The sequence below is a fragment of the Epinephelus moara genome, chromosome 21 (assembly GCF_006386435.1).
Source record: "Epinephelus moara isolate mb chromosome 21, YSFRI_EMoa_1.0, whole genome shotgun sequence".
Lineage (NCBI taxonomy): Eukaryota > Metazoa > Chordata > Actinopteri > Perciformes > Serranidae > Epinephelus > Epinephelus moara.
Window position 1 is genome coordinate 25,423,679 of NC_065526.1, and position 144,179 is coordinate 25,567,857.

Below are 144,179 nucleotides of genomic sequence, written 5' to 3' on the forward strand. Positions count from 1 at the left end.
GAAAAAAACGTCAATTTACGGTGTTGTACCAACGTAGTGCGTTTATTTTGAAAGACACTGTATGTAAATGTTATATTTCCTGTGAAAACAGAAGTGTATTTTGAAAGAAGGCAATGCATGTAACATGCAGAACTCGGTGTCCCAGAATGTCAACAACCAACGCACCCAAGGCACCTTGCACGTCGTATGTGGACATGGAAATTCCATAACTAAATGTCGATATGTGACGAGGTCGGAGTGAGAATGTGTTGTTCGGTCAGACTACCAACCCAAATTGTTGGTATTTGACAACCTGGAAATGAGACTCAACAATCAACCATCTTTCTCCACAATCACAGAAAGCACCTTTAACGGATCAGTGTGGTCATATTCTATATTTTCTTTACGTCAGCTATGAACTATAAAGATGGATGACATGACAGCTCCCCAGAGATAACAATTATTGACAGCTGTGTGTGCCAATCAGTGGCACTGCTCATGATTGCTTGGACAGGTGTATGGGCAGTAACTCAATACCACGGAGCTTGCTCCTGCTCAGACTCTGGCTCTCTGGCAAATAACGTCCCCAACGGAGGATGGCAGCAGCTGTAACCGTGAAATTTTGGCTTCATTTTTGTACAGTGGGAATAAGTGGAGATGCGTCGTCCATCTTAATATACAGTCTATGATGTCAAGAATCCCATGATAGTCTAAAACCAGCAATACATTGATCATACTGACAAGTATTGTCCATGTATTCAAAACCTAATATATCATATTCCCCTGGGCTATAGAGCACCATTGCTCCTTATAAACTATTAAAAACACAGCAGTGAGCCACATGGTTGCACTGGCTGACATGTCCCTGCTCTACCATGAACATGGGCACTGTAGTTTTTTTTTTTCCAGTCAATCCTGCACACCATTCTCCTGCTGTAAATATCAACCCGCAGCTGAAAATAGTCCCTTACAAATATATGTTTCATTCTTGTTTGAGTGACATTTTCAAAAAAATTCAAGGCCCTGCTGTTTAAGGAAATAACTCAGCCTTCTTTAAATATTAAAGAATATATTAGTGATGTATTCATAGTGATTCTTGAGGGACATTGGTCCCATAAGTACTGCAGACAAGGTAGAATAAAAGAAGTGAGAGACGGACCAATGCATTGTTGGGTTTTGATCTTTTCATGGGATTTGTTGGCACATAAAATTGCATATCTAATTAGACAGGAAGCAGATTCTTCACTCCTCAGTAACCTTAGACCAGAGTAGTTGTTTCCACTTTGACCGATGGCCCGTCATCTCCCTCAACTCTGTAAAAGCTCCCAGCCACTGTGCCTTCATTTCTAAGGTCTCAGAAGGCAGCAGCGCTTTTATTTCTCCAACTGCAAAGCCCTCTGACTCCTGCAGCAAATAAAGCAGTAATGATGACAACGTTTCCCGGGGGGACTTGATCTCTCACTGAGCCCATATTCCAAGTTTCCACATCCCCATTTAGCCAGTACAGCCCAAGCTTAAGAAATGAAATGAACCCCCTGCAGCTCCTGACGCTGCTTCAGATACTGTATATCTCTTAGCTGTTCACCAGCATATTGCTCACAGAGAGAGTGTCGAGTAAAGGAAGCAAGAGGACAAAGCGAATGCCTTCCTCTGTGCTCTGGCTGTGCAGATACAGAGCAGTGACAAAGCCGGTTAGATTTCAGGAGGAGACCCACTGGAACTATTTTTGACACTACAGTATATGTGAGCCCTACTGTGGTGCACCGGCACCTGGGAGCCTGGATGTGTGAGGGATGATCTATTTTTTGATAAGCTTTAGAAAATGGTATAGGAGCAGAACAGTGCATAGGGAGACACATCACTCAAGGCGGACAGGACGGCAGAGTGCTGTCTTAAATAACTGTGACAGATATGATATGATCTCTGGGGATTAAATTAAATTATTGAATTGCTGCTGCAGTGTGGATGGGAATGCCCCTCCCAAAGATGAAAGACCCGGTATTAGGAGAGTGTGACATAATAAAAAGCTCAGAGTCTCTCTCCTTCTCCGTCTTTCATTCCTGTCTTTTCTCTTTTTCATATTCCCTTTCATTCTCTTTCTATGACTGAGAATACCCACTTCATCACCATGCCGTAGGTGAGTTTAATTACCTAGGGATGTCTTGATAAGAAATGATTAAGTGTGTGAGGGCTAAGTCATTAGGGGAAGTTGAAAAGTCTGCAGAAATGAATGTAAATCGTTTGCAGCTTCTGCAAGAGTCTGCAGTCTGCTGCTCTTTCACCTGTAGGTTATGGAAACTTTCCAGTACTGTAATGTGAATATTCCACAACAGCAGCGTCTTTACCAATAACCTGATTATTTTACTATTACCCTGCATAGTGTAAAGACTAATGAAGTTTTTTCCTCCTCTTTAATATATTTAATTAAGTGAGCAGAGCAGGTGCCGGCAAGTCTTTGGCACAGAGCACATTAGCCACCGTCAACAAAGATCCATGTGAGGGAGCTCACAGTAAATCTTGTTTTGTGGGCGACACAGTTTAAAGGTCCACTGTGTAGGATTTATCTTTTGGTAGAAATGGTATAAAATATTCATAACTGTGTTTCATTAGTTTATAATCACTTAGAAAAGGAATAATTGGGTTTTCATCACCACAGAATGAGCCATTTATATCTACATATGGAGCGGGTCCTTGTCTATGGAGATCGTTATGTTCATCTCCATGTTTCTTCAGTAGGTCAGAACAGACAAAGCAAACACTGGCTCTAGATAGGGCCATTCGCGTTTTTGTGTCGGCCACAATAGTTAGCAGCCACTCCATGATGAGAGCATCGGGAAAACACTCATTTTTAATGAGAATGTGCTTTTTTGTAGTGTTTAAATCACCTGGTCCATTTGTTTTGGAGAAGAGGAGACTTTTGTGGATAATTCAGCTCCAAATAAGAACCTCCTGAACAGCTGGATCAGAAAAAAGGTTAGCACACATTAAGTTATTAAAGAGAATGGGTGAGCACAAAAAGCATGTGCTGGGCAAGCTGTTCGGCTCTGATATGCCAAACAGCATCAGAGATACACTGATTTCAATGTGAAACTGCTTTATTCAGTGTTTTTACAGGTTTTAATCACCTGGTCAGGACCGTATAGACAGTGCACGCAGTGTGTTTGCATTTGGGCCCCTGGCGTGGAGGGGCCTATAGAGAGAGCAATTCAAATCGCCACCTTGGAAATATACCTATGTTAAAAAATAAATGATAAAAAAGAGAATATTATTAAATATTATTTAAAAACGGTGCCATTTGCTATATATGTCCTCAAAAAGGTGAATCCATCTGCATCATAATTTTCTTTTTTCTTTATTTTTTTAAATGGTCAGGAGCTATCTAAAACAAAATTATGTTGTTTTTTTTTCTATATAAGCAATAAAATCTATTAATATTCTATAAGACTATTCAATTGAATGATTAATTTCTTACTTTCTTTGATATTTTTGTCAGATATATACAATGATGATTGCTGGGTAATATGTATGTTGATGTTGTCCAATGTCAAGTCTCTATTTATTCATATTAGCGTGCACTGGGGCCCATCATAACTTCCTTACGCCACTGCACTTGGTCCATTTGTCTTGGAGAGGAGGAAACCTCTGCAGATCATTTGGCTCCCAGTAATCAGCCATATTGTTTCTACAGTAACTCAGAACAGACAAACCTAACACTGGATCTGGATCGGACCATTCACACTTTTGTGTCAGCCATCGTGGTTCTACACGCTTGGCAAACAGGAGAAGTTTAAGGTCTGCGTACTCACTGCTAGATGCCACTGAATTCTACACACTGGACTTTTTAATACAAAGGAAGTAGAAAATATCTCAGGCTAAACTCAGTGTAAATCTGTCAGCGTGTTCTCAAACTGATTAGTGATTGGAATCAAGGGTTGTTGAGGTAATCTCTTGACTATGAGATAAGGGACTGATGTGTAGATGATGTGAGTACGGGTGCTGTGTGGCCAGATTCTGCAGCTAAAATAGACTTAATTTCCAAATTTATATTTATAAAGTCTAATATAAAAATATACAGTCAATACAGCATTTTTGGCACTGAGCTGCTTATTGACAGTCACTCAAAATTAGTGAGATAAGGACACTTGGGAAGCTTCCACCTGTGCAACTGCTAGGCCTACATTCAGTTGACTATATATCATGGATGTTATTATTTCTTCAGACTGTTAAAATTACCAGTGTCAGACAAAGTTTTTGTAATCGTGGCTGCTGCCATTCTCTCTTGATATCTTAGAACAACATATTTTGGAATACTTGTTCACTGTAACAGACTTTTAAGAGGTTTTAAGCCCCTGTCAGAAGCTCAGAAACATCTGTTGTGTGTCAGTATCTTCCTATATTGCACAAGCTTAGAGCCATAGCCTACTGAAAGCTGCTCCAGACCTCCACACCCACACAGCACCAGTTAACACCACGGATTAAAGACANCCACCACTCCGCCTCCCTCTCCTGCCCAGTGTATAGCTGCTGCCTGTGTCTCCAGTCTCACATCACTGGAACACATCTGGACTCTGTCATATTTCATTTTGCTAAACATGCAGCATATAAGTAATTATAGCAAAGCAACCCAAGGGGGGAGAGGTAGGGAGAGGGAGGCACATGATGTAAGAGATGATGAATTTGGTGTATTTAAATGTGCCTTTTCTCTGAACTCACCTACACTATACTGTATGTGCAATTTAAAACCCATCACACAGTAATGTATTCATGCATTGTGCAGTGTGTTCCACCTTCTTTTATCAGAGGTATGGAAATAAGTAGCCTGCATGCATTTTCTCATTGCAGCCACACACATTCCCAGAGCATTGTGCAACATAGTGGCAAAAACACATTTGCATGATAGACAAGTTTAAATCAGCAGGTCACTGATTATTGTGTCCAAAGGTGTAATGAAAAAAAAGATCTGGAAGTGCTTGGAGTCTAACATACAGTATGATAAATGTCCTCAGCAGCCCTCATTTTTCACGTTGCCCAATAATCACCACCAATGGAAACGCAGTTGGCCCGCCCCTGCCGGTCTATTGTGAGTCCGCGTTCAACTGGAAACCACTCTTCCAGACTCGGCACCAAAGTGGCGCACCACGACATGCACAGCTGAACGAGGAGTGCGCCTTTGAAGATGCTTGATTGTCAAGCCACAATTTCTGGTAAGAGACTCGCTTGTTTTTACGATATATATTTTCTTTCCTTTTCAAATCACCTCCTACGTTTTTACCTCCAGCTGGATATTCGTGCTTCTTTTGTGTTTAATCTGATCCTACATTGACTCTTAAGCAGGCTGTGTCGAGGGAAAGCAGGGTTTAGGAAGTGTTTTAATCGTGTAGCAGATAGATTTAGTTGTGTGTGTGTTTGTGTGTTTCTGATCGCGCAATAAATCGACGGACAAGAGTTTTGATGTCAGGAAGGCGTTGGACTTGGATCGATGCGCACTCCAGTCCATTTACTTTTATCATTTAACATTTGAATCATGATTCTGTTGCCTGTGTTAGATTATTAAAACATCATCTGCCAAATATGTGAGAGATATACAGTAAAAAAGGAGTGGAAGGAGAAAACAGCAATATTTTTAAGGTGGATTTGTATCCAGTTAAACTTTTTTTACAGCTTTGATGTTGCAATTAAATACTGATTTATTGTAAGTTGCCAAGAAAGGCTGGCATTACGCGTTTAAATAATGGCAGCCTATTATTATTATTAGCCTTCATAGTTGTTGCGTTAGTTATGAAAGCATGGGCTTCGTCAGGCCGTGGAAGAGGTGTGGATGTTTGTCATCTGTCTGCACCTTGTGCGCCCAAAAATACTCTGTTTGGCTTTTGTGCTTGGAGCGAGATGCGTCGCCGTGGCTCTGGACATTTTCAGGGCACCACCTCCTCCAACCTCCACAGCACCTCGTATTTGCTTCACGGGGCTCTTCCAGCAGAAGGGAAACAGATGCGCCGTAATGTCAACAGTCGATTACTCATGCAACATTGCGCGAAAATATGCGCCCCCGCAGCTTGGATGGACCGAGCGTTAACACCGGCCTGCTCTCCTCTCCATCCTGCCAGACGGGCAGCTTTTAGGGAGACAAACCGAGTAGTTGGCAGCTGCTTCCTGTTGGTTCAGCACCGCAGACAGAGACACAGTCCGACGTGTCCACACCCACTTCTGGTCCACGTTACCGCTGCCCTTCTCCTCCCAAACATAGAGAGAGGTCCGCCTACGCGTTATCAGTTTTAGTGCAGGTTGACTTGCTCTCGCCCGGGAGGCATTTGAGTGGTTATTGGATGCGATATACTGAGAAAGTCGCTATAAACAGCAGCTGAGCACCGGTGTGCTGTTTGCTGAGGCTCAGGTGCAGAGCTCCGTGTTCTACTTTCCGTGAGAACTGCCTGTAATAACTTGGATCATAAAGGGATGTCAAGGACCTTCATCATCATTATTTTTGACTGTTAAAGGTGGAGAGAGCAACACCCAGGGCAACCTTTGAAAACCTCTTATTAATTGCTGCTCAGAAAGGAATTTGTGGAATAAGTTATTCATGAACCCTAAGCCCTAAGTCATACACAATTAGGCGTGATTAGTCAAATTAAATACCTAGCTACCAGCACAATCCAGGGGGGAATGCTGGAGTCTGTCTAATTAATCAGCCATATCCTGCGATTATCATTCACCACATGTGGTTGGAGCTCATCAGCAGATGTCTGTAATCATGACGAAGTGTTGGTGGCTTCATCGCCCTTTGGACCGCGGCTCCTACTACTGTGCTGCATAATCAGAGAGATGGTGTTGGCATGTAAACACATGACTAATAGCTCACATTTGCCTTTTGTGATGCGCCGTATATGTGAAGGACGCTGTCATCTTGAAGCACAGCTGTGTTGGGTTGATGGTGAAGTGGATCTGGGTGGAAGGCGGGAGGGAGAGTGTTGGTAGGAGAGGTTGGTGCGAGAGAGGAGAGTAAGGAAGCGAGAGTGAGGTGGAGAGAACATGCCTGCTGGCCTCCTGTCTGGACACATTACATTTTCATAGGCTGATATCATACCAGCACAGCTGAATATAGATAAATAGCACTCCTTGTTCTCCGCTGTCAACTTGGGTATTTGTCTCTGTTTCGCTTACATCATTGTATTTATAGATCCAGCAGTAGCAGCAGCAGCAGATGGATGTTATCTGTTTACTGACCATCGGATGACTAATATTGCATCTGCCTTTGGTGCAGATTTAAAGGAAGACTTTGCCGATTTCCAACAACTAACATAACATAACTTCCTCCATCTTACCAGCACCAAGATCCTCCTGCTCATCTGTCAGCTCAAATCGTTTTTCATCCAGCACATTTTTGCTGGCTGTAGGGCTGTTGCTCCTATTACAGATTGTACTTCCGCATTTTCATATGCCTGCCACCACAGACACAAATGCTGTGTCTCACATCAGATACTTCCATCAGTACACTGGCATGCAGTTCACTGTGAACACTATGTACTCACAAGCACAGTGCACAAATTTTGACAGGGCAGTGTTGTCTCAAATCAAACACGGCTATTGCGCACTTACCAGAAATGACTGTCACAAGATTTGGCAGCCTTCTTCTTCTGCTCAGCAATTTGCAACCAGGCGGAGCGTTAGCACCAATATTTGACAATGTACTGTCCCTCTCTGAAATATATGCTTGCTATATCTGCTTGTTTGCTCACTTGCACTTAAAAATAACATGCTTTTACAGCACGTTACAAATGTCCATAGCTGATACTGGCTGGCTCTGTCAACAGCTGATCTTCCAAGTTCATGTTAGCTGCCGCATTTTGCAAATATTAACAACTCGTCCGGCATCTGACCACAAATCTAATGCTCAAGTCTTCTACGGTGGAGATGACAAACAGCAAACATAACTACGCCCTTATTACGTCACAGTCATAGATGTGTAAGGCAACAACACATGTAACATCAATGCCTGATGATAAAATGTGTAGCTGATAGCTAACGTTAGCGTTAGTATTTTCGTTTGCGGTACCAGATTACTACAGAATTAACCCGATACACTAGCTAATGGCTCACAACAGTATAAAAGAAAAAAAAATACACATTTATGTGTACAATTCTTTGGTGTTTACCTCAGTAGTCGGTCAACATTATACAAGATTGAAATGTATTTGTTGTCCAACCCCTTACTATGTAGTCGACATGGCGATCTATGTGGGTAAAAATTGCCCAATGTTCTACACTCCAGTGTTTGACCATTATGAGCGCACCATTTTGGTACTCATAGTGCACTGCATTTTGCCATAATTCTCAGCAGAAACACAATTACGCACTCAAAATAGCAAGTATAGCTACAGAAACATCCGTTTTGAGACCAGCAAAAGAGCGTAGAAGTGGATCGAGAGAGGGACCCTCTCTCAAAGTCAGACCAAACTTCAATCTAACGGTAAAACTAGGCAGTGACAATAACATATGAACCAAGATTCTGTTACTGCCTGGTGCCTATCAAAAAAGGGTTTTACTGTCTAATGTAATTCGAGATTGTTTGTTAATAGCTGGCCGCCATATTGTTTCCTGTGTCCAACAGCCAAGTTCACATTACATCACCCACCAGCAGGAGCGTTTGTTGGTCCTGTGCGGTGTTGTGCTTTCTGGTGGTTCTTGAGCAAAAGCAAATACCATAGCCGTCTTCCTCAGTTTGCTCGTCATGTGATACCAGTTTCAAAAGTATTTGCATCTTTCTGCCACACAAACAGACTCGTTTTATGAAAAGACCATCTTTACAGCAGTGAAATACATCTTTAAGGAACAGTGTTTACTCTGCCTGTAGGATAATCTCAGATCCAGGGCCACCAGCGGATCCTGAACCTCCCCTTCTTTTCTGCCAACCCATTATGCCCCAGAAACCAATGAATGTTTTCACACTGGAATATTAAAGCCCCTGAAAACTTGGCATCAAATCTGAAGTCTTTCTCTATAACATTAAATATTCATGACTGAAAAGAAAAAACAACAACTTCAAAACATCAGGTTTCTAGAGTTTAAACTCTTCAAAAACTGCTTCATCAGGACTGCGTGGGTGTTGCCTCATCAGCTTTGATTGACGGACAACCCACTACCTGTCATCAGATTTTGATTCAAATGTTGCCAGATCCTGACTTGTCCCTGGAAAGATGTGACATCATGTTTTTCCAGCTGAGTCCCGCCCCACTTGAAACCGGTAAAAAGAGCACAGAGGAGAAAAAATAAGTAAATATTGTCTCGTGGGGAAAAAACAAACTGTTCTGTGGCAGAAATATGTGTGTTCATGTTGGATCCCATCGCTCAGAGTAAGAAGCTGACAGGGAAAATAGATTTTCAGGGCCTTTCAGAACTGGATTTTTACACCTTAAAGCCTTTAGCATTTCAGTTTATATTGACTTTTAGTTTTACATATTACCAAACCAATTTGTAAGAAATTGTCACACTCTGAACCTGGGGCTTTCGGGGTCCCTGGGGGTTAGTTGCCAGCTTTGCTTGGACCATAATCCTTGTATGTATAATAAATCTGGATTACATGTGTAATCTCTCAGTGAAATGAACATATTCACTCCGTAGCTCTAAATGTTTAAACCTTCTTATGATGTAAATTATTAACCTAATGCTCTCTCTTTTCTATTCCGTGTCCTGCCAGGTTGAGTGACAAGCCTGCTGTCCAATCGCCACCATGATAGCCACAGGTGGCCTGCTGCGCATGAACAGGCGCCAGGATTCCCTCCGCTCCAAAAACCGAGCGGAAAACAAAAGGAAGCGGAAATCCAAGAAAAAGAAGAAGAACGACGTGGTGATCGTGAAGGGGAAGCTCAACCTGTGCTCCCCGGCCGGTTGCGTGGCCGCTGTTGGAGTTATAGTTCTCATGGTGGGGATTTCCATGGCGGTACTGGGCTACTGGCCCAGCCAGAACCAGCAGCAGTACCAGGAGCGCCGCAGAACTGGAGGGTACCACGTCAACAGGATGAGCTACTCCAAGAGTCCACCTGTTTCCTCTAACGTGACCCATAGTAAGCCTCCCTCCGGACAGATGAGTTCATTAAACCAGAGCCATTCTAACAGCAGCACCACCGACTCATCCCGTAATTGTGGCTTCCTGTGTGACTTCCTGAATAATTACCTGTACTCGGACAATCTGAAAGTCTTCGGACCGCTGGTGATGGGAATCGGCATTTTCCTTTTCATCTGCGCCAATGCAGTCCTCCATGAAAACCGAGACAAGAAAACCAAAATCATCAACCTGAGGGATATCTACTCCACAGTTATAGATCTACACAGCATACGGTCGAAGGAGTACTCGCCTCTGAATGGTTTGGTGAACTACACTCAGTCGAGGAACGCCGAGGGCCCGTCGGGGTCATTCCCTGCAAGTGGGATGCTTACTCGCAGCTCCTGGCCCTCCACTGGACTCAGCCCCCAGGGTGAGTTAGGGGGCGATGAGGTGTTGAGGCGCCCGTCGTTGGCCAGCAGGCCTCGTAGCTGGTCCAGAGATGTCCAGACCTTCACGGACACTGTCTACAGCATCTACAAAGACTACAGCAATAGCAGCGAGCACGCCCCACAGCCCCGACAGTGGGAGACCACCTCTATCGTCACCTCCTCTGTGAACGCTTTCACCCTCCCTGTGATAAAACTGAACAACTGTGAGGTAGAGGAGTCTGAGAGAGCAGAGGCAGAGGGACGCTCGGCGGAGGGGGTCGTTATCGAGGCTGCTGCTGTTGAAACAATTAGCGAGGAAGGACAAGCCAGCAGCAGCCGGACTGATGAGACGGACACAAAAGAGGAGGAGGAGGCCTCGACGCCGGATTCCCCACCAACCCGCCAGAGCCATGAGGACATAAGCACAGACACAACTGACCAACAGGGGGCGCCGCAGGCTCAGCCTCAAGCACAGTGGACTCAGCTGTTTCCTCCATCGCCTGTTGCCAGGGCGATGGGGTCACGGCTGTCGCTCAACTCTCTCACGGAGCAGCCCAGGTCTGCACGCCGCTGCAGCCTGTCTGTGTCTGTGTGTCGTCAGGGCGACAGAGCCAGGCGCTTCAGCTGCCCTCGTCTGGAGCGCTCCAACAGTAAGGGCTACATCAAACTGGCTGACCTGGGGGGCGAGTCCTTCGAAGCCCCCGACACGGACACTTCTTTAGTGGCCACCGAACAGGAAGTAGCAACAGGCGCAGCAGCAGCGGAGGAAGGAGCTCAGGGAGAGGACGATCTGGTGACACCCAGCACCTCTGCAGAATCCTAGACTTTTTTGTTTGTTTGTTTGTTTGTTTGTTTGTTTGCAGATGAGCCTCTGAAAACTGTTTGATGTCTTGTTCTTTGCTTCATACCTTCTTCTCTGACTGCTGACGTGACGCTGGCCATTACAGAGGACGTAAGCAGCGTGGGGAGTAAGCAGCTAAGGACTATTGAAACATAGCCATGAACACTCAAGAGCAAGGCTCTTTATAAATACCACATCCACAGCTCGATATTCAGATGTAATTTTTCTATTTTTTCAATGTAGCAAGAGCAATACTAAAGACTTGTAAGAAGATTTAGTAAAGATTTGTAACAAAAAAAAAAACAACAGAAAATCTGATGATGATGAGTTTTATCTTTTCTTATGTATAACAGTAGGGCAAACATTGTAGCCTGTAGAATCGCCAAAACTGTCACTGAGAACTCGTCATGTCTGACATGTTGTACTGTAGCATTAAAATATGCCACAGAAAACTAAATAGTCTAGAATTGTTTCTCTACATTGTTGTGTGAATACCACGTGAATAGGTGAACTGAATTGAATCTCAGGTAGACGTTTGGTTTAGGATCGGGACCTTGAGTACAAGGTCTTCCTATGTGCACACTTGTTTATATGAAGCATTCATGGTTGAATAAACTTGACTGTAACACCTCCGCTCGAGTCTAATAGGCGTCCTTGTGTGATGTCGGATTAAATGCAGCCAGTGCAAAATACTTTGTTTGCCCCAAATGGCTTTAGAAAAGTGAAATGAAAAGGATGAGAGCTGTCGGACGATGAGAGATGAAGTGTGTGGCAAACCTGCAGATGGTATGGATTTTGTTTTCCTGCACTTCAGCAGTACTTCTCATTACTGGGGAAAGACTGCAGTGGTATTGATGTTACATTGTCTGTGCTAACTGAAGTGAGACCAGTAACCTATGACTGACCTTTACAACAGTCGTTTAAATAATTGGCTTCATTGTTTGAAAGGATAAATTAGCAGAGGCGTATCTGTTAATTCAGATGGGTAACAAACTAAAGGAAAAAACTATATACTGTTCTCTTAGTAAGGTGTTTGGCCAGCATGAACCACTGGAAAAACCCCAAAAGCTCCCATAGGTTTTTCAGCTGGGTTGAGATCTGGTGACTGCAAATAAAATAGCATATGGTTCACATCATTTTTATACCCTCTGTGCTCTGTATGGAAACATCTGCATTTAATATATGTTTCTGCACTTATTTATTCAGGTACTTTTCACTTTATTACTTACTTACTTATGTATGTGCTTCTTCTGCATGTAACACCACATTCTACTACTTAGGTACAATTTTGATGAACGTATAATGTAATGTACGTATACTTCTACCCAATACTTTTAGAGGAAACACTGTACTTTTTTACTCCACTACATTTATTTGACACTTAGTCACTGCTTACTAACTTTACTAACTTACCAACTAATCGCCAGTTTATTAGGTACACCTACTAATGCAGAACTAAAGCAGTCTAATTCAACAGTCTTGCAATAATCCCACCTTCATGAAGCTGCTGTCAACATGACTCTAAACTGGTTTCAACAAAAACTGAATATCATAACCTTCACAAAGGGAGGATTCTTTTGCAGGACTGCATTAGGTGTACCTAATAAACTGGCACCTGGATGTATAAGGGACTGTTCTTTACTCACAGGGGGTGGCTGGGGTGTGACTTTTTTTTTTTTTTTTTTTTGACCCAGCCCGAAGCTACTTGAGCTTTCCTTACTGCCTTACTGACTGGGGTGAAAATACATGACCCTCCTTCCACCATAAATTAGTTAGTAGATTTTAAAAGCGTACCTTCTGATGTTTGAAAGTTAAAAGTTGAAGACAAAATCCTCAAGTTGAAAAAAGCCTTTGTTTTTCACCCTTGTCATGCATGCTAGTTAGTTCATGCAAAAAGTTTATTTTTGGCTAACTCTTAAATGAGACATGTAGAATGAAGCTCAGATTTGGTTATGTTTTTTCTTGCACATGATGTGTTCAAGGACCATCCAAACTTTGAGAATCCAATGATAATCTGTTTTTACAGTTTCTGGCTGTGATAAACGGTGTAATTTTGGCGACCCTTAAAGAAAACATGCTTTTCAAATCTGCCGGTGGGTTTGGGCTGTTTAAAGTAAATACAAAATACAGCCATTAAAAGTTGTATGTCCTTCCCCTAAGCCAAAATAAAAAACATAAGTCCCTTCCCAGTGTTTTAAAAAATGTCACATGGCTCCCACTTTTTTTCCTCCCTCCCCCCCCTCATAAATAATGAACAGTCCCTAACCCTTGACAATTAACAGTATAGAAAACAGTTCAAATTTGCTCCAGCTTCACCAGCAACATCTTTTTAACACTGCTCATACATTCGTAAAAAATAATCCAATAATACACTAAGAAATATGGAGTACTTTTACTTTTTTAAACTTTTTTTTTATAATACTTTAATGCTTTTACTTAAGTGACATGAATGCAAGGGCTTTTACTGATATTAATGCACATTTGTTACTTTTACTTGTATGTAAATGTCATACATTTTATGAACGTAAACGCAAAAAAACTAATGTTATTAACATTACCCATAAGTCCAGCACAAGTCCAGGACAATTCCAGGACAAAGTCAGGAGTACCGTCTTAAATTTGCAGACTTTATCATGAAGCATCTAAACGCACCTCAGACTACCGAGGCCATCTAGTGGTCATGTGACACACAGCTGATGATCCATCACACCCCTCTTACCTGCAGGCTCCACCAGGTGGCGCTGGGACGCTGCTGCCTGCGTCGGCACCGTGGGCGTGCCCGTTTTAGCAGCACTATGGGGGCCGTTTTACAGGCAGGAGGGGCGGGGTTAGCTCGGTCCCGTCTCTGGAAAGGTTTGCCAAAGCAGGCGCTTACAGGTGTCTGGTCCTTTCCACCCGGACGAGCCCCGTGTCGGGATCCCTGGTGTGCGGTCACTCACAGGCTGCTGTCAGCTGCTGATCAGGGAGTTTGATCGCTCTCATAAGACTCAGGTAAAGTGTCCAAGTGTTTGTTTGTGCGCTGCTCAACTTCTCTACATGTCAGCACGGTTACAGGACAGTGACTTTACAGAGTTTTGCATGATTTAAACAGCTTTAACATGACGTCAGCGTCAAATAACATTGTTTTAAGGGTTAATCCCTGAAGTTGACACGTGTATATCCACTCAGTTAATGTTTCTGTTTAATTTTTCTTTCTGTTTCCAACACCGGGGTTTACCAACACACTGTGACCTGCTGCTTTACCCTGGGACCTGGAATGTGAAATGGTGAGTGCATGAGTTTATTCACAAAAGCGGGAAGTATGACACATAAACACAGAGGCAGTCCACACATGTCTGAGTGGGTAAAGTAAAAGAGACATCCGTTTGAGCTGCTCTAATCAAGGCTCTAAGGTCAACCATGGGGCCAGAGTGACACAGTAGGGGTTAAGGGTCACTAGACAAATGTGTTGAAGTATTTAAACCTACTTAAGTTGTACAAAAAGTTTGTGTAACAGCTGTTTAAAAGTGAAAGCACTTCAAAACGACTATCTCTGGTGTTTTCATTTCTTTAAAAAAAAAAAAACCTTAAGTATTAACATGTCCCCGTGACATTTGGTCTGAGGCCCTCTCCAACATGCTGATCATGTTCTGTCATGGAGTCTGTAAGGTCTATATCAGCGCTTTTCTCAGGCCGTTCCTTAACTAATTTCTTTCTTTTTTTTGCTGAGCAAGCAGTCACACACACACTCACACACACACGCGCTTGCACCTGATCAAAAGCTTGCTGGGCACAGGCAGACAGTTCGGAAATGGGAAGTCATCACAGCATGTGTTTCCGCTTATATCCTCCCCAAAATAGAAGTGGTGCTCTTTGTTTTAATACTCCCTTTCATGGACTCTACAAGAGGCGCTTAAACTTTACTGTGTGGTCATTTTTGGTATTTTATTAATGTCCCGAGGTCCGTGTGGCTGAAATGAAGTCATGTTATATATATTTAGGATGGACTATTGCTCTTGATAGGGCCACATGGTCGTTCTTACAGCTCAGTAGCTTTACTAGGTTTATGAGGTTGAATGATGAAGGTGAACGTACAGGACCGAGGAGATAAGGCCGGGCAAAGTCCGTGGGACTTGTCGTGTTCATTGGCTGGTGGCAGCGTGTACAGAAAGTCCTGCACGTTTCTCTCTGAGGTGTTCAGGAGTGGAAGCATTTGCTGAGCTGGTGCTTTCGCCGTCACCATGACTGACGGACTTGTCTTTAAGAGACCTGAGTATGCAAAATGTAATTGCTGCATGTCATGCCATATAGGCAGGGGATGTCCTATTATTTCCTCCCATGCTGATCTTATGTAATGTGCAGTTGTCTGTATTTAGAGGTGGGAACACAGGCTTTAAGACTAATAATCAGAAAGGCGTTTGGTTGCTGCTTGAAATTGTACTTCAGTATAGTCAGAACTCACAAGGCCAAAGCTCACATGCTGCTTCTAGAGATGTAACAATGTCAGGCATGTATGATTTCAACAATGACAACATGACAAGTGGGCAGCCCCTGAAATCCACTGAAAATGTGACCTTTAAATCTCAAACCTACAATAAGAAGTTTGTTTGCTTCGTGGGAGCAGCCGAAACAAGTTAAACTTGTTAGCAACCAGTTGCTTATTTACTCATCCAGACGTTACAGAGCAACATTATCGTTAATTTGGAATCCTGTTTGTGTCCACCTGATGAATCTAAGTTCAATATTCACTCTTTTTTAGCTCCATTTTTGGTCTCCACCAACTGCTGAAGGAAATAACTGTCTCTTTAAGCCGCTTAATGCTCCACTGTGTTCCCTAGCTAGTTGCTTACTGTGTCTATCTGCTGTGTGGTGCTGAGCAGGTAGTGTACAGTTGATTTTTAGAGCTTTTCCACCAAAAACAGACACCTCGAGTGCCTAAAACGACGTTATGAGAGTGGTGAGAGTTAACCAAAATGGTAAAGTTGCGGCCCAGACAGCTGAACATTGAGCTGGAACTCCTTATAAAGCGGAATCATCAGTTGAATCGTCACAACAAGGGACTCCTTTTACATTTGACGTTTTGATTTGACACAGGCGCTTTAGATATTCATGACTAAAAACGCAACACTAAAGTGAAAAAAAACCCATCTTAAGGTATTATTTATGAACAGTTTAACCCATACATGGACAAATGACCCACCAGCTGTCATCACGTTCAGATTTAAATGTAGCTCAATCCTGATTGGTGCGTGGAAGTATGTGACATCACGTTTTCCAGCTAACCCAGTGAGAAGAACACGGAGAGAAAAAGAACCGGCTGTAAATTAAAAATGGAAAGCTGCACTCACAGATTAGCGAGTAAACGCTGTCATACTGTAAATTACGTGATAGCAGCTGTAACGTGGGGAAAGTGTATTTAAATTTTGTGGGTGACCATGTTTCTTGCCTGGTTTTTCCAAGCTGGGCCACTGGAGCATGGGAAGGCTGTAATTATGGGCGAGCAGCGGGGAATTTCCAAACTCTGACTTTGACTGGAATGCAGCATATTTACAAAAACTGTATGTTTCATCAGGTATAATGTCTGAGGATGGTGTTCAGGCTTTATGATTGAAAGGCCAGTATCTTGTGACCCCAGTGAGCTTTACCTATTATCAGGGAATGTGTCCCCTTCTGAATGTGATTTCATTCCTCTATTATCTGGTGTGATGACATAACAAGATTAAATCCTCTTTCTGTAGCTCAAGGTCATTCATTCATTTCATAATTATTACTCGTTCTGCTGCAGACACCTCTCTACAGGAGAGACGTCCTACTGTGGTTTTGATGTAATGTTGCCAGTGATGAAGACTATCTCTACCTATTCATCTTAAGGATTAAAATCAATACCGCTGTGAGATCAGGTAATGATCAATGGCGCTGACATGGTATTGGAGGAGAAGACATTATTTTACCTGATGCTCTTTGATGCTATGACTCATTGTGCTGTGTTGGACAAAATGAAGGATATGGAAGGGCCCATGTCTGTGTGAGTCAGAAAGAGAGGTTGAAGGTTAAAAGAAATAGTCTGCAAATCTCTGGCATTATCACGATTTAGTGATAAGACATGCAAAGGTTGGAGTAATATCTGTAGACATTCTTTGGAGTAAGAGGGCCGAGCCAAATATTGAGTTTTTACATGACACCCACAACCTTCCCACGGTACAGTCGATTACTAAACTCCTGGTGAAATAAACAACTTTTTTTTTTTTTTTAATCTCTGTAGCTATTCATTCATATAATATGAACTGCCTTTTAACAACAACTGTAAAATTATTCACATTTTTTCACCTTCTCCCTTTAACTGTCAGTTCAATGTTTTTCCGAAAACGAATGCCTATCACAATTTCCCTTCTCTCCAGTCTTCAAATGTATTGTTTTGAGGACCAAAAACATCAAATACCCACATTCAAGTAGCTTTAATCAGAGACATTCTGCCATTTGTGCTTGAACAATAATTGATAGTACACTAATAGATCTTTGTAAACAATACTCTATCATTCTGTTTATGTCAAATCTCCTGTGACACTTAAAAAGTGACGCGAGCCCATAAATTACATCCTAATGTCTGAAATGTAATTTATTTTCCAGAGATACGATAAGCATCTGGCTTTGATTAATTTAGTAAGATAAATGGAAAGGAGTGAATTAGAACTTGATTTAAATTCTGCAACTATCTTGATAACTGATTAATTGTTTCAGTTGTTTTACAAACAAAAATACCAAAGACTTTCTGGATCCAATTTCTCAGCTGTAAGAACTGTCTGCGTTTCTTTGCCATACATCATTGTAGATTGGGATTTGGACTGTCTGAGGACATTGTCTTAAGCCCTGAGAAACTGTGATGTGTATTTTTTTCACCTTTTCTTTTTTTTAACAAATCCTGTAGATTTAGCGATTAATTGAAAAAGTAATCCACAGATTCATCAATGATAAAAAATAATTGATAGCTGCAGTCCTAGAAACTTTATAAACTTGAATGCAATCACACAGAATTTAAAGGGGACCTGTTGTGCTTTTCCTTATTTCCTGTCATATATATAATCTTATAATGGTGGATGTTTATAGTAAACATGACCAAAGTTTCAAATAATGAGGTAAACGCGTATAAAAGAAAATTCTCAAGCTTTAGACAGGTCTACATACTCTATTTCCAAGGGTTTTTTCTACTTTCAAAACAAGCGTACATCAGCTTATGATGGAGTTCTTTATATGGTCATCTGCTTCAGGCACGCTACTGCAAGTGTTCACATTATGTACACTGCTACATGTAGCTACATGCTAACATCAAGAAAACATAATCTTGGTTGCTGATGTTGTTAATTTCTCCCAGATTTCAGATCAGACTCCTGCTGAAACATGTCCTGTTGTGTTTAGAAGCCTTTATTGGTGATTTTTCACGATAGAAAGTGCCACTTCACCCTTTATCAGTCATTCCCCAGCTCCAAGTACACTGCTACATGTAGCTACATGCTAACATCAAGGAAACAAGTAATCCTGGTTGCTGATGTTAATAATTTCTTTCGATGATAGTCATACTGGAACATGTGGTTGTGAAGATTTTGGTTTAGAAGCTTTTATTGGTGATTTCTTACATCAGAAAGTGCCGCTATACTCGGTTACAGATATTCCCTTGGCTGCTACATGCTGAGATATGGAAGACACAGAAACGTTGACCGATCAGAGCAGCCTGGGCTTTTTCAGGAGGGGAGATTAAGGAGACGGGTGCTAAAACAGTGCGTCTCATAGTGAGGTTAAATACAGGTGTTCCAGCACAGACAATATTAGGGAAATTTAGTGTTTTGCGACCATTAAAGCATGAACACATGTTCAAGTACAAACCCAAAACACAAGTATTAACCCGAAAATGAGCATAGTAGGTCCCCTTTAAATGAAACTGAATTAGTATTAAAAATAACTGCTTTATTGTGACTTGTGAAAGGTCGTCATAGCTCAGACCGTCATGTATTTGAAAGTTTGGATCGCATCAACAGCAAAAGTGTCCATCAACAATGTCCCTGAGCAAGACACTGAACTTCTATCTGCTCACTTGTTATTTTTACAACATCAAGAACATCAGCCTGAAGTGTAAAATGCAAATGAAGCCATCAGCACAGATTTCCTGCCCTGAGGTGTGCAGTCATTCACAGTCAGTGAAGTGAGCTGAACTCCACACGTGACTGCAGTGCTGCTTACGGTCACCAAAGCCTTTGGGAGCTGGCGGAGATAACATGTATGACTCAATCTTGTTGAGTGGACAGATAAGCTTGTTGGGAGTTTTGTTATCTCCCAGTGTTGGCTGATCACTTGAGAGTAGCATGGGGCAGTCTTTGCCTTATAAAGCTCCAGCTCCTGGGATGGCACCTTGACAGTTACAGGGTATTTATAGTGGAGAGTAGGGGTGAGCTTCAGACTGGGCGCTCTTTGAAGGCATCCACAAATGTGCTATTGTACAGCAACTTTTGTTTCCTGCCAAAAACTCTTTTGCATTTGTACCAAATTGCTACTTTGCCATGAACACTGAGGCACTGAAACGTCTTTTGTTCTTGCCTAAGTTTATCCAACAATGTGTCCCACAGTTTCTTTTCTTTTTTTTTTATTTATTATCTAACTAAACACAGAAAACATAGAGATGCATTGTAGCTCGACTGATACTGTATTTTTTGAGGCCAATACTGGTATCGATATTTGGGAGTTCAGATGACGATATATGAGCCGATGGTAACGATATATGAGCTGATGGTAATTAATTCTGCCCTGTTCTTGTAGCTTGTCGGCCGACATACGCACAATAGGCTACAATATATTTACAATAAGCTAATATCTGAAAATGGAAGCAAATTTTATTATCCTAAAGCTAAATAAGACGATGAACATAATATCTGCTTGACATCAGTACGTTAGCATTATTTTTATGAGCATGTTCGCATGCTGAACTTAGCATTTAGCTTAAATCGGCACGGGCAAGTACACGTTTTATTATTTTTTCCTGAGAACGTTCCATCTAGCCCCGCCCTACTGTGTGGGGATTTGCTAGTACTAGCTAGATTTACCTCTTTGCCCTAACCTTAACTGCCTTCTTCCTCGACATGTCAATCTAAGAGGTACTAGCCAATTGCAGCATGTGGTATTAGCCAATCACAGCACAATAGGGCGGGATTAAGAGGAACAATCTTAGGGCCGATTCATAGTCGACGCAAAGGCACGCAGACATGAATGCATTGGGACGCATCAAGACGCCATGATGCGTGCTTGCGTCTCAAAATATGTTGTCCATTTTTTTGATACGTGACGCAGTGACGCGTGTAATACCATGCGTTGCCAACGGGGATGATAATACAAGCGACGTACTTGAAATTAACCACTTTTTGTTATTTACAGAAGAAGCCGGTATGAAGTGTGGCCGGCGAGGAGGAAAATCTTTTTGAACTCGTACGGGCACACCCCCATTAAATATGACAGTTCTAGTGTCTAGCTAATAAAATAGCAGTACTAGCTAGCTACAGCAGTACTAGCTAGCCGGAATGTACCGGTGACTCTGCTACCCCCTATTATTTTTGCATTATTTTGTATTATTATTATTTTGTATTGCATTTCAAGTGTCACCCGCGTTGCTTGCATTCAATGTGTTGACTATGAAAGGAAGTGCGTAGCTCGCATCGGTTACGTCGCTTGTTCGTGTTGCGTGTGTCGACTATGAAACGGCCCTTAGGAAAAAAATTGTGCCATCCACAGCATGGCTGTAGCCATTTAGTCTTGTTTTAACATGCTTTTCATACTGGAGTGGTTGTTGTAATTTATTTATATGTATATATTCACATTTATATATGTTTATAACCAAAATTAGAGTCTTAAAAAAAGGCTGATTGTACTGTAAAGAAAAGAGACTGTTATCAATAAAAAATCAATCAAGTGATGTTATTACCTCAACTAACACTGCTGCTGAAACATCAGGCTACTTAAATTGTTCTCCTAAACTGAAATACTGATATCCGTAGAAAGCACTAAAAGGGAAGAACGATTCTGAATACTCCACCTTTTTTTTTCTCTTCCAAACCACATGCACGCTACACATGTGCGGCCCCTCCCTTTCTCTAAAAATGCAATGTCTGCAATCACTTGACAGGCACAATCATTAGCCTTCTGCTTTCCAAAGGTTACAAAAGCAGACCACATTTATGATTCCTTGAGATAAGATGTGCTTCCTACATGCAGACAACAAAAAGGGAGTGCTCCTCAGCTTCTGAGTAATAATCCCTTTTCACATTAATCTGCAGTATGTACCCTTGGCTTGACATGAAAGGGAGCCAAAGTTGGAAAAAAAAACTGACTTTTCTAATAGAGGGGTGCAGTGTGATGAGAGTGTGCTCGAGATAGGGGTCGATTTGGGAGCTTTGGCCCAGTTTGGGGTGTCAAAATCTTCCTCTAATTTGGCATGTATGCTTGCTGACCTGCAGCCCTTTGGGAGTGAAAGCGTTTACAGCTGAGTAGAGCTGGACAGCAGGGGATAGTAGCTTTGGTTAGTTAGGGGTGAAGAAGAAAGCAGAACTGGAGCCAATTCACTTTGAGTTCATTGAGTTCAAAGTGTAGTTAAAAAAACAGCAATTAACCTGATAACCATGAAGACTTCATGCTGAATAATGTATTCCGATATGGAGAAGAATGTCGTCACTGAGCACAAATCAAATATCTATCTATATGGGAAAATTCAACTTTTTTTTATATTGAAACGTCAGCCAGAGAGCAGTCTAATTAGACATGACTTTACTTCAGGATAGCATTGGTTGGCATAAGTGAAGTACAGTTGTCTAGTGTATCCAGGGCTCAGTAAAGTCAATGGTTGTCAGGGGCGCATCAACAGGAGAGCCAAACTTGGCAGATATTTGAGCTGGCCCTCCCAAAAATATGGGAAAACAGATACAAGACCCCTTAACCATTTGGCTTTATTTTCTTTTACAAACATGGGAAGAAGGCAATGAACAATGAAGGAAGAAATTACCCCAAAAATTAGCAAGAAAAAAAAAAGACAGTTAAAAGAAATGGCTTGGAAAGAGTGCTCAATTATTAAAATAATTTTGTAACATAATTTAAAAATGTAGTAATAACAGTTTTTCCTCTAGTTTTTCCCCCCAAGTTTTTGTTTTAAAATCATTTTATAAATCCATTTTAAATTTTTTGGGGGCAATTTGTGAGACATTTCTTTCCAGTTGCTCATTGCCTTTTCTCCCATGTATTTGGAAAAAATCTCACCAATTTGCTCAGCGCTCAAAGGTTTAAATACTTGTGAAAAGCATCTGAAAGCAGCACAAGAAAAGTGATGTCGCTCCAGGTTTCAAAGGGTTAAATCTCTCACAAAGGCACTATACTGTGCACCACAGCTGCCTCACAACCCCCCTGAGTTTGTCCCCTGCTAGTGTGTGTTATTATTTTCACTAAAAGATTATGACTTTTGATCAAGCACAGTTGACCTAATGGATGTTTGGACTGAATGCATTTTTAGGGGGATGTGGGCCTTTGCCTCGGGTCCCCCCGAGTCTAGGATCACCACTGCTGACTGTGGCATCTCTGTGTGTAAAAACCAAAGGGCAAAATTGGAAATGTAATTCTGCATTTGCTCAGAGAACCTTTAGGTCCAGCAATTACTTTCCTCCAGACCCCAGGGATGGCATGGAATGCTGGCCTGGACTTGTTTTCGTTTTTTAAATGAGATCACATGGGTGATTTGCTGCGTATTGTTGAGGACATGCTTCAGTATGTATTGATGAAGTGCCAGCTTGCTTGTTATGACCGCACCACTGGAGAGTGTATTGCTGTAATGAGCTTCATGAGGTAACTGATTTTAGAGTATATACATATATTCACACACACCAGGATTTGCTGAGTAAAATTTGATGTTTTCCCAAAACATTGCTTCACAGAATTACCTTTTAAATAAACCACTAATTTCAGATTCATTCATTTTATATACTTAAGTTGAATTTAGCCTAAGAGTCAAAATGCTGTGTAAGCAGGAGATCAGTATAATGCAACTTCCTTCCTGTAAGTTTTGAATCATGTAAAACAAAAGAGACAGTGGCAGCATTTCTAGTTCATTCTATGTTCCCCAATTATGCTAATAGTTGTTAACAGACATTGAGATTCAAGGCTATCCGAGTTCAAGGTCAGGCTTCAGAGCAGACGAGCTGCACAGGAACTAAGTGTCTGTACGCAGCAGAAAAAAAGTGAAGAGTTAAGCAGCCACATAAGCTAAGTAGAGTCCAGAGATCACATGTTGTCTGTCTTGTGTGGTATTAATCATTCTGCTGACCAAGGGCTGCTCTGAAGGCTGTGAGGAGTCATAGATTTGCACTCACACTTATCTGCAAGTCACTATACATACAGAGAGTGAGAACTCAGATACCTCTGTGGAGGCGTGGCCCAGATATTTCAGTCATCTTTTTACTGCAAGCATTTCCTTAGAGTATGGGTTATTTCGTGTTTCCATTTAATCTGAACTTCCCATACAGTAGAGCATTTGCCAATCAAGCGCAGTGGGTAAACACGTCACTTCCTGTTCAGCGAGATCTTTTTATATTACATTAACTACAAAGAAAGAAAAAGACTGTAACTCAAAGCATGTGATGGCAAAGGTCACTTCCTTTGTACTTGTAATACAGGATCACAGGAAAACAGTACAACAGGTCAGATACACGCCTTCAGTGAGGCAGGCCTGATTGTGCTTCCTGTTTGAGGTGATACATTGATCATAAGAATTGAAAATAAAATTTAAAGAATTAATATTTTTTAGACTCGCTGACTCTGCTGCCATTAATCACTACTGTCACTTTAAATAAACCACTGTAATTTTTCTTCGCAATCTTTTTCTATTTTTTAAATGTTTTTTTCTTTTTTGTCTTTTCTTTTTAAAAGGAATGTGCAAATACTGATAATGGATATCAGGCAGATACTGACTCAAACAGCTTGATTGTTTATCTTTACCGGGGGGGATGATCTGTTCTATTCAATTCCGTGTTTACGCCTGTAGTAGACTAGTAGACCACAGACTGCATTTTAAACAGTTGTATTGTGTTAACTATAATTTTAATTCCTGTTTCTGTTTTGACCAATCTGCATTTAAAAGGTGTACACTTGAATTGTAGTTCCTGTTAATTTTGAAGACTGGTGCACAATGAAATATTTTAATGATAAATAACAATTCAGTGAATTTCTATCTACGTATTTATTAACTGCATTTTATTGTACAGTGTTAGGAAAGCAATATATAAGTCAAACGTGGTGTTGCCTTACAAATGAAGGAATGATCCCAGTCATGTCCACACAGTGACACATACAGCTTATTAATTAAACACTGGTATTGGTAATCGTTATAGGCCAATACCCAAAGCGGTTTCAGTATAGGGACTGAAAAAGTCAGATTATTGCGTCCCTATTTAAAAGGTTGGAAAAACTGATACAGCATAGTATCGCAATATTTTTGTGTGGCAATATCGTATCGCCACACAGTGCCAGGTATCGATATTTTTAATTATATAAATTATTAATGTTACAAATACAAATTTTCAGTCAACTAGATACATTTTGCTGCAAACGAAATGGCTAATGTTAGATGAGCAGACTGAAAACTTAATCTTATTAGATGAAACAGATGCTGACAAAGTTTTCTTTTGGGCACATCATTTACAGTTAAAAAAAAGGTAATAAATGGCAATATATCGTGATATATTTTATCGCAATACTCAGCATATTTCAACATATTTAAAATCACAATAATATCGTATTGTGGCTTAAATATCTATAATATTGTATCTTGGATTCTGTGGTAATTCCCACCCAGACCTATTTATTGTATACCTCTTGTTAATTGTTTTATTACTTTGTCTATTTGTCTGTACTATTGCTGTCTTTGTGCTGCTGTGACATCAAATTTCCCCTCTGAGGATCAATAAAAATTCATTTTACTGTTCTCTGCTTTTAGTGTCACATGATATTGAGTTGGTTAGATAGGCCTGTTTGTGTATACTACCGTGTGTTTTGTCTTTTCTCCTGACTTGATATCTGCAAAAGTCAGAAAAATACATTAAACTAAAAAAAAGGATTTATAAATTGAAGCTCCATTAGTTCCAGCGCCGGTATGCGAGCATTGATATTTCCTTTGGAGACAAGCTGATCCTTCATTTCCAATTTAAGATCGGTTACTGCATTACAGGCGCACAGTCACCACCCACTGGCCAGACGGGCCCTGATGAGAAATGTGTCCGACGATCAGTCTTGTCATGACAATGCTGTGCCAGACTCCACCTGCTCTAAATGTAAATAACTATTGTTTGGCTGTGCGGAGAGCAGACATCCCAGTTAGTTGTTACATTAAGCATAATGTACAGTGTGTATTCTCCGAGAGACATATTGTGGTGATGGTGCGAGCGAGGTTTGTCATTACAGTAATGTGTGTGTGCTTTAAAAACAAGGAATGAAGGGGGAAGTGAAAGAGACTAGCTTTGGAGAAGTGGTAGAATCAGTATTAAATGGTCAGAACAACTTTTACCATGATGATGGTTGAACCTGCAAGGCTGCCTCTTCTCATGTTGTCACCTAAGTAAAAACACATTCTTAGACCTTTTATGGTTACTGGAGCGATCCCGTTAGACTCAGCAAAGACACTGCCATGAGTTATTACAGTGTCACTGTGAAAAAACTATTCTCCTGACAGTCCTCCTCGGCTATTATTTCTCCTCCCAGCACCGAGGGTTACAGGAATATTGTGTTACATCTATTGTTAAGCCACTGCAGCTCTAAGCCTCACTCTCCTTACTGATGGTTGCTTGTAAAGTTTAGGAATTTAAACTTGGAGTAGCTCAGTCACCTTGGATTGTAACCTGAATTAAATGCCCTCAATGTAAAACATTCATTGTTGTCATTGAGCTTGTTTTATGAGCTGTGTTACAATTAGCAAGAGGCTGAATGAGGAGCCAGCTGTCTGGCTGCTGTACACAACACTTGCACTGTGTGTGTTGTTACATTTACCCTCTACTATCTACTAAACACGCCCGCTATGTGTCCGTCACTATTTAGGGATTTCACGTACGACTGCGGCAGAAACTTCTCTGCCGTAACGTGCGTGACTATGTGTATTTATATTTGCATAGTGTGCTGTAAGTGTTGGCATGCGGTATATTACTTGAGCATGAAAGCAATTAGATGAAATAAAAGTCAAATGGGTGACCGAGTTGGGTCAAGTTCCCACTGGGAGGCGGGAGGCAAAACCCTCAAATCCCCAAAGGGAACAGCCCAGACACTAATTAAAAACTTGCTTTTATGTCTGTATTTGTGCACGTACGACCACATGTATGTACCTCGAGGAAGGCAGCAGATGTGTGTGTTCATGTGCTCACTGATATTGGCTTGTTTTAATATGGCTTGGATTATGTTTTTCAGTTTGAAGAATATTATAAAGAGCTCCAGACTGAGTGCAGAGAGTCAGTAAGTCTTTGAAAGGCATTTTTAAGTTGTGGCTGGTCCAAGGGGAGTTAAATTTAACAGCTTTATATACTGTTGAGGAGCTTAATCTATAACAATGCATTATTTTATAAGCTCATCAAAGCTTTTGTGTTAAGTTTTTAAACTGCAAAGTAATTATAGTGGTTAGAGAAATGCAGGGATATAAAAAAAAAATACAGTATTTCCCACTAAAATGTATTAGTGTAAAAAAAGTTGCAAAACAAAATCTGAAAATAGAAAAAAAAAATAGAATAGTATTCTGCTGATTTATACAGTATTACACAGTATATATTTTGTCAGTGATTTTTTTAATGAATTTTGTTGTAGACAGTGGTGGTCTGAAAATGATATATAATCCATAAGTATATTTTTATTAGTTTATAGTACCTGAAAATAAGAATCGTTGTGTTTTTGTTACCTTATATCCACATGTGGAGCGGGTCCTCTTCTACGGAGTCCGCCATGTTGTTCTACAGTAGCCCAGAACAGACAAACCAAACACTGGCTCTGAATAACCCTATCTAGACCCTATGCTTGATTTGTCTGTGACTCATTTGCGATTTGGCATCGGCCACCTTAAGTTTCCACCACACTTTCAGTATGGTACCTTGGGTACCAAAAGTAACCCTTCAGATATGGTACCTAGACCCTAACGTTTCCACCGCAAATGTTACTTTTAAATGTAGGCAGGCAGGGTTGTGGTCATTAACTGCTCCGTCGAGAACTAGCTGTGATTCATCATCACCGGTAACATAAAAGGAAGTCTGCACCTTGTTTATCGTCCACAAAACGCTGTTGCACGCCAACATTTTCAGAACAAAATAAAACAGGCTGCAGTGGGTGTCTCTCTCCGTGGGATATTTAAAAATAGCGGGTTTGTCCTTCGCAGGCAAGCTCAGGGGTTTAGTGTTGCTGTAGCCCACAGTGGCGATGCTCCGTGACACTTTTTTCTCCAAGTGAGGATTGGGGCACAAGTAGTTCACAGTCGAAATTAATATATATTAATATATATTTTTTAAACACTTGAAGATCCACTCATTACTTAAAGTGTATGTCATCCAAGAGAGATAATAAAAACTAAAGTAATGGTCAAAGTTGTCATATTGAAATTTAAGGTGTGCTGATGGATTCACATTGTCAGCTCATAAATTGAGTAACGTAACAAGTTAATGTTCCACTTTAAACGCTGCAGGCAGTCGGCCAAATGAATTAAGTTATTTTTTTCTCAGTATACAGCAGCTGTGGGCAGCAAAACATCCTTTATTTTATAGTTATTTTTTACTAATGTGTGTAAAACTCTCCATGGTATGAACAGTGGTTACATAAGCCCCACCTCCCCACCACTTGACAGTCCGCTATTAACCACTCAACAGACTGCAGTGTTCACAGCTCCACTTTTTAGTACCCGATCTGTGTGCTAGGTACCCCAACAGAGGGGGGACCGAAAATGGGGACGTTTAAGAACGGTTCTATTGGTACCATGAACAACTTTTCACAGTGGAAACAGAATAAAAGCGTATCTAACTGCTTGATTGAAACAGGGCCTTAGTTCTCCTACACCCGTGGCACGAGAGAAGTTTCAGTACTGCAACCTCACTGCTAGATGTCACTAAATCCCACATACTGGACCTTTAAATTGGTTTTCTTTGTTTTTTACACTTTTTGTCATATTGTTTGAAAATGTATTCGCATGCATTCTGGATCCGGCTTAGATGAATTTGTGGCACCTAGGGCTGCAGATAATATTGATTTGTAGTTATTTTAGTTCGTTGTATGGTTTATATTCCCAAAAAGATGGAAACAGGTTATCAAATAGCATGTTTTGTTCCATCAGCAGTCCAAAATCCAAAAAATATTCAGTTTACTGTTGCATAAGAGAAAGAAAAGCAGCAGATCCTTATATTGGAGAAGCTGGATAAGTTGTTATTTTTCCTTGAAACATGCAAACAAAACTTAACAATTAATCAATTAATAAATCATTCACCAGTTATGTTTCGTGTATAAACTAATCGATCAGTGACTCATTGTTTCAGCTCTAGTGGTGTATTGTGAGCTTATGTGGGCTGGGCATAGCTGTGTGAATGAGAATAATTCATCCATATATGAAGTGGAATTATTCGAGTAAAGTGCAACTGTACTTGAGTACAGTATAAATGTACCTTTAAACATCCTACCACATTTGACTCGCGCTGGCTTTCCCATGTAAAACAACAAACCTCGTGCCATTAATTGCCATGCTGTGTGTGTGTGTGTGTGTGTGTGTGTGTGTGTGTGTGTGTGTGTGTGTGTGTGTGTGTGTAAGTGTGTATGTGCTGGGGGGTGTGCTGCTGAAATAATGCCCCGGCTGTCCTGATATCCCACAATTCTACTCTCAGCTGCATAGTGGAGTGTGATAGGCTGGTGGAGAGGGGGAACTGCAGCAGAGTAGCACCGCTGTCAGGAAACACAAGCCCACTACGAATGCAACTCGCATAACCAGCTGAACGAGGGACGGTCTACCTGGTAATAAAACCTTTTCTTTTGCTGCTTTTCTCCTCTAATCTTACACTCAGGCTGTCCTACAAGAGATGCACGCCTCCCGCTTTGTTCACTCCTCTGTATTATTTCCCTTTTTTGCTATTTTCGCTGTGTCTGACCACAACACCCGCGGCCGCTGACAGATGATTAACATTAAAATACACTTCTGCTGTATTCAGTCAGGCGGAAAAGTGGAGTGGACGTGGCTAACCGTGTCAGAAACACCGGGTATAAGCTTTTAACCCCGCTGTTTTGCATTGTAGTCTCGGTGCGGAGCATTGTAGCGACATGTTGGGTGTTTTGCTGAATGGGCTGCCTGCTGCGGCCGTTACTGGGGGCTGAAAGTCGGTTATATCAAAGCAACAAGCCGCCTGAGGTACAGTAGGCTAACGTGCTCCAGTGTCGAGGCACAAAGTGGGGAAAATGGGTGGAAATAGAAACACAGGGATGCTTTTCTAACCTTAAACCCCCGTGTTTTACATCAGGATGCTTTTCTAACCTTAAACCCCCGTGTTTTACATCAGTGAAGGGCAGCGCTGAGTCACTGGCATACACGATAACATTTGGGCACAGTTAATGGATTAAAACTGGTCAATTGTCGGCGGCTAGGACGACATAGTTGGGTGTTTTTGATCTGCAGTGCGGTAGGCGTGGTTAGGGGCAGGATGACACGGGCTGGATCCTCTTTTAGCATCCTCACATCCTTGTAAGCACGGAGTGCAATGGCCGGAGTCTGACTAGACAATTTCATTAAGATGCACAGTAAGCTGTTGTTGCAGTAGCTTTGAAAGGCTTGGGCCTTGTTTGCACTCTTTCATACTTCATTCATTGGGAGTGTAGCCTGAATATACTTTAACCTGATGACACTGTTGCAATATTGATATATTTGTCCTTCTGTCTCACATCTATTAAAAGAAACTGCTGACCTCCTTTAATATTTTGTATGAACTTCAACATCTATCTGCAAATCCCAAATTCTGCAGGAATCGTGTGGCTTTACACCACTTTAAACCACCATGTCAGTTCAAATCAGCTTTATTCCTACATCCCATTTGTCTCAGACTGCTTCAACATTTCTCCAACACCCTCCCTCCTTGTCCATTTCTAGATTAATTGTTTATTTTTGCAGGGACAGCACACACTCCAATGTAATTGCACCAGAGTTAGCCAGCAGCTGATTTGCATCAGTGGTCCCTGGGTAAGCAAAAACTACAAATGATATGATTAGCTCACAGTGAGCGTACTTCTGATCAGCACAGAGACACAATGGGGTCGTGTAAAGGTAAACAGCAACAGCCTCTTCTCATTGTGTTCGTCTGTTAAAGGTCAACAAGGGTGACTGCTCCTCGGAGGAAACAAGCATCTTATTGACGATACAGCCACAGGCCTTTTGACTGTTTTCTGACATGTTGTCGGCTAAATTATTAATTAATGTATTGTGAGAATAATCAGTAGATGCTGATAGCTGCTGATAATGGAAATGGCCAATGACGCAATTGGTTCATGTAAAAGCAATCAGCAGCGGCCTGTTTTCAGTTAGTTTAGTCTGTAAAAGATCGACAAGGATGATTCGATTTTGTACAGATATTTTATCTACAAGTAATTTGAGTCATTATGCCATCCATTTAAGCTGGGACTGCTTTTTGCATGGCACAGTAGGCCCCAAAGTATACAATATGGAGGTGAAAGGATAAGAAAATGAATCTATTAGTAGATCAACAGAAATTTAATCAACTATTTTTAGACTCTGTTAATTGTTTTAAGCAAAAAAGTTAAATTGATTAGTTCTTGCTTCTAAAATATCTGCTTTTCTTTGTCTTCTGTGATATTAAACTTAATATCTTTGACTCTGGACTGCTGGTTTGGCAAAACAAGCATGTTAATTATGTCAACTTGGGCTCTGGGAAATTTGGATAGTCATTAATTGCCGCCCTGTTTCACAAGTATTTATCCCTCCAGCGAGGCAGGCTGGAGTATTTCCCAATGAGCATACACTGTCCAAAAATAACTATAAAGCTGAATGTGGTGCAGACATGTCCCAGCTGATGTCAACAACCCATTTTAACAGACATTAAAGGTAATCAAGTCACATCTGATTATCTATAGCTGCAAATCTTGTAAAATGCTTAATCCTTATTGGCCGTCTCAGCCACAGTGTAAGAAGTTATTAGCTCCTCATCAAGCTACTGAGATTTGATTCTAATCTTTTACATTAACAGGGGATTTTCTCTTTGTCAAAGGAGCTGTGCAGCTAGACTGAGTGCTGCTAACTCCAACATGCATGTATTTCAGGCGTTTACCCTGTCAGACTCATTGGTGATGTTTGTGCCACAGCGAAACAGACGCACTGATCGTGTCCAAGGATTAAGTGCACGGTCAAGTTTAGATAACAATAAGTTAGCTGGTCTGTCCGTTGTATCCTGGAGTGCCTTACTGCTAGTGACAGTAATGCTAAGAATGTAAACGCAGCAAGCCGACAGGATTTATGGCCTCCTCAGCAAAAATGCTCCCAGCTTGGAGTCACCTTCATCCGACCAGGCTGCCTCTCCCTATTTCTGCTGTTGAGCTGTGGAGTGTCTTGTCCCGTTGAGTCTTTAAGGGCTCAACTAAAAGATTTTTTGAACATTAATAAGGACTGGATAAGAAGCCTCTGAAATGGCTGCTGAATTAAAATATCAGATGTGCAAAGAGGGAGAATTTTTATGGATGTCTCAAAAAAGAATCTCCATCATTTTAACAGTAGATGACATGGATGACTCATAGACTCAGTCGCCAATTTATTAGGTACACCTGGCTAAAGCTAATGCAGTCTAATACAAGAGCAGTCATGCAATAAAACCAACCTTCAAGAAAATTATAAGGTTCGCTTTATGTGGAAACTGTTTTAGAGAGGTGTCGTTTCAACTTAATGACAGTTTTATGAATTGTATTGTGTTTTACTGACAGGTCAGGTGTTTCTATTACTTTGTCCACACCATTCATGTCAGTGAGGGCAGGCTAAATAACAGGAACACCTCTCTGTATAATGCTAAACAGATCAGCAGCAACACAAACCACAGTCTTAAAGATTGCCTTAAACATGAATCAGCACCTTTCTAAAATAAATTATAATCTTAATGAAGGTCGGATTTATTCCACTGCATTAGTTTTAGCCTTGTAAACCTGATAAACAGGTGATTGAGTAGGCTATATGTGCAAAATATGTCTTTATCCCCCCCCCACTGCTTCAATGATGGGAAAACAAAAACCAATGTCACAATTTAGAACAAATCTTAAGATGTTTTGCTGAGTCGCTGATGTTACCTTAATTTTTGTTGCCTGGTAGGATTTTTTATTGATTGGTTGACTGTGTTTGTTGGCGCTGTAAATGAAATATTAGTTGCCAGAACTCTACACTTAGTCTGTGCTGCACCAGAGCCGGGGAATGTTCTGGCTCAACCCACCGAGGCAGAGAACAGATCTCAGTTGTTTATATTTCCTGATTGTTAAGGGCAGGAATGAACTGTGCGAAGCTGTTAAATGTTACTGTGAGAAGCATTTTGTTGCATGAGCCAAAATGAACTTGTGGTCAAAAATTCTTTCATTATCTTGTAGCTTGTTAGCTGCGCCAATTACTTGTTAATGTTTCTCACTGAAAAGGAGTCTCACTAGAGTGTCAGACTTACAATTAGTTCTTCATGTTGCTTGTGACACCAGGGTCAGGTGCATTAAACTCTGTAGATTCATGACTAAAACTGTGTGTACATATTCTCTTAGTCAGATTTATAAAGTTGTGCGTACGCCTGATTCTGCCTAACGTTCACACCCACTGTTTGCCATAACTGGATGTAGAAATGCCAGTAAACATCCATTTGCGAATCGATACTTGTGCCCCTCCACCACTCATTAGACTTGTCAATGAGAAATATGGTAAAGAAAGATCCGTTTCACCTACTGTGACACATCTGTAAGGTTCTCCAACAGTACCAGAGCAGCTGTATTTAAGCACAGTTGTGGCGGTTTGTAGTGTCCGCACCGATAATATATCACATTCCTGCAAACCATCATTGCTGTAAAATTTCGATCACAGTGATTATTAAACTTAAGAAGGATGATCAGTGATTCATTAAGACGGTTGATGTTGAAACTTGACTCTATAGAGTGCTTCACAGGATAACATTAAATGACTATTCACAGTGAAATGAAAGTACAGATATCTCTGCTAAAACCGTGTGTACGCCTGGTCTGAAGAACGTTTGAGGTGTGCACATTCTCACCACATATTCTTCCTTTGTGAATACCTGTGTATTTGTGGGAAAAAGCATGCTGTTTATTCAGACACAGTGTTTATGCCTCTTGCCCCAGTTTAGGTGCTCTGAATCAGGTAAAGACGTTTTGGCTGGTGCCCTGCTGTTGGCACCTCTTCTGCTGCCCAGTCCAAGTCAATTTTAGCTCTACCTAGTCGTTCTTGTTTTACTCTTTAAATTAATTGAAAGGCTGCAATTAGAGATTATTTTCAGTATTGATTAATCTAGTGGTTATTGTCCTGATTAATCAAGTAGTCTTTCACCTGTTTTTGTCATAAAACAGTGAAAACGTCCATCACAGTTTCCTTAAGTCCACGGTGATGTCTTGTTTTGATTGACCATCAGTTGAAGAGAGATTAAATTTACTACATTGTAAGGCAAGAAAGAAGTAAATCCTAACTTGGAGTTTCTGGAACCATTAAAATTAATCAGTTTTTTAATTGAAAAATACGATTTTTTGATTATCTAAACTGTTGCTGATTAATCGATTCATAAACTAATCATTGCAGCTCTATCGAATGTATCATATTATACAAAAAGTGTCCTCTCAAAACTAATACCAGCTTCTGTTATTGTGACAGTACAACTTCTCAGTAGTAGTTGGCATTAACAGTGGCACTCAGAGCATGCCGAGCTGAATCTAGTGTTGCATCTATTATAGTCACTGCAGTCAGAAATATTTACGGAGGGCCTCAGATCTAATGTAAATACTAAACAACAACGAATATTGGAACCGGACATGGTTTGTCTCCGATAGAACGTCCCATTCATGATCAGACCTATCAATAATTGTGTTTGTTGTTTTGAAGTCAGGACGGTTAAAAGCACTTTGGGGATCTGTTACCCCACAGCAGAGGTGCCTCAGTTGAGTGGCCAGACCAGCTACATGGTATCCCATTACAGTAGCTGGGTTTGTAAGTGTGTGTGACAGCTGTCAGCCCTACAGCCATGTAGAAGGGTCACATCATATACTGCATGCCCACTCGGGATGGGCCTTGACGTGTCAAAAAACGCCAGCCATTCCCCTCCATGTAGCCTCCATAAGCCCCCGGGGGGTTATGGGTGTGGGGGCAGGGGTGACAGGGATGGGCCCAGCTGTGGCGTACTCCGGCTAATGGCACTCAGCACAGATGGCAGTCCCTCATCCTCCCATGAGTGTGTGTGTGTGTGTTCAGGCCACTTTCCAACAGCATGCATTACAATCACAAATGGAGCTTTTAAAATGGGAGTTTGCATGCACGGGGCATTTAGTGTCAGTGATCAATTATGTAATGTAGCTACATACTGATAAACCTCTGCTGAGCTTTTAGCTCGGACATGAATATCCACTGCAGTGGGTTGTCTCATCAGTCTGTCTGAATGTGATTCTGATTAAATTGGTTTGTTTTGCAGTGGACTGCAGGTTTGATTAACTGTGGGTTACTTTGATTTATATCGGAAAAAAGAAATGGGCGCGGAGCATTAATGATGTCATTGTTCTTCTGAAGAATATTTGTTTCTGGAGGAAGACAAGTAGATGGATGGTTTTCCCTGCTTGTCCCTCCTTAAAAGTCACATCGATAAGTGTCTCTCTCCATCAGGTGATGGTGGAGGGAAAGGCAGTGTTTAATGTGGTGTAGTGGGAGATCAATTTGACGACATGTTTGTAGTGTTGTTTTGAATTTTCTGTAGGCCAGCTTTGAGTTCCTCGGCATTCTCTTGTCTTTATTTGCTGTCACTGTTCATGCCATGTGCCCATTTCCTCTTTTTATCAATTCCTTGGATTTACTGTTGCAAGAAAGAAATGCATGACTTTGTGTTAGGGATGGGCCACATTAGCTGGTTCCATTTTGGAGCTGGTTCCTGGTCGACAAAATACCCCTATTAGCTAACGAATCTCTTCTTAAACCTTTGTTCTCTTCTCACTCTTTTTATTAGCAAAGAGCAGTGGGAAATGTACAGATATCAGTGTTTTGTTTTTAGGTTAAAGGAACAGGTTGTGAACATCAATTAGGCTCCCACTAAAACTGTTGTCTGCATTCTCAGCCAACAGAAGATGATTAGACATCTTTGAGTTGTCATTATTTTAGCCTTTAGTTACATGCGAATATTGAGAGGTAAATCCTAGAAAGGATTTGAAATTATTCGGATTTGATAAGTCTTCCTGTGTGTCTGTGAGGATTGTCCTGGTAAAACTTATCAACAAGGTTCCTATGCTGAATGGAAAAGTATGGAATTTGATTTTAGTCAGTCGGGGGGCAATAATATAATATTATATATTAAATATTTTAAGGGAAAATAATACAAGCATTTGGGCAGAGATGCTGACAGTGAAACATCGTCCAACTTTCTGCATAGAGGTGTGGACTGAACAGCCACAGTTTTCAGAGGGCTGACTCTTGAGCTTGGGTGTCAAATATGGTCTGAAAATTCTAACAAGTCTGGAAATTTGCATCTGGAGGAGCATGGAATTTTGTAGGAACACAGAAACAAACACTAGCTCTCTCTGACAGCACATGTAAACGCTTTCATGACCTGAGAGGTTGAATCTCTGTTACGTAAGATTATTCTGCAGTGGAGCCGCAAAGCCTGTTTATTAATTTGAAAGTGTGACGGATGATTGTATTTGAAAGACTTTGTCTTCAGCTGAATCTTATAGTCAATATGATAAGGCTATATTGGTGCAACCATCAGCTGCTCCTGTATACCAGCAGTAATCCAGGGCACTAAATGAGTTGTGAATACAGCTTTCTGAATGCATAATGTATGTGCCAGTCCATGGTGAGGGCCACACACAAGGCTACTGTGTGAGCTGTTGTGTGGCCCTGTGAAGAGTGCCTGTCACCAGTGACTGAACGTATTCTTCCTCCATTTCTATGGTGCTAAGATGTTCCTTTCCTCCCCTCCTAACATAGTTCCTGTTTCATACGGGGGTTAAGGGAAGCAAAGGTTAGCTGTGCAGCCATCATCTGTCAGCTGATCACTGAGCCGCTCCTCAACTCTGCCACACATGACACAACAAAGTAGCAGAGAGGTTTTGAAAGGACTCTGATTGAGTTTGCCTTATCGGTCTTTTAGCGGTCGTCATTCTCACTTGGAAAACATAATCTTTTTAAAGCCATTGGATCTTGTGACTTCATCACTTCATTCACATTTCCACTACTTGAACCCATAATCAGGATTTGGTAATATTTATGGCCTTTTTTTATAGCACCTGTAGTTCTTGACGTCAAGCATTAGAAAGACTTTCATCAGCATGTTGCGTTCAGTGACCCTTGATCCTCCTGACTTCTATGAAAGCATTGGCAGAAATACAGAAATAACATATCGTTTCCAAGTCCAACATTATTCTGATCCATTTAAACACTAACAACTCTCTGCTATGAGGTGGTTTTTGTTACTTGGCAAAGCTTAATTTGGCTTTATATTGTAATCCGATTTTAAGTGATTCCATAGGGATTCAAGCCACTGCTCATTAGCGAAGTTGAATTACCCTTTGGCCTTCAAAAACAAAATTCCCGACTTAAGAACTGTATCATTCTTACACCAAATTACATTGAATCAAGATGTTATTCTTGTTTGTGGAGTCTCACGCTAACACTCAAGACTCATGACACTTTAATCTGAGACAGCACAGTCCTTTCAGTTCAGCTCAAAGTGTTTTGAAGCAATGCATCTGTCACAGAGTGTAAGGTGAACAAAACAACACGGAGGCATGATGAGGGCACGGACTCCAGCTGTTAATAAATCCAGCTATGTGCCTGCCAGTGCTGTTCACAGCAGGACACGTGAAGTAAGGCATGTGGGCCAAATTTAGTCCTCGAAAAAGTTCTCAAGAATATTTGAAGTTTTCTGACTGAGGTGGGTTTCGTATTACAAATTGTAAAATATCTGACCCCCCAGAAGTGAATTCTTCTCTGTGGTGTTTTCAAAAATAATCAGTATGAAGTTGTTTTCTTTTTGTGTTCCTTTTGTTTTTTTAGAGCCATAGCCCTCCATTGTAGTTGTCGCAGTTTTAATTCAGCATGTCAACAGCTTTGGGGATCACCTCAGCCCACAGTGTTGCTCTGTTGATCCAGAGGCTGCTGTGTTGTCCCCGGCTGCAAGTCAGAGATCCTCCCCTGAATCCTCCCAGCCCGGAGTAAACACAGCCCTATAAATAGAGCTCAGGGAGAAGCAAGCCAACATCAGAATGACAGGCATCCATACAACAAACCCCAGACTCCCTGCAGCCCAGAGTGCTGTCCCGCACACACGCCCTCCAAACCCCACATCCCAATGTCAAAACCCTGTGGCTGCGGTTAGCAAGCACAGGGGCCCCCAGTGTGATCTGTCCTATCTGTCATCTCTGTTTGGCAAAACTGGCCATTAGATGTTTCCTCTCGTTACCCAGTTTTAGGCCCTTGGGACAGCATCTGTCGCTGGTCTGCTGCTATTCACAGAGGGAGAAGGTCATGCTATGAAAGTCGTGTCGTGGTGCAGTTCAAATACTTTGGATGGTTGTGTGTAAATACTCTCCAGAGAAACTGCGGAGGGGCGCGAAAGAAATTGTGCAACACTGAGGCAAATACCATTCTTATTATTTTTATGTAGAACTTCTCTTTTGTTACTTTAATTGAATTATTTAATCTGTTAGTCCAACAGAAAAATAATGTATTTTAATAATGGTTTAGGTAATTTTTAAAAATAAAAATGCTGAATATTCTCTGGTTGCAGATTGTCTAGTGTGAGCATTTGCTGCTTTTGTTTTATATCATCGTTAACTGAATATCCTTTGGCGTTTGGACAAAATAAGACATAATCTTGCAATCAGGGAAAATTGTTCATGTTTTACTCAGGCCAAACGATTAATAGAGAAAATTGATAATGAGAATGTTCCTGAGTTGCAGCCCTTGGTGAGAGTGTTTTGAGCCAATTTATGTGAAAAGACATGCAATATATTTTAGAAATTGTCGATGTCAGGGCACCAGCAGTTTAACTGCTTTCCATTATCAGCTGCTGACACTCCTGAGGCTGTTGAGAATGGGACTTGAGTGCACCTAAGCCACTCACATTAATTTCAGTTTTTATTCCGCTATCAGACAATACCCACATCTCTGCATTTGCATTAGAGAGAAGCTTATCGTTATACAGCGACAGTAGATCAATTCATAACAAGTCAGCTGACTCATCCAGTTTTTCCCCTTTACCCTCCTCTTTTCCCCACTCCAGCATGATTTACCATGACAACTGAATCAGGCGCAGACTCGGAGGCCAAGCAGCCGCAGGAGAACAAGGAGACGGAGAAGGGGAAAGCTAAAGCAGCAGCCGAACCCGCCTCGCCTCAGAACCAGCCGGAGCAGCTTCCCGCCGCCGCTGGACACAGCACCCCGGCCAGGAGAGAACAGGTCAGCCTCTCCATAACCACAGTTAACCCTTCATTTCTGTGTGAGCTGGCTCTACAAAGGAGGATCCACTCAGTTGTCACTGACAGCTTGAATGTAGTGAGACTCATTCACATTTTAACATTCTTTTCCATATTTCACCATTCTTTAAAAAAATAACACTTCATTAATTTAATTGAGGTTGTTTTTATAGTGTAAACACATACATACCCCCTTAGACTAGCCTTCAATTTGAGAAAAACATTCACGCCATTCATCCCACTCCTGAATGAATTGTGTCTTTGTGTGAAAAATGGAAATGAACAAAATAAATGACGACATGACCCCAGTGTTCTCAATGGCATTTATGGCCCCACGTCAGATGCATCTGTTGACAAGTAAACTTGTCTCTCAGTCAGCACTCTGTGCTTTAACTTTGGAAATGTGGTGAAACACAGATTGAAAAATTCCACAACAAAGTGTGGGGGTTTTTATTCCCAGAATTACATCAGCTGATGTGCTGATGAAAACACAACTTCACACAGCTGTGGGAAGAATGAGTAAATACAGCTCCCGACGTAAAACCTCATGGCTTTTAGTGGTTCATGGTTTGAGAGCTCGGGTTCAGGGCAGTGAAATGAAGACAGATTCCTAGGGCTGCAACTGTGACAGAAAGTGTTTTGATAATCGATTAATCATTGAAATAATTAATCAAGAAAAAAGCAAAATATTTGCTTGTTCCAGCTTCTCAAAAAATATGAAGATTTACTTTTTATGTTAGTTTTATGTCATTACAAACGGAATATCTTTGGGTTTTCGAGTGATCAGACAAAAAAAGTAATTTGAAGACGTCACTCTGGGCTTCTTGAACTTGTGATGAGCAGTTTTTCCTATTTTCCAACATTTTTTAGAGTAAACAATTGTAACAATAACTAAAAGATGAATAGATAGTGATAATAACCAGGGGGAGATTTAGGTGTTGGCAAGGTAGCAGAAGTGGAGTACAGTTTACTGTAGTGCATTCACACATACTGGCCACATTGTTATAATGTAGAGCTGGTTGAAAATCAGTGTCCCTTTAAGGCGTTTCCTATTACTGTAAGTGGACAAATACCAGTATCCCTTCAAATGTATTTTTTAGACTAAACACTTAAGTAACATAAGTAACAGATTAATAGATAATGTTAATAATCATCAGTTGCAGTCTTACAGATGACTAAATGTCAGTAAAGTTCGGTTGTTGTGGGAAAGCCTGATATGGTTGACTCCATTTTAAATAACCATAATATCCAAATCTATTTAGTTGGCTCACCTTGTGTGAAGCAATGCAATAAATTGCTTGTTTTTCTTGGAATATAGTTGATCTTAAAATTCCCACTGCTTTGGCACATAAACGACTGCCATTTGCTATTTGATGAGTCTTTGCTGTTATTTTTAATAAAGCAAAAACCATGATCCACCTGCAGGCTTGTGGACTGGATAGGTCTTGTAATATTCTTGTGTAGAAGTAGTGAAAAACCTCCAGCTCAGTGTCTTTTAAAAGCATTGGTCTCTATGATGAAGAAGAGTGTAGCCTGCAGATTGTGCATTTCATGTCTGAGACATCCCACCTAGCCACTGATGTTATCTGAACACTAAGTGCTTGGCCCGAACAACCTCCTGAGCTCACTATCTAATCACTTTACAGATTGAATTTCAGTGCTGCAGGAGGAATGTCTGAGACTTGAAGTAGATTCCTGCTTATTCCCTTACTCACTAGTTGAAAGACAGTGTAACTACCTGTACAAACAGATTTGGTCTTCAGCATGTGGCAGAGGACCAAATCGTTGGCGGTATGAATTACATGCAGTAGCTTGAAGCCACACCACCACTGGTCTGTCCGTGGAGCAGAAAATAACAAACAAAACAGGTTGTAGGATGCTTGACTGATGTTCGGTATGTGAAGGTTCTCAGACCTCACTGGAGTGGAGTTGTCCTCTCTTATTTTTACATGTATCTGAGATTTTAGGCAGGAAGCTGGTGGCCTTATCTGAAAATTTTCACAAGTTAAACACTGGATTAAGTTTAAACTTTTAGATTCCTGTCATTTACAAGCAGCCAATATTTAAGAGTCAAAAGGTCAGAAGTCACCACAGTTAGATGTGGAGGGGCAGACATAAATTTGTTTTTTAAAAAATGTTTTGCCTTTTACAATCTGCCACATGTTTGAACATTTAAATGCAATTTGTGCATGCTCAGGCTCACAGTCCCACTGACCCAGCACTGTGGCTTTTATCATGATGTGGAAAAATTGAAGTATGGAAATGTTCGATGTGTTTGATGAGGAGGAGAAATAGAGCATAAGTTGACATGTGAGTCATAATGGGCTGTAATGAGAGAGCAGCAGATGCAGGGCGAGCTGATGGAAAGATTCATAATGTTCTGGGCAATGTCGCAAAAAATTCTAACAACATTTTAATGAAAAAAAAAACATTTGTAAGCAGAGCTGCTCATGCATGACTTGGGCTGGCCGACATGATGGTACATACCCCAGGGATTATTTAAATGTGCGAACATGAGAGATTTTGCCTGACTGTGTGTACTGGGGGAACTGTCTGATTGAATAAACATTACTATGTAGTTGTTTCATTTACCATCACCTTTCAGTTTAGTCTCCAGAGAATGTGCGACATCAAGATGTATGTTGGAATATGAAATTACTCATACACCAAGTTGATATTGGTTGCTCTTATGCATGACTATGGAGTTGTAACAAGAGAGGTGACATTTCACCTTTAATCACGTTTGTTATGTTTGGTTCACAAAAACAAAAGCATGACTCAGGCTGTGGTCGGACTGCAGACAATTCAGATGTTTTTCCTAAACCACAAGACAGACTGTCCACACTGTTATTTGCAAGTTATCAGATTGGATGTGTGCGTCTGGACATGCTATCAACCTATCTGCATGAGTTGCTGTGGCAACAACGTAGGCGTGAGTAACTCCGAAGCAATGCTGTTGACGTGGTTTTCAAACGGGGAAGCATGAGAAGTGGAGGTTTATCATTTTGCCCTATGATCAATTTATTTTGCCATCTGTCCATGGACTGTTGCCCTCTGCTAGTAGCAGCATGTATCTGCTCAGCACTTCGGGCACTCTCAATTTGACGCCACTGTCTTGTGTCGTGTTCAAAGACATTTTGAAATATGATTTGAGCAGCCAGACCTCCTGGAATAAGACACATCAGTAGAAATCCAATTGGAATCAACTTTCAAACCATCTCTAAATGTGGTTTGAATCTGATTTGCAAAAACTGAATGGCTTCTGTTTTTTATTTTTTTGTTTTTTTGCTATCCAGACCTCCTAAAATCAATCTGGTTATTGCATAAAAGCGATTTGGGCTCTTGGGCTGACAGTCTGAACAAGACCTACAGCCATACTGTGCTTGGGCAGGCAAATTTGTGAATCCTAAAATAGCTAGGGAACGACTCGCCCTGTGCTCCCCATGATTGGCTTTTACTCGTTGCTTTTGTTGGTTGGATTGGTTAGGTTTAGGCAAGAGGAGTGGGATTGGTTAGAGTTAAGGTAAGAATGTAAGGGTCGGCCAATGAGAGACGGAGTAAGGCAGGCCATTCCCTCGCTATCCTAGGATTGGCAAAATCGCCTTGGGAACAGTGGTGCTTTGAGCTTAATGCTAAAATTCTCAAAATGACAATGTGAATGTTTAGCACATATTGTGTTCACTATATTTGCCATTAGTATAGCGTGTTAGCATGCTAACATTTGCTACTCAGCACTAAACACAAAGTAGCACTGAGGCTGATGGGAGTGACATTAGTTTTGCAGGTTTTTGATCATGTAGAAGACAAAAAAAAAAATAGAAATGTTGACCCAATGATGGGGCTAGGTGACAAGTCAGATTATCAAAGTTATAACAACTCATCTGCATGAATATTTGTAGAAAATGTCACGGCAATCCCTGCAGTATTTGTTGAGATATTTCAGTCAGTATCAAAGAGGTAGACCAGCTAACATCCCCCTCCTTAGAGCTGTGTTCTAAAAGTATGATTTACTTCCTTACATCACTTAAGGGGTTTCCTGTTAAGTGGATCCATACAGGTATCCCTTCAAATGTATCTACAGCCCTCATCGTGTCACACACAGGATGATGGATGATGCTCTGCCATTATCGGAGCTGTGTGAATTGGCAGGAACAAGGCTGAGAGTAATCACAGCACTCTGACACAACACTGTCAGTGTCTCAGTGTGAGACACATGCTCACCCTGAGATATTTCACTGGTCCAGCAGGGTGCACGTATGAATGAAGTGGCCTCGGTTTCACAGTTTTACTACTGTGATTCTTTTTTTTTATCTGTCACAAATCACCTGTAAATGACTGAAATACACCCAGCGTTATATTTGATGATTTCAGTTAAGCCAAACCTTAATGATTCTGTCACTTTAAAGACATGCTCTCTAAAGGTGACTTTAATTTTCTTGTGTGGTTAAGCATTACAGCTGAATGGGTCCACAGGGAGAGCTGGACTAGTGAGCTACATTAGACAGGTACAGTGTGATGGATATAGCCTGAAGAACAAGATAAGAAATTTTCAATCTAAAAATGAAAAAGGCCATTAAATCCACTTGGTGTGTGTGTGTGTGTAAGAAAGAAAAATGTCTCGGAGCCAAAGGCATCTTTTCCAGCTAAAGTCAGTCAGGAAGGGCTTTATTTTCAGCGAAGTGGAAAATTGGATTTTCTCTGTTTAAGACAAAACGGCAGTACACCTCTAGCTCTTCTCAGTGGGACCTGATTACGTTCACTCAGGGTCCCATCCAGGCTCTCTATTTAGGTTCTGGACGTGTGACAGAATCAGTGGGTTTTTCAAAGACAACTACATTAAGTAACTGATGTTTAGGGCAGCCACAGGCAGTTAGGTAAGAAAATGGTCAGCAGTTTTTCATTTCTGGTCTGTGAACACTTTCAACCTGAACTCAGTGTGGTATTCATACAGTGAATAAACACAGAGACGTCTCACTGCTTTACTGTGTTCAACAAAGAAAAGTCCACTGCAAGAAACTTATGGAAAACTGAAATTAAACATTTAAAATCATCATTCAAAGAAATGCTGTTAAATGAAGTGTGTTTTCTCCCTCTCAGGAGCCACAGGAGGAGGACCAGGTATCCCACAGGTCATCCACCAGTCGTCTGTCCAGGTCTCCTTTGAGAGGAGTGAAGAAGGTGAAGATCATGCAGTGTAAAGTCACCCTGCTGGACGGCTCCGACTTCACACTCAATGTGGAGGTGAGAAGAAGCAGTTAACTTTTTGTTAGAGGGTAATAAATGCTTACAGGTAAATATAAGAAAAGCAGCAGTAGTTAAAACTGATATAAAAGTGCTTTTCACTTTTATATAGCAGTTTGAAATTAAGCTGCTGCTGTTGTATCCCTGGCCTTTTGAGTTGCCTTGCAGCAGTTCAGCAGCACTAAAGATATTTGCATCAGTCTGTAGTGACTGTAATTACACCAAGACTGAAATGTCCAGTGGTGTTTTAACCAAATTATTGTAATAAATAAGTATTCTGATATATATTTACTGATTCTAATTGCTTAATGGCACAATGTAACACCTTCATTTATACATATTTTAAAGTGCTTTATTTACTGGCAAATGTGACTCAGGAGACGTAGCAGGTCCATTTAACAAGGACCAAAAATGAACAGTATATTTTATTTGTATACTGCTTCTTTAGACCCAAAGTGCCTGAAAATTTAAACACAAGAAACAAGAAAGTGTTGTTGAAAGCATGTTAAAAAGGGTGTAAGGAGACTGGGTGCATCTCTAAGCTCTTTAGGCAGAGCGCTCCAGAGTCTGGGGCACTGCTGCAGAACACTCTGTCACTCATAGTTTTCAGGTTGGAGTGGGATTGATGGAGAATGGGTATGGCTACTAGAGTGCAGTGGAGGGGAAAGTGTTTAGGTCTGCATGAGGTCAGTTATAATGTAGGACGGGCGACTAGCTGAAGCAAAATTAACACTCTAAATTTCAGGTTAAAACTGTTTTTTAGTGGTTTTCTCTTATGAACTCCAGACAACTTTTGGAGAATCAGGCACAGGCATTGTCCGAAGTTGCCCTTTCTTCATACATGTTGTGCACAACAGGAAATTGCCTGTGTCAGATGTGTTCTCACCTACTGGAAATACTCCATTTGGTTTAGGTGAGCGATGGCAGGAGGCAAGACATGACACAAAAAGTATGATGCAGAAATCAGAACATTTGTTTACGTAGCCAGTTTGTAATTTGGTCATGAACAACCAAGTCTCTTGCCGTTCCTTGAATGTGTTTGACAGTTTCGGCATCTGTCCTTAAGAACAGAGCCTCCTGAATCTCATCATCTCTCTCTTCATTTTGTTGGTGTCTTTGTCTTTGGGTCAATCAGACATTGCATGGACCCTGTACTAGGGAGCCTTATTCTGAAGTCTGAAGGCATATTTATTTATTCATTATGCTGTGTGTATGCAAAGCAAAACCGACAGGGTTCATGGAAAAGTTATTTTCATTTGGATAAACAAACAACACGTGGCATCATTTAAGCCTGGACTTCAAACCATTAAAATTGGGGTTGACAGACAATAGAAACTTTGACTATTGCATTAATATGTCAAAACAAAAGTGTGTCCCACAAAGACTTTGTCATCAGGAGCTGAAAAGCTAACGCTGTTCGCCTCCTGCTGCACCCTTGATTTTTCTGTGTATCAGCCTTATGATACTCGGCCTGTTGTATTAAAATAGAATAAAACTGTGCTATTTTGACAGCCCTTCTTAGAAGTAGGGATTTAATGGATTTCACTGCACATTTGCATTGTGTTGTGTTGTCGTTTTCCCTCCAAAGCTTCTCTATGTAGCCTTAGAGGAAAAAAAATAATTCATATAACGTTCTTAAATGTTTAGTTCTTACTTCAAAGCTCATCCTCTATCCAGAAATAAACCCTGTGAGGAAAGGAGAGCCAACAATCAGTGGAAAAACATGTGTCTTTGTGTTGTAAATGTGAAGCTCGCAACGCTGCAAACCCCAGCAGCGTGGCTTTTATCATAATGTGGAAAAATTAAATATGGAAATGGGATGTATTGTGAAGAGAAGAAATGGGGCATGAGTTGGTTGTTAATCGTAATGCTTTAGAATGAGGTGTTGGGTGGATTCATTATTTTCTGCACTGGCCATAGTTAGCAAAAATGAAATGTTTTAAATTTAATTCACCATGATAGTTATATCATTAGAGAGTGGAAGCTATTTTAACAATCCATCTCATAAGGTTTTGGTTCATTTCACTGCATGTTTCTATTAGGGGTGTATATCACTATCCAGCCAACGTGTGTGTGTGTGTGTCTGTGTGTGTGTGTGTGTGTGTGTGTGTGTGTGTGTGTGGGGCCCATGTGGGTAGTAAATGGGCTAAAAAATGGGCCCTATATGGGATTGTCCATGGGTTCCATAATGGCCCAGTTGCCCACATAGTTGGGTTTAATCAAGTGGGCCCCATTTATGCCAGGGCTAATGTGGGGCCTGTGAACAATACGTATAGGGCCAATTTTTCTGTCCATTTACGACCCATATGGGCCCTACATACACATGTTGGCTGGGTAGTTTGATCACAATACAATAATTACATCGATTCTTTGGACAAAGATTTAATATTCTCCAATATTACAAAGTCTGCTATGATACGATTTGCTTCTGTTAAATTCAGGACTTTACGATAGACACGAGACGATATCGGTTACAGGAGAAACTGCCACCCCTTTCTGTTTTTGCTGTTGGCCGTAAAAGATACAAACAACACGTAAATGTAAATAATTGTAACTGGTTATTTACATTCTGTGGAATTTGCATTTTCTCCCGTGTCAATGTGGGCTTCCTCGCACAGTCCAAAGACATGCAGGTTAGGTTTGGTTAAATGGTGACTCTGAATTGCCTGTAGGTGTGAATGTGAGCGTGAATGGTTGCCCATTTCTATATGATAGTCTGACGACCTGTCCATGGTGTACCCTGTCTTTCGCCCAATATGAGCTGAGATAGACTCCAACCCCACGACCCCCAACAGGGTAAGCAGTTACGGAAAATGAATGAATGAATGTAAGGACTTCAGGGCTTTCTCACAGAAAGAAGAAATCTAGAAGAAATCTCTTCATTTTAAACCAAACCATGACTTTTTTTCCTAAAACTTCAGGGTTATCTGGCTGAAAGCCCTGGAGGCAAACTTCTCCCAACAGCCATAAAACATGGATTAACAACAACATAATTTGATAAATATAAAATATGTCCAAATAATAACTGTCGGGGTTCATAGACAGAACAGTTTCTTTTTTTCACTTGTCACCAGTAATTACCTTAAGCACTTTTACATTGCATAAATTAGCATAGCAGCTAGCAGACTTTTCATAGCTTAACAGATTACATGTATTATTTCTAGTTTTTCGTACTAACCCGTGGTTAAAGTCACTGAATATCCCGACAGAACAGCATGATTGAATTTCAGCCTGCATGCACCATTTTTCAACCTAACATTGTTGAAACAGAGCAGCTAATGTTGTTGTAGTGAGATGTTACTGGAGTGAGATACCCAGCCAGGAAGGCACGTCATGTTTTCTGAGTAATTTATCTCATAACGGCATTGTTTACATAGGCATGTGTTCTTTCTGTTGACACGTACTTTCTCCAAAATCCCAAATATTTCCACACTGCACTATTTATTCCCGAGTGAATAACATTATCCCCATCATCTTTTTCTTGGCCCCTGGCCATTATCTGCCTGGTGCTTTTTGATGCTGACACAGAATTTCAAAAATAAATGCAAATCCTAAAGATGGTGATATAGATTCATGTTTTCAGTTTACATCAAGGATATTGGATTGTTGATCATTGAAACGATACATCAATCAAGCTAGATTGATTATTACACCTGTAGTTTGTATTGTGTCAAATTGCTTTGTAAAGCTTGTTATTCCCCAGAGCAGCACTGAATCTCCATGAGTGGCACAATTACTCTCATTATCTATAGTTGTCTCAAGTCTCCAGTGTTCAGAAATTACCACGCTCATTCAAGTAGAGCCCGTCAAGGAAAAAGTATTTTTGTTGTAAATGTGTCTGCGCTCCTCGACATAATGGCTTCTTTCTGCCTTCAAACAGTCATTCTTTCTTTGAGAGCATTATGAATTCAGGAACAAATTTGAATAGTGAACTTATTTGACATTTCACTCTTACATATTTCCCCCTTAACAACAGAAAGTTGAGCCTTTTTCTCAAAGTTCTAAGACTTTCAACATTATACATTCCCGAAACGTGTGCAGGCTGAACGGAGAGTACCAGACCCTCCTCTTTAAATCTCCTTTGAGCAGATTCCTCCTCACCAGGGGTTTGGATAGAGGGATTAGCTGGCTGCTTTTGTGATGGCGGTGAGGTGAGGGGTTCAGACCATGAAATGGGAGCATTTGTTGGAGGGAATCAGTGTCATTGACTCTGTGTGTTGGCATGATTACTTGATGTCCCACTGAGGCAGAGGAAAGGTCCTTAAGGACAGGGATCTGGAAATGAGGGTCAGTCTGGACTTCTTGCCTTTAAGCTGGACACACATAATTTAGATGCATTTGCTCTGGGAGAAGTGAAATAGTTTGACATTTAAAATAAATTAAAAAAATTATAATATGCTTGGAGACATTATCCTTTATCAGAATGTAAAATGTAAAAAAACAAAAAAAGAAAAATTCAAATTACTTGATTAAAACCTGCGTTCACTCCAAAATTAACTGACAGGTATTTTAAAAAGACACTTTATGTATTTAGTACTGTGTTTCCATACAGTTGGGGGACTTTTGAGAGACTTGTAAATAAATGCAGCAAAGGATTTTAGCCACTAAGCTCCAGAAACTCTGGATCTTGCATTTCCCATTTTGCACTTTGACAAAAAAAAATGGTGGATTGGCCCTTTCTTATTTATTTAACAACAAAATCTGAGTTAACAGTGTTCTCTCAGGCTTGTGTTATCAACTATGATAGATTAAAAAACTCAAAAATGCTTGTTTTTCATTGATGAGTCAGTTATCTAAGTGAAAATACTTTAAATTATTCTGAACAGAAAGTCAATAATTGGCCCTTTGTGTGTGTCTAATTATTTCAGTTTCAAGGAGCACATACTCCTCAGAAAAGAAGATGATGATGTATCCTGCAGACATCGAGCGCAAACTCCATTAAATTACACACTTCCTAATTATCATTAATCTACTGGGACTCCCTTGAAAGCGACATGATACTTCTCGAGGGGTTTATCCTTATATAGTACATTTCATTAATTTGCCTAATCTCTGGTGATGTACAGCTCTTACAAATACACACTGAAGCAATGTAAACATCACTGTTAACAGTGTGTATGTGTGTCTAATAACAAGTGTGGAGTGTTGAATCACCACGTCCCATCTGTTTACTGTCCTGTAATCTCTCCCAGTCTCCCAGTCCCAGTACGAGCCAGCCTTGGATTAGAGTGCATTAGAGGGGATGTGAGCAGAGGGAGCAAGTAGAGAAATAAAGGTTGAACTGTAGAGAAACCTGAGATGTCTGAAATTGGGCAATTTCTGACATGTTGTATATTAAATGGTTAATGGAAAAATACTAAATGAGAGTGGTCATGTGCACATCCACAAAACTTTAGTGGGAAAGGTGCTCAATACAAAAAAAAAATCTATATAACTATAATTTAAAAATAACCTGCACACTGGAATCACACAACTCTTTGGCTTTATTTATATGTTTCGAATAACTACTTATTTTAATTTTATTTTATTTCGCTATCCTGACACACATAACACTTATTCTTCTTACTTTTTGGGGTTTTTGATTTTTACTCTTCATTCAGGCTCGGCAACTATATTTTTATCTTGACTATTAAACCTTGTTATGGCCCAACTTTCCATTGATTTAAATTTTTCTTGAATAGCATACACAATGGATGTCAGAGGTAAGACATCTTATGGAATTGACAGTCAGTGAGGAGCCATTTTATTTCTCAAAATTGCTAAGAAGTCTCTTAATGCTGATCAAAATGCATATTTTTTTTAACCATAATTCTTATTAAGTTCAATTTAGAGGGGCTACAGAGTTGAAATGTTATGGTTGAGACACAACCGATAGCAATATTATTTAATGAATTTATCAAAAAAATAAAAAGCATATAAGTCCTTGGGCAGCATTCCTACCTATTTGGAAAACAGGAAGTGAGACAGGAGACTTAAAGATATTGCGAACCCGTTTTACATTATGATTTAATTATGTTTTGGTAGAAATCTGACAGACTTGATAAAAATCTGGGACACATCTTTAAAGGGTCAACATTTTAACAAAAAATATATTGTAAAATGATTATAGCAGTACATTTTTAGATCAATATAGTCAGTACGTACTGTTAGTTTTATATTTTGAAGGCTTCTAACACATTTTTTAATTGTTTGAAGTTGTTGAAGTTTGAAGTTTATTCTTATCTGGGACATAGCTGTTTTCTGGCACAGGGCAAGCTATAAAGTTAAAAAACTGAAGTAGGGGAAAAATATTTTATAAATCATATTTGTTTCATGCATATAAATCCTTCAAAAATAAAGTTTCAATCCAGAAACGCAGTTAGCATGTTGATAAGTTATAATTTTAAGGGTTTTTTGGTAGGACATTATGTGTCCATGTTCTCAAGACAGGGCGATAAATGTGATTAGGTGGTTATGATGTTACTGGTAATGTTGCTGTATATATCCCTCATTTCCAGCCCTTGGTAGTTGGATGAAATGTTGCTAATAAAATTAAAGGGAGCTGTAATTTCAGTATGTGGACGCTCTTTGGATTGTAATTTAATAGAAAAAAATTACAGAAAGAAGTGAATAATTGCAGGCCTGCTAAGGAAACGTGAGCAAGCCTTTACCTTTACACGATCTGAACAGCAGTGTGTTCTGCTTTTTCCCACATGGTCGTGACAGAATCAGGCACCCTCTCACCTAAAGCTCAATAATACAAAATCAAGCTGTGCCAGTTTAATGCAGCGGTGAGGCAGCAGGCATGAGTCACACCTGGCTGACAATGGTAGTCGGACAATACTCACAATCACAGTAACAATGTCTTTTCAGATATATTTTATATGAGGGTCACACTAATGCCCCGACTGAAAAGGTTTCTTTAAAAGAATCTTTACTATAATCAAAAGAAGAAAAAGATGCCTAATTAGCTGCGTGCTCACCAAAGCAGTTGTCATAGCAACCAATAGGGCACAATCGTGACCAGTGGTGAAAAAAACAACAACAAAAAAAAAAAACAGTTGTATGAAAATGTCCTAACAGCGACGGTAAAACACAGCAGACATAAGATAGGTCACCTTATGGTGTTTGACACAGTGATACAATTGAGGTCAGAGGATCTTCGGATAATTGCCAGGGAGTTCTCCTCCTCCTCCTCCTCCTCTCGGTCCCATCTGAAACCGCTCCAGAATGTCAGGATTTGACATTTTTATCCCCCTGACCTTGTAGTTTTCCAGCTCAACTCAGTTTCAATTTCCTGTGGGAAAAATGTCTGCACTAATCGTTTCCTATCATTTTCTGTAGCACAGAACTGCAGAGCCTCCTCCACCTCACTTCAGAGGGTGTTATGTCTCAGTGGAGGGGGATAAAAGTCCCACATCGCACTGTGTTGTTATATATCACAGGCATATTTTTTAAAGTCCCTCTAGTTTAGATGCACGTCGTCATCTTACCTCTTCAGTACATGACAGTGTCCTTGGATTAAAGCTGCAACAACTAGTCTATTCTGTTTTATTAGTGGAAAGACAGCAAATAAATCTGCAGTTATTAAATCATAAAACTTAAATTTCTCTGGGTGCAGCCTCTCCAGTGTGAAGATTTACTGGTTTTCTCTGTTTATATAATCATAACCTGAATATATTTTGGTTTCTGGACTGTTGGTCAAACAAAACAAGACGTCTAAGGAAGTCAGCAAGGACTGGGAAAATTTGAAGGTCATTTTTTACTATTCACCAAACGATTACTCATTCACTGTCTGCAGAATAATGGATAATGACAATAATTGTTAGTTACAGCCCTTCTTTTAATACATGGTTTGGTGATGGGAGTTGCAGTTCCTTTTTATAAGCACTGTAAATCTCCAAACTCACTGCAGCTACTGTTGTTGCCTGCTCTCTAAATTCAATCTTGAAATTGATCAAGATTGATGTTTGTTGTCCAATTTGAGATCAGATTTCCTTCCAATTTCCTCCTGATCTCATTTTCCCGCACAACCCCAGGGAAGACAGAATACAAGCCAGATCATTCGGCTGCTTCTGCTGCTTCCACACATGTATGCTGTTTGCCATAGCCCGTCTATGAGACAACTATGTGACTGAGCAGAGGTTTGCAGATCACAACCTCTTCTGTGTGCGTGTAAATTCTGTCAGTAAAGCCAAGTGTTGCGTTGAGAAGCCACTGTCACAGCAGAGCAGCAATAGTCTGACACGACTCTGCTAATTCCCTCTGAGATGTTCTGGTAGGATTAACTCTCCGCCACCAGCGGCTTTATGGCTCTGTTAAAAATCACGCACAGACAATTCAGAGTTCTCATCATAAAAAAGGATGAGTGTGTGCTCCAAGTGATGACAGGCTGTGGGTGGATGCTGGGATAAATGTCCCGATAGGTGTCATAAACTGCATAGCTACTACTTCTATTCCAGCCACTTATGTGTGTTTATTTCTGCTTGGCCTCATGTCACGAGCTACATGTGAATGTGACAGATGCATAGGTGTGTTCTGACTGCCGCTGCTTGAATAAGCTGTGGCAGTGGTTTTCAATAAGTCCAGGCGTGAGAGGCTGGCTTTGGCACCGCAGGAAGGAGGCGTCTTTGTTGTGGCAACTCAGGCCTTAAAATATCTCATGTGAGCTGGCCAAAGGAATCTGCCTCCAGTGGGGGAGACGACAGAGCTCCAGCCGATGACATCCGGCACTCAGCTAGAGACGAGCAATCGATTGGTTTTAAGCATTCGCATTGCTGATGTTCACCTTCAACTCAGGAATTTGAAGCTGTATTTATACAGTCTTGCTTTTTATGGAAGGAATCAATCCACAGTGACCTAGTTGGTTAACTGTGGCCGCGATATCTTTGAAGTTATTGCAGTGTAATGTGCTGCATCATCGTGGTGTCTTCATAATTGAACATTTAAATTTCATGTTGCTGTAATAACTCTTTAATTATCTCATGATAACGAGGGGCGAGAAAAGAAATGAAATCTAGTTGCATCATTAAATTGGGCTGGAGGGGATTATGCTGTTGGTCGTGTGTGTGTGTGTGCTTGCATGAATGTAGTGTGTGTCTGACCGCAGCTAATCTTGCAAACTACAGACCCAGTCAGCCTGGTATTGTGTGTGCACATTTCTGATTGTATTTCCAAGGACCTCTTGTGGTTTTATTGATGCACAATTGTTGAAAAACGTGCCTGCTTTATACCGTCCTTGACTGTTGACTCTTCACTACGGAATTGCGGCCAGTACAGGCTGCAGTTTCTCAACAAAATCAAGCAGCATTAGCACAGAGTGAAAAAGGCATTTCTGGAAATCATCTTGGCTCAAAACAAGAAGCCTTAATGTTTGCTGCAGCCACATTTTGGCCCTTGTCGTGGCTCAAAAACTGACATCCATAGAAAAGTTTGAACCGAAGCATCTCCAAATTAGTTCCATACCCGATTTTGTTATGATGCACCAGAGTTAGGCGTGTTATGAGATGAATACATCCCAGTTTTTGTTACCTTTGCCAACATCTTAATTGTAAGCTGCAAGGGACAATCCCACTGGGCACAGCTGCTGCATGTGTATTGTCTAAAGTGGCAGCTGGAACACAGCCGCCTGGCGGAGATCTGCACTCTGCTGAGTGCACTTTCCTAGTTTTTATTTTGTGTTCTTTATTGTCATGTTGTTGTTGTTGGCTGTTGTTGTGGGTTTTGTCTTGATAATTGTTGAATGTGGTGTTGGTTCACGAATATGACCGCCCACAACACTCTTTCTTCTGTCTAAGGCTGTCTAGTTGAGAGTCGATTTAACAACCCTTAATCGTGACATTAAATCAACAAAAACAAAAAGCAGTATATATACTGGAAATATTTTTTCTAATGCAAAATAATATCTTGGTTCAGTTTTGGTGGTGTAATCTTTTTTTTAAATGATGATCGCTTGATCATATAATGTGATAATGCAGATTACTTCCCCTGTAACGTGTTTAAAATGTTTGTTTTTTGCTTTTTCTGTCATAGAAGCGAGCCAAGGGCCAAGTGCTCTTTGATAAAATATGTGATCACCTGAATCTACTGGAGAAGGACTACTTTGGCATCACCTACAGAGATGTAGAGAATCAGAAGGTAAAGGACCATTTATATTATGTTAGTTATCAGTTATATGGAGTTGTTAACTGTCACTATAAATTACATATTAAAAGCAGGATTGTGTAAGAGTCACATGTGCTAAATGATGTTGAATAACATAAAACATCATCTATAAAAGTGCACTTTGAGGAAGTCATTTAAAAGAAACTTTGGTTAGTAATTTGATCACACATTGGTGATGATTAATGCTCTTTGCCCGTGGTTGTCTGTTGCAGAATTGGATAGACCCTTCCAAGGAGCTAAAGAAGCAGATCAGGAGTAAGTCCAGTAATCTAATAAGGCCACTCAAGAGTTTTGTCCCAAATGGTCAAATGAGGTGTACGCATTTGCAAAATGCTGCTTTGATAATTTAATGTTCTCTCTTCATCTCAGCCGGTCCCTGGAACTTTGCTTTCAACGTCAAGTTTTACCCTCCAGACCCCTCTCAGCTGACTGAGGATATCACAAGGTGAGTAAGCACCTAATTCAGAATGATTATAGCTGGGGTACATTTGCCTCTTTGATGTTCAAAACAATATTGCAGTTTATCAATCCTTCTCATGAGTGAACTTTGAGTTACATTTTTATTGATTTGGATGGGTTAAAATGTAGTTTAATAAGGAAAAATAACAGATTATGAGGGGGAATTGTATTAAAAATATTCACAAAGGAAATCCAGACATGGCATTTGATAACAAAAACAAAATTACTGTTTTGTTTTCTGTCTACTCTCCCTCTCTCAGGTACTACTTGTGTCTGCAGCTGAGAGACGATGTGGTTTCAGGCCGTCTGCCATGCTCCTTCGCCACCCACACGGTGCTGGGCTCCTACACAGTGCAGTCTGAACTGGGAGACTATGACCCAGAGGAATTAGGCAGTGACTACATCAGTGAACTGCGCTTTGCACCCAACCAAACCAAAGAGCTGGAGGAGAAGGTCATGGAACTCCACAAGACCTACAAGTTAGTATTGGCATCACTTCCTAAACTTTCTTTGTACTGAGCTTGAACTGTCAAACACAGCTTTTAATACAGTCATGGGCCAGGCAGGAATGTACAGCTCAGTTATACACAGAGCTTCATCTAAGAATGAATAATGGTCAGAAGTCAAAACTCGTAAAGGTTGCTGGTGCGAGAAAGGTGATAATAGAGTGTGATGTAGATGAGCATATCAACATTTACTGTATATCAAGTCAGAGCTTCTCTCACCTGCACTTTCATGGTTGGACAGTAAAGGCTCAGCCACAGCAAACCAGCTTCAGTGAACTAGTGGCAATGAAGGCCCCCTGCTGCGTAGCCTGACATCACCATGTCCCAGCCAAATATGTTGCACATGATCACATCACAGACTACAGCCAACAGTCAAAGAGCACCAACGTTCTGCCCCCACATGAGAGTAAATAACTCTCCACACCAGCAGATGCCGGTAGTCTGTAATAGTCATTCAAAAACAGAAACTGGAAGACCATCTTGATGCTAGTTAGTCAGTTAGCACAATAACAACACAACCCAGTCTTGAAAGAACAAGGCGTATTTACCGCGTGCCAGTGACAGAAACACAAACTAACACAAAACGTGTCTGCTGAAGAGTGCAATGGCTAAAGAAAAACTATCTTACCTTATGTAACAAGTTAGTTTTGGTCTCACTCCCTCATGACTATAGCTGGTTGTTTACTTTCCTCACTTCAGTTTGTCTTCTCATGGGCTGAGCTGAACTGCCCATCAGTGATTTCATTCACCGACATGCACAATGAATTGGCCAAAAAGAAGCTGATGGGGGATAACATGTGGGACACACTGCACAAACTAGGGTGACAGACGATCACTGACGGTACAACATTGACTGATGGCCGACAGTCGGTTTGGTGTGTTAAGGCTTTAAGAAAATACAGAGACTTAACCTTAAAAAAAGTCAAACTGAACCTGTAATAGCAGGGACAGGATTAAAGTAGGATTTTGAAAAGTGAGGGTAACATTACCTGAAATGATGCCCCTGTGCAGAAGACATGCAGATATGATCCTCACACATTAGTAGATTTTTCCCTCCCACGTAACAAGCTTCAGGTGTCAGTAATTCTGCACACAGGCAGTAAACACAGTTAAGTGGGTCCCTCTGATTAGAAACCAAATCGCAGAAATTATCCAAAAGAGTATGTTTATTTAAAAAATGTTAGATGTTCAGCTCTTTTGTTAAAGCCCCATGGAAATCTGATTCCAAATATAAATATTTCTCTCCAGCATGAAATAATCTTAACTAAATAAGCAAAATCAAAGGTAAAAGGCAAAAAAATGTACTTTTCAAAACTGAAGCTTTTCTGCTTCATCTGGGCTGTGTAGGTGTGGTTTGATCAGGTTGGCAGACAAAGCAAACAAACTCAAAACATCATCAGAGTTTGATTTGAACTTGCTAAACTTGGTACACAAACCTGTAAAACGAGATGTGAAACAACTCAAACTGTTTTAACAAATTCAAGTCTCGGCACTCAAGTCCCAAGTCAAGACATATAAGTCCTGAGTCCTTAACTTAAGCTTAAGCTTTAAGAATCCTGAGAGCAACGATTTAAAGTGTTACAGGTTTCTGTATTTACCACTTCACCGTATATGTCTGCCCAAATCATGTTACCTTATGTGGCATTTAGATTCACAAGATCACAAGAGGATCCAGCCCTGCTTTGCGACACAGCCTGCCCCAAATATCTCCTGCAGTGGAAACTGTTTTGCCAAATCTCTACCAATGGACACATTTTCTACCATTGCATCATGTCCCCCAAGCCTAGCCTGGAATAATAATCGTGTTCTGAAAGGCAGCATGTCTCATTGAATTTGTGTTTTTCTATAAATGGATATAGCTGGCTGTCCTCTGCCTGAGCCCTCATTCTCCCTGTGTTACAACGATTTGTGTGTAATTTGATGCAGTCCTGTGTAGTCTGCTGGATGGAGCGAGTCAGTGTGCAAGGGTTAGGGTCTATCTAAAGACCCATCTATGCTAAAAATGGATACACTCATGGTTCTCAGTTACACTGCAGTTAACAGCATCCATAAAAACAGCCATTTTCCCAAAAGCTTTTATGCAATAAAACTGAATTATCCCTGTTTTGGATTTTATTAGACTCTACCTTTAAAGTGTTGAATATTCACATTGGTCACAAAGCATCAGCTCTCTCTTTGCTTTACTTGTCCCTGTTTGACCTTGTCTGATGTGTCGTGTTGTATCAGGGGGATGACACCGGCTGAAGCAGAGATGCACTTCCTGGAAAATGCCAAGAAGCTGTCCATGTACGGCGTGGACCTCCACCACGCTAAGGTAACAAGTCGCTACAACCTTTTAACCCCTCACGTGGAATTTACACCTAAATTTATTGTCTTTCACAGGTCAAACTAAATATTTATGGGATTATAAGTCAGTGTACAGCACCCAAATAAATTTTTGAAAAATAATTAAGATTTGGAGACAGCTCATCACAGCTGGAGATGTCAGGTTTCTGTCATCTGCTTCATCATATATTTCCCCCCCTGAAGTTACTTTCTTGATTAGCATGGGAAACAATGAAGTAGATTATAAAAAACCGATGTCCCTCATGTCTTCAAGATGCATTAAGAAATATGCAATGAAATGTTTGTGTTGTCTTTGAAGGAATAGTTCAACATTTGGGGAATTACGCTTATTTGCTTTTTTGTCAAGAGTTAGATGGTGTCCTAAATATGAAGTTACAGTCAGAAGTCTGTTAGCTTAGCTTAGCATAAAGACTGTAAACAGGGAAACAGCCAGCCTGGCTCTGTCTAAAGGAAACAAAATCCACATATCAGCTTCTCTGAATCTTACTAATAAACACATTATATCTTGTTTGTTTAATCCGTACTGAATCAAAATGTAAAAACAACATGTTTTCATTTGTGTCCCAGCCTGTTTCTTGCCCGGAGCATAAACTTTCTGAAGTCTTTTCATCACTGTTAGATTTCCAGCCAACCCTTGTTTTTACACTTTGGTTTTTGTACATGATAATTAGTGAGCTTAAGAGGTGTAGCTGTCTAGATTTTTACCTTTGGTCAGAGCCAGGCTAGCTGTTTCCCTATTTTCTGTCTTTGTGCTAAGCTAAGCCAACTGACTGTTGGCTTAAGCTTCGTATGTACAGCATGCAGGGTGTCTGCAGGTCCTTAAAAAGTCTTACAATGTCTTAAATTCCATTTTATAAACGTGTTAAAGAGTAATTAAATAGTCCCAAATTTGAATTTGCGAGGTCTTTATTGCCACAAACATTTTAACTAATTTAATTTATCCATCTTTTAATTTCATTTTGTCAAAATGAGTCAAGCTCGTCTGCATGCAAGTCCACATTTCCAGTGTTAAAAATCATTAAACCTACCTCACTTGTCTCTTTCTTTTATATGTGCACTTGTTGGCAAAATGTAGATTTACCAAACTCACTCCATTACTTACTACATAAAACCTACCTCTGCACAGGACTACATATATACTTAGCTTTACACTTACCTGCATGGCTTGATTAAGAAAAAAAATGTACAAAAATCAGTCTTACATTTGTTAAAGAATGTCCTTGACAAAGGTCTGTTGAAATAAGAAAATCAGACCTGCAGCACTTTAAACCAATCCAGTGCTCCATCCGGCTTCTTCATCTTCTTCATCTAAAGTGGGGACACAAATCGACTTCGTGATTGTGTGGCTTAAAGAAATAGAATGTCAAGGTATCCTTTTAATGGCAGTAACATCTAAGGGTCTGATATTTGTAGACAACCCTGGGACAGACATAACAGTGGTATCATTCCTCCAATCTCACTGTCTGCAAGAAGGCCGATAAGCTTGTTTCACAAAATGTTTAACTATTCCTTTAAGCAGTGCACTGAATCAATGTACCAGAATGTCACTCATGACTCCAGTAATGGTGGCTGTTTCCAAGATGCATTAAGAAGTGTGCAAGTGATACTTTAAACATTAATGTTTGTATTTTTTTTATGCAAGATGACACTAACACATTCCAGTGACGCTTGCCACCACAACACCGCTGCTTCACAAACATCACGGCTGCCACAGTAATGCCTCAGTTTAACATGCCGCTGCTGTTGCACTGATTGACTGACATTATGTCACTGCTGCCTCTGTGGATTTGGGAGAGCTGAGGAGTGGAAGGGGTCTGGAGCCCAGCTTGATTTGAATGATTTTCTTGGCATTTCTAATCCGCCGGCCAGATGGGATCAAACGTGTCATTAGGACGCAGGCAGTAAAGAGAGAGCTGGATTACAACTGCGCGACCGCTGTCGTCATAAAAGAAAATCACGGTCATGTGTCTTGATATTAATCAGTTATCAAAAGCGCTTTGAAAGTCAAAATGGGTCCAGAGATGTGAGCGTTGGAGGGGATATTGCCCTCACAGATTTAGATCAGAATGGAGATGACAGAGATGAGGAAGCGGCCTTGATCAAACTGAGTAGACATCAATGCTCAGTGTTGGATGATGTGAGTCCGTTTTGATACACAAGAAAAAAAAATGTACATATCAGACCAGCATCCCTCTTTTGTCTTCTCTCCTCTCTCATTAAATGCAAAGTTGGTAGGGAATCTCTATGAATGCTTGGCTCCAGCTGAGGGAGAGGTAAGAGGCTGCATCTCATGTGCTTACCTGCGTGTGCGTGTGTGTGTGTGTGTGTGTGTGTGTGTGTGTGTGTGTGTGTGTGTGTGTGAGTGTGTGTGTGTGTGTGTGTGTGATTTCTACTTGTGCATGGTTACATACACAGTCATAATTTCAACATCCCACTAAGACTGTTCCTGCGCTTCCCTCTCAAAACGTCATTAGTTTCACCTGCTCATCTCATGCTTTGTGCAGTGAAGAGCACCATTTTGTGCTACATCCACCATTTCCTAAGACTTCACTGTTGCTTTTCCCACTCAGCCCTCCTTGAGTCTTTATTCAGCGTCTCCACAGCTTGCATAGAGAAGATAAGAGTTCCATATGCCTGACTCCACTCTCCACCTGCCTGCTTTACCCTGTCATTATCTCAAACTTGGCTCTGTTAAAGTCTTCTTTACCCTGCTGTGCTCTGGCTCCCGGACCTCCTGTATATCCTGTAGATGTAGATGTTTACGTTGCGTAGAGCACAAAAAGAAGCGCAATGTTGTGATCAGTGGCTTCTTCTGTGAGACCATCAGGGATCCTGTGTTACCACAATGACACACTGTGAAGGGCTTTGATTAAACTTTCATGGCGTGTGTTGTTAACAGGACTCTGAGGGCGTGGAGATCATGTTGGGAGTTTGTTCAAGTGGCCTGCTCATCTACAGAGACAGGTTGCGGATCAACAGGTTCGCTTGGCCCAAAATCCTCAAAATATCCTACAAGAGGAACAACTTCTACATCAAAATCCGACCAGGCGAGGTGAGAACAATAACAGTCATTGAAAATAACTCACATTTATTTATAGAGATGTCCAGAGCTGATCTGCTGGGTCTGTATTGGGGCTAATCAAGATTCTTTAAATGTAACCCATTGTGCTCCTGTCAAGTTTGCCTCTATTTCTATTTTCAACGTTTTCCAGATGCACTACGCCTGCAAAGTGCTGCCGCTGGCTAAAATTACTTCTTAAGTTCTTAACTTTCTGGAGATGAAGAGAAGCTGTCCTATTCCTGTCTAACATTTCCTGACCCAACAGATCCACACTCACCTCTCTCTTTACTGATGTTTTATAAAGGAAATACTGTGACGCTGCATATTTCATATGAACTAGAACTGCTCTCCTTTGTAGGCACTGCACAGCTGTTTTAATGAAGGACAATATCAGTATGGAATTTGGATATGGAATCAGGAGATATTGAGATTAGTGGCATAAACAATTGGACAGTGCACACTGGGCTATCACTATTTATATCAGCAGTTACTTTTTATGCCTCCACATCATTGATAGTTGTGACCGGAGGCATTTTTTTTCCAGTTGTCCGTCTATACGTCTGTATGTACGTACTTAAATTCATTATTCTCATTACTGGGAACACAATGCCTCATGAACACCTTGAGGGAATTACTTTAAATTTGGCTCAAATGTCCACTTGCTCTCAACAATGAACCGATTACACTTTGGGTTACATCATAATGTTCTGCAAAAACACTTTTCTGGACATTATTTGTCATATCTCAGGAACGGAAGGAGAGACATTTGGTCAGATACTGAATTAGTGACACTAATCTTCGGTGTCCACTTTGAAACTGGGATGTGTTTGAAGCATCTACGTTTTCACAGACATGAATGTAAAGTAGAAGTGCAGCTTGACAGCCACCAGGCGATAATTCTAGTTTACAGATGTAACTAGTAAAATGTAAGCATTAGGGTTGAGCTGAATACTCAGATGAGACCAGTATTCGGTACAAGTAATATGTTTGTGTCAATATCCATACTCATGATGAAGGAAAATCCTCTTTTGGGTAGCTGTGTTCAATCTCTTCTCTCCGAGGATATTCTAATAATCATAAATACAGCAACATCTGATCAGCAAACAATAATTTCAGGTTTTAAGATTCATGTTTTGGTTTGGCCGCACCTATCTCTGGTGTAAATCACACCCACTTCCTGAATAAACTCCGCCCATTCTGAGTATAGATACAGATACAGATAATTTAGATGGTACAGATACAGTTTGATATAGATAATGGTGTACTCGCTCATCCATAGTTAGCATTTAACATAGAATCATACCTTAATAGAAAAGGGATTACAAATAAATGAATGAACAAGGTCAGAGTTGCCTGTATAGTGAATCTAACCACCATGTTTTTTGTCCTTGTTGCAGTTTGAGCAGTTTGAAAGCACAATTGGTTTCAAGCTTCCAAATCATCGCGCTGCCAAAAGGCTGTGGAAGGTCTGTGTCGAGCACCACACCTTCTTCAGGTAAGAACAGAAGATCTCTGACTGTGATTGGAAACACCTTTTGAAGCTGCTGTAGGAAGGTTGTTAATTAAAAATCAACTTGTCAGCAAAATCTCATATTTACCTAACTGATAGCATTACGTTGCCCTGTTTCCAAAACAAAATTCTGGTATCAGGTGTTGACAGCTTGATAGCAAAGGGACAGTATTTTGTCCAGAGTTGGACTCACCAACAGAAGCTACTCTGTTTTCCCAAGTTTTTGACCCTTTGTGTTGTTGAATGATGACAGTGATGTCTTGTAAACATTTACCGATAATCACCTGAGACTGAATAGAGACAGTGTTCAGACTGTTAGTAGCTGTTGCCATTTGAACAATGTGAAGTTGCTTTTATGCTGCTTTAAGCAAAAAATTGTCTCTTGGCTTCTTTTGAGTATCGAGCCGAGCCTGAAGGCTCTCTGGAGATTATTCAAATGAGTGGGAGTTTCAATGTTTAACAATCCACTGCTTAAATCTGTGTTGTTATTTCTGTTTTGATTAATATGAATGTTTGTAACTTGTGACAGGCTCGTATCCCCGGAGGCACCCCCGAAGAAGTTCCTGAGCCTCGGCTCAAAATTTCGCTACAGCGGCAGAACGCAGGCTCAGACCCGCAGGGCCAGCTCCCAGATCATCAGACCTGCTCCGTTCTTCCAGCGCTCCTCCAGCAAACGCTACAACATGTCCCGCAGCTTAGATGGAGGTGAGGAGCAGATGAGGGTTTTGATTAATGGCTTGTCAAAGTGCCACCCAAATGTAAATGTGGTTATTTGTGTTCATTTATGTGATTTATTTTGATTAGCTGCTTTGTGTTACTTGCACACAATTTTCATTTTAACATGTCCCTATTTCTAGATATTGTTGTAAATCGTGTCTTTTGTGATCTTGTGGGCTGAAACTTTTCCCACTAAAAAATGCTGCTGCTACTTTTTTTGTGACAGGAGATGAAAGAAACATTTGTTAGAAGTTTAAATTAGTTTTTTGTTCCTCTTTCTATTTCTTTGAAAAGGAGGAAAATGTGCCTGTGAAAGCCTGTAAAGATAAAAATGTCTGGCACACTTTCGCAGTGCAATGACAAAGCCACAATGGGCACTTAAACATGAAGCCTTTCATTCCACTGCTCACATTTTTTCCTGGAATTCAAAACAGACCGTTGTGTCTGTAAAACATCACTGATTCCACTCCGTCACATCCAGCTTTGTCTTCCTGTCCTCCAGCACCCATTATGGAGAACCACGAGACTCTCATGAAGGACAGTGCCACAGACGGGGCAGCCAAAGTCATCGCCAAGGGAGACATTATCACCACGGTAACGACAGAGAAGAAGGCAGAGGAAGAGAAGGCGGAGCAGGAAGACGCTCAGATGGATGTTGCAGAGACGCCAGGAGCAGCTGAGGCAACACCGCTCAGACAGGACACAAAGGTAAACCACTGTCTAACAGGTTCTGTGCAGTCAGAGCTGCATTTCATGTGGATAAAGGAACTTTCTGGAGGCTTGAATTATCTTCGTACTTGGCTCAAAAAGAGGAAATTAATACAGATATTCCACCATACTGTCAAAGAAACAGACGATGTTTCTTAGAAGCTGCTGCAACTCTGTCTTTTTAAGTCCTTTTTTGAGATTTTAGTTGTGTTATCTTTCTTAATAGGCTTCTTAAGGGGGACCTATAGTGCTTTTCCTTATTTCCTGTCAAATATATCATGTTACAAAGTCAGATGTTCTTAAAAGAAGTGGCCAGAGTTTCAGATAATGAGGTAAGCATATGTAGAAGTAATCCCCATTCTTCTTTCTGATTTTGAGACTAGCTCAGGGGTGAGCTCACAATAGATTTCTTTATATGGTCATCTGCTCCAGATACGTTAATGCAAGTGTTTACATTACGTAGCCTACATTGCTACATACGTAGCTACATGCTAACGCCAGGGAAACATGTAGCCTTTGTTGCCGTTGATGTTAATGATGCTGCAGTATGCTGGGTTGTGTTAAGAAGCTTTTATTGGTGATGATGATTCACGGTTGAAAGTGCCTTTATACTCAGCTACTGTCATTCTTCGGTTGCCATGATGATGTAGTGATGTGAACCAGGAATTGCTGACCAGTCAGAGCAGACTGCGTTTTTCGGAAGGAGGGCTTAAAGAGACAGATGCTTAAACGGACAGTTTCAGTAAAATACAGGTTCAATACAGGTGTTCCAGCACAGACACTATGGGGAGAATAAAGAGTTTTTTGAACATTAAAGCATGTAAACATGTTCTAGAGAAACCCAAAATACAAGTATGAGTAGTAGAGTATGTAAGTATGAGCATAATATGTCCCCTTTAATGGCTGATAAGAATTTCCCAGTTGTTTTCAGCTTAACCCACTGCAGCAGACTAGGCCTAAGTGCTTCTTCTCATCTTGTGTGCGCTTTACTAATTAGCTTTTCTTTTCTTGTCCTTCCTTTGACCCCACACTATACTCGTGTGTGTGTGCTCATGCGTTACGCCCCCTTCCCCTTTACCCCTCTCCATTTCCACACACGACATCTCTGCGTCGCCATTTCCCTCCATCAGTGCTCCCCTCGTGTATACACAACTGACCCCCTCCGCTCTGAGCTCTCACTCCCCTCATCTCCTGTTTTATCGACTAAAGTACGGCGGAGGCGCAGGGAGAACGCACGTAAACGGGCCTCGTCAGTCAGTCCAGCCAAGAGCACCGCTGGGTGCCGCCGCCGGCAAGCCCTGGCCGACCGCAAAGCCGCCCTGCTGGATGAGCAGGTGCTGCTGCTGTCGGCGCGCAAGCAGAGGCTGGAGCAGGGCAAGAGCCGCGGCGGCACACTCTTCTCCTTCTCCCTGCACCTGCCCGACCTGTCCTCCTTCCTGGACGAGGACGGCTACATCACCTTCCCCGATCTGTCAGAGATGCGCTTCCTCCCTCTGTGTGCGCAGAACTTCCTGCCCATTAAGTCCCCATCACTCATCCCCTGCTTCCTCTTCATCTTCTTCTTCCTGCTCTCCACCTCCTTCTCCGTCCCCTACGCTCTCACCCTCTCCTTCCCCCTGGCGCTGTGCCTCTGCTACCTGGAGCCCAAGGCAGCCTCCTTGACCGCCTCCATAGCCCAGGGCTACCATGACCATGACAGTTCAGAGGAAGAGGAGGTGTGTGTGCGTGCGTCTGTATGTTCCAGTACCCGCCTCTGGCTTAGATTGACAGTTCATTATAACAGTTAACCCTTTATCCTGTCCTGTATCTCGCTCTGCTGTTTCACCAGTCCAGAGCCGACCTGGAGACTGTGTCTGTCCCAGTGTCTGTCAGTTCGCCTACTTTCAGAACCTCATCTCTGCCCGGTCACACTCTCATCCTGTAGACTACATCCTCATCAGCATCACACAGAGATGAACCTGCAAGTCTCACCATTTCATATTCGATTGGCTTGCATTTACTTCACCGTAACAAGAGGGTTAGACACAAATATTGGGGACTTTTTATTTACATCAGTCTCAAAACATGACTCTTCTCCCTGACACATTTGTGCAGCATCACTAACAAGTTTCCATGAAATAATATCACTGTCATGCTGCAGCGTATAACAGTGTTTTTATTAGAAATAATGATGATTTGAAGAGCTCACCTATCTTCATTTAGTCACTAATCCTTCACCAAACCTCATATTTAGAAACGTAATATCTGTGCCTAACCCATCTCAGTGTTATCATCCACATTCATAGCTCCACAGTAGAAAGCGACTGCTCCAAGATCAACACCAGCTGCATGGAAACACTTTCATATTTATCTATGCACTCAGTCTCTCTGCATTGCTATCTGAGTCAAGCAAAGCAGCACAAATTAAAATGAATGATTTAAATTGAACTCCTGCTGAAAAGGGCTAAAAGCAGATTACTGTTGAGTGCCAAGATGCGATCTTTTCCTCTCAAGCAACACCCTTTTTGGATCACAGATGTAATGTAATGCATGCTGTGTTGCAGAGAGACTGTGACAGTTAAATACATCCAGATCACCCCTAGTGTCAACATGCATGAAGAGGAGGGTGGAGGGCCTGAAAGTCAGGTTACTGTTCGTCAAATCAAATTTTTATATACAGTGCTGTATGTTTGACCAGCAACAACACAGCAAATGTTTAAACTATATATGTACTGTATCAGGATTCAGCCCTGTTTAAATCCAAAGCAAATTTAATATCATACTTAAATGTCAAAGTGACTGACCAAAGGTTTCAACTTCCTCTGAGTCTGTTTTGCTTGCTTATTTTTCCATTTGCTTTTTTCTTTGGGTTCTTCTTTTCCTGACTTTATCTGCAGTGTTGTCTGATAACGTGTAGCTCACAGGAACAGCCAGTGCATTTCCATTCGTTCCATTTGTGGTTATGACGAATCTTTGTAAAACGACAAATGCATTTTCAAGGGTTTACAAGTTGGGTTCTTGTTGTTTTCTTGCCTGCCACTCGGAACGGTTCTGGTCTGTTTGTGTAAACAGACCGACAGCGAACAAACTGACTTTGCCTTTGATGGAGAGATGACCGCCACAGAGGTTTGTACATCGAGGAAAGACGTCATATTTAAGGCATGAAAATAATTACCAATGGTGCAGAGATGTATAGTGATACAGAATCATAGTTGTAATGAAACATTTAGGAGAATTTGTGCACTTCAAGTTCTGCATGTGACGCATGCATTTCATCTTGTTATGCCCATTTATTTTTTTCTCTTTATTTAATGTATACTTAACGCACTTTATATGTACATCAGTGTTTCTTTTCCACTGAATAACTTCCATTGTAGACCATTTGCTAAACCTCTCCTCTCTAGCTGAAGTTGCTGCACCTGTCAAGCTTTGATATTCTTGTGAGACTTTATGAAAGGGTCCTAAGTGTGCACTTAATGGCTACGTACATAATATCCTGCTGAAAGATTGAGCCTAAAGCTGCACATCCAAAGTAAACAGTCAGCTTCCTAAAGGAAAACTGAACGATCAGGCTGTAATTACATTCTAACATGGCCCTTAGCTTAAACACATGTCTTTTTAACTTTAAATGGTTCAAAGGTGAGGGGTTTTAGAGTGAGGATTGTTTGTCAAACATAACTCAGTCTCTGGTAATGTTGGCTTTGGTTGCTCGAGTGTTAACTGTTAACCCCAAATATCATTACAAAAAAGAGCAAGACAGAGTTGTTAGTGTTACCTAAACTCTGATAGCAACAAGGCCTGGCTTCCACTAGGGGTGGGAGTCACCTGAGGCGATATACAAAATGTATCTAATGAACTGAAAATGCAATTCATATTATAATTCTAGTAGGCTACCAAAAGTTTGATTTGTATTTGCAATATTAATCATTTCTAGAAAACAAAAGTTGATACTTGGCGTTCGTGTATCTAAAGGATAGTGCCTACACTGTATTGATTTCCCCCCACCCCTTGCTTCCACACAGTAAAAAAGCAGATGTACATGTGTACTATGCTAATATGCTTATGTTCGCAGCTTATATTACAGCAAACAAAGGCATTGTTAAATCCAGTCCTTGGATAAGGCAGGTTTACTTATGTAGCACCATTCAGACACAAGGCAGTAGTGCTTTATAGGGGCATAAAAAATACATTAAGCAAAAGACATTTAGAAAACACTAAAACTGCATTTAAAAGACAATGAAAACAAAAAGGAGGAGTTAGATTAAAAGTCAAGTATCCAGGTTGTTGGAAAGCTGATGTGAACAATTATGTTTTAATCCTTGTTTTAGATGAGTTAATAGTTAAAGCAGACCTCAGGTGTTCAGGACAGCTGTTGGACAGCACAGAAACTAAAAGTTGTTTCATGTTGCTTGGTTTAAATCCTGGGAACCCTGAGTAAACCTGACTTAGATGGCCTGAGGGGTCTGGATGCTTCGTAGCGTACGAGTATATCAGAGATAAATGTAGGCCGGAGACCATTAAGTGCTTTATAGACTAATTTTAAAATCTATTCTTCATACTTCAACCTGTGTTAAAGGTCAAAGCTTGACGGGCACATCTTGGTGTTATGGTTGCTAAGGCTATGACTGGACAAGTGCCGTTTGGGGGAGAGGTTTCGCAAATGCTCAATTTCTGTTCCAATATTTTCACTTTTTGAATTCAGTCACTCTCCTCACCCTCTCTTATCTCTCTGCTTGCCACTCCGTGTCGCTCTCTTTCTCTGCCCCTTCGCCCGATTGGCCCTCATGTGTCTCTTCTCTTTTAATTCCTCCTTATCTCACACTCTCTGTCTCCCCTCTTTACTCGCTGTCAGTCGGACGCAGATGAGGACTCTGAGATGCGGACTCAGGTACACTGGGCTCACTTCATAGCCCAGCTCAGTGCATCATACCGTCACCACCACCAGATGCACTGAGCCACTCAGACATCAGTCACTTTGTGCCATCTCTCCACCTTGGCTTGCCTGCTGCCTCTTCTGTTGACACGCTCGCTATCACACCACACACCAGACGAACCATTCACTCCTGCCTGACTTCTCTTCACAGACTGCTGCTGCAAAGCTGTCGCTGCTGCTAAACAGACCATTCCAGCTCATTTTCAAAGTGCTATTGTTTGTAAATGGTGGAGTCATATTCCTATTCCTTGTTGCTGCACCCAAGTGTCAGTTTACAAGGGTTTTCTAATCCTTGGCTTTTACACAGTTTTACTTTTGCCATCATGTCATTTACAGCCATACCATCCAAAGACAAACTCCCAATTTCTTAACAAGTCTAAAATCACAGCACAGGACCTTTAACTGCAGCTCCTCTCCCCTTTTGTCTTTACAGTATAGTTTCATAAGACGAGTAAAGGGGGAAAACGTTTTTATCAAGCATAGTAATCTGATGCTAGAGGTTGGTAAGAAAATGCATGAGTGAAACATGCATGCAGGTGCTTTTTGTATGAAGAATTCTAACCGATAACAAATATGTCTAACGCATCAGTAGCTCTGCAGGTGTTAAATACTGCTGTGTGAAATTGAGTCATTACATTTTTATCTAACAGATTTCTTGCTGTGAGCATCCAAATAAACTCTTGTGAGAAATAAAGCAACTCAAATGAAACTTAAGTCTAAGTTTGTAGAGGTTTTAACTTCTAACAGGATTTGGGAATGGTGTGCTCAACTTAACCTGTCAAGTTAAGTCTGTGAATCTGTGCATGCAATCATTTATGTTAATTAAAATGAAGCTGGCCCTAAATGCTGACTCAGCATTTAAGTACAAGCTGCTACTCTTTCAGTTCCAGCTGCCATGTGAGTGGACATTTTGCCATTATGTTGCTGTTTGTGCGAGCTGTTGCACAGGTAGTCTCCCACAGAGGCCTGTCAACAATGAGCATAAAGAGTGAAGCTTATTGTGCAGTTGATTTAAGTCTGCTTTCGTTGATTGCAGACATTTTCAAAGCTGCATTTTATGCTTCCTGACTTTTTTTGGTAATTTATTGGAAATGCAAGCTTCCGTTGCGTACATAAAGCATGGCCGTCGTTCCCTCTTCACCGCTCCTGGCCTCATCTCCTTGTATCATGGTTGACCGGCTACTGCAGGACACCACACCTCCAGAAGAGATGGTCAAGCACCAGACCAACATCAGCGAACTGAAGCGCTCCTTCCTGGAGACGGGCGACCCCGTGCCGGGCCTGACAGAATGGGAGAAAAGACTCTCCTCGTCCCCTGTGCGCTCCCCCAGAGCGGATGAACCACCAATGATAGAGCCGCTGGAGCCACAGGATGTAAGCTGCTGCCCTCAGCCGACTGAATGACGGCATGTGTGTGTGAAGCATGACATCACCAAGGAGATTTTTGCATTAACAAAGTTATCAATCTCAAGAGTGTTTGGGTAATGAGTCTTAGTGCAGTAAATTCAATCATTATAATGGGGGTAGAGACATCAGAATGAGTTGGGTGCAGTGCATTTATGTTCCACACCCCTCTGGTGTGTATTAAAGAAGCGTCCTTTATGGAGGAAATTTATCTCTCAGTCATTTTGAGTTAGCGTGCGAATAAACGAGTCTCTCTTTGCCACTTTCACCTTATGTCTCACCACTCATCAGCAGCTGATTAACATATTAATTTGTCTCGGTAATGGACTGCGAAGTCATTATTCAGTAATAAGATTGTTGTGCTCGGTGACATTGCGTGCTGGAGTTAGGAGCAGTTTTATCAGAGTTTCTGCTTTACTTGTGTTGTGTGTCATAATCTGATGAACTCACACAGGACAGATGAGCGGCACTAATTAAAATCTCTGAAGACTAATCACTGACATCAAGCGCATCAGACTGACTGAAATGAAAAGAAACAGATTCACTGCAAGAGCTTTGGGATCTGGATCATGTCCATGTAGTCACGCTGGACATGTCCTGTCTTGTGTCAGTCTCAATATGTGTGACCTTTTATCTTTTATTTTTTCCCTCTTTAGACTAACGACGAGCAGCCTGCAGCAGAAGAGACAAAAGAGGAGGTGGAACCCAAAGTCACTGAGGTAAACTGCTTCCACTTTATTTTTCACATGTAAAAAAAAAAAACATGCAGTTTAGTGAGTGTGCTGTTTTGCCCTCTTGTTTTTAACTGGCTCCGGACATATTTGGACACTGGCTCAGTCTTTGGTAATTTGGCCCTTGCACATTCAGTTTCTCTACTTCCTTTATCTGCCCTTTTTCTCATTTCATTAAATCTTAATTAAAGCTTGAAATGCACTTGAAAACTACCAATATTAGTTTTTAATGTGATTCTAAGCTTTCAAAAATCAGTGTTTATATGAATCCAATCAAAAATCAGTGTTTAATATGAATCCAATCAAAAATCAAATTATCCAGAGGAGGAAATTAATTTGGTCAGATGACTGACAACAATACAAAAAAGTAACGTTACAGAAAACACACAGAGTAAAATAATATGGACAAATCCATTAAAGGAACTTTACCGGAGCAGTCAAGTGCTGATAGACAATCTTTAAGCCCAGTTCAAACCAATGATTGGTGACGAGACAAAATCATTTTAGAACATGGCAGTTGCTGCTGCTAATCGATGTATGTGCTTATGCCCCTCACACACACACACATTCTACATGACCGAGTAATTGCCGTTGGTTATTTATATTATTGTGGTGTATTTATTATGAATACAGTCCATCTGATACTTATTGTGTCTCTGTTTTCGCTGGTTCATCACTACTACAAATGCAACTGTAGCCAGTATCTCACTATCACCGTCCTCATTCATATTTTAAGAAGCTACAAATTATATTCAGCCACAAAATAAGCCTGAAAAGCTGGAAATCAGAACAGAAGCACAGGCAGGTTTTTAGAACGTTGCAGAACAGCGAGTAGTTGCCTGTTTCAACTTGTCTCGTTGTGAATTCAGTCTGAACTGGGCTTTACACACCAGGGGCGTTATTTGTGTGTGTTATTAATATGCACGTCATTATGTTTTTTCAAACTATTGTTTTTGTCCTAAGTACTTTCACACAGAAAAGGAATATTACATGGTGAAAAAGTGACATTACTTATTTTGGAAAGGTTGATTTTTTTAAATTTTTTTTGAGTTTTTACATAGAATAAAGGCATCAACCAATCACATGACGTAGAACACCAACATTGCGAAGGCCCTATAGTCTGATCCAAGAATGCAAACTTAATTATTCCTTTCAGCCTTGAAAAGGCAGCCATACCAGATTTACTGCTTGCATTCTTACCCTTCCTGATAAAAGCCCTACACATATACTCTGCATGATTGCTGTCCAAAGGGAACTTAAATTCACTTAAGTTTTTCACTAATAGGAAACTCGATCAAATAGCTTACAGTAGGTGTGGCTATACAACAACTTAACTCAGACAGACCTCCAGACACTGCTCTGGGTGAATAGGATCCTGGTCGTTGTCACAAATTTGCAACATCGCAGTTGAATCTATTTGCACCAAAACCTTTTATTGAACAAGTGTTGTAGCTATTGCGTATTCACATTGCTGCTGGTATGAATAGTTCTGATGCAGACTATTCGCAGGCTAGTATTTCATGTGTCTGTGTCATTTATTTGTTACGCCCCCTGTGTGTAAATGCCATTTCATAGTTCTATTAGAGATAATATCACCATATCTGTGCAGAGATACATTCAAACAGTGCATCTTTGTCCAAGTATTTCTGGAGCTCAGTCTGTGTATGTGTCATCTCCGGATATACGGTCTCTTGAGCTTATTCTCACCGTCTTGGCTTTGTGATGCCCTCTGTCTATTAACTTGAACGATCCATTTCCAATAAGCCAAGTGTCTCCCCAGGCGGCAGGGTATCTGGTGAAATACGTGGTGGATAGTATCGTAACAGATTTGGCCAGCTCCTCGGGGCCACACGGGATTAGTCTGTCAACCACTATGGACGACGAAGTCTTCATGGACGGGACCCTGAGGGAGGTGGAAGAGAAAACCCCCGACTCCCAGGAGGAGGTGTCAGAGAAGGCAGACATGAAGGTCAGCCCTGGAGCTGTCAGACAGGAAGTAACCCAGGCCATCATAGACAAGAAAGGAACGCTCATTATCTTGAAGGAGACGGAGGATAAAGTCGACATGGAGGGCAAAGAGATAAGTGCTGCGGGTGAAAAAACAGAGCCTGTCGTCCCCGGAGAGGCCAAAGCTAAGGAGAGTGAAATGCTGTCTGCCTCTAAAGAGAAAGAATCTATCAAAGAAGACTCTTCTGTTGTTATAGACGCCAGAACCACAGTAGTCAAGACGCAGAGTCCGAAGATGGAGGTAAAAACTGATGACGTCACTTGGATTAAAGGTACTGACTCGCCTAAAAAGGCCATGGCATCATGGATATCTGAGGAGGTGAAGACCGAGGCTTCAGAGGTCCTCAGTGTGATGACAAAGCAGATGACAGAGATGAAGAGTTCTGACGGTGTGCAGCAGAAAGCAGAAATCTTCACCTTCGAAGAAGTCCAGACGGAGCAGTCAAAGCCCAGCCTGACTCAGATTACACTTTCTGAATCTTCAACTACATCCTTAGTAGTGGTACTGTATGACAACTAAAAGCCACAACTCGGTTTTGGCTGCCACCCTCCATATCTCCACCACCACCACCCTCAGCCTAGCCCATTGCCTTTCCCTCTAGCAGCAGCCAAACCAGTCTAACAACAATGTAACCAAGCGCTCTGCATGGCTAATGGTCCCTTAACACCCAGCGTTTACTCTCACACTTGCCAAACCGCCAGTTTCTGTTGCAATCGAGCCCGCTGCTTCTTTTTGATACAACTTCTTTTGGGTTTGTTTTTGAGTTTGTTGACAGCTAAAACAGCTCGGCTTGCCTTCACAGCTGGCTCCAACAGCTGATAAGGAAAGCAATGGGGGCTCTGGCAGCCTCCTGTTTGTTTTCTGCCGTTTTGCTCAGCTGCACCATCCCTTTCTTTCAGCTCTGTTATCAGTTCCCTGAAAGCAGTGACTTCATAGCCTTGGCTCAGTGCCACCGCTGCAGCTTTCCCCACCTCATCCTCCAAAATCCCCTCCTGCCTCCGTAACAAGTCAGGGGGGAAAAAAAATTGTATGGGTCTACCTGAAAAGAGATTTCACTGTTCTTAAGTAACAGTTTTTCAAAAGCAGATTAGTGGAAATTTTGCTGCTGGTGGATTCAGCAATCCCAAAATCGGATTTTTGTTTGAGGTTTTAGGATTTGTTCAACTTGGCATTCAGCAGATTTAATGAGCTACACAATGGCATCCCATAAAATCCATACAATATTTACTTTTCAAATCTTTCATTTTCCCACCCTCTCTCTCCCTTTGCTCTTTGTCTTGTGTTCACTGTGACTTTTGACTTTCCTCTCTTTTCCTCTCTCTCTTCTTGTGTCCGTCCATCCTTCTGTCCCATCAGTCTACGCTGGGATGGGTTTCCTCCTCTGAAAAGGTGACCACACCCCTCTGGTCCTCACAGATTTCTAAATGCAGTGGTTTTCGTGTAACTCAAACCTTAATTGTCTTTTACATGTAATTCTGTTGTGAAATTCTGAAAATGTATAACTCACATTTTTACCATTTTTCTCCATCAGGTGTGATGCAAAGCGACCCTGTACTGAGTGGGTTTTATTTTTGTCACAGTGAAGCAAAAACATGATCTAATCGTACAATTATCATTCACAGACGTCAGCTGAGCCGGAGGAGAAGGCAGCGGTTGCCACGGTGACAGAGGCAGCACCAGCCGTGTCGACAGGGCCAACGGTGAATATCCAGACCGCAGAGGCTGCACAGGCCGAGCCAGTGCACACTACAGCAGAGCTCACAATGTCAGCAGAGTCTGCAGAGGGACAACTAGATTATGCACAAGAGGATGTTAGTGGCATTAGTTCACCAGCACAATCTGGTTTTCCAGGCACTGCACCACCTTCAGAGCAGCTTCAACAGTGTGCATCTGTGGAGCTGGTCGCAGAAAAACAGCCAGTAGCAACAAATTTAGGGTTAAATGAGAGCCTGTCTGGCGGTAGCGCCTCGCTGGAGTCTGCAGTGACCCTAGCAGCAGAGAGGGGAAATGAGGAAGTAATAGATGAGGAGGGAGAGGATACCGGTGTGGAGGGCGAGACGTCGATGTCAAAACACAGAAATGATGGTTTCCGATTCACTGTTGCTCCTGCCTACATCAGAGATGGTGAAAACGAAGAGAAGCTGACTTCAGCAGAGGATGAACACAACGAAGAGGAAGCTGTAGAGAGATGTCTGAAGGCTTTAGAAGAGGAATTAGCAGATTGTAAAGACACAGAGGAGAGAACGCACACAGAAGTAGATGGCAAGAGAGTCCAGTTCTCCAACAAAGTGCAGTATTTCGAAGAACAAGAGTTTCCCACGGAGTTCGAAAATGGTGTTGAGGAGGTGGATGAAGACACGGGTGGATGTTTACCAGCGGAGGATGAGAGACCAAAGAGCTTTCCAGACATCTTGAAACCTTTGCCCTCTGAAAAAGAGAAATACTACTGTGCACAGATGGATGGCTCGGAAGATGAAACGGAGAGAGCAGAAGAGGAAGAGACAGATGGAAAGAAGGAAGAAGTGGAGGAGGAGCACAGTGAAGAAGAACTGAAGTTGAAAGTGGCAGACGACTGTGATGATGAAAAGTCTTCAGAGGTGAGAAAAGATTTTGTCACATCAGAAGAAGTAAAGGAAGAAGAAACAGACCACGCTGACACACTGAAAGAAGAAAAAGCAAAGGAACAAGACCAGACGTCCAGCCCACATGAAGTGACTCTGACTGAACCGCTTATCGTAGCCAACCCGCTCACCTGTCCACTTCCAGCCACGTCTCAGTCGGAGGTAACCCTGCGTCACCTCAGATGGCCTCAGCCTCGGCCCTGTAACCCCACCTCCACCCTCCCCTCCTACCAACACAATCTGCCACTAATAATCAAGGGCAAAACTCCACCAAAAGCATGGATACGCGTCTAACTTCACAGTTTGTCTCTGAGCAGATCAGGGGACCTTTTAATATGACATGGTGCACACACTTGATCAAAACCTTGTGATTTGCATTCTCCAGTATCCACTCCTTCACGGGATCAGGGACTTTAATGCATGACTGCATGCTCATTTAGAGATTTAAGCCCTTCAATGACAGCCTCTGGCTTAGTTTATTAGCATGCAGCATTTATTTGGGTCTATTTAATTTTATGTACAACAGGGTGGAGCTATTTTAAGAACAAAGACGTACATTTAACAGTGAACACCTACAGCAATTTGTTTCAGACACGACAGCTAATTAAATTAGAGCACAGATGGTTTGGTGCTGCTGTTCTCCCTCTGTGTATTTATGTGTGCCTGTTTTTTATTTTTGTCCTTTAGAGTCTTGATGTTGTCGAGGTGGGAACCAAAGAGATGCCTGTAGTCCACACAGAGACAAAAACTATCACCTACGAGTCTGCAGAGGTACAGATATTGATATTAATTCCATTTTAAATCCTGCACCATTTTGAAAGATGGGAGAGAGAAGTGTGATGAGTCTGTAATTTACTGGGGAGGAAAAAAAATCTGCCCTGTAAGAGAGTAATAGTTATGTATACATATACAGCAGATAAATAGCATTTTAGGTATTCATGTAGTCGTGTTTGTGTCCACTTGATGAAAGTAAGTTCAATATTCACTCTCTCCTTTTACTTCTGTTTTGCTCTCTATCAACCTCCTGGATGAAAAGTTATTTATTTGTGCATATAAAAAATAAAAGTGGGGGGAAAAAAACTAGAATATAAAATGCACAGGTGGGATGCAATACAAACCACTGAGGTCCTGTAAAAGGACCCCATGTAACACTGAAATTAAAGTCAACTGTATATGCTTGCCACACATGGACATAAAGATTTCAAAAATATGTAAAAGAAAGAAAATAATACAATTTACAAACTAGAAATACTAAAAAAAAAAGAAATAAAAGTAACAAAAACAAGGATTTAAATAATATTTTTGAGCTGCTTACATACACTGTATCATAACTAATTTGAATAATACTTTACTTCGTCAAGAGTAGAGATCAGTGCTTCTCGCGTCTTCGCTGTGGTGAGCCTATCCAGGCAAGCGTGCATGTTCGTGGATGTTTGTATTCCACTGACTACCTCGTCGCTGCTTCTTTGCACTGGGCTCATTGGACATTACCCACTAATATGTGGACACCGTCGTTGCAGAATCTTAGTGCCCAACCTCCAGTTCCTCCCTAGTTATTACCGTTAGCGCAGTTAGCACCATTAGCAGCTTGCTGCCAGCTCAGCCAACCTCCATGTTGAGAACCATGTGCAGCCAACTCATATGCTCTGAATTTTGCATTGAGCCCCTATATTTTTTTTAAAAAATCTGTGTTCAGAACAAAGGAATACTTGGCACATCTATTTCCAAACAGGTGCAAAGGAGAGCAGAACACAACTTGTAGAAAACGTTTGCCTGATGACGGTCTAGTTACCAAAACATGGCAGCATTAGAATAATTATTTTTGCAAGTTAGACAGTGTGCAGTTTTTCTTCAAAAAAAAAAATCTGTGTTGCTAACTTTTACTGTCTTCCATTTCATGTTGAGCAGATACTACATAATGTTGTATAGATATTGACTTGTTTAGCAACAAATGGCAGAGAAAGACTAACTGGTGAACAATGTGGAGCTTTTAGCAGCTAAAGCGACAGATATTTTCCTCAGGAGTTGGACGACATCGCTAAAAAATGAGTGAATATTGGACGTACATTCTTCAGGTGTCCAGGAAAAAAACTCTAAATCAATGTTGATTGAGTACTATGTCTGCCGGGTGTTTATATAAAAATCCAACACAACCTCCAACACAGCTTGGCGTCACGGTGGGTGGAGGATTAATTCTGTCTACAAGTGGCCAAAAAATCAATTAATGCAGCTCAACCACCAGTTAGTGATGAATTATATTTGATAGGAACTCAATAAATCTGTTGTAATGGGCAGTTTTACTTCATCTAGAGCACAAATATAAAATGCAGTTTCAAAATGGAGTCTTTTGCTCGTCAACAGGTCGACACCAATGGTGACGTCGACCCCGGGGTGTTGCTGAGTGCTCAGACCATCACCTCGGAAACCACCAGCACCACGACGACCACACACATCACAAAGGTCAGGGTTCATCTGTTGTCCCTCTGGGTCTCTGAACACTTGACGCCTCAGCCTGTGCATGTGTGTGTTAACCTTTCTCCACTGCGGAATATGAAGCATGAATAATAGGTGAAGAGTGGGGAAAGGAAGTGAATCTATCTTTGTAGCACAGAGACATGCCTCATTACACACTCCTGCACGGGGTAAATGGAAACACAGAGTTATGTTATTTACGTACACTTATATATATTTTTTACTTTTGTCACTACCTTGTGCAGTAACCAGAAGTGATGCATAAAGCAGCTTCAGTTTGATTAAAGCTTACAGCTAAGAGAGGCAAAAAATGAGTCCAGGGTTTCGCTGTTTAGGATGTTTGATGTATAGAAAATGCTTACATTGAAGGAGCTGGAAGCAGTGAATATTGGTGTTTTTTGCATTAAAAAATTACATAAGCTAAAAGGCTGCAGATTAATTTTCTGTCAGTCAACATTTTTCTGAATTAATGAGGCTGGAAAACTGCTTGCACAGTACACCAGAGTTTTATTCTCATGTTTATTCAAGCTTTACGCAACCTTCCTGACATCCTTGGCCCCATTTAAGGATGTTGACTGAAGCATATAGCATTATAGAACTTGAAGATTATGTGTTTAATAAAGCTTTGAGATGTTGCCATATGATCTTAAAGTCTTCTCTCTGCTCTCAGACGGTGAAAGGAGGAATATCAGAGACGAGAATCGAGAAGAGGATCGTCATCACAGGAGATACAGACATCGATCACGATCAGGTATCTTAAGAGTTTCTGTTTTCAAACTGTTTCTCATTTGTTCTCCATTAAGTCAGTAAATGGATTTGACCATGACAAAGTAAAATGCTAGTGGCCCCTCAGGACCTTATCTTGTACTTTGCGAGCATAGCACAGCCCCATGATACAGAGTGGCTCATCATGTGACATTTTAAATGAAAAACATTAACTCGTGATGTGACATTAACAAATACTGAAAGTATGACAAATGTAACTAAGAGTGGCTTCCCTGTTGGCATATTGACTCACAATCAAACATCCCCGCTCCCTCCCCGCCTTCCCCATTTTCTGTCTCCCCCTGGTGATCCCTCCTGGCACTGCACCCCGTATATAGGCTCTGGCTCAGGCCATAAAGGAGGCTAAAGAACAGCATCCTGACATGTCAGTGACCAAAGTAGTGGTACATAAAGAGACAGAGATCACGCCAGAGGAGGGGGAGGACTGACCCAGGTAAGACAACAAGGTCCCAGTCCTGGTCCCGGATCTGTCCGTGTTAGTCTGGTCTGGTTTTGGTTTTGATTCGGTCGGACTGGGCTTTGTCAAGCTGGTCTCCATTCTTGGGCATGCTGCTTTTCCCATCAGCACTTCCTCTCACTGGTACAGACAGCCCTGCTTCTGTAGCACTTACAGCTAATGCATCATACTGTTGTCATTCCAGCTCCACTCCCCCTGCAGGGAAAAGGTCGGCTGATGCGTGTGTGTGCACACAGACCGGATATTATAGTCTCAACTCGTAATGACAAGGCTTAAAAACCTTTACAGTAATGCTCCTGGCAGTCTCATGCAACATCTTGTAATTGGACTGCAACACTCCCCCCTGCTGGAAAGAAGCATAACTCCCTTTTTATTAGAGAGAGCCAGTATGTGAACATGTAACACAAACCTTTCTGTGTTTCTACAGATAATTGGGGCGTCATTTAATAAAAATAATGAACCATAAAATAATAAAACTGCACCCTAAATTAGAAAATGTGCAAAACTGGAGATGAACTTAGTTTCTTTATTTACTAACGTACAAAAAAACAAGTCATGTTCAAACAGTTGAGCCTGCATGTTGTGCAATATTCAGTAAAAACCTTGAGTATACATTGTTTTGTCTACATTGTGTAGTCTCACAAAGGGCACCAGCAGGGATGAGAGATTAAATACCGGCTGAACCAGCTTCAGCTTCTCAGAGCGCCCAGCCTGTGTCTGCATACGAACCCGTATCGACTGAAATCTGATCTTGAGCGAACACAGACGTGCTGTAGTCTATTTTCAACTCTGTTCTTACAGGAAAAACCATATACTCTAACTGGACGGTTCCTGAAACAAGCAGTTATATTAATATTGCAATTAAAAATGAAGTATATTTGCAGAAAAACCTTAATTTATGCTGTTTGTTTGTTTGTATTCGTATCGTTGTTGACTGAATGCACCAAAAATCAAACAGTGTTGCTCTGCACAGCAGCCTGACTGTGCAGTCTTTACAGAGAGAAATGTTCATGCATGAGGTGAATCCCTGACATGTTAAAACCATGTCTCCAGGACACAGTGTGTGACATACTGCTCCTCTCTTCCTTTCTGCATGGGGGGAATAAATAGGTCAGCGTTTGTGCAAACTTCACAAATGCAACCATTTGTGTTCCAACTTGTCCGCCGGCAGTGTCGTGCGGCTTATTTCAGGTCTGGAGCTGCGTGAGGGGAACCTCTCATTCCATCGCACCGCAGCATGTCGTTAAAACCTCGCCACCTTTTCCTCTCAAACATTTGGAATCTGGAAACTGGAATTGTCCGGTTCATTCTTTTCACCTTTCGGCTCTGAAGCTTTGTTATTTCCCTATTTTTAACTGAGACAATCCCAAGGCGCAGGGTTTGGGATGATGAGCGTGCATGTGTGTACTTGCGTGACTCACCAGATGGGAATGCTTGGCTTTGTTTCCGCGGCCTTGCCCTTAGTCCTGTGTGTGTGTGTGTGTGTGTGTGTGTGTGTGCGTGAGTGTGTGTATGCTGTCTAATATCTGCGTGTCAGAACTGCTTTGTTTCTGAGTAGCATTATTAACATGATACTAAACGTTTTCTCTCTGGTCTTTTGGACGCTTGTCTCTTTCCACTGTAGATACACACAGTGTTTGGGCTAAACAGTGTCAGAAAGGTTTGGAGCAGCATTGTCAACAGTAAAATGAAAATTAAACAGTGTCTTCTTGAGAGAACACACAGACGAGGAGGTGCAGATCAGTACTCAAGTCCTCCAAAACTGAAACACGTCTCCAGCACAGCGGGCTTTATTCATACTGTATTCATTTTCAGCCATATTACCATCATCAGGCTCTCTAACAGTACACTGTATATACTGTCATGTTAATAATAAATCACCATAGACAACATCTATACGGAAAAACATTCCAAACATTCCTGTCTTAAAAGTACTTTCTACAAAATACTGTTACTTTAAGCTTACAATATATAAGACCATGAATACAGAACATAGAATATCACAGTCATTCTATCCAAATACTGTCTTTCATCTTAACCCATTAATGGGTAAAAAGCTTAAATATCAGTTTTTCAATACAAGGCAATAAATGTATTATTTCAGCCACATTATTCAGTTTATTCTAACCCCTTTTCTCAATTAACATTTTATCTGTCACTTAACATCATGCGTTTGGACTTAACACATCCATTCCATGGAGTAAATTTCCAATTGTTCTAAATAAAAAAGTTCCTGTTAATTTACTTAAAGGGACAGTTCACCCCAAAATCAACAACACATTTTCCCTCATATCTGTAGTGCTATTTATCAGTCAAGATTGTTTGGGTGTGAGTCGCTGAGAGTTGGAGATATCAGCCGCGGAGATGTCTGCCTTTTCTCTAATATAATGGAACTAGATGAAACTCTGCTCAAAGCTCCACAAAAAAAAAATACATTTTAAAAACTCAACAGCAATGTCTCTTTCCAGAAATCATGACCTGGTTACTCAAGATAATTCACAGACCCTGTTGTGGGCAGTTTCATGTAGAAACATTTTTTTTTCCTTCAGACTACACACAGATGGAAGCATGCAGCTACTGCTAGCTCACCTTGCCTCACTACGCTAGTTAACATTACAGCTCAGCCAAGAAGGACGCCATTAATGTTTACATCTCAAGCTTTCATGAGCATGAGCCTCTCGTCCATGGTTAGATGCACGCTTCCTTCTGGTTAATGACACTATTTAAACAAGGTCTTCGGATTATCTTGAGTAACCAGGTCATGATTTCTGGAAAGACACATTGCTGTTGAGTTTTTCAAATGTATTTTTTTAGTACTTTGAGCACCACAAGCCGAGTGTCATCTAGTTCCATTATATTGGAGAGGAGGCAGACATCTCTACGGCCGATATCGCAAACACTCAGCAACTCACACCAAAACAATCTAGATAAACAGCACCACAAGTAAGAAAATAGAAATGACTTTTTCACTTTGAGTTGAGCCGTCCCTTTATACTGCCATATTTAGAAATCCACACTGCCCTCAAAGGAGCAGCAGTGTCTCCAAATCTCTCTCTGTTTTGCAAGAGAGCAGATGTGGTGAATAAAACATGATGTACTGGAGAACAGGTGTGAAACATGTTTTAATAAATTGACTAACATTGAAATTCAGACCACATCGTAGCAGATACTGTGTTTGCCAGTGGTGACATTGGCCTTTACTGACTCATAACTTGTGGTCAGATTCAAAATAGTTGGCATTCATTTCCAGGGATGCCACAGGGAGCGTTGTTAGAGCCTGTGAAACCTGTGTGTATCTATGTTGTGTGTTCATTTTTGTATCTCTGTATTCCCTCGGTGCATCTTTTTATGGTGTTAAAACTGCCACAACCTTTCATCAGGCTGATAGTCAGTCTTCAGCAGAGCTCACTGTGGCACTGAATGCTCATATGTGATCAGATACACAGGATGTACTAACTGCTGTTTCCTCTGTTCCTCCAGGAGTAACACTGAGGGCTGTTTTCTGTTCAACCTCCCAGAATCCAACATCCAGAACTCCACATATTACTCCGGGGACTCTCAGAAGACTAGATAGGCTCCTACTCTCCAAATGCTGCAGCTCGCCGCTAGTCGCAACCATCACCTGCAAAATAAATAAATGCATCTTGCATGAGAAGGAAGCAACGTTGCATTATCAAACAAACGGCAAGATTATACTGAAAACTGTACGATTTTAAAAATGGTTCTCGATCCGCCTGCACGCCGAATCCCTGTGTGTGTGCAGCAAGCAAACCGTTTGCTTTCACTGCCTTATGAATTTGATGCATTTTTATGATTACTGAGAATAATTATTGTAGCAACGTTTTATTTATGAAATAAAGCCATCACTCCAGAAACTTAAAATCGCTGTAGGCTGTATATGTTAGGGAGCATACACTATTTAACCTTGCTGTTAGAAGTGCCAACCTCATTTGCCAGCAAGCATTGCCTCACTCACTCCAACCGACCCGATGATTCTCCGTCAGGTGTGCCACTACAGAAATCACTACAGCCCACTTCTGTACATATCCAAGCTTTCCTAGGAAAATAGCAAATTATCTTTCACAATTGATTTATGTCACGTCTACTTGAATTGCATTTTCCTTTTTATGATCATTTCAGTATTTTATCCTCGCTCACCGATTTGATTCCACCAAGATGGTCTTTTTTTTTTTCTTTTTCTTTTTTGTGGCAAACGCCAAGGAATCAAGATTTCTGTGCAAGAAATCGATTTTTATGTGCCTGCGCAGGCTTTGAATGTTTTCCCGGGTAGATGATCGGCTGCAGCACAAGTCCCAGGTTTGTGTGACTGTGAGGCAAAGGGCTCAGACTGCCGAGCTCTGCCCAAATTAGATGCAAAGCCAAGAGAGATCTGTCAACCCCCCCCCCACCACCACCACCACCACCACCCCTCCTCCATCCACCCTGAACATGTCAACTGTATGCCTCCCTCATATCTGTTCAACTGTATCTGAATAACCCAGTATTGTTGTGTACAGCCATGTTTTCCTCAAAATGGTGAAATAAAAGTGGCAAATGCATTTGTTTTAATTTGCTGTTTTCTTCTCAAATAATAAAGTGTTGACCACAGACCTGAAAATCATGTCACCGTTGGACCCATTGATTCACTATTGGTACAGTTTCATACTGAGATGTTGAGTCAGTGATAATTCAGATAAGAGCTTTGCTGATCATGACACAAGACATTAGTTATCCCACAGCTTTTTATCATAATAACCTACAAATGATGATGTATCCAGCTGTGCTCTGTGTCCCTGAGCCCTTTAATAGACTGAATCATAATATTATATTTGCCTTAAGGCTAAAAATCTGTTTATTTAATAGGTTATATATTAATTAGTTTAATCTTAAAGGATTTAAGAGAAAAATCCACAACAAATGGCCAACATCTAACAACCTGAGTATTGAGAGATAAAATTACTAAAATAACTTTATGGACATTGAGTCATTATTAATATTTTTAAGCTTTATACATTGGTTTAATAAATAAATAAATGTATTAATTAGAGGGGGTTGGATTTGTTAATAGTGGGCCAATCTATTATTCATTGAACCAAATGCTGGAAACACTTAGTTGTGTTTAAGGCAGCGTCCTCGGGGTAATTAAGAGAGGATTTTTACAGCTATAGGTAATTATGGTGAGCGCACGCAGGCTGCTGAAGCCCCGCCCCGCTGTGTACGTGCGCGCGTGCAGGAGGGGAACTAAAGGTAAGAGCTCTCACTCCGTCTCTGTTGCTGGGTGCCAGCAGGTCGACACTAAAAGGAGGGCCAGGTGGATCCTATTTAGGTTTGCAGCATCTCTAAAACCCTTTTATTACTTAATAAACATAGTCCAACTAACTGTGCTGACCACCTGCTGTATGGTGCTTATCATTTGAATTCGTGCATATAACCTAAAGGAGATTAAAACTGCAGTATGGTAACAAAAACTTGAGCATGTGACTGTGCATAACCAATATGTCCCTGTACTGTAATAAAAAATATAAATCAAAAGCTACAGCTTAAAATAAGAACAAGTAGACTACATGTGTTACTGTGCTTTCACCATGTCTTTAATTTTATACATGGACCTTTGACATTCTATAACAGACAGATGCATGACCTTCAGGGTATTTATTCTCTCTTGAAGCCTCTAAATATTAAGAAATCTAGCACACGTCTCCTTTAACAAGTAACAGGTGTAGTACGTACTTGTGAGGACCGTTCAGGATTTAGCATATCTGAAACTTTTGCTTGTGTTCCACACCGCTGTCATCAAATCTGATCGAACCACACCCATGTAGATGATGAAGCAGATATGCTGAGTTGGTTTTGGAGTGTTAAACTTGAAATAAAGAGACATTAACAGATAAATAGTTCAGTCATCAATGGGTGAGATTAAAGAGATGTACAGCTGTACACAAGATCTGAAACCAGGAGTTCAGGGACTTTGAGAATGACATTAGAAGTCAAAGTTGCTAAATAATAGGAAGACAGGGGCGAGTCAGGGGCAGCTTTATTGGCCAAGTATGTGAACACATACAAGGGATTTGACTCCATTTTTACCGCTCTCAATTTACTTACACACAAAATAAACTGAAATAGGCATACAGCTAAAAAAAATTACAAGGACAACCAAGCTGGGGAAAAAAAAGGTAAACACACGCATTTAACATTTCACTGAAATCATATTTATGATTACGATTGATTGGTAGCCTACAAACAAGTTAAAAATAGGTGTAGGCCCATGTAGATATTAGATGTCAATTTTAATTTGATTCTTTAAATCTTGATTTGATTTCACTTTACTGTTAGAAGAATTCCTAAAATGTGTCTTGAATCCCAAGATGCACACCGTTTCACATAAATACCTTTAACCAAACAACAAAACCATGCTACAAACATTACATACCACATCAGACATTATAAACAGTGGATGCACCCATACTCTGATTTATTGCCCCCCGGGGACGAATAAAATGTTTTTGAATTGAATTGAATTTGAATTTGAATTTAACAGGTTGACAGAATGAGAACACAGTCATATACAAGTTAAACTGTTTCTGTACATAATAAGCCTACACAAGAATATAATAGTGCAAGGGTGCAGAGTGCAATGGATTAATGTAATAGGTTACATTACACGTGAAGTGGGTGGTTATGAATGTTATGTAAATGATTCATGTAGATTAGATAATATTCTGTTTTTCCAAACAGATATTGTTGTGGGAAGAGCGCAAATATAAAATTTAAAAACATAAAATCGCCATCAATGACGTGCAGGTTAAATGGTAAGAATCATACATAATGTATTCAGTGATTATGTCCATGATACTGAAGATTATCAGAAATCACAAATAGGTTTATGACCAGTAGGTTTTTCATGTACAAGGAATTTGCCTTAGTGTCTGGTGCAAGTAGGCCTACTGCAAACAGTCAAGAAACATTTTTTTAAATGACAATAAGAATATATATTAAAATATGTGTAAAAAAAAAAAACATATATCCAATAGGACCTTATCTGTCAAAAAATGAAGAGCTGAGCTGCTGTGTGCAGAAATGTGACCCACAGTGTCCCAAAAGTCGAAGTGAATTTCAGTTTCTTAGTTTAAAATACATGTGTTTTTATAGACAGCCAGTGACTTATGCTCCATGTTCTTTATTTTTGGGGGGATCAAAACATTATGGAAAAACATTTAGTGTAGAGGTGCCAAACATTAGGCCTGTGGGACTAGAACAGGATGACTTTGCTCACCTAATATTGATGCACTTGTGAAGGCTAAGACGGGCCAGGTTTCGGGAGCAAGTCAAAAACTGAGTAGCCTGTTTCATGTACAATGCTGCTTCAGAGGCTCTATGACAGAAACAATAAATAACTTATTGTGGTAATATTTTAAAAAATATTGAACACTGTGCAAAATATTGTGAGGGGGCTGTATCCGACTTCTATGTTTAAACAATATTGGTAAAACCCTATTGATAAGGCACTGCCAAAACATTAGATTTTGTAAATGACGTTTAAGACAGGGGATAACCTCAACAGGAGTGTAAATGTGTAGATAGATAGATAGATAGATAGATAGATAGATAGATAGATAGATAAAACACACAACACAATACACCATTAACAACATACAATTTAACAATACATATGATACAATAGTTTAAATAGGCAGGTAGGACCAATAAGTTAAATAAATAGTAAAAGAGAGGACACCGTATTGATATAGTGTAACATTCCTGGTGTATTTGGTGGGACAGAGCCGGTGCGGAGTGAGTCCTCCTCTGTCTCATAGAGGATCTCGGTGCTGTACCCGCTCCGGTGCTGTAGGTGGCGGCAGAACGACGCGGCGCTTCCTGTGAAGCCCAGCAGTCACAACAAGAGGAGGAAGAGGAAAAACGACAGCTCTGGATCGTCGTCGACTGCCTTGCGTGACAACACAGGGATCGCGTTCAGGGCTTCGGGTATTAACATTTTTTATTTTCTCTTTGTCGCTTCGGACGGAGCAGGAAAGCGCACGGCGGGTTTTGTTCCCGCCGCGTGTTCGCCTGTTCGCCGCCGTGTTCTTCGCTTGTTTGTGAACTGCTTTAAAGACACCAGAAACATGCCAATGGAGGCTTGCTGACCAAAATGGCTGGGCGCAGTGAAATGTGAAATATTCTTGCTAAGGTTATCCTTTCTGCACGCGACGCGACTGTCACGCGAACTCAGCGGCTAAAACGCACGAGCTAAGTTAAGAAAAGTGCGTCTGTTTGTTTCTGTTTGCGCTTCTGTATTTTTATTAGCGTTACTGCGGCTTTTATTGCTGTCGGGCCTGTCGTGTTTTTTTCTCCTAAGAATTTCTGCACGGTTGATTCTCCTACTTTTGTTTACTCTCTGCATTTTTCACCTGTTATGTGTAAACAAATGCGTTACAGTTTGCAACTTGCTCCCCTAAGTGTGTGTAAATGTTTGTGCCTGTAGGCAACCTGTATGTATTATCATAAGAGGCATGCATGTGGAGCTCCACCCCTCAGCTGTGCAGGTTATATACATGCCCGCTTTACTGTGCAAAGCAAAATATGTGACTGTCTCCTGTTTTCCCTCCGCAGGTTGTTCCAATTTGACCTGCAACATGTCTGATTTACTGAGATATATCGACTATGACCACAAAGCCACCTTCCTTAAGATGCTCAACCAGCAGAGGATGGAAGGTGAGCACTGTGATGTGGTGGTGGTGGTGGAAAACATAGAATTCAGGGCTCACCGCTGTGTCTTGGCAGCCTGCAGCAACTACTTCAAAAAGCTCTTCAAGAAGCAGAGCGACGAGGACAACTCCATCGTGGAGCTGGACTTCATCCGCTCTGACATCTTCGAAGAGGTGCTCAATTACATGTACACAGCCCGGCTCGCCGTGAGGAAGAAGGACATCAACATGATGATGTCATCCGGCCAGATTCTGGGGATCAACTTCCTGGATAACCTGTGCACGCAGAAACGTGAGCTGACTAACATGAAGACCCGGGAGAACCAGGCGCCCGGTGACCACGGGATGCGAGCTCAGGACGCCATCCTGAAGGAGCTGGCCATGGAGGAGGTGAGGAAGAACAGCTTCTACGACCAGGGGATGGACGGTATGGGGCCCGGGGGCTCTCACGTGTCTCAGCCGCACAACTACAACACCAACATGAGCAAAGATCCTCACAGCCACGGCTGGGGCTCCTCATCCTCCAGCGACATGAAGCTGGAGTACCTGCTGTACGGCCACCGCGACCACGGCTCCTGCCAGAGCACAGGTGCGAAGCCCATGGACCACAACGCCAAAAAGGAGCGGCTGCTCACCGCCAACCGTCCCTACGGCTGCGAGCACTGCCCCAAAGCCTTCACCACCGCCGCCCACCTCAAGGAGCACCTGAAGATCCACTCTGGCTTCAAGCCTCACCGCTGCGTGGTGTGCGGCAAGGCCTTCATCAGGGGCCCCGACCTGAAGAGGCACGAACGGGTCCACAGCAACGAGAGGCCCTTTGCGTGCCAAATGTGCGAAAAGGCCTTCAAGCACAAGTCTCACCTGAAAGACCACGAACGGCAGCACAGGGGCGAGCGGCCATTCAACTGCGGCTCCTGCGACAAAGCCTTCATCAAAGCGTCGGATCTGAAGCGCCACTGGAACACCATGCACAGTGGCAACCCCCGCAGACAGATGTCCCTGTCCCCCGCGGCCTCCCAGCACGGCCAGGCAGAGGCCACTGACCAGAGAGACTGGAAAATGGAGACCGGGCCACATTCGCATAACTCGGGGGACTGTTGAGCCTGCACACACACACACCAAAACACACTCATACTGACGTACAGATGCACATACATCCACGACAGTCACGTAAAAACATGTATACACACTGACACAACCACGACCCTGTGACAGGCCGCGGGCCTGACATCACATGGACAATGATCGGAGTGAGTAACGAGAGATCATAGCATGTTCATAAGACTGTGGGGCTGTATTATTATTCTAAAGAGTTATGTCAAGACGATGTTTTCTTTCCACCTGTAAAATCATGTAAATGTTTAGTTCACTCTACTATACATATATTTTTCACGAGGCATCGTTGCTATCTAGACTGGGGGTTCTCATAACATTATTCTCTTTTACTTTTATGGGATATGTAACATTTAAATGTTTGTTTAACCTTTACTGGATTTTATGGAGATAAAAGAGAGACACAGAGTGGGGGGGGAGGGGGAGATTTTCTGCATAACATTTGTTGCATTGAGTATATTCATGTGGATGTTTTTAATGGATGTGTTTAGTTGTATTGATTGATATTACACTGTAAGAGTAAGAGTCACCATTTTGCATTCGATGATGCAGATGATACCAAAGTCTTGGGCGTCTGACGGATCGCCTTTAAAGGCTGTCCTGCCCAAGCAACCGGCCAACTAGATTTACTGTTATACAGTATAACTGTCATCCAGCTATCAACAGTTAATGATAGATGTCTGTATATACTGTAGCTTAGTTTGTTGCACAATTACAGTACACAATAATGATTTATGCACATATAACATTGTCCTACTCCTACACTTTGACAATAAACACCATTTGCTGTGTTTTATTGTTTTTGCAAAGCTTGGTTTTTGTTGATGAGCTCAGCGAGCACCATTTCAATCCTGCACACTCACTTTTTATCAGCGCAGATAATCTGAACCACAACCACAAAACTACCGGAAAGCATCTAGGAACTTGAATTCAGAAACATGAAGCAACAGCCCAAAATAAGTGTGTTTTATGGATATCGGAGGTGTGCAAAGGTATCAGAGTCCTCTGCAGATGCCACAGTGGTTAAATTGGTCAACTGTTGAAGTATTTGGTTTGTTGTGGTTAGAGTTGCTCTGATACCGAAACCTGTTTCAGTATCAGAGATGCCACAGACACTGCTTTAAATGATAAATCAGGTATCTGTGAGTACGCACGTGTATAAGACGTCAGATAACAACCTTTCTTTGCCAGTCTAAAGCAGCACCCTACTCAGCAAATTGCACTGTGAAGCCAATGGCAACCGCTGTATTATAGGGGCAAAGAAGAATTGATTAAATAGTGTAACCTTAGCCGTTAGCGATTTGGTAATTTTTACACTGGAATATACCACCAGTAAAATGTCAGAGTGTACAGTATGCAAGACTTCAGTTTTGAGGGGTGGCAATAGTGTTGCTAATTTCAGCACCACCATTATGTTTTACACAGGGTTTAACCTGAGCCATGCCATACAACAATGATAGCGATCATTTCATATCCATACAGGGCCAAGAGTATATAGCTAGCAAATTTATTTTCTTAATGCAGTGGTGTCAGATCGGTACTCACCTTTGGTCGATATACAAGTTCGGGTATTCGTAAGGAAAAAATGGTACCTGAGCATCTCTTTATGTGGTTTTATTGAAAAGGTTTATTGACCTTAACTCCCCACGTTTAGTTGGTTAAGACCAGAACAATACTGTCAATGAAAAACATAATGCGGCTGGATCTTAAAGCTTTTCAAAAATGAAATCTCAGTGGGTCGTCATGATCTGTAAACAGTCAGAAAACTAGGCCAGAGGGAACTACAGGTGTGAGCAGCAACACAATGTTGGTAAATGTTATTATTGGACACATCGTTGCACACGTCAAAGTGTTTAAAAAGTAAAATGGTGAAGATGTGTTAGTGATGTGCTGCTTGTAAAGCTGCTGTATTTTGTATGTGTGTGACAGCATTAGAACACTTGGGACGACAATATGATAACTAGGGCTTCAACTTATCGATTTATTGATCCTCAGATTACATCCTTGATTTTAGGTTTGATCTATAAATGTCAGAAAATAATAAAAATGCCAGTCTGGATTTTCCAGACCCTGAGGTGACACCTTCAAATGTCTTTTTTGTCTGATCAGCTCAGTCAAAAACCCAAAGATGTTCAGTTTGCAATGAGAGAAAACAGAAAAGCAGCAAATAATCACATTTGAGAAACTGACACGAGAGAACGATTGGCATTTTTGCTTAAAAATTACTTGCTCCAACATATAACCCTTGAATTAATGCTAAGCTGATTACAACATGCTGAATACACCATGTCCAGCTTCCTTATTGTGTGATGGCACACTGGATATCGTTAGGCTCTGGACTGATGTTTGGACACAACAAGCTATCTGAAGGCTTCACCTCCAGTTTTCAGAATATATGATGAGCATTTTCCAACAATGAATTCAGATCAAATGAGTAACCACGAACGTAATTGGCAGATTCATCGATAGTGAAGCTGACAGTCGCAGCTCTGCTCAGAATAATGAATCTTTAGTTCCAGTTGAAACTTTCCTCCATCCTGAGTTGTAGCAGGGCCTCAGGCTTGGGTTTGTTTATTAGCGCAACTTATGCAAACAGTCACATCTGCTGCCCAGCCCCCTCTCCACCCTCACCCAACCCGGAAGTCCTCCGCACCTTTGGGTTTGTTCAGCTCTGTTTCAGCTCTTCAGTCTGACTCCTATGATGAAACTCACCTCTCAGCGACCTGAGTGTTTGATGAGGTTAATAACACTTTGCACACGGCACAACGCCAGCAAACACACCCAACATGGCTGTGTTTCACCATCAAGGAAAAAACTTCCCAGCAGCTCTCTCATACTCTGCATGCAACACTAGATGGTGCCCTGTTCAAAGTGATTGACCTGTTGCTGCCCAATTTGACCTGCTCATGTTGACCGACCAGCACTGAGAGAACACTGCACATTGTGACGGCGCAGAGGAATAAAAGTTAGTGGGGTTTTATTAAAGGGAGCCAACCTCGCTGAAAAGCACATATGGTGGCTTTGTGAAATGTATGCGCTCTCACACCTCAGTGTTTTCCATATATTTACATACATCTGACTCCAGTGGTTGGAGCGGGGCCAGTGCAGTGTCAGGGTTTCACAGTGTCCGTTTGCACTGACAGTCAGACGCAGATACTCTGTCCCTATTAATGACAGTTTGACCGCACAGTCTGGAGGGAGAAGACGCTGTTTGCTGCGTGTAGCTAAGATTGATTTATTCTTGACTGTCAACAGAGGAAGGGTTTGATCGCCTGTAATTTGGGGTGAAACAGTTTTGTGGAAAACTGACGTCAGTGTCTAATGGAAAAGGCGGGCCTTGCCTCACTGATGTCAGTAGATGCCCGAGATCTGTTTTCTGCATTTCTTGGCCCTTGTGTGTGTGTGTGTGTGTGTGTGTGTGTGTGTGTGTGTTAGAGTGCATTAAACCCAGTGAGCGATGCAGGATTTGGTTTTGTATCCCATTGTTGGACTGATTGGGGCTGGGTGTGTGTGTGCCTTCATGTCGTGTTTGTAGAGAGGTCTGACATGTAATGTGTGCATGCATTATATTGGTGTGTGTGCGTGCGTGCTGAGGGATTTGAATGATGAAGGCTTATTGTGTGTTTGCGTGTGTGTGTGTGCTGAAGCATGCGCCTAAGTGCATTTATATGTGTGTGCATGCATGTGTGCGTGTGTATGCATGTGTAATGACTGGGGGGGGGGGGTGCACACAGTGGAGAGTGTTTATATGTTTGCGTGCGCTATATGCATCTATAATGAGTTCTGTGTGTGAGCACGCACATCCGTGTGTGAGTGACAGGCAGCGAGTGAGTGTGCATTCATGCATGTGCCTCTCTGCGTGTACTCATCCGTGCCTGTGCGTGAGGATTGTGAATCAGTATGGAGTGAAGGAGCGTGTGTGTATGTGTGTGTCCATATTTGTGTTTATGTATGCATGAGCTTGCATGCATGTTTGTGCATGCAAATGCACACATCATCACTATTTAGGGAATTTACGTGTCAGCAGGCTGAATTCTATAATGCAGGTAGTCACATGAATGAATTTCTGTATTTGTGTGTGTGTGTGTGTGTGTGTGTGTGTGTGGCATACATTAGTATTGTGGGGGCAGTGCATTCAGATTCATGTCTGCATAACTTTATGCGGCTTTCTGTGTGTGTTTATTCTCTCTTCAGCTTCAGTTTATGTGCGTGTGTGCGTGAGTGTGTGTGTGTGCCTATATGTGTATATGCGTACAGTGAACACCCGGTTTCCATTACCCCGGCCGGCGTGGTTCCCTCAGCCAGACCACAAACCTCCTGTCTCCACTCTGGCTCCACCCAGCGCTGCCACAGGCTTCCCAGAAAAGAACAGCATCTAATTAAAAAACTTTAATTACATTCATCTCATCTCTTTCACACACACACACACACACACACACACACTCTGGGAGAATAAAACAACTGTATACAAACAATTCCATGTGATAAATGGGCATGAAAGGCAAAGCCAGCAGTTTTTTCTCCCCCCAAGCGGAGTGGCTTTTAATCAGAGTTGCTGACATTCATGAGCCATATAGTCTCTGTGATGTCGTCCTCCACTCGAGCACCATCTGGAATTTCTTCAGTTTTAAGGACTTCATGATCACAGTGTCTCTCTCTGTCCTCCAGTGTCTTTTCACGGGACATTTTATATCCTTGATCTGATCTCCAAGGCATCTTAAAGCTAAAACAAAAAAGCATTAATCACCCTCTAACTGTGTTTCTCCAGTTACTGTACAAACACACTCGGGCTATTAAAGTGATTTATAGGGCTGCACTTGGAGAACGACACAAGTGTAAAATAACACTCGATTAACGGCTCATCTTCAGAGTCAATGTCACATTAATGCGCCAAGGATCTGTGAGGAATTTGTCCCGGAGGAGTTTCACTCATCACCTTGAACACAGGAGCTCCTATCTGACCAGCTTCCTCCTCACAGACGCAGGTTTATTAACTGTGACCCGGTGTGTCCGCACACAAGGTGCGTCTTTGTTGATGGCGCTGACCTGCAGACTGGGCCCAGTGGAGGCGGGTTATCAGGCCATCTCCGCAGGTCTGAGAGAGGCCGGCTGGATCGCTGCGATCTGCCTGCAGGAGTCATTGTTCAGGGCCGCACCAGATGTTCCAGCTGAGAGATTACCATCGCATCACTCCTCAGTGGGGAGTCCAGGCCTCCTCGCCCTCTCCTGCGTCACTGTCTCCCCTCCTCTCTCCTCGCTTGTCTTTTATCTCTCTGGTAGTCCTCTTATCTCCTTACCTTTCCCACCTGCCCTGCTTCCTCTCCTTCTTCTTCATCTCCTCTGTTTTCTCCTTCCATGTCTTCTTTCCTCAGTCCTTACCTATCTCTCCTGTCCCCACCCCCTCTCCATCCTTCACTCCTTCCTTATCCATGTACTGCTCCTTCCTCTTTACCTTTCCTCTGCTCCTTTGCATGCTTCCCCCCCACTTTCCTCCCCTATCCTTTGTCTTCTCCTCATCCTCCCTTTTCTCCTCTACTCTATTCTTTACTCTTTCCCCGTGTTCTTCTCCATCCTCTTAACCTTTCCTTTCCTAATCTCATCTTTATTCGCTCCTCTTTTATCTCTCCTCCCCAACATTTTCCTCTCCCCTGCCTTTGTTCCATCCTTCTCTACTCTCTCCTTCCCTTCTTTCCTTCTTTTTCTCCTCTCCTTTTATTCTCCTCCTCTCCTTANTTTCCTTCATCCTTTTCTCTCCTCTCACCTGATTTCTCCTCCCATCTCTCCCTCCCTCTGTCTTTCTCCTCTTATCTTCCAACCCTCCTTCCCTGCCTTTCACTTCTTTTCCTCTCCTCACCTCATCTCTCCTCTGATTTTCCTCTCATCTCTGTTTCTTCATCCTCCTCTATTTTCCTTTCCTTTCTAATATTTTCCTCTCCTACATTTCCTCATATTCCCCTCCTTCATCTAATCGCCAATCTGCTCTCTCTCCTTTCCCTCTCTCATCCCTTCCTCTCCAATATCTACCCCTCCCCTATCATCCTTCTCTCATCTTTTCCTCTCCCCTCCTCCTAATCTCCCTCCTCCTTTCCTCCCTTCTTCTCTTTTCCCCTCACCTCATCCCTAGCCTCCTTCCATCTCTCCTCCCCTCTCCTTCATTTTCTTTTATCTCCTCCCCTCCTCTCTGCCCTCTCTTCTCTCCTCCTCACCGCCCAGCACAGATAACAACTGAGGGCTGTCTTTGGTCAAACACAGTCCATGCTGTTCTCCTCCCTCCCCTCCTTCCTCCTGCCCTCCTCCTCCTCTGTTATCAGTCTCAGTCACGGAGGTCTCACTCTAATGAAATTCCCTCAATGATCACACTGACGGATCTAAAGGCAGCGTTTGTTTGGAGACCACATCTGGGGAGTAGTTGAGGGCATGAAAAGGAATAGCAGCTGTAATCTGATTATAAAAAATGTTATCTGGAATCTGCCCCAACCTGGAATCTGTTACACACACAAACATGTTCGGCAGATTACGATACACTTGATTAAAAAGACCTTGTAGATGCTTGAAGTACTGATAAACCCCGTAGAGGACAATTACGTTTCAGCAAATACCTGCTGTTCAACAGTTACAATCACACAGTGCATGAGTGGGTCCACTATTTTTAGATTTCTTAAAAATCTTAACGCTGGCAAAATAAAAATTGAAATACATCAATGATTCATTTTTAATCCTGTTAATGTACAGAAGGTGACATGTTTGTGGTGATACATTTTATATGAAATATAGTAGGGGGGACTTCTATCTATTCTATTTATAAAATCCTGGCTTCAGCTGTGTATTTAATCTTGTGTTAAACGCTGCTATATGACAGTTTCTAATTATTCACTACATTGGAATTTATCCAAACCTTATTTTATGGCTTTTCAATAACGTTGAATGCAGTGTAAGTGCAATGTTGTTAGATTTTAAAGTGTGCCAGTGGAATACATACTTTCCTGATTGGACAGGTCACAATTGATTACATCTATAGCATTATTTTGACCCCTCACCATTCCTGTAAAATGTGTGTAAAACATCTGTCCAAGGCACACCCAGGGTAAAATGAAAGCTGTTCCTGTTTTATATTGAGCTATATGCAATATGTATATGCAAACTGAAGATATTCTGAACAACACATGGAGAAATTTCATCATTTAAAATGATACAAAAGCAAGCTGTGGAAATCTATGGATGTAATAATGTGTTTGGACTAATTATTTTGTTAATGTATCAGAACTGTTTTTGTTGGAATATTATAGATCAGTGGTTTATGATAAGGCTTTATAGAGGAGTTATAACTGTTTGTTTGTTTGTTGGTCATCTGACAGAAGAAATTTATTGTACCTGCTGTGGTGGCTGTATCTTAAAATGGTCTGCATCAGTCGAATCACAAGTACTATAGCTTTCTAACTTTACCTTGTGTGAGTAAATCACTTAAACGCAGCAGTTTTTTAAATATCATAATTCTTAAATAACCTATGCAATGGCCCGCCTTCATTGTTTTTTTGTCAAATGTATACTAATTCTCAATTTGATGCCTGCAACATTTTCCAAAAAAGTTGGGATAGGGGAGACAAAGGACTGGGAAAGTTGTGGCAATCTCCGGGAAAAAAAAAAAAAAAAATCCTATTTGGAACATTCCACAGGTAAACCGGTTAACTGGTAAAAGATCAAAGACCATGACTGAGTATGAAAAGGGCATCCTCAAAAGGCTCAGTCATTCACAAGCAAGGATGGTGTGAGGTTCACCACTTTGTGAAAAACTGCATGGGCAAATAGACCAACAGTTTATGAACAACATTTCTCAAAGCACAGTTGCAAGAAATGTAGTAGTTTCACCATCTACAATCCATAATATCATCAAAGATTCAGACAATCCTGAGAAATCTCTGCACATAAGAAAAACCATCACTGAATGGCTGTGACCTTCAACCCCCTAAGGCTACATTGCATTAAAAACCAACATGACTGTATCAAGGATATTACTACATGGTCTCAAAAACACTTGGGAAAACCACTGTGAGTAAATACAGTTCATCGCTGCATCTACAAATGTAAGACTGTACCGTGGAAAGTGAAAGCCATAAATCAAGTCATGTCAATCTCTGTAGAGAACTGTCTTAAAGGTCCAGCGTGTAGGATCTAGGGGCGTCTATTGGCAGAAATATATATATAAAAATATAATATCCATAACTGTGTTTTCATTAGTTTATAATCACCTGAAACTAAGAATCATTGTGTTTTGGTTACCTTATAATGAGCCGTTTATATTTGCATATGGAGCATCCTCTCCAACAGAGTCCATCATGTTGTTCTAGAGTAGCCCAGAACAGACAAATCAAACACTGGCTCTGAACAGGGCCATTTGCATTATTGTGTTTTTGCATTTTCCTGTTGGCCACAGTAGCTCCCCTCCACTCATGGGAGAAGTTTCAGTTTTACAACCTCACCACTAGATGCCACAAAATCCTACACGCTGGACCTTTAAAATAGTGTAGCAACCATGATATTTTAGTGGATAAGTTTCAGCTCACATTCATCTCAGTTAAAGCGACACTTACCTCTCTGGAAATTTTATGCTTCTCTTTGTTTAGGTTAAAATGCTATTAATAAGCTGATGGCACACTGAAATGTAAGTGAATTCCACCAGAGATAAAAACTCATAATTATACCATTCTCATATGGTTCTAAGAAAACTCCAAACAATCATTGTGGCCAAGCGTCCTGTCTGTCTTCCCCACGTGGAGGCCTCCGACTGACGTAACCGCTTGCATAACATCTCTCCACGCCCCCCACAAGGGCGTTTATGGATATAAACTTTTCTCTGTCACAATGGCAGACAAATGCGGACCACCACTTCCACCTCCAGCCACTCCAACAGGGAAATCAGTTGGCAAAGGAAAGAATATTGCAAAAAAAGCTAACACTAAGAGAAAACTCAATGCTGGAAGAGCCAAAACTCGGGTCAACATCGGCTCTGTTTTCGAGCGATGGCGAAGACTGATGCAGCTTCATCCTGATCTAAAAAGGGACAAGATGGTCGCAGAGTTTCTGCTGGACAGGTATTTTTAGTTTGCCTCTAACGTAACATAGGCTATAACATTATCTATGACAACGGTTAGCCTACTGTCTTGTTTGTTGCCAGTCACCAGTACTATGTAACGTTAGCGTTTACGTTATATTATAAAACTCATCAGTCATCACTGACCCCAGGTAAGTTTCAAAACTCGCGTGTGACTGTGCAGGACAGGTAACATTATGTTTAGTTTGCTTCTAATATAACATATAACATTATATATGACAACACAGCATCCAGTTTCTAATGGCTAACGTTAGCCTACTGTAGCGTAGCCTCTGAAACATTAACTTATCTTCCTTGTGCGTTTCCACTTACTAGTAACGTTAACGCTACAACTCATCAGTCATCACTGACTCCGGTTGAGTTTTAAAACTCCAGGGTTGCGTTTGACTGTCTTGGCTGTAATGTTACACTCGCTCTCCTCTTCCGTGTATCTAACGTTACCTTGCCAACACCTGCGTCTATAATGAGGACGTAATGGAGGAGGGGGGAGTAGGCCTTTGGAGGGAGGTGGAGTTGCAGAAGGAGGGGGATGGATGGGACTTTGGAGGAAGGTGGAGTTGTGGATGTTCAATTTTTTTCTAAGTGCTGTGTGAAATGCAAGATAGGTAAGAGTAGCTTTAAGACAGGAATTTAATTTTCAAAAAAAATCCATTCGAGAAAGAATACAGTTTTTGTACTTTTGTACTTTTTGTTATCTGATTCACATCCTGTTCGACCTCACAATTACTTTATTCCTGCCTCGTGTTTGACGAGAGCTCAAACAGCAGATGGCACACATCTTAAAAAATAGAGTTAACATAATTTCTCTTAGCTTTGAGGGTTTTTTAATAGAAGCTGAAGTTGTCAAAAGTATTTCGACTAAAACTTAGAGAGAATCAAGGATGAATCCCCAGTGAGGCGTTTAACTCGCCACATAAACACAGTGAGTTTAACCAATGATAGGATTCGAGTGATTGGCCCCTTCGACCTCACACTGTAGTCAGTTGCGAAAGATCCTTGTGCTTTGTGTAGACAGTCTTGATTTACTCGCATGCCGTAAGAGATGATACAAATTGCATGTCACTTAAAAGCTTCTTGGAAGAGTCAGATCCACTTCCAAATGTGCTTTGTAATCGTCTCCAGACGTAGCTTCTCCCACTTCCCAGATCATGACTCCACCATCACAAGTTACTCTGTGGTTTCTTCCTGAGGGGAGGAGGGCAGCAGTCTTTACAGAGAGAACCTCCACTTGTGATTCAGATGTGCGTCTCACTGTTTTGGCAGGGTACGTCAACCCGGACAACCTCGACAATATTATCATAAAGGCCTGTCAAAGCAGAGTTGGAGGTGAAGCAAACATCTCATTCAGAATGTTAAGTGGATCTGTGGTTGAGGACGGGTGAACAATAGCTGTGTTTAAACGAGTCCAGAGCCTGGCTGCCTTTTTTTCTCAGCAGGTGTTCAAATATCAATTATCAGTGCTTGTTTCTTCAGTCTGTGTCTGGTGTTTAATCTAAGGACGTCCCCTGCTGAGGGAAAATAAATGATAAAAGGTATCGCTTCGATGTCTGTCCGCTTGGCTTTCTCTGTCTTGTCTGTGTCTGGGCGCGGAGGGGAACTTTGATGTCCGCCAGCTTTGTTGGGGTCTGGCATTCATGAGAGGGGCCTCTATTTTCGTGTGCCAGACGCTCAGACCACAGGACCCTTGCTGATCATCACACAAGGTCAGAGGGAGTCCCTGAAAATATTGATCTATCACTTGAGGCACAATTCTCTGGAACCTGATATGAAAACATGCGCTACATGCAAATGTTTTTTATATATTTAAAATTTAAAGATTACAATCAAATAAAAACGTAGAACAAATATATTAACTTCTTTATCTGCGGTTTTATTCACTTTCTGTGAACAGCGTCTCCTGCTTTATTCAACCTTAGTTCAAGCAATCTGTATCTTAAAGGGAGCCTGTGAGACTTCATATGTGAAGAAAAAGGCAAATGCATAAATCTAATCTATCAGCAGCACACGTAAGAAAGAGTCATAAAACCACTGAACTGACTCAGTAATGTCAGTTACACAGAAATATCTATCTAAAGATTGCAATAAGCCAAATAATGCTGTAGCAGCAAAATCCCTGAGAGCAGTGAAATGAGCAAGGCTCTATTTTATTGCTAATGAATTCAACTTTTTATTTCCAAGAAGAAGAATATGCTGTTTCTCCCTTCAAATGTCACACAGTCTTGCTATAAAGCGACACTTCCACACTTCATTTCCTTAATGTTACAGAAGATGAGGAACCCAAAATGTACCCTACCCTTGCTTAAAGTGGAGGTGGTCCTTTTTCATTTCACACCATAGACTGTGAATATAATGGATGTAACTTCTGTGATGTCACACACTGGTTTGTAGACTCCTGTTTTAAAGCTTCAAGTTCGGCATTTCGGCCATTGCAATTTTGGTTTCTCAGACCCAGAAGTGACCATATTTGGGCAGGAGGCTGGTGCTGTGGAGGAGTGAGGGGTGGATCTGACTGAAGTGGCCTGCCTTTAATTGTGCGTAACTTTAAGCCTTAATAGCACTTAAACGTGTGAGTTATATAAAAATACACCCACCTTTTAGTTGTCATGAAGGAGGAAATTAGCTATGGAGACCAAAACAGTTTTTGTACCAGGCTGTAAACATGTTTATTATTGACTGGTTTCTGTAGCCAGCCTCAAGTGGCCGTTTGATGAACTGCAGTTTTTGGCGCTTTAGTGTTGGCTTCATTTTTCATTCCGGGAGGTTGCCACTTGATTTTATACCCCTGTACCTCAGAAAGTCTATGAACAGCACTGCTGTAAACTGCTGGTTCATCTTGCGAAAACATGACAGTCAGTAAGTGCAAACAAGAATTTTGTTTGCAATTACTTGATTTCATTTGACTGCATTTCCATTCTGATATCGATCAGCATAAAACAATTGTGATTTGGTGGGCTGGTTTCAATTTGCTAAGAATACAACAACAAACAACAAGTACATACATTTATAAATAAAGAGTAGGCTACAGATAAACATGACCCACAAACAACAAACAAAATCTAGAGGCAGGAAACAAACATTTGAGATTAATATCTCTAATTTAAACTCAATTTTAGAAATGTCACATTGTGAGATAAAAAAGGAATTGACAATGCACCCAAAGCCTCTGTCTCAAAGGCATGATGCAAAATTATTTTTTTCATCCACTTGCAAAATGATTCACAGTAAGGGGGGGGGAATGAATAAAACTGAACATTCACAAGCAGTGAATAGTGAGTAAAGCCAATCTACTGACCATGCAGATAAATGGTGCTTATCTTATGCCCTGCTCAAAGGCAAAAATTGCCTCAGACTTATTTAAATGATTTAGCGCATGGTCTGAAGTGCATGGTGCAAGGGCATGAAGGGTACATGTAACTAAGATGAAAGAGGCAAATGAGGTTGTATTTAGTCCCTTAATTAATCATAGGCATGTTTTGGGCTTAACATGAATTCAACCAATCAGTGTCATCTCCCATTCCCTTTAAAAGCCAGGTGCACCTGCACCTGGTGCACTGCTGTTTACATGGCAGATTCAGCAAACTGTGGTTTTTGCTGAGAGTAATGCAGTAAGAGCAGTAGCCTAATATCACCACAGCAAATATTGTGGGGCGTGTAAGCAGCAAAACTAAAAACTGTAGTTATAACATTTACAGAGAAAACAGAACTAAAATTTCAGTTTCTGAAATAATAAGTGAAGTTAAACTGCTCCTCGTGCGTAAATGCATAAATCTGTCTTCACTGGAAGTTTGACAGCAGCTCTGCTCTGTTCACATTTGAGAAAATGTAATTAATATTTTCCATGTTAATGATGTATTATTTCAGTCACGTCACTGTCACTGTGTGTTTAATCAGCAGAGTGTAGGCACGATGCAAACCTGCCTATGTGGGCGCATCTTACTATCTGAATAATGCACCCTTTAAATAGCAGGAAAATACTGCAATTTAAGACGGAGGTTTTGTTGGGCATTGCCACAGTTGCTTTCTGCTGCACCTGACCACACCTCATTTAAGACCTACACACTCATGGGTAGATGGGTGCAAGTAATTTTGCCACCTACACACCGTGAGCACTGGCTGTGAAATGACAACGGCGTCCCTCTGAAACTAGCAATGACAGTTGCGCTGCCCTGTGTGCTGCTTGATGCCGGGTGTAAGGTAGGGTTTGAGAGAAAGAGATATTTGTAGGACAAAACACAGCAGGTAACATGTTAGCATCTTATCAAGCTGTTATGATGAAAGTGCTTTACTTATTTATGGATCCAGCAGACACACAGCCACATTAACATTCACTTGGAGTTGTTTTTCAGTCCACAAGATGAATTTAAGTCCAAAATTCACTCTGCTTTTTGCTCTGTTTTGTTCTCCACCAACTCCTGAGGAAAATATCTGGCTATTTAGCTGCTAAATGCTCCATGATGTTCGTTAGCTAGTCGCTTTGTCTGCTGTTTTGATGTTGGGTTTGTAACACGCAGCTGAAAGAGGCTAAAAAGTTTTGTAGAGCTTTTTCTGTGAATTCAAACCAAGAGATTAAAGAACATTAGAGCTTAAAAAACATTGCCATACTTTTCCTGTCAACTTCAAAAACATTTAATCTTCACAGGAAATAGAGTCTCTGTTTGACGAGAGATTGCTGGGAAATGTGGTGAAAAAAAACGCCACAGCAATGACCGCTTAGCACCACAGATGTCACCAAAATCAAAGCGACACGAATCCGGAGATTACCACTTTAAACTTCACTCTCGGCGCGTCTGCTTTCATCCTGTAACACATGACTCAAATCAGTCCAGAGCTGGCGTTATCAGCAGCTGTGGCCTCCTCGGTCTGCTCTCATTCACAGAGAGCTGCTCCACACACAGTGGAGGCCTTGTCTCCAAACCATCACAAGTGGTCAACAGCACCGCAGCCAAAGGTTTTGAACTCACTATCTGGCACCACCCACCCGACATCATGTAATGCGGTTCAGTAGAGGCAGTTATTCAATCAGACCGATGTTGTGGCTGACATTTTCAAAGGAAATCTCTTAATTTTCCAGGTAGCGCCTGCCAGCTCGCTGAATGATTGAAACAGAACAAAGAGGGCAGTGGAAAGATATGAGCAGTTGTTACGTGCACATACTTCCAGGGAAATCATCTGAAGCCACGTTTATCACCATCAGACCAGAAGTGCCTTTGAGTTCTTTACACTTAAAGAATCCAACGGGGATGAAAGGTGGACATTTCTCTGACATATTCCCACAATCTAAGATTTCAAACCGTGGCTTAGCGGTGGTCGGAGCTCTGGCCCGAGGAATGAGGGGACTGTTTTTTCATACGAATGTGGGATCAGGAGGGGTCACATAGCTCAAGTGCCTAAAATCCAACCTGCTGCAATAAACACCTCGTAGGGAGTAGGTCGGCGGGCCGCTTTCAGAGGGATTTCAAACCCCCCTTCTCCTGACAGTTGCTGTATCGGCACAAAATGGACGCGCTGTACAAGGAACAGGTGGAGCGACGATGACGATACCATGAAGTGCCATGTGCTGAAGAGTGGTGACCCATTTCTCTACACATCTGTGAGACACTGAAGCTATAGATAATGCTGCTTAAAAGTAACAAAAGAAATAGGCAAGGGGGCATTAGCTTGACTTATACCTGACTACAAGCCGTACGGGAGTGGAGCGTGTGAATGTAAACAGGATATGGCGCTGACTCTAATTCTATACATACACTCACTTAGCGCATGCCTTTCCCTGTAGTGTACACACACCTATGACATGGCCCTGTTGGCTGTTGGGCGGGCGTTCTGAAAGGTTAAATAAACTCACATGATTGAACGGCTCCTGCGGTGAATAATTCACCAGCTTGATAAAGTCGATGCGAGCTAAGGGGACAAAACTCAAGGCAACGGTGAAACAAAGTGGATGTACTTTGTGTGTGGACTTCCTGCTCACCAATCCCCGCTGTCCTCCACACACACGCATAAGTTAAACATGTGCATAGGTGTTGGGCAACGGATCTCATAACTGAGGCACTTTAAACATAAACACGTGATCTCAAGTGTTTCCTATCCATCATGTCACGGACACAGAGGGATGAAGAGGACGAGGGGAAAGTTTGTGATTTATTGACACCCCCTTTATGACTCTCCACACCTTCACTCATTCAGATGTGAGGCTATATTGTATTTTTCCCAAGGTAAAGCAGAACGCCACTGCAGAGATGAATGTGCGTTATCTTTTTAACTTTGACGCTGACAAATTAGTTCCTGTCAGAAGGACAGGCTGGTCATTACAACTGGAGTGAACCAGTTAATGATTGATTATGGCATTAATTATTATTTTATTAGCTCTTTCATCAGCCTGCTCTCATCCATCACTATCACTTAGTTGATTTCTGTCACCAGCAGTTGGTTTAAGTTGAATGTTATGTTACTACAGCCATTTCGGCGATTTGTTCATTTCTAACTGGGGGGTCCAGCCCCCCCCCCAACTTTTAATAATCGCCACAGTCTCAGAACATATGACGAGACACTTTTTAAACCACCTGTGGGAGGAATGAACATGTAAAAGTCTGACTATTCTCTGTTTCCAGTGGCTACTTTTCTCTTTGTACAACACACCATGTGAAATTACCGTAAGTGCTAATATCGTAGGCAACTGGACTTGCTTGCATTTCTTGAAGACGTTTTGCCTCTCATCCAAGAAGCTTCTTCAGTTCTGAAGAAGCTTCTTGGAAGTGTCACTTCAGTAAATGTAGGGTGCTTAGTTACATTCCACCACTGGTTAAACTTCTATTGACCTTAGCCAGCAGGCAATTTGAGGAAGGATGTGGACTGAGATGCTGTCCTATCCAGACTCAGACCTATAACCGATAAATTATTGAGCCCTACTAAATTTTGACGGAGAGTTTTCTTTTTTCGAAGTGGAGCAGCATTTTTAGCAGTGGTTTAGCTGGCCAGGAAACTCACAGATCATTGCATGCATTAAATCATCTCACGTTCAAATCTACAAGATCCAGTACTTGAATATCTGAGGTCTTTACGGGAGATTGAGTTGGGAATGGCTGTGAAGGTGGAGCAGTGGGGAAGAGCCCTTATCTGCATACATGGTAATCGTAAGTGCTAATATCGTAGGCAACTGGACTTGCTTGCGTTTCTTGAAGACGTTTCGGCTCTGGAGAAGCTTCTTGGATGAGAGGTAAAACGTCTTCAAGAAACGCAAGCAAGTCCAGTTGCCTACGATATTAGCACTTACGATTACCATGACCTGGATGACTCTGGATGAATCTTCACCGCCATGTGAAATTACATTTCTCTGATTTCTCCGACTGTTGTCTCTCATCTTGTCTCTCCTGTTTGTGCATCTCATTTACTGGAGTCGCAATGCTTACTGGAATGCACAGATTTGATTGGCTGAGTAGCATTACATGAGATTTTTTTTTTTAACATATTTTTATTGGTTTCTTAGCAACATATAAACTGTTATACAGACACCTACATACACATAGAACCTTTAAAGGAACAGGAGGTTGCAGATGATAAAGGCCTAATCAGAGCCTATCTTATTATGATCTGCTATAAGATGTAAAATAAAAAAATAAGTGAATGTGACTTCATTTGGTGTTATCAATAAAGTGGGGTTTAGAGTCTAGCTTTTATATATTCCAAAAAATAGATTCCAGATTCTCATGAATTTATCAGAAGAACCATTTAATGTGAATCTTAGTTTCTCAAGTCTGAGACGTTGCGTCACTTCCCTCATCCACTGAGTCCAGCTTTGTGGATGAGGGTTCTTCCAGTGGAGCAGGATCCTGATCCTGAAAGTTCCTTATTTTCCTCTCCTGCTATGCCAAAGATAGCTGCCAAAGGATCTGGGTGAATTTCCCTTTTAAAAATATCAATAGTGTTTTGAAGATCGAACTCCAGTAAGTGGACAAATTAGGACACAGCCAGAATGAGTGTGCTGAGGATGCAGGAGAAAGTCTGCACCTGTAGCACCTCACATGTGGAATCAACATCTGGGAACATTTTAGAGAGTTAGACTTTTGACAAATGAAGGCGATGCATCACCTTGAATTGAATGAGGCCATGCCGGGCACAGATTGAGGCAGTGTGGAACCCTGTGAGGGCACAGCCATTCCCAACTCAATCTCCCATATAGACCTCAGGTATTCGAGTAATTGGTCTTGTAGATTTGAACGTGAGATGATTTAATGCATGCAATGATCTGTGAGTTTCCTGGTCAGCTAAACCACTGCTACAAATGCTGCTGCAGTTAAAATAAAAGTTCTCTGTCAAGTTAATAAGTCTCAATAGTTTATCTGTAATAGGTGTTGGTCTGGATAGGATGGCGTCATGGTCCACGTCCTCCCTCAAATTGCCTACTGGCAAAGTTCAATAGAAGTTTAACCAGTGGTGGAATCTAACTAAGCACCCTACATTTACTGGAGTCATGCTAAGCCTACTGTAAAAAATGGAGGTACTTGTACTTAACTTAAGTATTCACATTTTTTGCAACTCAATGCTGATACTCCACGACATCCCGGTGGCAAATATTGTACTTACTTACTTACTGACAGCTTTAGTTATTTTTCAGATTAAAAAACCATGTATCTCCAAATTTGGTAAACCCATTGGCTATCTGGTCTGACAAGTCGACAATAAGCCTCTGGGAGTCACAGCTAATATTTTGAGGGTTCCAGTATAGCAAGTGGATATGTGGGCCAAGACTTCCTCATCTGTGCGCTGGTAAGAACTCTTGCATTTTAAGCAAAGAAGAAATGAAAAAGTTGGTTCGGCCGATGGGCAGTTGCACAATTGTTTCCAACGTGGCGGCTGGGTCACAAACATTCTCATTTTACAGCTAAACAGTACACTAAAATATGTTTCGGAAAACATTTGAGGTGAGAAAAATATCTTATATTTGATCAGCGCTGCTTTGACAGTTTGACTGCAGTTCAGCAGTGACTGACGTGACTGACAGCTGTGTCAGAGACTCCTCAGCTGTGATTGGTTGTTCTTGTACATGTGCCTGAAATTCTTGCAAATGCCATAAGGTGCAGTAGGAGGGGAGGAGGGACATGATTTTTCCATCTTGTTTTTTTCTTACTGTGGGGAGAAGCTACTTTCTTTGGCTTACTTTGCCAAAGAAATAGTCCTGTTAACTGTGACAGCAGTTCTTTAAAATTCATTGCATTTCACACGGTGCAAGATGGGTCTAATAAAATCTTTGGTCACATGTGTCAGCCTGTATGAGATAAAGTTAGAGATGTCAGATTGTGTGATGAATGTCTGGTGAATCACAGGGCAGGAAAAATGTAGAGACATGTCACTGACTCATGTCATCCGTCTGCAGCGAAAATTGAAACAAGAGAGTAACAAAAGCAGCTTTGACCCTGACACCTTTTTTTATTATTTAAAAATGTCACTTAAAACCTCTTTGCATGGGTAGAAATCGCTAGTGTTCAGTCAGAAGAGGTGAACTAACCCTTTAATTGATTAATTTCATTTATCCCCAGCTCGCCGTCACAGTGCACCAATGATCGTCTTGATTTAAATCCTGTAAGACATCCTGTTACATTCAGATCTAAACCCACTCAGACACACTGAAAACATTAAGGGTTTGAGCCTCTGTGTTTTTTGTTTCATTTTTCTGAAGAGGCTCAGAAAAAGCGAACGCCCACTCCAATCTGCATCTGTGGGTTGCTGGTTCACATCGAGGCAGCCGTCTAATGAGAAGCATTCCTGCGTGAGAGAGGAGGAGATGGCCGGTCTGCAAGTCCTTTAATTTTCAAGATTTGTACCTTTGATTTTGGCTTCCCCCTAATCACCCCACTCCAACGACACCAGGTTGTGTGTGTGTGTGTGTGTGTGTGAGGGGATGGGGGATTCACACATGTGGTTTTGGGTAGTCTTCAAGGGCAGGCCACATGTTGCTGGAGTTGCTATCTGCTTGGCAAAGGTGGTGCTGAGGATGAAACGTGATAGGCTGTGTTTTTTTTCTGTTCCCACAGAGAGGAATGCAGACAGTTTGGTTGGGGGTCTGTCATTACTCCCAAATAGAGAGAAATCTAATTACTGATGTCAGTGACGTCTGGCTCCTGTGTGTCATGTATCGTATGATCACGGTCGGGTCTATCCAGTGCAGAGCTGGAGAACATCTGGTGACATTAAAATGACTTACACACCTTTTCTGAGCCTGTAAACTTCAAAAGACAACCGGAGTCAGGATAAGGTCCACAGGTAAAATAAATATGAAAAAATCTGACCTGGAAATATGTTTCCATGTTGCTACTGACATACAAGGTGAAAGATCCTGTACATAGGAACCATGTTTTATGTGATTTAATCTCCTGACCCCTAATTTCTCACTCTTAAATGTTCCCTCAAGTAATCCACGCTGTAATATGTAACACTTAATCAAAGTGTTTTTAAGGCTGCAACAGATGTCCCGTGCATCATTTTATGCACACATGATGACATATCAGACATATTTGGTATCTTTGGAAACTATGTGACCTCCACTAGAATATAATCTTCATTTCTGGGGGTTTCAACAATGTTTGGCCACACCACATGAGTTTGTAGAGATTCAAGAGTTCAGGAGGTTAAAACTCAAAGAGTCTAACTGATTTTGACGAAGTCTATATTCATGAAATGTTCCATGATGAATACAAAATACATCAACTGCAACACCAATAATGCAATCGTCAGAGTAAGCAATGCATTAGAAACATATATATTTGAGCCAAAATATCTTTTAACACAGAGAGTATTATGATGTTAGCAAGCAGTTTGTAAAATTCAATAGAACAAAAAACGTGTACATTACATGACGATCCTGTGTTTTATTCGATTTATAGAAATCTACCCTTATATTAGTCCAGTCGCCAGAGGAAAATGTTGGCATTGTAAGTTTCTGCTAACCATGAATAGTTACATTTGTATGTTTCATACCAGGGATCAGCACCCTTCACTATCAAAAGAGCCATTTCTGACCAAAAATAATTTAAAAAAAATCTGCCTGGAGCCACAAAACATATTTGAGCCTTATGGTAACACTGCATACTAAGTCTAAATTAACCTACTGAGATTAAAAGCAGGTCTAAATGAGCATTGAAAAATATGTTTTACTGCAAGGTGGTTGCTCCGCAATGGGCAATTTATGATTATTTAGTACTGTAACTTTGCAGTGTTAGTGGTGAAAGCAAATTAATCTGTCAACCCACTTCTAAATTCTGTATTTTCCTCTGAGACTTTTACTTTTATGGATTTAGAATCCGTAGCTCGACTAGCTAAAGAGGCTCAAGACTAGTCATCACTGTTGAGGCAAAATTTAGATGAAAAGGTGCCGTAGACATATGATGCATATTTTAGTTGACAAAATATTAAAACTTTTTTTTTATAGGCTTAGGCTACACATTTTTACAAGTGGAGAATATACACATTTCTTTAGGTCTACAACAATGATTAATAAAGATGAAAATGTTAAAAATAAATAAATAAATAACTGTTATTCATTTTTATGTGATTTTTTATTTTTTGTCAAAGCTTTTTTAAATTCATTTTAGAAGTTATTCTCTGATGAGCTCTTCAATCTTTTGGTGGACACTCAAACTTGCTGTATTTCCTGCTATCTGACTTATTGAACATCCTACATTTCCCAGAATGCATTTTGCACAAATCTGCTCCATGCTGCTGGCTACAGGTGTTTTGGGAGGTTTTTCAATCAACTCTTGCCGGAGGAACTCACACACATGTCTTATGGCTGCATCACATTAAGGTAAATTATGTCTTTGAAAGTTGATTCCTCCCTGAACAGCTGCTGAAAGTTTGTCACAAAATGTTGAGTCTCTAAAGACGCACACTGTGTTTGATTGTGAGGGAGTGACACCAAAATCTGCCCTCACAAAATGGAGGCAGGAATGATGCGACAAAACAATCTCACTTCAAGGTCCATTTAGAGGATTTTCTAGAACTTTCGGTCATGTTACACAATTTTCAGCATCGGATGAAGTTTACTTTACTGGAGTTGTAGATCTTTACATTTCTGTCTTTTTATCATTCAACATGTGACAGTGAACGCTTCAGAACAGCTGCTAAATGGACCTTTATGTGAGACTGTTTTGTCCTCTGCTGCTTCCCAGTGAAAGAATGAACTTTGAACCTCAGCCTTTTTAGATTTTGAAGTGTATTAATGACTGCTAGCTTTAACTGGAGCTTTTCACTCTGTCACATGGGCTTTATGTGCAGATTAGGTTCGCCCAGTGTTAAAAAGATGGGTCTGTTGACATGCAAGTTCAGTAACATAACCCTTTTAGAACGTATTGTAAGTGTTGTCTTAAAAATTGTCATTATCAAAGTTCAGGTCCACTTACTAGCTTTGTTTCTGGAGCTTTCATCATTTAATTTCGTCGTTTTCTCTTGTTAATGCCGTCTTTCACTGTAGCAGCTTATTGTAAAAGCAGTATAGCCCTGTACAGAGAAACATCTGGGCTCACTCGTTTAGCATCTGCCACAAGAGAAAGCATCATCATTCAGGACAGATCTCATCGCTCCGAGACGTTAACTCAGATGTGGAATATTTGGCAGCCAAAGAGATAGTCTGTGGCCTGGCTTTGTGCAAACCTTTGACTGTGTCCCTGCTTTGTTTACCAAGATTAAAGTATTAGGAATCGAAGCATTTCAGGCTTAAAGTTGTTTTTTAAAGTATGTGTATGTGGTTGTGTTTGAACAAATGAACTGGACTGATCACCTGGAATTTTGATTTTGTAGTACAAACTCTGTAGAACTTATTTTGGGCTGTTTGGGGGCACCGCAACAAACTGTAAATTCAATATTGAAATATAATCCCTTTGTAAAACTGACAGCAGATATCAACAGTTGTCTCTTTACATATTCAACGGGTTGGCAGCAATGTTAGCATTTATTTGGAGTGGTGTTCGTGGCCACCAGGAAAATACTGACTCTTCTTTTAGCAGTTTTGTCTCCACCAGTTCCATGAGGAAAATATCTGGCTCTAACTCCACATTTGTTTTTCCTTCCTTGACGACTGACTTTAGTATTTGGAAAATGCATCGATCATCTGGGTTAAAACAAAACACTGCTGAAGTCATGACACAAACTTGATAACAGACTCATAAAATGAAACTTTTTGGAGGGAACACCAGCATCCATAACCTCCAAATGACAGTCTCTCTCTCCATGTGGCTTTGTCAACAGCCTTCACCAGGGAGCGCCTTCGTCCAGACACTGAGTAGTGATAATTTTAACAGTATTTGGGTTAGTGTTCACTGCTTACTGCGTGGTGAAGCAGCTGGCAGAGCGAGACTCCTGTGGGTCAGAAGCCTCAGAGCTGTGGAACAGATGCACACGATTAACTCAGGCTACTTCAGATTAGTCGCCTTTTGAAGTTCAAGTTCCTTTTTTGTGACATTTTCTTTTGGAGACCAGCGATGCCTTGTAACCCGAGACAGAGGGGAGGGTTGGGTGAGCTGGGAGTGGAGGCGGGGGAGGGCTGCGTGGGGGTCTTTTTGGGTGGTCCGCCCCAGAATTAGGAATGCTGAAAGTTTGCCTTTGAGCTCACACAGATTGCACAGTCACTCAGTATCTGATTTGGCCTTGAAAACCCAAACCTCACCAACTCCAAACATGCACGTCGGGCACGCAAGCTGTTCTAAAATGCATCTGTGTCTTTAGCAGTCACTATTACATGATTTAATATTAAGAATAGATACCAGAGCTTGTCCTTACTTGACAATCCTTTAAATATTTTCAGTACTGTTTGCAAAATAAGATCAAAGGGAAGATTCTGGGCAGGCACAGGAAAAAATATTCTTTAAGAAAGGTTTATTTAAAGCACATTTTAAACAAATAAAAGATGGAAATCATTTTTGTTTATGTTTTAAAAACAGATTGTAATAAGTAGTCACACAACTGCTTTTATTATTTTATTGAATCATCATTCATTTGATTTGAAAAACTGGTCTCCTGTCCCGCAACATTATTATTTGCAGCAGTAAATAAATGAAAACATAAGGCCATGTTGACCACGAGGCTGTTACTGTTAAACTGCTTGAAATGTACAGTATTGTGTATGTGTATATGTTGGTAAGATACATATATTTGTTTGGCGTGATTACATGACATCATTATCAGTGTTGAAGATGTGACAGCAGCAGATTGAAGTTAAGTCCTTTACTATGTTTAAGACCTCCTGTAAAATTACCACTTCCACTTCCTGGATATATTTTTCATTACATAACACTTTTCTAGTGAGAAAAAGTTTTATTTTGGAAATACTGTTAAAGGGAATTACAGGTGGAAATCATTTTTATCATGCATTTATAAAAAATAAACCTTTCAAGTACGTTGGCCTTGGTGGATCCAGTCTTTTACTTGCCTGTTCCCAGATGAAACATTTCACTTGCCTCTTGCCTCTTTTTTTTTTTTTTTTTTTTTTTTTTTTTTGGAAGAACGCAACATATGTTGATGTCAAACACCCCTGAAATACAGCGTGATGACAGCTTGAATGCTGGTCCAACTTTTTTTCAGTGTATGAACCCGTGCAGCAGTCAGGGTGTGTTGCCACAGGCCTGGGTGGCTGCAGGTTGTGCATGACAGAGAGGCCTTCAGTAGACTTTAGCTATATAAAGGGCAGCGTTGAGATGTCTACCACTACGTTAACGGTCAAGGAGCACTCTGCATAATATTTCTTGGATAAAATCCAGCTTCGCAGAGGGGAGGCTGAGTGTGATGAGATTCTTATCAATCATGCAAACACGCTTCTAAATATACCTCTCTTTGAGCTCTGATCAGAATGAGACTGTGTTCGGGTGCTATGTTCTCCAGCTCAATCACTTCTTAATATGACACATTGAGGAGACCTTTCAAAGGGTTTTATGATCTTGGCAGGTCAAATGTCCAATATGTTTCCTGGGTGAGTTAAATCACCTGCCTACAGCGTATAACCTAGTGATGTTATATTCCTTGGACCTACGCCTTAGACACTTTTCTTGACTGTAGACATGGATCTCTCCACAGTGGCTTAATGGGTTCTTACCATTCAAACAGCATTTGAAACACCCATGTCATTTGGTTTTCTTTTTGTTGTTGTTGTTGTTGTTTTGTTTGTTTTTTGTTTCAGTTTAAAGTGTGTAGCTAGCTCTTACCAATCTCTTACCACAATGACCCAGGGAACATCAGGATGACTCCAACCTTTGCCAGTCCAGTCTTTGTGATCTATTCATTTGTAATTCTGTGAAATGACAACAGTGTATGATATGATACATATTTGTCTTTCATTTGGAGGGTTAATTACATTTATTTTGTATCATTGCTGTCAAAAATCCCTGATTAGAAAGAAGCTGGCGGCACGGTGGTGCAGTGGTTAGCATTGTTGCCTCACAGCAAGAAGGCTCCTGGTTTGAACCTCAGGTTGGGGAACCCTTCTTTGTGGAGTTTGCATGTTCTCCCCGTGTCAGTGTGGGTTTTCTCCGGGTACTCCGGCTTCCTCCCACAATCCAGAAATATGCAGGTTAGGCTAATCGGTGACTTAATTTGCCCAAAGGTGTGATTGAGAGTGTCCCCATGAATGGTTGTCTGTCTCTATGTATCAGCCCTGTGATAGTCTGGCAACCCGAATGAATTAATAGAAAAATGCCACAAAAAACAGTGAGTCCCAAGGGTCAGGCTTAAAAACTTTAATCAGTTAACCTTAATCAAACAAAAGTTTTAGGAACATCCGGCCATGCAGTCTTTTTATAATAATCTTCCCATGACCCTGAAGATATATCAGGGTCATGGGAAGTCTCAAAACATAAAACATGTTAGGTCACCTGCTTCATGTGTCTGTCCAGAGACCTCCATGATACATTGATCTGGACTGATATATTCATGCAGTCGTCAATGATCCAATATTCTTGATTCAAAGTCAACACATAGATGAATTTCATCATTTTTAAGATACACCTTTATTTTGAAATTCCCCTTGACACATCTGGGTCACCATTACTTTTTAAGAGCACCTACTTCCTAAACATTCAAACAATGCTAGCAGCCTACCACCAGGCCAAAGAGGATATCTCCTGATTTTGTCTTTTGTATTAATCGCAGACCCCATATTGAATAAAAAAAAAATCATATTATGGTAGACTTTGTGTTATCAGCAAATATTGGATCCCTGTCCAAAGAGTTGATATGATATTGTACCGTGATGATATTTGTAATTTACACCCATACGAAATAATTCACTGTACATATAAGCCGTATTTCTGAGTTTGTGTTCATTTCATGAAATTTGAAGAAAAATATCTGAAGAAAGTTTCAACATTTTTCTAAGAGTGGGGTACACACAAAGTGAACTCTACAAGAATTTTACTGGTGTTAATCAATGCGAGTGTGGGACAGTATAATGAACACAGCTGCAAGAATACAGCTCTGCAAATTAATATGAAGTGTGATGTACAGACTCGGAAACAGAAGAGCCAATATCACGTTGTGTTTTTAATTCACACAGCATGCGTGCAAAAAAAGGAGCCTGGCTCGGAGACACAGTCACTGTTCCCAAATGTTGGGGACTCACTTGTCCTTTACATAAATCTGATATGCATTTATAAAATGAAAACCAAATGTTTACAAATGATGATTTACTTGGCTTAACCCATTAGCATGTGTGTCACAGAGATGGATAAATGTGTTCCTTCTCCTGCATCATGCAACAAACTGCACGCAACAAAAAAACAAAACACAACACAAAGCAGTTGTATCTTTGCATGTTACTGGATAAGCCTCATAAATTAAAGGGTAAAACGGGGCGAGATAATGATGGAACGCAGCATGAAAATAATCACAGTCCTCCATAAAACCTGATGAAAACATGACTGCATTCATCTAAAGCAGCCAATAGAATTTTCAAGGTTTCCGCTCTATTAATAGTGGTATATAGAAAGAAATGTGAGAGGATTGTTTTTTTCTATACGGTAATACTTCTGTGAGTTAACAGAGCTGGAAAATAATTAATCTGGATAATCTTTTAAACCAGAATATACACATATATTTGGTTTAATCTTTTATTGAAGGGAGGTCTACAACAGTAAGAAAGAAATAAGAGGTGCATGTAAGAGACGTCTTTTGGAGTCTGTTTACTGAACTCTGCAGCTGCACAGTTTGTCCCTTTACAAACTGAAGATCGCAGGCACTCTGACAGATTATGAGGCAAGTGTTTGAGATAGTTTAGATATCGTCCGACATTTTCCTCGGTCACTCCTCCCATCTGTTTCCAACCTGCTGCAGGGACCAGACAAAACGGCCCTGCCAAGGGATGGAGTCAGTGAAATGTTTGAAAATCCATTGCCTCGCAACTCATCAGTAATGAAGTGTTTGAAACAGTGTGGGCTGGAGAGCGGGAAGGGGAGGAATGAGACAGCTTCAGGCTCTGTGACAAATCCTTTGCAGGTTTCTAATGGCTGTAAGAGTCATACAACACTCTGGCCTGGCCATTAACAAAGTCAAGTCTGAGGCTCTGGGGCACTTTTCTTAATCATTTTTCATTTGAAATGGTGACGGTGAGCGAATTGCATCTGGATTCTCTGATGGGTGGACAGTGTTAGGTTGCTGAAGTAAACTCCAATATGTTTTTTGGTAGAAATTAAATCATTTCAAAATCATGTCCAAATAAAGCAATAGGGTTTACCGAAAGTTGAGCAATCGGTTCATCTTACAGTAATAAGTTTGCATTCTTGGAACTGTCTAAACTGGTACCACTTTCAAACAGGGCGTACTTAATATGACATTATATTTACCAGAATCAGCATCCAGTTTATTGCTTAGTAGGGTTTTCACATACAAGGAATTTGCTTTGATGTATCGGTGCATAACATAAACATAGTAAGAGAAAATAGAATTAAAAAAAATTAAAACAAGTATTGAAAAAATCAAATACAAAATAGAATAACATTTTGATAAAAAAAATTAAAAGAAAGAGCTGCAGTTCTTAGAGGTGGTAGTTTGTGCAGAAATGTGCAAAATTCTCCAAGGAATGTGCAGAGGTTCACAGTATGAGGTATAAAAAAGAATATGCAACATACCAATACACTCCCAACTCCTTAAATACTGCCGCTTGGTCAGTGGCCCACATTTAAAACTATGACGCCCTAGGTATCCTTCCAGCATCAGTTATGTATGCTCAGGAATGGGGTGTCAATTTACACCTGTTACATGCATTGTGTCTTTTCAAAATGTGCTTCCCTTGTTACTGGAAATGTACACCTGTTAAACCAGTTAAACTTGGAACATAGGAGAAAAAATGTTTTTAGGTTTACTTCATTAGATTTAGGCAACAAAGGCATTTGGTTAGGTTCAGAACAAAAACATCATGGTTTGGCTTATCGTAACGTAATGTAATGTCATGTTACATATGTCTTATAGACATATATACATATATATACGTATACATATGTATCTAGCGGAGAATGCTACACATATTTTTTACATTATGTTGTTACAACTCAATAGACTTTTGGTTTCAGTCAGGACATGAACAGCTGTCTCCCGTGTGACAGTCCAGAGTTTGTTTGACCCATCCACCCCAGCTCCCACCTGCCCTGTGTGGACTTTCCTGCTCATTATACTACAGCAGTTTCTCCAAGTTTCCAAAAATGCCACCAGCGGTGCGGCCCATACCTCTGCTAAAGGGTGCCTTGGGGCATCAGTATGTGACATTGATGACCACTCTACAAGCAGCGATATTAGACGAGTGGGGAGTGGGGGTCCTGGGCCTTGTTGATCAGGACAACTGCAGCTGGGAAGAAACTACTCGTGACATGAGGAGCCTCCTGCCAGAGGCGAGTGTTTCAAAGAGTTCGTATCCAGGGTGGGAGGGGTAGGCCACAATCTTTCCTGCCTGCCTCAGGGTCCTGGAGGGACAGAAGATTGCAGCTAATCACCTTCTCAGTGGAGCAAATGATATGCTACAGACAGGAAGTCTGGTATCCACCTGTAGGTAGAGCTAACAGGATCCCTGCGTAGGTTCCTGAGGAGTCCAAGTACTGAAGGGTGAATTGGAGGGCTATGTTGATGTCAGTGGTAGTTGATGAGGTGGGTGTACTACTAGGTAGATGAGTAGGTTACCGAGTAGGAAGTGGGTATACTCTCCTGTAAATTCCATAGGCTTTCTGGCTGATAGGTGAGTATATTGTAAATGACTAGAAAAAGAGTTGAGTATACCCTGTATACCTGCGTATACCCTCCACAATACCACTGGCTGATGTATGGTTCTGTAGGCAAAATGCAGGGGGATCAGGAGTGGATTAATGATGGCTCTGAGATGGGATAAGATGATCCTTAGGTTTTCCGAAACAGGAAACACGATAGGAATCGCAACTAGTCCTCACACCTAAACAACAAAAAACAGATCAGCCTACATAGGCTAAAAGAAATAATCAAAACTCAGAGTCAACTAACTAGCTTACGTATCAATGTGCCAAACTTCAGTTAAGTGTTGAAAGGTGAACCCTATCTGGAGGCAAGTATAACCACTGTCTCTGCTCAAAGGTGGTCGCTGGTGTCAGATATGAATGTCCTCCTTTATTTTTACCTGTCTGTACACTGAAAAGACAGTGATCATGCTAAAGGGAGATGTAAGCTGTGTCTCAGTTCAGGGGCTGCAGCCTTTGCGGGCTACTTCAGCTGTGTCCTTTTGAGCAATGAGCAGCGCTTGACAAAGGAAGTTAGGAAGCTACAAGATAGTTTAATAATGGAGCCAGAAATTATATTATATTAAATTTTATCACATGGTTGAGGAAATGCTTTTAGGTAAATTAAATATTTCAAATTAAGATTGTTTAAGTTGTGTGCTTTTTGCTAATAAAAAAATGATGTCATGTTTAGAAACGTCATACTCTTTGAAAAATAATCCAATTGTCAGTGAATCTCAGGATGGGTTGGGCCCTGGACGATTCAGCCGTTGCATCCTCCAAATTTAAGGAAAGAAGGCCTCTTTTTTAGTCGCATTTGAAGGAGCCTTTGAAATGAGATAGCCTTGGTCACACCGCTGTGATGCAACCAGTTTAATGCAGCCTTCCAAGGCTGCAGCCTCTGAATTGAGACACAGCTGTAGCTCTACATCATGCTGTGTGGGACAGGGGCGCCATGTTGTGAGGTAGCCTACATGCTCTGTTATCTCTATTATTAAGTGGGCTACATCCAAAACCAAGATTGGATAAAGGTAGTGCATCAGGGTCTGCAATCCAGCCCTGGGCTGCCAAAACGCACAGATCTTTGTTGTTTGTCCTGATTTGTTTGTCTAAATACTGTTGTTTGACCACAGTAGCAGGCACAGCTAACAGAGCGCGATCAAGATGGTGGTCCCATCCAAAAAATTACCACAGCTTGACATCAACTTTACATTCTCTAAACCAGCCAAAATTTTACAACCTGGCAAATGTTTTTTATTAATGACTCTTGGTGATCTGTAAAGCATAATTAACCATTTTTAAAGCAATTACTACCAACTTATAAACCTTTTATAAAGTATGACTTTGTTTATGTACTCATGGGCAAATCAAAACCACCCTGTACTTAAAAAAAAGCCATAAAAACTATTTGTGAATGCAGTTTGATCCAACTCACAAACTTAATGTCCTACGCACACGCGCACACACACACACACACACACACACACACACACACACACACACACACTGCCTCTGCTTCACATTCAGTGTTTGATGCACAAAGTGCCACATACCCCACAGTAACGCATAAAAGAATGGGGATTATCTTTTCAATTTACCCAGCCCTTGGTGTTATGCAAACAAGATGGAGTGGAGAGGGAAAAAATCCGGTTAGTTGGACAGCATGGAATCTATTTCTTGAACCCCGAAGAGCGAGATCTGTCAGGCTTTAAGTCCTAATGTGCTGCAGCTGATCCCCCCAGCTTTCACAGCCTCATTCCATCTTTCAATCATAAGATTATAACAGATTCTTAATGGGACACAGACTCCACATTCCCCAAGTCCGTAAAGGCCTACAGGCATCCAAATCATATTGTTCACATTCAGCTTGAAACAGTCTGAAGATGACAAAAAGTCTGTGACACACACACACACTCACAGACACACACACTGTTCTCATCAGGCGGTGGCCGGGAGGAGAGTCAGTGATGATGTGCACATTGTGCTCAGCTCCACTGGTAACTGTGAATCTAAAGGAGCACGAAGGAGGAACATTTGTTTGTGATTGTTTGTAAATGAAAAAAAGAAGGTCAGATCTTTGGAAACTTTTGGGTAGATAAAAACTGAAACTTTCCATCCAGATTAATTTTGAATCTGTCTGGTTTGCCAGCCAAGTCCAGGCTCCAGAAATAGAGATTGTCTGTCTTAGAGAAACTGAGTGGGTATCTTCCAAAGTTAAGTTCATTTTAATATTTGTGTTTCCCCAGACAGTGTTTCCTTGGTGACCCATGACACAGTCCTGGTAGAGACAAGATGTTTGATTTGACTGACTCAGTAAAGCCTCATATTAGCGTTGGCTAAATTCAAATTGACAGTTTTTTTCCCTGATTTATCATCATGAAGTGAATGTTGATTTCACAATGTCATGACTATAGAATAATGACACCATCTGCGTTTAGATTGGTTCCACATAAGCTACGCTTTCACTCTGCAATTCTGTCTGCCACGGGGTACAATCTTATGGGAAAATGAAGGCTCAATTTACAACACAAAGGAAGTGTGTCAACCATTGCACAACCAAACGGGAAGAGGATAGCACTTTGTTTTCCCCTGTAGCTATAGGTAGCTATCCACATTTCCTAAAGAGAATCAATGTAAGTTCATTGTGGTTACTATCCTTAGTAGCTGAAATGCCAGACAGTTGAACAACCAAAGTGATTGTGGAAACTCTACCCAGGAGAAAAAAAAATCCCGTTGCTAAGCTGTAAACAAGGACTGTGGATTTTATCCCCATTTGTTACAGTGCAGGCACAGCACATGGACATTTCTTTATGACAAACATGGGGAAGATGAATGATTAGAGTGACTAATAACTCTCTCAGTGTATGTTATGTGAGTATTGTTTCAAGATAGACTTTAAAAAATCTGAACCTATCCTTTAAAAGTGGAGGAAGAGGTTTAATGGGCTTCAATCACCTAACAAGGAAAAGCGGCCTGTCAGGTGCTCTCAGAGTAGGGCAAGCTTGTATAAGGGGAGGCTTCAGAGATTTGGTTCAAAGTATAGCGGAGCACACAGACTTGAGGCAACAAACTTTGTACAGTATGAGGATTTCCGTCTTGATGCCAGGTGCGTCTTCATCAGAGTCAAACAGTACAAGAACCACCTCAGGTGGTGGTCTGAGTTTGGTTTGCTTCAAGTGCAGTGCACTTAACCTGTGCCTTGTGAACTCTTGTGAACGCCATTGTATTTAGCCCTCTAGATCATATGCCAAAAAAACAGACGAAACCACGTCAGCCTATACTACTTGCAAGGACACAGGACGAGAAGTAGTTTGGTCCACAGAAGATGATGCACGTCTTCAGATGTGGAGTGTAGAACACATCAAATGGCAACAGCCTACAGCACAGAAACACTAAGGTTTTCCCCCAATTTTAAGTTCATCTGAAAGCGAACCGCACTGCAGTGCCATGTCAAAGTAAAAACAAGACTATATCAATATATACCATATATAGGCTATAGTGTGAACAGAAAGAGGACTGAGACTCCATCAGAGCTTAAGTTGACCAGAAAGAGAACTGAGTCCTCTTTGAAATGCAGTGACAATGTGAACACAAAAAGACCTGAGTCCCTTTTCTGTTGGTCTACTTTTTGGCGCACTTTCAGAGGACTGAGTTCAGTTCATTTATAAAGGACGATATGTGAAAACGCACTTAAACAACCTCCTTTAATTAAGAACTCATTCAGCACAGGCTGGAAGAATAGGGAGGGGACAATACGATGCATGTAGGCATGTTTTACAATGATAAGGTTATTTAAGAGAATGTGAGCCTCTGTACTATTTGATTCTGCTGAAGACACATCTGGTGTCAAAACATTATTCCTAAAATAAAGTTTGTTGCCTCAAGTCTGTGTGCTCCAGTATACTTTGGACCAAATTTCTGAAGTCTCTCCCTGACATAACCCTCCTTTAAAGGTGTCCGTATGCTTCAAACTACTTGTTAGATCATTAAAATGGGCTGTGTGACCTCCTCTTTCCACACCTTTTACAGATCGGTGTGCTTCTGACAATTTATTCAACTTTCTAAAACCTACAATCCACAATCACCTGACACAGTTATGTGGAGGAGTGAAGGTTAAGTAGGGTTTAAACTTAGATTTCTCTTTTTTTATTCGTCACACATCTACTTCCATCATTTTTTATGTGTACAACTTATCCACATTTTACCCTTGGTCGTGTCATGCCCCTAACAATACAACATAAACAGCTTTCGCTCCTCTGTTTGGACACCTCTATACTAACCCACAACTGTTTTATTGCCCGTGAACTCATCCCTATATTGTCGATTTGGTGTTTAACCTGAGATTTTTCCTCAATCTGTCAGAAAGAACCTGGAGGTTTGGCTCCCTTTGAGAGTACCTGTTACCATTCAGAACACATATGATCACTGCATTTGAACCACACAAACACAAACTAGTTTGTTTAAAGCATACTGAACCCTTTGGTTTTTCACAACTTAAAAGCTTATAAACAAACAGAGTATGTATAAAAAATAGTTGGGTAAGTTTTATGCAAGTACCCCACCACAGAAATGACTTTCCCTTTAAAAGAAGGACTGTGTGAATGTAATGTGGTAATGCTTCGTCCCCTCTCTGAGCCAAAGACAAAAAGCTTAGTCTTAGTTTCTAATCATGTGTTGGGCAAACACAGGGGGGCTCCATAGTGACCCAAGAACACAGCATTTAAAGCTGTTTTCTGGGTCACTGAAGCAGAATGCAACACTCTCTCACTTACATTGCACACACACACACACGCACACACACACCTGAGGATCAAAAGAGGAGTAGTAGAAATCGTGCATGACTCCAAAACTTTCTTCAAACGTACTCTCAAACGCACACTGAAGGAAAAAACAAGAAAGCTTTTCGTGCTTTGTGGAGTTAAATTACACACATATGCACCCAAAAATGCAAACAGGCGTGCACGCACATACACAGTGACCTATGGAAGAGTCAGACACTGCTGAGTGGTTGCATTGTTGATGACAAGGTCCCGTGAAGGAAGGACAGGCTTTCTGTCTGTGATCTTGTTGTCGTGGAGACAGCAGGGCCCAGTCAAATAGATTAGCTCAGATCCTTTGATCTTTAAGAGGGAAACCAAAGAGGATCTTTAAATGGGTACCACTTTTCCAACTTAAAACAAACCACTGGCATAGTTTTGGAGTTTTTCTGTCAACTACTTTCATCTGACTCGACGCTGACTGGAAAAATCTGGATTTTAAATCTTTTAAACCAGCATCTTGTTGGTTTAGCAACACGACGATTTGTCTAAGGCAGGAAACATTTTATTGGCAAGGTATATATCGGTGAGCGGAGCCAAAGAATCAGTCTCTAGGGACATGTCAGTTACCTGGCAATGTTGTGAAGCTAACAGGAACTGTGGTCACACTCAAATCACAATATGAATTTATTTTTCATTCACTCATGCAAGATAAACTCAAACACTGCAATTTTGCTGTCAGAGACAATGACAGTAAATCACTCCGGAAACTTGAGCAGTTAGCTTTGGGCACATGTGGCTAGTTTGAACATGAAGGGTCAGCTAAGCTAATTCGCTAACGTACTGTAGGTGATTTAAAACTGAAACATTCTTCTCTCAGCTTCATCTCACAAAGGAAAATGTGCAGGGGGGTCGTTTGTGTGGCTTCTCCTATTATACTTGTGGGTTTTTTATACATGTGTATTGGCGACATGGGTTTTGTTTTGTTTCAAACCTAGCTCTTGATGGGAGCTGTATCGACCCATCTGCTTGCTTGATCCACCAGTCTGCATGACATGTTGCTGACATTCGGGAGGTGTACGCATCAGCTCCTCTGTGAGCCTCTGTGACCTGTGGTTACCCACAACACCCTTCTTTGCATAGGTCCACAGAGACATTTACATGTGTCTTCGTGGATGCATCATTTCAGCCCTTATGAGGCTGTTCTGCACCCTTAACCCTTAACTACTCTTAACATTGTTAAAAAGAAGTCCTATCATAGTCAAACACTAGGATTAGAAACGCATAACGTTGGTTCCGTCCACCACTTTTAATTTGCACATTAAAAAAAATGTCAGTGAAAATGCCAGGAACTCAAACAAAGCTGACGTAAAGGATAGACATTTGTACATTTGGCTCAAATAGAAAAGTTTGCGTATCATAAATGGAAAAAAAAGCAATAACCACTAACAGCAAGAGATTTATGTGTTCTTGTACTGTGACAAAGTAGTCATGTCATGATGCCACTCACCATAACCTGCTGACAGTGCATTCCACCAGAAATAGAGCATAAAAGGAGCGGGGGAGTCAGGAGTTAACTGTAACATGTAGGGTTCAAGTCCAGGCAGAGGGGCGTTTTTATGTGTCACTCCCTTCCTCTGTCACCACTGCTGATAAAAACACAGCATTGTACACATATACAGTTTCATTATAAATCATTTGTTGGCACAAATGTAGTTGATGAAAACATGCAGTGATTCACATTTTATTTGGCCACAATTTCAGTTCTCATAAAACTTGTGCATCACTTTAATGAAATTAGAACTGTGGTATTATTATTACATCTAGAAAAATTGTGGTGCTCGGGGCGTCGTGGAGGCCTCATGGTTATGACTCATAGTCACTGCATGCATAGTTTGATTTTGACCAGGCACATTTGTAGCTTGTCTCCCCATGTTTTCTATTTGTTGCTACTGTATTCTGTCAGTGGAGGCAGAAAAGCTGCAAAAAACCATGTCATGTTGTCTTTGTCCCAGTATGGATGAGTATTTTATGTCTGTGTCTGGTCATTTCCATGACCCAGGCCCAGTGGGATTATTCAGACACATTAATTAACAACAAACCAAACACTCCAGCATGATAACTCACCATCATCTAACAGCGCAACACATAAATGTCAACCAAACATAAACATTGTCCAAACAAAAATATAAACCCCCCACAAATACTCCTCTAATAGATATCCCACAACAGGAACAAAAACAACAATACAAACACATCAATAAACAAACACAGTCCCTCTAAGCACAAAACACATACACACATCCAAATGAGACAAAATATTGAGCTTGGCGTTAGTTCAGGCAGGACACCATGTCAAGCTCAGCTCACATCCCAGCTACATCAGCTGATCTCAAACAGCCCAATCAACTGTTGGAGCAGCTGATTGATGGAAGGGAGTCAGCTGATAGATCACATGATTCATTTCTATGCAACCAATTGGCAAATCTCTTTCAGTGCGCCCTATTTGAACTGCTCTGGCCTGCCTACTGTTGCTCCTTCCTCTGCAAGCCGCTTTGCAACCCACCTCCACCCCAGCTCCTCCTTTTCATGCTGTGTCTGACTTATCATGTCATTTCTGTTTGTCACTGATGCTGCTCTCTTCTGTTCCCGGCGGGTCTTTGCTGCTGCTCTCCCTGCTTTAGGCTTTTCATGCAGGCACATGGAAGGGCAGGGAGATTTGCTTTCTCTGCCTCAGGCTTTCCTTGTGTATGGAATGGAAGGGCGGAGGGATGTGCTCTCGCTGCCTTAGGCTTTCCATGTAGGCACGTGGAAGAGGTTTTCTGCATAGGCCCGAGGAAAGGCAGAGAGGGCTCAGAATAGAACCATACCACCAAATATAATACTGCAAATGGGAATAAAGTTTTCTTTGACTAAAGTGTTCCTGACTGAACTACTTTAACATCCATCAGTGCCAAACGTTTGATTCTGTTCATAATCCAATAGTCTGCAGTCCTTGTAAAACAGAGTCTGAGGAATTTAGGAAGCAGAAGTGTGGCCTCGAGTCACATGACTTGGACTTGAGCCAGACTCGGGTCACAAATTTGATGACTTTAGACTTGACAAAATCGAAGGAGACTTGCAACTCCACTTGGACCTCAACACCAATAACTGGACTTGAGCCTTTTGACTTGAAAACACTTGATACCACCCAAAAATCCAATCACCCAAAACCAAAGATTCAAAAGTATATTATTTAAAAAGCGTCTGACAAATCAGTTCATTTCCCAGATCAACTAATGCTATTTTTTTCCCAGCAAATCGACACTTAATTCCTCAGATGATCCACATGAGAGAACCATAAAGAATTAATGTCACATTACTTATGGGCTGGAAAAAACGATGCCACAAGTAATTTCATTTACATACAAAAACTACTCAATGGTCAACACAAAAGAAATTGCAGTATGTAAAACAGATGGAGATGCAGCAACTTCCAACTTAGTTTGACAACTGAAGTTGCACAAAAACAGGGGAAGAAGTTGAGGCTAATATAAATATAGTTAGCAAGCTAATGTGGGTACTGTGAGCTAATAGTAGCACAAGTTAATATTGCTGTATGCTGTGAAAGTGAATATCAGCATTACTTTTTTAGGATTAAGATCAGTTGCAATAATTTTGACAAATAAATACAAATTCTAAAAAGCGTTCATGATTTTTGCAATTTTAAATTGGCATTTTGGAGAACAGCATGTCAGACTTGAAACTCAAAGACTTGAGACTTAGCCTACTTGTGACTTGGTCCCTCCTCTGCCAGTAAGTCAAGTTGTATATTTCTAAGTTGTCAATACGCCTCTGCTCCAAAGTCAACGAGACAAACTCTGCTGTGTGTAATTTACTACGATTAAATTGTTTCTGATCCTGCAGCTCATTTAAAACCTCTTGAAATTCCCCGGCAGCCGACTCAAACACTATCACTCACCAAACTGCTCTCTGTATTTGTCTTTAATAAACAAAATCAGCTCTTAGTTGTTTCTGTTTATTCTCTGCCGGAATTCGATTGCCCTCCAATCAAAACACTTGGATGGCTCCATTGTACTTAGCATCTAGCATCCATTACCCTGCCATTGTGCTGCCCTGCTTCGGTTTACTGCATAAACAGTTATTTGACGTATGAGGTAAACATTTCATGTCATTTCTGCCTCACAGAGAGATGGAGGGAAAAATGAAGCAGAGAGGAAACAAATGGTGGAAATACTGACTTTCTTTCTGCCATAATCTTTCCTTCCTCTCCCAGCAGACAGCGAGGGGAAAGCATCGTTATAAAGAGGTCAAATTAATCGCTCTGTCTGTAGCTTTCATTGCTTTTCATGTCGTCTCAGCTACATAAACGTCCCCTGTGACCGGCGACCCAAGGGAAATTCTTAATGTACGCCTTTATGTTTCTTGTGGTGGAAGCCAAAGACGGAGCTGCGTAGGCTTCCTGCCAAACTCTACAATGTCACATGAGGGTCATAAATCAAAACTATTATGAGGTTTGTGTAATGGTACAGTACGAGCGGTTATGGAGAGTCGTGGAGGAGACGGATTTGATTCAGCTTGTGTTCTGTCATGCTGCTGATGCTGGTGTGGTTGTTGGTGGCCTGGTGGTCAGACAGACTGTCCTTCAAACACAGGAGCCGGGTACAGAAACCCGCTGTGTCAGCAAATATTCAGCCTGCTGAAGTGTCCTCAGGGGAAAAGTCAACCCGGAAAAACATTTCTTAACAATCACTGGAGATGTACAGTAGATTTTTAAGAGTCTGTTTTACTGTTTTGCAGAGTCTGACCAAATGTAGATAAGAACACACCAGTGGAGTTTAAAATTAGAGATATATTTAATGATCCAAAATGCAAACTGCAGGCTGCATCTACTTCTAGAAATTAATTGCATAAGAGGCGGAGAGACCCGTTCCTCCGCAGCGTGTAGTCATAATGTCCTACAACAGTCTGTTGTTGCTGTATAGCAACAACAAACAGCAAAACATGCCGCATTTTGTTTAACAGCCGCAACACTTTTCTTTTCCCTTTTGGGAACCAGAATAACTCCCGCTGTCTTGTTTTTACTGCCACCATCACTCCCTCCACCCACACAGAGAACCCACAGCTGAAAGGAGCAAGTTCAGGCATGTTCTTTGGGTGTTCCCACAAGTCATTCTGGGAAATGAAGGAAAATGCAAACTAACGCAGAGGAACACGAAGCAGGTTGGATGAAACATTTACAATCATAAATTAACTTTAACCAATTGAGCCTTCGCTAAGCCCCGCCCCTTTGTGATGGTCCGACAAGCTGTGGGAGTAAGCATGGAGCCCACACTGTAACTAACTGCACTCCCTGAAGAAATATTATCATATTAGACAGGGGGTCTACAGTCTGATTCTGACTTCCAGGGTTTGTACATCACCAAGCTTAGGAACCAATCCCATCAACCTGCAGGGTGGAGCTTTCCATAACACTACGGCAAAACGGTGAGAAGCCAGGTGTAGCTATTGTACTGTATGTATGTATTGGCAAATTAGGGTTCACTCACACTTCAACTTTTCAGAGCCAGCATTTGTTTATCTAATAGCAACACATTATTAGCTGTTTGGTAACATAGTCAAGCTGAAGGCTCATGTTATCTGCTACTGTTTACAAGCAGAGGTTTGTGTGTTTCAATGAGCAGAATCGAATGTGAGCGGGTACGCTTGAGCTGCAGGCCAGGGACTGAGGGGCAGGGCTACATTGCATATTCATAGATCTGTGCATACTAAATGAGGTAAACGTGCAGAGCCATATAAGCCATTTTAAGGCATGAAGGGACTTTAAAATAAATAAATATGTTATTTGATCAACAGAGGTGAGTTTTAGGGGTTTAACCAGTGCAAGAGAGGAACTTAAAATGTTTCAGTGACAGTGTGAAGGTCTAGTCTTGTGATTCTGAGTTGACTTTTTGTCAGGATCTTTTTTCTTCCTCATTAAATCACAGTCCAGGATATTTTTCCTCTAATAAAAAGTCCTCTTCTGTCTATGAGTCCAGCAGAATCTGACTCATGTGACTTACATGAATTTGACTCAGATCTTTCTGTGGTAAAAAGAGATATTATTTGCTCTGAACTGCTGACGTTGAAGTCAAGTCCAGCTTCAGTACCCAGCCATTTCTTAAAACGCAAACAAATGTAAGGTCAGTAAGTCACATCTTCCAGTGTTGATATTAGATACAAAAACTGTCAGTGCAATCAACTTTTATTTGAGCATTTGCCTCATTCATTTTTATCAGTTATCAGCAGGGCTAAATCATTTCAGTTTCAGTTTTGTTGTGTCATGGTCAAAATTATGTTTTAGAAAGACTTTAGAGAGAAAATAAGTCTTGTGTTAGTATAAAGATATCAGTGTCCAAAGAGCTTTATCAGTTAAAACTTTAGTGTAAGTACCTATCATTGGTATTTTACGAGAACTGGATAATGTAATCCAAGATGGCGACTCATCCATTCCTATGAAAGTGGCTCAGTGAGCATTCATGCCGCATAGTTCGGTCAGATTTCCATGTATCTTGGTTGTATTTGAGCAGGCATATTAAATGTCCTTTCTGGCTGAGCCAGCCCACTCAGCACAAAAATTGCTCAACCCTTTGGTTGCAGGCCCCCATGAAGTGTGCCGTGCTTTGAAGCCAATTTTCGTAATGGCCAAACAGTGTAATTCCATGGTCACTTGATGCTCTGTTGCCCAAAACACTTTTTCCCATTGACTTACATGGTGGATGAGGCGTCTGTAAATCAATGGATACATTATTTTAAATGTCACAACCACTGTGAAATGAGATTTGAACCATTCTGTCTGATAACTGATTTGGAAAGTCTAGAACGGCTGTGCGATCGAATCGTTTTATCCCCATTCACCGGAAGTAGCCTGCTCGGCTGGCAGAGGTCTCCAGTGGGACTGCTCTATGGGCAGCACAGTGCAGAAGCAGTGCTGAATATTTGGATAGTTTTATATGCAGAAGTAAAACTTTTTTGGCTTCATGTGCTACTGAGCAATTTTCATAGGAAAGACTGGAGTCCCGTCTCCAACGTTGTATCCAGTTGCCTTTATGCATCCATGTTTAGTTGGACTTAAAGGATAACTTCGGTATTTTTCAACCTGGGCTCTATTTCCCCATGTGTATGTGTGCGTATGATTCATGGGTACCACTCGTTCTAAAATTGGTTCAGTATTGAAGGAGGCGGATGCGGCTGGCAGCCACGAAACAAGCTAAAACGGTAACGGGGGCAAATGCGTCCCGTATAAGTTTGCTCATTAAAAGTGCTTTTTTTCGCCACTGACCGGTTCAGATCGCCAGTGCTATCTCTGTAAATAGCATACTAAACATTTCCCTTACCCTTCACTTGCTCTGGGCTGTGACGTCATCTCGCGAGAGCTTTGCTTGTTGCTGGAAGAAAACAGAGGAGCCATGCAGAGCGCCGCTTCGAGTGGCGCTGGTTGTCCCAGAGTACAGCTGAGAGTTTTACTGCATCAATTGAAAACAATGGTTTGTGTTTGTGCTTATCCGAATTGCAAGAACAGGATGTCGCGCAACACCCCGCACAGCTTTCATAGGCTGCCTTTGTCAGACGGCGAGATGCTGAAGTTGTGGTTAGTTGTGCTACAAATGGATGCTAACACTCCTGTCCAGACACTACGCCTTGCAGACCATCGAGTCTGCAGTGTTCACTTCTCCCAAGATGACTACTGCCAGCCGAAGAAGAGAAGACATCCAATCCCGAAACACCTCTTCCTCAAGAAAACGGCTGCCCCACGAGTAGAGAGAGCTACAGACACAGTGGATCAAAGCTCTCGTGAGATGACGTCACACACAGCCCAGAGGTAAGGGAAACGTTTACTATGCTATTTAGAGAGATAGCACTGGCGATCTGAACCGGTCAGTGGCGAAAAAAAGCACTTTTAATGCGCAAACTTATACAGGACGTATTTGCCCCTGTTACCGTTTTAGCTCGTTTCGCGGCTCCCGGCTGCATCCGCCTCCCTCAATACTGAACCAATTTTAGAACGAGTTGTACCTATGAATCATACGCACACATACACATGGGGAAATAGGGCCCAGGTTGAAAAATACCGAAGTTGTCCTTTAAATGCTTGAGTTTTGATAACAAAAGGAACTAGAGGGTCACTTGAAGAGACTTGACTCTTATTTACTGGTGTTTGTTCTTGCTGGCTTGAACCCAAATACAACATCCATGTATGCTGATGATTTGATGGTTTCTGCTATAAAACAATTATTTGCCTACACAAGCTGTGAATGTGAGAACATTTATGCTCATCTCTGCTGTTTTTTTCCTGACGACGGTCACCTGAACAACAACACCCTGCTCTGTCAGCTTTGGTACTGGAAACTTTACAGTAAACTTGGCTGGCATGGAGGCAGCCCCCCCTTGTAGCCCTGCAACCATCTTTTCTCTCTCGTCTTTTTTTTTTTTATTTATACATATGCCTCACCACCACAAGCCAGTCCAAAGAGCATCTGGTTCCTCTTGGGCCTGCGGTCACAACACTGAGAGAGTGCCACATCAAAGCTCCCTCCATCCAGCCCGCAGAGAAGAGAGGAGAGCGAAGAGGGGAGGAAGAAGAAGAGAGAAAATCTGGGACACATTCTGTTTCACACACACACCGCAAATGTGTCTTTGCTCATGGAAAACTTGCAGCGCACATCAGTGGTGTTGCGTTGAGAATCCATCAATCTCCGCGCTCTGACCACTTCACTCGCACAGATAGTCTGACTCTGGCTCCCACGCTCATCTTTTTACTGCTTTACAGGCTTTGGCAAGACGGTTTTAAGCTCTTAAATTTGTTGTCAGTTTCTATTGTATTAGTGTTACATCATTTTTATACAATTATGTCAATGAAACTTAACCTCAACCTCTGTCTCATGTGTGCGCTTGGAAGTCTTTAAACAAACAAATCCGCACTGTTAAAAAGATCAAAAAATCCTCTTAATGCCTTTCCTGTCTTCAGGCCTGGACACGTACACACACCAACTCACACACAGAAAGAAGATCAAATGTTAAGGGGTGTGATGGTACTTTTTGAAATGTGACCCTCTAGCAATTTCCCCGTCACTCAAAAGGCACCAAAGCACAAACATGAGTGTACCTGCTGCTTCCTGCTGCTCTTTGAGCTCAACAGCTGAAAACTCAAAGAGCAGATTTTAGCTCTGCACAGACATGTTTTTGACAAGTGATGTGAACAGTAATGAATTGCCATTAAATTACATTTTGTCTCCGCTTTAAAGCATCTAAATTAGTAACAGATGAAAGTACTGTGGGCCCAGGAGGGTGGNGGGGGGGGGGGGGGGGGGGGGGACAGTTAGTGCAGACACATCCTCAAAACCTGTAGTTTTCAGACAACCCTACCTGAGGTAGAACAAAACATGACCATGTTTTTTAAATGAATTCCTATTTGTCCCCTTCATGAAATAGATGATTGTAACATATTTTATAGAGCAAATTGTGCTAAAATTGATCCATGTATTGACTCACTGCATAGGTGAAAAAAGTGCAGAATTAAATCACTCTGGAGATTGTGTTAATCTACATGCAGTGTTTTTACTGTCTACACGCAGCTCCTGCTCTCTGCCTATCACCTGTCAGGGGCAGCTGTTCCTGCTTATTCACAGACACAATACATGATTTAAAAAACAAAAAACAAAAAAAAACAACCTTCTAATAATGAAATTAGTGAAGCAGCACAGTGGTGAATCGACTGCGCTTAATAACATGTAAAAACACGGCAATTCAACATTACAGTTTTCATAATGATCTGACTATGGATATTAATAATGTAATGTTAGCTAAGTTTATACAGATTGAGTCTGAAGACATCATTCACATTCTTTTGTTTTCATTCTTATGTCCTCCATCTTTTGCAAGTTGAGGGTTTGGACATCATGGTAACATTTCGGCTAAGCTGCGGGCTGCTTGAATTGGTTTGAATGACAGCATGAGAGGAGACGGAAGGGGGACTGGGTGCTTGAGCAGGCACTGTTTCGAAGTGGCCCTAGCTCGTGTAGTTTTTCCTGTTTGTTTTTATTCCTCGACATGTGCGACAGCCATGGCTGGAGGCATTGTGTTTTCAGGTTTTCTGTCCATCACCCGTATGTCTGTCTGTGCATCCGGCTGTCCCATCATGAACGTGATATCTCAGAAACACCTTGAAGGAATTTCTTCAGATTTGGCACGAACGTTCAATTGGACTTAAACTGATTAAATTTTGGTGGTCAAAGGTCACTGTGACCTCACAAAACATGTTTTTGTCCGTAACCCAAGAATTCATACGCTTATTATGACAAAATTTCATACAAATGTCTGATAGGATAAAATAAGGAATTTTCCATTACATTTTACATCCAAAAGGTCAAAGGTCAGCTTCACTGTGACATCATAATGCTCTGCAAAAAAACACTTTTCTGGCCATTACTCAATGTCATATCTCAGGAACAGAAGGGGAGACATTTTGTGGGACACTCTAATATTAGGTGCACACCTTGAAACTGTTCTGATTGCGTAGATCTGTGCTGCCAGGTTGAAGATGCGTGTGAAACGTCCATGTTGTAGGATTTATAGCGTCTTTGCAGTAATATTCATATTTGAAGCATCGTCTGCTGTCAGGGAACTGTCCATTGGTCCGACAGCCCATTGTTCCGACCATATTAAACCCATTGTTCCGAAGTCCCGTTGTTCCGAAATCATCATGATGCCCTGTGGTTAAGGTCTGGTTAGGTTTAGGCACAAAAACCACTTGGTTAGGGTCAGGAAAAGATCATGGTGTGGGTTAAAATGAAAAAGAAAGTGACAAACACATAAGCCGTGAGCCTGCTTCGTCTCAAGCCTTTCCCAGCTGACCCAGAGCCGGTCGCGGCGCATCATCAAGGTAGAAATACGCCCGCCGGGAGCCGTTCAGCACCGCAGACCGTTGAACTAATGGGATGTTGGACCAATGGGCTGTCGGACCAATGACATGGACCCCTGCTGTCATGGCTACAGCCTGGACAGACATGGTTATAAACTGTAACTGCAGCTTGACTGGTTGGCGGAGGCAAACCTGTGTAACCACGAGGCAGTAATTCTAGTTTAGTACAATGTTGGTTTTTGGACTGTAGTGAAGTGAAGGGATCAATACTGCCCTCTGAAAAGTGCAGGGGATATCTGACCACTTTGGGTTTGGATTTATTTTCTAAAAATATGAATAATTATCAATTTCAAACAATTTATTTAAAATACAGATACTGTAGATAGTAGGTATAATTTCCTGCTTTCAGTCTTGTGCTTACAGAAGAAGCTTAATAAGAAATTGTACAAGATGTGTGTTGCATTGGAGGTTTTCTAAGAAATCTTAGATATTAAGTGCTTCAACCACTTGATTTTTATAACGTTTACGATTTCTGATAATGGTGAACTTGTATTGAAAACTGTCGTAAAACTGTCACATTAACTGCTTTCCCATTGTTGTATTGTGATATTGTGTTTTGGTTTCTACATCATTTAAGTGACTTCCTCCCAGAGTTTCCTCTGATAACCTCTAGAGAAGTGACCTGACCTTAGATAAAAGTTTAAAGACCAATAACCTAGTAACACAACATGATAAAAAGCATAGCCTGTCTTGCAGCTGCAGTGCGGTGGTGTGAAATAAGTGAGTCAGCCAGACAGCATCAGCGCAGAGCCAAACGCTGTTGACCTCATCACTCTGAAAATCCAGGGAAGGATTACAATCCCTTCTGCTCCGGGCTGTGAGTGCAGAGGTCGAATCCACCTGACAGGAACCTGATGAACAAACTTGTCTGAACGCCAACATAGAAAAAAACCCCTCTAAAACACCAAAAGAGCCTTTCCTTCCCTTTGAAACTATAATGTAGGAACAGCTGTGGGTTGGATGTTTTCAATACATTTGGATGCCTGAAAACCATTAGTGTCAGTGATATAAAGATAAGTAGATAACCTGCCTAAATTTAAATTGATCCATATTTTAATTTTGCATAATAATAAGACATATTCTGACTGGTTGGTAAACACTGTTCTCCAGCAAGGAAAGTAAATGAGGCACACTTTACAATCACAGCAGCTACTCTTCAGTTGGCCTATACATGACATACAACACGGCTGTCATTACACAGTCAGTAACCTAAAGATGCAAACAACAATCAATTTATATTTTCAGTATAGCATTAATAATTGATGACTTATTTGTTCCCTTTAAAGTCCAGACCCTCAGCTTAATATCACTTTAAATCTAAACTATCTCAGATTGTCTTAAGAGGTAATAAACTATATTATACGTTTTTTTATTTTCTAAAACTCAGCCTCTGTTTCATCCATAATTTTTTAATCATGCCTGTCTTTAATTCAGCTACAATAATGATGTGATGTGGACAAGAAGTCCGTAAAGGTTCATCTCAAAATCAAAAATACATATTTTTCCTCTTACCTGTAGTGCTATTTATCAACCTAGATTGTTTTAGTGTGAGTTGCCAAGTGTTGGAGATATCAGCTGTAGAGATGTCTGCCTTCTCTCCAGTATAAGGGAACTAGATGGCACTCGGCTTGTGGTGCTCAAAGTGCCAAAAAATACATTTGAAAAACTCAACAGCAATGTCTCTTTTCAGAAATCATGTTGTGAGTGGTTTTATGAAGGGACTATTTTCTTTCTAACTGTATAACCACTCAGAAAGAAGTGTGCATCTCCCGCTAGCTCACCCAGCACCACTGAGCTAGCTAACGTTACAGCTCGGCCAAGGAGGATACCATCAATGCCTCTCGTCATGAGTAGATGCACACTTCCTTCTGCCTGTTGATGCGGTTGACAGATGTAGTTCCGAAGAAAAAAGAACAAGTTCCTACATGAAACTGCTCACGCTCCGCTCAAGATCTGTGGATTATCTTGAGTAATCTGGTCATGGTTATGGAAAGAGACATTGCTGTTGAGTTATTCCTATGTATTTATTTTGGTTCTATTATATCAGAGAGAAGGCAGACATCTCAATGGCCGATATCTCCAACACTCGGTAACTCACACCAAAACAATCTCAACTGATAAATGGCACTGCAGGTGAGAGGGTTAATATGTATTTTTTTATTCGGGGTTCACAGTCCCTTTGAACTGTTTATTTAAACATCTACAATCCAGTGACAACCAGTCCAAGTCCATTTGAATCGAGCAGCTTCTAAACTTTGATGATGCATTGCTTTGACAGAATACAGTGACCTCCTGTATCTACACATTACAAACAGCTTCCAAAGTCATAAAAAATGCATCCTTTTATGTGCAGCATGAGATATTCCCTTTCATAAATGTTTACAGCACGGAAATATAAAACCTTTATTAACTGGCACTAGCTGTCAAAACAGGCATTTATTTATATGAAAAGTTCTTTTTATTACTTCAAACTTCCTTCGTCTTAAAGCCCCGCTGTAAATAAGAATGTCATCGACTTGTCTGGTTGAAAACAAGGTCTAAAAAAAAAGTTCAACTAATTTAAAAGTGATGGCAAGACTTTAAAAGGCGGCGATGGATGCATTTTCAGCTCTCTGGCGGAGCACTTCATCTCCCAGTGTCACCAGAATCCACAGTGAGACGTCTGACTTGCGAGGCTGCTCTCCACTCATCTTCCTGCCACCTGTGAGCAGAACGTTCTGGATGGTCAGAAAGCATTTCACAGCTCTCTGTTCCTCCTCTTCAGACTCATGCCAGAGCCTTTGAAGCATGCAGCTGCCTGTCACACCCAGGGGAAAACCACTTGGACAGAAATAAAATGAAATCTCTATATCTGACTTCGTGGCAACCCTTCAACAGAACTGTAATTTATTGTTGACTCCTTTTTTCATGTTTTGTGGTGCGATGCTGCCCTGCAAACATTATTATGCTGAACAAAGTCTATTAACACATGATTTTATAAAGCACCAAAATGAAAGCCTGGACATCTGCTGTCTCTATTTATGTGAACTTAGAACTTGTTGGACAAATGGTTCTAAACTGCGTCAACAGTGTGAACATTTTGTGCATTAAGTCCATTGAATCCTTGAATACAAAGCTTAGATAAAGTTGGTGACCTTATTAGGATCAAGGTGTTAAGATTTTTGGCTGCAGTACAGCATACAGTTTGCGATACCATCACAAAAAGCTATACATTGAGAATCAATAAATGCTACAGACAAAGATGGTTCACAGGTTCACATATAATTTTGCCCCCAGCCTCCTTTGTTTTTAAAGGCACCAGTCTAATAACTTGTACTCTGAGTTGACCAGATTTTCAGCCGTTTTGAGTATTTAAAAATGCATTTTTTGCTTTCAACCCCTCATATTTCTTTACTAAAGTTGATACTTACCATATGTGGATAACTACAGACACAATACATACATTTGTTTTGGAGTATCGACTCTTTAACGTGAATGGTTCAGGCTGTTCACATGCACTGTTAGTATGTATACCTACGAAGAGTTATGCATTTGAATTCATGTGCAACCCCTCAGAATGGCTGTAATCACGTGATCAGGGCACTGATGGGAGAAAAGAAGGAAGTACAGTGAAGAGCAAAAGTCAGCATAAAGAGGCAGGTTGGGATGATGAATGGGTCAAACAAACACAGGACTTTCCCCCAGGTGTTTGTATATTGCGTGAAACAAAGTGAACTTTGAGTTATTCTAAGGTATGTTGTCACGTGTTTCTTTTCTTAAACCTAACCTACATAACTGTACCTTTCTAAATCTAACCTATGTAATTTTATTTACCTAAACCTAAACTACATAACCAAATGTTGTGAACGTAACCTTTCTTTAAACCTAACCAACGTAATTATATGTTAAGTACAGTTTCTTTTCCTCAACCTAACCCACATGACTTATGTATAGCTTTACATGAAGTAGGTAGGTAGGTAGGTAATGAGACAATGCTGAACCATGTTTCTTTTCCTAAACGTAACCTAACTTTACGTTAAGTACCTAACTTTAGATGAAGTAGGTAATGTGTTGATGCCAAACCATTTTTCTTTTCTTAAACCTAATCTATGTAATTTTAGATTAAGTATGTAACTTTGTGTTAAGTGCATAACGTGATGATGCCCAACCATGTTTCTTTTTTTGCTAAACCTAACCTACGTATATTTTCCTGCCTAAACCGAACCTACCGTATATAACTTTGTCTAAACCCAAATTCCATAACTTTGCAGTATGTAACTCTACGCTTACTGCGTAACGTGAAGATGCCATTCGTGGGGCACTAATTCGTTTCATATGATACAAATCATATGTGCATTTTTTTAAGATATCACATGAACCATTTTATGATGATACATTGTTTGGTTGCCAAACTCTTGAAAGGGTTGCATGAACTGCCATAACTCTACAGTTTAATGCCATTTGACCAATAGGTGACACTACAGTGAAAAAAATGAATAATTGAATTAATATAAGTTTCATACCAGAGGTGCCATCTGGGCATCTGCTTGAGGCCATTTGTTGAACACTTTGCGTTTTAGCTCACAAATCATGAGCCATAAAGCGAAGAGTTACCAGCAACACCACCATGTGGTCAGTTACACAGCACAGTAATTGTGGGGTCGTAGGCGTCGTACATGTGTGCATGTCTAATTTCTTCAGAAACATTAGGATCAGGTTATGCTCCAAGAAACTAGTTTGTACCAGGTGTTGTCCAGATACATCGGAAGGCAAATGTTATAAATATGGGGATATCATTTACAGACAGTTTCTTCTGGAGAACATTCATAGTGTTACACTCGGTTGTTCACATGGAAAGTGACAGAAATATTTGTGTAAGAAATAAACAACTATAGCTAGAGAAAGAAGTTCAAACCCAGCTGCTCCTCTCAACACAACTGGCCAATCACGGCATTAAAGTCACTGGTAGTGTTTGAAGTAGCTTATCCAATTCTGATGTTGGAAGGGAGTTTTGGGGGAGGCGGGGGGGTTTTCATTATTCGACCATCCAACATGCCATTCTGGAGAAGCAACCTGGCAGCTTTACTTCTTTTCATGTTTTCCTTTTATCCCCTCTTTTCAAACACTTTGTACCTACAGAGCTGGTTTTCTGGTCACTAGAAGAATCAATCATGTATATTTATGGTTATGGTTGTGCTTTTAGCATAAATCACTGCTGCTCCAGTCGGCTGAAGGCCTCTGCTTCCTCTTCTTCAAGCAGAGCAGGACCATGACGAGTCAGCCTGTGTGTTCACCAGGCAGCTGGCACCACAGAGGACAAACGGGCCTGTCAGAGAAGGCCAGAGGCCGCTGGATGGGCCAGCGGCCACAAAAACCACAAGAATCCTGACTCTGGCATAGCAGAGCAACAGCTCAGGCCTCTTTTAGGATGGTTTAGAGGGAGACAGGGTCGTGCTGCATCATGGATCTCAAGTACTTTATCTTTTTTTGGCTTGTGCCAGTAATTAAGTTTCTCCCCTCCTTTCCATTTTTATCACTGTTGTTTTTCTCCCTTCAGAAGGAGCCTTGTGCTGCAGCTCATTCTTGTCCACTATGAAAAACATCCTCAGCGGTCCTGAAAATCGCCTTAGGTAAACAATCCATCACAGAAAACATGACAGCTTATGGGTTCTGTCAGTTGTTTCAGTTTTATCATTATTCCTCTGAGCCCAGCGGAGTGTTTTCATATCAGTGCTGCATTACGTTACGCTCTGCTTACTGTCAATCACCTCACACCCGCACGAGGACCTGAAGGTCTCCTGGAGGAAGTAATTGCTCAAAAGCTTGTTGCCTGACAAACATTAGTGTAGCATCTGGGGGTTCCTGTGGGACTGAAGTTTTTTTTCAAGCGCCTATAAACTGGACATGAAAGCCTGAGTTTGATTTTAAATACGTGTTAAATGATCGAGGAAAAAGAAAACAGGCAGGAACTGTGTTTCTTCTTTATTGTCTCCGTTGTTTCTGGGATTTATTTCATTTTCCAGGGAAAATTTGTCCTTGACCCCGCAGTTCCATACAATGGGATCTGTCATTGCACATGGGAGTATTTACCAACGCAACGCAGATGAAAAGACCTCCCTCCCCTCCTCTCCTACACCTCCTCTCCGCTTTTTTTCCCCCTCCCCTCCTCTCTCTGTCTCTCTGTTTCCCACTCCCAGTCTGGATTGATTTAACTGTACTGTTTCAATTGTCTTTCCAGCAGCAGATGTCGTCCATATTGAAACTGAACTCAGAGCCAGGCCTTCTCGACTGGGCTCAGGGCCGCCTCGCGTGTTTCACTCATTGTTTGTCTGCAGTGTTTTTCCAAGTATCACAGTTGTCCTTTGCAACTGGAGCAAACGTAGGTCAAGTACAGTAGTGTTTGCAGATACAATTCACATGTTTAATATCACTTAAATGGGCACTTCAGTGATTTTACATATGAAATCAGTTAACTCCTATTGAAAAGTATTCAGTTGCGTGTGTGTTTAACAGTCTGGGATTCCTGAATAAAATAGGGTATGGATTTGCATCATGGGAATTGTAGGATCAGGTGTTTTTCAAGCTTGATGTTTGGATATCTCAGCTTGTATGTCATATTTTGACTATTTCTTTCAATCTGTTTCACATTTTCCCCTACACGATTGAAGTAAAATACTAAATCACTCAAGTAGTCCTTTAACTGCACGATGGATGGTATCTGATTCAAAGAAGGTCACTTGGAGGGCCAGAAAATCAAGTAAAACTATAGTTTCAATTTGAAAGATAACAAATCATACACTAAAAGTTGTTATCGCACAGAGAATCCCCCTTATATGATATCCAAAGGATAATAAATGACCAGTGCGGCCTAATATTCAGTATAAAGCAAGTCAACAGATTGGCACTAGCACAACAAGAACTTACTGATTTGAATGGGATTTAACCCACGGGGAATCATCACACGAATCTGCAGTTCCACTTAGCTGTATGCAGCGTAGTAGCGTCTTTCAGCTCATTGTTTTGATTTTACAGCTTGAAACTTTACTGTTTGGGTTCACTCTCACGGCTCTCATCAGCGTCATTTCTGGCCACAGCAGGCTCTAAAAACCAAATTTAAGATACCGGCCCAGCAACATACAGCTGACAAAGTTAGACAGCCATTTAGCGGCTAAAGAGACAGAAATATCCCTAAGGAGTTGGTGGGGACCAAAAACTGAGCTAAAAGGAGCATGAATATTTTACATTCATCAGGTGGACAGAAACACAACCCCCATATGTTTTAGTATTTATCTACTGGATAAGTAAATATGCAACTGTTTGCAGTGTTACTGTCATGAACCTCAAAAACTGCTGGAGAAATGATCATTTGTAAGTGTGCAGAAATTATTTGTAGTTGTAGAGACAAATTGTCTAAATGCAATGTTTATACAACCTGTCACCTTGGTTCTAATTTCTGACACGTGAATTAGCTGCATTAGTTTAAAGATTAGAGAACATATAGAAAACATATTGACTAAAAGTAATGTTGAAAATGACGTGAATTTTTGTTGACAAAAACCAGACTAAAACTATGAAAGATAAAAATGACTAAAATGTGCCTAAAACTAAGTATTTTTGTCTCAAGATTAAATCTAAAATAGCTGTCAAATTTAGCTGTTTGCCAACAAGTTTAACATAGCGACTTAGAATATGATAATATGTTGGTGTTGTATTTACATTTTTTTCTGCTGCCCCCAAGTGGCCAAAAATGTATTAATGCAGGTTAGCTTTAGGGATGTTAAAATCATCTCCACACTGCCTGATATAATGCTTTATTATATGTATATTCTGTATCAGCTTGTTCCAGCTCCTCCCGGAACCTATAGTAGGCTGTAAGATGTGCACACCAATTTAAACGGTCAAACCTGAGACTCTGTCTTTATTATGGCTGCACAATACTAACTCCCCTAAGAGATTTAAGCATCAAACATTTAATTTTCTGCATTCTGGTGAAATTTTACACATCAATTTGTGGTGGAGGTGTCACCTAACCATGCAGAGTTGCTTCATTTACCTTCTGTTGGCAGATGCAGCATACAGCTACTACCTACTTTACCAGAGACATTGCTACATCTATGAGTTGTGCCCTAGCAGTTCATAGCAGATCATTGAAATCCCGTGAGTGGCTGCACAGCATGAGTGTGTCTGACCCACCAGTAAGCTTGTAGGGTTGAAGAGGTTAAACTCAAGATGATAGCTTACATGTCAGTGAAAACATATTGCCATCGCTGTCAGTGACTCCTCTGGCCTGATCTACAGTAACAAACAATCAACAGCAAAACAATTAACATCCCATAACTCAGTGTGAGTTTTATGTTCATTGTGCGCCACTCCCTTCTAATTCCGCCTTTTTACAGCACCCTCCAGAAATGACACAAACGTCTACGGGGAGACATGAAGAAGGAGGCAAACAGAAAACAGCGCCGTCATCCAGTATCTCAGAACACGGCTTTAATCAGAAACAGAGAGACAGTAACTTTGAAATGTCCCCACTCACATTCATCTGCTCTGACATGTTTAGGGACACTGATGATAAAGGCTTAATGCAAAAAACATGTCAGAAAGATCCCTGAGGGTTTAAAGAGAAATAACAAGTTTCAGCATCTATAGAAAAAGATCATGGTAGTATTAACACTCCATAGGAAATGTGGGGGTTCACGTTATTCACTGGTTTTACTGTCCCATTGAGCTTTTTCACAAGCAAAGCAGTGTTATAGATCACATTCCTGCAGAGACACAAAGAGAGTGCAGTGATGCTTTGATTAGCCACACAAGACAACGCAGGGGTCAACACACCAGAACAAGCCTCCCAGTTTCACCTCCCTGCCTTCAGCCTCTCCCTCTATACAGCTCCTCTTATTAATGCCCCTTCCGGGCTTCTTGCAAATCCCATCAGTCTGTTTGTCCGGATCTCGCTCTGCGGCTTTTCCGGATCTTGAGAAAAGAAGGAATTGAGAAGGAGAGAGAGAGAGAGGAGGGCTGGAGTCACTCTCCCAGAGCGTGGATCCAGGATTAGAGGAAAAAGAGCAAATACCATGGAGCGTACAGAGGGAGGCAGCCGTGAGGGTTAAGACGCCAAACAATAGAAATTAATTAGAACTCCCTCAGTGGAGCATTACTCTGCTGATTAAGGATTGGAGGATTATTGGATAAGCACGTGAAATAGTGTTTTTGTGTATGGTGGGGCCTCCTTCACTATTATATCTCTCTACATGTTAAATCTGATCAACAGATTAATCAGAGATAAAAGTATTTATAGGTGGTTGCTTTAATGATTTTGTATCAGCTTGTTCAGGGTCTTCAAGCAATATGATGTTTACACTGAAATATGTTAAATATTCAAACCCAGCCCTCACGTTGTTTATGTCTCCATTTTTTTAACATTGAATGGAAAATATTTTAGATGCCTTGTGCATCATTTTTCTGTGCATTGCCCCAATACGCATCCTGAAATATTAGGTATCACTAGAAAATGTTTTGTCCTAGAATTTAAAATGATGTCCTGCATATTTAAAACAATGTTTTCCTGTACAGCATGAATATGTGCTGACTGACCTACCAGGCAGAGCAGTGAGTTTTAAAGGAAAACATCAAAATCTGTCTACAGGTCTCAGGGAGCAGCCTACTACTGCATTTGTAATCTCTGCAAACAGACATCTGCATATGGTAAAATGGTAAATGGACTGCGCCTTACTAGTCTTCCGACTACTTAAAGCACTTTTACACAACGTCACATTCACACACTGGTGGCCGAGGCTACAATACAGGGTGCCACCTGCTACTCAGTAACCACTCACACACTGAGGGAACAGCCATCGGGAGCAATTTAGGGGCCAGTATCTTGCCCAGGGATACTTTGACATGTGGACTTAAGGAGCCAGGGATCTACCTGCCAATGCTCCAACTGGTGGACAACCCACTCTACCTCAGAGCCACAATATGTGTGCAGAATCTGTAGGCAACAGGACTAGATGATGGTATCAACAGTGTTCTGGTTTCTATTTGCAGTCTGAGTAGTACTGACCAATCATATTTGAACAGAAGGTAAAGAGTCTGTGTGGAGATGCAGGACATTTTTGCCGAAATGCATTCTCAGAACCCATCAGTTATTGTCTGACCAGGGTTAGCTTCATGTTAGCCTTTTTTTATCTGAATTTGATCTGCATTCATATGCAGATATGTGTTTGTAGAGATTAGCTGAAATGGCCAGTGCACACAAGATCGAAATACCGGCCTCGGCCCCCAGAGGCTTATCGTTGTAAGACGATAGCCAATGGATTCCGAGGCTGATGAATTTGTGAAAAAGGATGTATAAACCAGCAACAGACAGAGCTGCGCTAAATCTGATAAATTGCCTGCAGTGATGTCACTTGAGTCAGCGTCAGTTGGTGCCGAGAAGTTCGAAATAAACAAATCTGAGGGTGTGCTGATAGAAAGAGGTGAAGTTGCCAGACCTCTATAGCTCGCTCCTTATCTCTGCTCCAGGCTGTATTAGCATAACACACTCAAATCTTTGACTTAACTATTGGGAGTCAAGTTGCATTGTGGATAATGTAGTCATCAGGTTTTGACAAGGAAGCAAAACGTGAAAAATATCAAAATCTCAGGATCTGCTGCATTGATTTTGATGGGTTTTTTTTAAAGATGTTATGAGTCTGACAGTTTTAGGAATGCAGCTCTAGTCTGTGGAGTGCTCCTTTAAGGGATACTAGTTATTTAACTGTGGTAAAATTCCCATCAGGAAACCATGTTTACAAATGTTCTTCTGTCTGTTTATTCTATCTGTTCTTTCTTCTGAGCTCAAACAGGATCTTATTGTTTATTTGAAAAGCAACTCCCATTGTGTAACTCACAATTTTAGGTAAAAACTGATACTCCGTAATCATGATTTGAAATTGACAGTATCATAAATGAAAGAGAAGTAGACTTTGTGTTTTTGTGCAGATGCCTTCAGTGTTTAAAGATGGGGAGGCCTATAACACAGTTGGCTCAGTGTCAGGGTGGCTGACTGGATGAGTGAAGAGGAGATAGAGACTCTCGCCTCAGGGTCAAAAGATCAGAGAGACAAAACAGCAAAGAGGCACAAGCTGAAAGAGGCAGAGGGCTGGAAACTCAAGGCCAAGGTCTCTCTCTCTATCTCACACACACACACACACACTCTCACACACACACACACACACACAGGTGTCTGGGAGGGAAAAGGCTCTGTGAAGCTGTGTCGTAGTTCCTTCCTTCAGGCAGGCT

The 144,179-nt window shown here is 41.2% G+C and overlaps 3 protein-coding genes across 8 annotated transcripts; all 3 read left to right on the forward strand.

The window, feature by feature from the left end:
* Positions 1-5,056: 5,056 nt before the first annotated feature.
* On the forward strand, positions 5,057-11,920 carry LOC126382640 (transmembrane protein 200C). Its single transcript, XM_050032623.1, has 2 exons — positions 5,057-5,183; positions 9,671-11,920. The coding sequence occupies exon 2, from the start codon at positions 9,704-9,706 to the stop codon at positions 11,267-11,269; it is 1,566 nt and encodes a 521-aa protein (XP_049888580.1). The 5' UTR covers positions 5,057-5,183; positions 9,671-9,703; the 3' UTR covers positions 11,270-11,920.
* A 2,200-nt stretch (positions 11,921-14,120) lies between these two features.
* Positions 14,121-83,624, forward strand: LOC126408888 (band 4.1-like protein 3). Of its 5 annotated transcripts, XM_050074664.1 has the most exons (27): positions 14,125-14,278; positions 29,181-29,299; positions 38,791-38,966; positions 44,081-44,224; positions 54,236-54,340; positions 54,580-54,622; positions 54,737-54,812; positions 55,087-55,305; positions 57,559-57,646; positions 60,578-60,730; positions 62,137-62,234; positions 62,779-62,954; positions 63,469-63,674; positions 64,805-65,389; positions 66,726-66,779; positions 68,506-68,541; positions 69,020-69,085; positions 69,775-69,960; positions 70,647-70,709; positions 72,502-73,230; positions 74,086-74,118; positions 74,352-74,429; positions 76,038-76,121; positions 77,712-77,810; positions 78,493-78,573; positions 78,926-79,041; positions 82,546-83,624. In XM_050074664.1, exons 3-26 carry the CDS (start codon positions 38,802-38,804, stop codon positions 79,034-79,036), a joined length of 3,678 nt encoding a protein of 1,225 aa, XP_049930621.1. In that variant the 5' UTR covers positions 14,125-14,278; positions 29,181-29,299; positions 38,791-38,801; the 3' UTR covers positions 79,037-79,041; positions 82,546-83,624. The 5 variants fall into 5 exon arrangements, with proteins under 5 accessions (XP_049930619.1, XP_049930621.1, XP_049930616.1 ...); XM_050074659.1 differs by lacking the exons at positions 72,502-73,230; positions 74,086-74,118 and having other exon boundaries at positions 14,131-14,278; XM_050074662.1 differs by lacking the exons at positions 29,181-29,299; positions 72,502-73,230; positions 74,086-74,118 and having other exon boundaries at positions 14,121-14,278; positions 38,818-38,966.
* A 3,300-nt stretch (positions 83,625-86,924) lies between these two features.
* Positions 86,925-89,677, forward strand: LOC126383073 (zinc finger and BTB domain-containing protein 14-like). Of its 2 annotated transcripts, none has more exons than XM_050033463.1 (2): positions 86,925-87,048; positions 87,676-89,677. In XM_050033463.1, exon 2 carries the CDS (start codon positions 87,699-87,701, stop codon positions 88,869-88,871), a length of 1,173 nt encoding a protein of 390 aa, XP_049889420.1. In that variant the 5' UTR covers positions 86,925-87,048; positions 87,676-87,698; the 3' UTR covers positions 88,872-89,677. The 2 variants fall into 2 exon arrangements, with proteins under 2 accessions (XP_049889420.1, XP_049889421.1); XM_050033464.1 differs by lacking the exon at positions 86,925-87,048 and adding an exon at positions 87,096-87,326.
* Positions 89,678-144,179: the final 54,502 nt, after the last annotated feature.

Excerpts from the sequence above, each read along its gene's own strand:
- LOC126382640 (XM_050032623.1), top strand. The coding sequence starts at position 9,704 with ATGATAGCCACAGGTGGCCTGCTGCGCATGAACAGGCGCCAGGATTCC.
- LOC126408888 (XM_050074664.1), top strand. The coding sequence starts at position 38,802 with ATGACAACTGAATCAGGCGCAGACTCGGAGGCCAAGCAGCCGCAGGAG. Across the intron at positions 38,967-44,080 it reads CCCCGGCCAGGAGAGAACAG|GAGCCACAGGAGGAGGACCA; the intron begins GTCAGCCTCTCC and ends TCTCCCTCTCAG. Across the intron at positions 54,341-54,579 it reads GAGATGTAGAGAATCAGAAG|AATTGGATAGACCCTTCCAA; the intron begins GTAAAGGACCAT and ends TGTCTGTTGCAG.
- LOC126383073 (XM_050033463.1), top strand. The coding sequence starts at position 87,699 with ATGTCTGATTTACTGAGATATATCGACTATGACCACAAAGCCACCTTC.